General features: G+C 36.6%; 12 protein-coding genes across 19 annotated transcripts in view; 5 read left to right on the top strand and 7 right to left on the bottom strand.

Moving 5' to 3' along the window:
• Window positions 1–3,144: 3,144 nt before the first annotated feature.
• On the bottom strand, window positions 3,145–5,594 carry si:ch211-212k18.15 (uncharacterized). The gene is made up of 4 exons (XM_007248020.3): window positions 5,459–5,594; window positions 4,923–5,023; window positions 4,647–4,820; window positions 3,145–4,491 (listed from the first exon to the last, which is right to left on the bottom strand). The coding sequence occupies exons 1-4, from the start codon at window positions 5,529–5,531 to the stop codon at window positions 4,042–4,044; spliced, it is 798 nt and encodes a 265-aa protein (XP_007248082.1). The 5' UTR covers window positions 5,532–5,594; the 3' UTR covers window positions 3,145–4,041.
• Window positions 5,595–7,455: 1,861 nt separating this feature from the next.
• On the top strand, window positions 7,456–13,741 carry zgc:194655 (uncharacterized protein LOC794380 homolog). 2 transcript variants are annotated; one of them, XR_007440535.1, is made up of 8 exons: window positions 7,456–7,729; window positions 7,823–9,624; window positions 11,272–11,388; window positions 11,617–11,750; window positions 11,819–12,083; window positions 12,198–12,402; window positions 12,612–12,649; window positions 12,807–13,741. XR_007440535.1 is itself a non-coding variant. In XM_049483111.1 (8 exons), exons 1-2 carry the CDS (start codon window positions 7,585–7,587, stop codon window positions 7,948–7,950), a joined length of 273 nt encoding a protein of 90 aa, XP_049339068.1. In that variant the 5' UTR covers window positions 7,475–7,584; the 3' UTR covers window positions 7,951–9,624; window positions 11,272–11,388; window positions 11,617–11,889; window positions 11,961–12,083; window positions 12,198–12,402; window positions 12,612–12,649; window positions 12,807–13,741. The 2 variants fall into 2 exon arrangements, 1 of the variants encoding a protein (XP_049339068.1); XM_049483111.1 differs by having other exon boundaries at window positions 7,475–7,729; window positions 11,617–11,889; window positions 11,961–12,083.
• A 975-nt stretch (window positions 13,742–14,716) lies between these two features.
• On the bottom strand, window positions 14,717–21,205 carry casp23 (caspase 23, apoptosis-related cysteine peptidase). Its single transcript, XM_022678425.2, is given in 11 exon segments — window positions 14,717–15,758; window positions 16,314–16,423; window positions 17,399–17,494; window positions 17,642–17,879; window positions 17,963–18,139; window positions 18,234–18,308; window positions 19,125–19,304; window positions 20,095–20,268; window positions 20,362–20,441; window positions 20,560–20,622; window positions 20,871–21,205. Coding segments are annotated over 11 exon segments (1,353 nt in total). The 5' UTR covers window positions 20,935–21,205; the 3' UTR covers window positions 14,717–15,662.
• A 9,053-nt stretch (window positions 21,206–30,258) lies between these two features.
• On the top strand, window positions 30,259–36,087 carry oxa1l (OXA1L mitochondrial inner membrane protein). Its single transcript, XM_049482741.1, has 10 exons — window positions 30,259–30,407; window positions 32,440–32,574; window positions 32,751–33,126; window positions 33,633–33,776; window positions 33,888–33,973; window positions 34,084–34,248; window positions 34,440–34,544; window positions 34,653–34,815; window positions 35,598–35,678; window positions 35,768–36,087. Exons 1-10 carry the CDS (start codon window positions 30,297–30,299, stop codon window positions 35,926–35,928), a joined length of 1,527 nt encoding a protein of 508 aa, XP_049338698.1. The 5' UTR covers window positions 30,259–30,296; the 3' UTR covers window positions 35,929–36,087.
• An 89-nt stretch (window positions 36,088–36,176) lies between these two features.
• On the bottom strand, window positions 36,177–54,498 carry slc7a7 (solute carrier family 7 member 7). Of its 2 annotated transcripts, none has more exons than XM_007248017.4 (10): window positions 54,220–54,498; window positions 50,358–51,001; window positions 43,476–43,601; window positions 43,224–43,368; window positions 40,668–40,791; window positions 40,378–40,481; window positions 40,147–40,243; window positions 39,145–39,294; window positions 38,113–38,296; window positions 36,177–38,017 (listed from the first exon to the last, which is right to left on the bottom strand). In XM_007248017.4, exons 2-10 carry the CDS (start codon window positions 50,851–50,853, stop codon window positions 37,938–37,940), a joined length of 1,506 nt encoding a protein of 501 aa, XP_007248079.3. In that variant the 5' UTR covers window positions 50,854–51,001; window positions 54,220–54,498; the 3' UTR covers window positions 36,177–37,937. The 2 variants fall into 2 exon arrangements, with proteins under 2 accessions (XP_007248079.3, XP_022534144.2); XM_022678423.2 differs by lacking the exon at window positions 54,220–54,498 and adding an exon at window positions 53,557–53,681.
• Window positions 54,499–58,817: 4,319 nt separating this feature from the next.
• Window positions 58,818–66,716, bottom strand: si:ch211-212k18.5 (sal-like protein 2). The gene is made up of 3 exons (XM_007248016.4): window positions 66,311–66,716; window positions 60,488–63,834; window positions 58,818–60,356 (listed from the first exon to the last, which is right to left on the bottom strand). The coding sequence occupies exons 1-3, from the start codon at window positions 66,384–66,386 to the stop codon at window positions 60,126–60,128; spliced, it is 3,654 nt and encodes a 1,217-aa protein (XP_007248078.3). The 5' UTR covers window positions 66,387–66,716; the 3' UTR covers window positions 58,818–60,125.
• A 4,004-nt stretch (window positions 66,717–70,720) lies between these two features.
• Window positions 70,721–73,272, top strand: LOC103021513 (E3 ubiquitin-protein ligase CCNB1IP1). Of its 2 annotated transcripts, XM_015605522.3 has the most exons (5): window positions 70,721–70,809; window positions 71,185–71,483; window positions 71,610–71,756; window positions 72,493–72,658; window positions 72,868–73,272. In XM_015605522.3, the coding sequence occupies exons 1-5, from the start codon at window positions 70,803–70,805 to the stop codon at window positions 73,026–73,028; spliced, it is 780 nt and encodes a 259-aa protein (XP_015461008.2). In that variant the 5' UTR covers window positions 70,721–70,802; the 3' UTR covers window positions 73,029–73,272. The 2 variants fall into 2 exon arrangements, with proteins under 2 accessions (XP_015461008.2, XP_022534154.1); XM_022678433.2 differs by lacking the exon at window positions 71,610–71,756.
• A 524-nt stretch (window positions 73,273–73,796) lies between these two features.
• On the bottom strand, window positions 73,797–78,121 carry ttc5 (tetratricopeptide repeat domain 5). Its single transcript, XM_015605520.3, has 10 exons — window positions 77,992–78,121; window positions 76,618–76,750; window positions 76,065–76,276; window positions 75,824–75,977; window positions 75,590–75,681; window positions 75,430–75,486; window positions 75,159–75,305; window positions 74,544–74,758; window positions 74,226–74,370; window positions 73,797–74,138 (listed from the first exon to the last, which is right to left on the bottom strand). The coding sequence occupies exons 1-10, from the start codon at window positions 78,055–78,057 to the stop codon at window positions 74,019–74,021; spliced, it is 1,341 nt and encodes a 446-aa protein (XP_015461006.3). The 5' UTR covers window positions 78,058–78,121; the 3' UTR covers window positions 73,797–74,018.
• Window positions 78,122–78,950: 829 nt separating this feature from the next.
• On the top strand, window positions 78,951–89,801 carry man2b2 (mannosidase, alpha, class 2B, member 2). 2 transcript variants are annotated; one of them, XM_007248014.4, is made up of 19 exons: window positions 78,952–79,183; window positions 79,319–79,465; window positions 80,495–80,600; window positions 80,746–80,918; window positions 81,039–81,154; window positions 81,296–81,473; window positions 81,585–81,783; window positions 82,064–82,254; window positions 82,359–82,533; window positions 82,694–82,830; window positions 83,580–83,857; window positions 84,158–84,349; window positions 84,902–85,145; window positions 85,252–85,365; window positions 85,482–85,674; window positions 86,367–86,513; window positions 86,827–86,939; window positions 88,933–89,053; window positions 89,161–89,801. In XM_007248014.4, exons 1-19 carry the CDS (start codon window positions 79,055–79,057, stop codon window positions 89,247–89,249), a joined length of 3,042 nt encoding a protein of 1,013 aa, XP_007248076.2. In that variant the 5' UTR covers window positions 78,952–79,054; the 3' UTR covers window positions 89,250–89,801. The 2 variants fall into 2 exon arrangements, with proteins under 2 accessions (XP_007248077.2, XP_007248076.2); XM_007248015.4 differs by lacking the exon at window positions 88,933–89,053 and having other exon boundaries at window positions 78,951–79,183.
• Window positions 89,802–89,930: 129 nt separating this feature from the next.
• LOC111194360 (uncharacterized) lies at window positions 89,931–98,747 on the bottom strand. The gene is made up of 13 exons (XM_049482931.1): window positions 98,420–98,747; window positions 98,267–98,293; window positions 97,737–97,763; window positions 97,399–97,425; window positions 96,958–96,996; window positions 96,684–96,710; window positions 96,487–96,513; window positions 96,079–96,117; window positions 92,566–92,592; window positions 92,107–92,133; window positions 91,216–91,242; window positions 90,601–90,683; window positions 89,931–90,295 (listed from the first exon to the last, which is right to left on the bottom strand). Exons 1-13 carry the CDS (start codon window positions 98,715–98,717, stop codon window positions 90,218–90,220), a joined length of 753 nt encoding a protein of 250 aa, XP_049338888.1. The 5' UTR covers window positions 98,718–98,747; the 3' UTR covers window positions 89,931–90,217.
• Window positions 98,748–99,434: 687 nt separating this feature from the next.
• acox3 (acyl-CoA oxidase 3, pristanoyl) lies at window positions 99,435–124,195 on the top strand. Of its 4 annotated transcripts, none has more exons than XM_049482843.1 (18): window positions 99,435–99,456; window positions 103,282–103,454; window positions 103,682–103,915; window positions 104,054–104,128; window positions 104,857–104,946; window positions 105,722–105,865; window positions 106,486–106,574; window positions 106,769–106,865; window positions 107,315–107,497; window positions 108,599–108,721; window positions 108,829–108,949; window positions 109,538–109,660; window positions 109,856–109,969; window positions 113,975–114,090; window positions 119,482–119,656; window positions 119,771–119,838; window positions 121,215–121,301; window positions 123,370–124,195. In XM_049482843.1, the coding sequence occupies exons 2-18, from the start codon at window positions 103,287–103,289 to the stop codon at window positions 123,487–123,489; spliced, it is 2,127 nt and encodes a 708-aa protein (XP_049338800.1). In that variant the 5' UTR covers window positions 99,435–99,456; window positions 103,282–103,286; the 3' UTR covers window positions 123,490–124,195. The 4 variants fall into 4 exon arrangements, with proteins under 4 accessions (XP_049338800.1, XP_007248073.3, XP_007248074.3 ...); XM_007248011.4 differs by lacking the exon at window positions 99,435–99,456 and adding an exon at window positions 101,720–101,811; XM_007248012.4 differs by lacking the exon at window positions 99,435–99,456 and adding an exon at window positions 101,897–102,188.
• A 6,171-nt stretch (window positions 124,196–130,366) lies between these two features.
• Window positions 130,367–131,518, bottom strand: part of htra3b (HtrA serine peptidase 3b) — a 13,190-nt gene continuing 12,038 nt past the window's right edge. Inside the window, exon 9 of the mRNA XM_007248010.4 lies at window positions 130,367–131,518. This exon is cut by the window's right edge and continues 123 nt beyond it. Coding sequence (XP_007248072.3) covers window positions 131,473–131,518 — 46 coding nt within the window. The 3' untranslated portion in view covers window positions 130,367–131,472.

Here is a 131,518-nt window from a genome sequence, read left to right as displayed (position 1 = left end):
TTTTGAATATCACCTCCATCAGCAGCATTAGCTTAGCACAGGCTAGCACCCAGCCACTACACGCTTACCTGCAGCGCTGGCTCGTCTTTTGTGGAAAAAAGGGAAAGAAAATCACCCTCGGCCGCAGTCTTACAGCCAGAGGGGTAACCAGCCAGGCTAGGCTAAGCTAAGTTAATGCTAAGCTAAAGCAGGCTACACTAACCTAACCACAGTCCAGCCGGCTAGCTAACCAACAACACCCAGCAAAACAAGCAGAAATGCTTGCAAACGTGCAGCTTTCACATGAAGACGACTCCGCGTTATAGAGTTTTAGCGTTATTTCACAATCTTACGTGTTCTATTGCTTAAATAAACACTCTAATTCTATAAATGAAGGCTAGCACATTTACAGATGACTGCATGCTTTTCAGAGTTGAATAGATTTTAACACAGACTCCGATCTCACACTTTGGGTGGTTTCAGACAGGCTTTTTTTCGGACCCAGGTGTGCTTTTTTCAGGGCTTCAGTACATTTGGTCCAGCATGAACTTTGCTTTTGAGCCCAGAAGAGATCATAATCTCCTATCGGTTGTCTGGGGTTTGCTAGTGCGGAGCACCAGGGGTGAAAGCTATCCAATCCCAGGTCCGCATGGGGTGTTGTGGTTGTTTCAATTTTTTTTTAAGGTGATGCTTTCCCTTATTAAGTTTTCCCTTATTAAGACTGGTTTCTCAGCCCCTCAGTTAAGTAGTGGGTCCTGATTGGACAGTGATTACATTCATTTTGGCACGAATACAGCACTGCTCCTAGACAAAATTTAATCCTGTTTATTGTGATTAGCTTTTGAACATTTGCAGCTCCACACAGTGGAATACAATGGCGTTGAGCTTTGTGGAATACAATTGCCTTTTAAGGAGCTTTGTGGGCAATTCTGACATGAATTCAGCATTTGGTTTTGAAAATCCATCATAATGATGGATTTAACTGAACTCCAGCAGATGTTTTTGTAACAATTCTCTATGTCTTATTCTCTTTAATAACCCTTTATCTTAAATGGAGTTGAGTGTTTTTATACTACTTATCACTTGAAACACATTTACTGCACGTCGCTGATCTCCATTTTACTGCGAGACTAATAGTATGAACTGAATTAGGTATAAACATTCACATTTTACATTATATTTCTTTGTTAGTCGACCACACTTTGCAGAATGAAATAATATGAGATCTGAAGCATGACAGGGCTTCAAATTCATAAATTCTGATACCTACTGGTCATCTTTCCACGGAACCAATTTGAGGGTTATATGCTCATAGCTCTACTCGTTCTTCAACATTGTTTACTTTTCAGGGTGTGCTATTTTTGTTGCTGTGCTGATTGATGGCTTTTAGTTTCTGTTATGTATGTATATAACATTGCTAGGTGAATTCCATCTAGTGTTGACTATTTACCGGAGCAAAACCCGTCTTGCAAATCAAATAGTATTTATCTAGGTCATAACACATAGTGCAGCATAACACAAGTGTGCAGCATTCAGATAAACCAAATCCCCAGTAGTCTTTACTAATAACATTTGCATGAAGACAGAAAAGGGGAGCTATATTAAGTAATCAAATAGAAATAAAACACAAATAAAAAACAAGTCTTTTCTATATTTCTGAAACAAGAATAAAAAACTGGTGATGTGTAAATATTAGTCTACATCTGTAATTTAACAGGGTATTCTAAAACCAAGAAGTTCTAAAACCAACAAAGCATAAACATGCACAAATTGTGTTCTGCAGCTCTTTATGGAGGATGTTTGTGCCCACTTAAAAAAAATAAAATAATAATTTTCGTCCATGGTGATGTGGTGATGCATACATTTTGTAAACTTTATTTTTATATTTGTACCTCTCTATGGTAATGCAACCATATACTCTACTCACTTTATGGGTGCATTGCAGAACTGCTACAGGATGAGGAGACTTTCTTCAAGCATGAAATCCAGAGTGATTCCACTTACTTCAGGAGTCTCCAGCTTCCTGGACTTTTACTTTTGTTAATTAACGGCATGTCAAATAAATTGAATAAAATGCTGTTCTCAGGGCCTAGGCACGCCACTGATCTTGTTCATTTTTACACATCTCTTAAAAAAGAAATCTCTCAATGTAAGATTATGTCTAAGTGACTAATTGTTTAAAGTCTGAATTCAACTGTTAAAACAATTGGAACCAGTGTACTCAGGCCACTTTACAGTGGCAGTGTTCTGGTGTTTTTAATGGCCCATGACAAATCAGTTCACCTTGGCAGTGTTCTGTGTGCATATTGTTTTATCTTGTATTATATTATTTATATTAATGGAACAGAGCCACTTGTCTGTTTTATGAATAAATTATTGTTTATTTGGTAGCATTTTGTAATGTGACTGATCTTACCAATTGTAGCAGTAATGTACAGTTCGAGGTGAGCTACTTTATGGAATACCACTATACTATGCTATACTATACTACTATACTATACTATATAGTGGTGTTATGCAAATTTCAAAAATTTGGGAGGAGGAACATAGTGAAGTCTTGCCTCTTTATGTAACATCCTATAAAATTTGATCCCTAATTCACTCAAGATTTTATGATGAATCTTCCCAATGTGGAAAGTTGTATACCAAAAATGAAAACTAATAATAAAAAAATAATACAAATGGTCATTATATTTACTGTGCTCCATTTAGGTCTTCCAAGCCTACACTGCATGGGATCTAAACAAAATCTGTCAGATAAATGGCAGAGTCCCCAACGTGTGTGCCACTGAAGTGGCCATGTTCACAGTGTCCTAGAAATTCAAGTGAGTAATATTGGCTATGCCATGACCAGGTCTTCCCCTGACTTTGATTTGCATTTGTGTTTTGTTTTTATTTTCCATTGCCTTTAATGTGTAATCCCATTTTGTGTCAGTTGTCTGCGTTTAATTCTTGTGGGTCATTTTAGTTATAGTGTAGTATTTTCCATATGTATTTTGACTTGTAGCCCATGGTAACAATGATTGCTTTGTATCAGAGTCTTTGTTCATAAATTGTGTTTGTGGCAGGTTTGCTGGATATGGTTTCTAATAAACACACTGTCTCAAAATGTGTAATGTTTTGTTATACACACATGCAAATAATAACCACCAAAAACAGTTTTCAGAATTTTACTGCTGTATTTTATTTGTATTTAATTTACACTATGCATTACATTAAACCACAGTAATTTCATAGCTGTGAAAGCTGGACAGTAAATATTGATGCAGAAAAAAAACATGCCTTTGAGCTTTGATGCTAAAAAAACAAACAAACAAATGAATTCTGAGCAAGGTATGACGTTTGAAGCTCACGCATGCAGAGGAGAGTGACTGTGTGTTTTGGCTTGTAATATGTGAGATCTTCAGTAAAGACGGGGCGAACACACTGTTTTATACCGTCGTTCAACCTTATTGAGTGGTTATTTGTTTATCCAATGAAAGAAGGTCAAGACTTTAAGAACAGCCACTACAACACCTGATAACGATTATAACACAAATAAACCCACATAAAATGAATATAGCATTATGGCAATTTCTGTCAGAAACAGGACGCAGAGTATTTCTGGAGGCTGGAATGGAAGTTTTTTTTTTGTATGTGGTTTTATGAAAATGACAAAAATTTGGGAGGAGGAACATGGTGAGGTCTTGCCTCTTTATTTAGCATCATATACAATTTAAGAGCTCTTCAAAGAGCACTTACTCTCCTAACACCTCTAACAAACTAACTAATTCTAACCTCATCTCCTTCTTCCTCTTCTCTACTCCTCTATCCCATTATTTCCCTCTGAACTCCTTAAGGCCCTATCTATAGATGCTTTATTTTTAACTTCTATTATTTTTGTACTTAACCTCTTCTATTATTTGCACTTCAATATTGTAAGTCGCTTTGGACAAAAGCGTCTGCCAAATGTAATGTAATGTAATGTAATGTAATCCTTAATTCACTTAAGGTTTTATGATGAATCTTCCCACCCCCACCCCCTATTTCTGTTTAAAACAGGATGCACAGTATTTTTGGAGGCTATTTTTTCCAGGATGGAATGGAAGTTTGCCGAGGGGCGACTCCATCTGAGCAGGGTATGAAGTGTGAACTTGTTTCTAGGCAAACAGGGGTTAACTTTAAACAAGAAAAGCAGAATTCAATCTGACAGCGATTGCATATGATATTCTTGCATCCAGTTTTGTCATGTTCAACCACATTGCCACAGGTGGGGCAAGCTCGCAGGGAGGGGACTTTAAGATTTCGTACATAGGGAAGGATTATATCAGGGCATTTTAAGAGGTTCTCAAGGAGAGGGTTATTGCAGCCTGCATTGTCACAGCGGTCTGAGCGAGGGCCTGGCCCCTTCCATTTCTTCAGGCACTGCCAGCAGAAGTGATAGGTCTTACCAGTCTCTGCTGTACAGATGATGCAGTTCACACAGAGATTGGTCAAATCCTCCCTCTCAACAAATGACTTGCAACCAGGGCACTGAACAAAAAGATAAATGAAGACGTTAATAATTAGAATTATTATATAAATTCTAAATGTATACTCATTCTAAATGTAAGAAGTACAAATATGGACTGCCTAGAAAGAAACTTAAATAAAGTAAATCTGCTCAGTATTATATCCAAAGCACTCACTGAGTTGTATTCACAATACTCAGCAACTGCTAAAACAGCCATGGTTTCCTCAAAATGGTTTTGCTCCTCCTGAGTTAGTAAAGCCATCCTCCGCACTTCTGAATATGTCCACACAGCACCACACTTCTCAATTGTTCCATCTTTTAGGGCTGGACACTTGAACTTGTACTGGCCCTGCAAACAATATATAAGGTTTTCTTTTCTTTCAACTCCAAAAACATATGTATTTATTTATACATTTTATACATTTATAAAAATTTGGATTGAGACATATACCTGGTCCAGAAGACTGCGGCACCATGCTGTAAGGGACTGTGCTGTGACAGCATGGCCACAGGACATCTCTGCTCTAAGGATGTCTGGGTCATCATCAAGGGCTAAAACACAGATAAGGTTATATAAAAAAAAATATCTATGTGTCTCTCTCCAAATACTCCTATATATTCATGAAATAGTCTAGTCAGCAATTTATTAAAAGTGTTGCAGATGGTGACCAGCAAATGCAAATATTCACATTAGCCATCAGAATGGGCACAATGTGATCTTTGGTCACAATTTAGCCATATTTTAATGGCTACTTACATACTTTAAGGGCATGATAATGTCACAAAACCAAAAATAATGTCAAACTGGTTACATAAACATGACAATAAGCTCAGTGTGTTTTAGTGGCCTTCCCCATTGCCGCACACCTTTGGGGTGTGGTAGGACTAGAGAGTAGCAGCATGAAAGTACATATATGTAGGATGGAAAGAGAAAGAATCAAGAAAAAGTATATAGACCCTGTCATTGAATGTATTGCTTGCACTCACTGATTTCATCCCTCCGCTGCACGAACTTCAGGCTAGTATCCCTGGGGTCGTAGCGCTTCTCGTTCTCCGTCATTGTTTCTCTTCTTCCAGTCTGCTACTGCGCTGGTTGATAGCTTTTAGTTTCAGTTGTCAAAATCACGTGTCTGTGGATGAAATACAAAATAAACTGCTAGGGGAATTCCACTGAATAGAAACTATTTAGAAAAAACCCTACCAGGAAGATACATGATAAATATGCTTTTACAACATAATGATATTGTACTGCTCCAACATCGCTTTAATACGTACCTTAACTTTATATACGAAGGGATATGCAGTCCTAAAAAACTATTTCTGCGCACATATATTGTCACTGACACGTCCACTCAAGGGCGTAGGAGCGGGCTTAATATTGGGGGGGACACATTTGCTAATATGAACCCAAGCCCACCCTATAGTTTCCTAGAACAACATTTGTGGAAATTACTTTTAAATTAGTAAATTATTATTATAAGGTGATTTTACAACCTTAACATGTTACTCCACGTTACAGTTACTGTTTTTAGAAGAAATTATGCATGCAATGTCTGAATTATATACAAATAACAAAAATGATCAGTTATTACCTAATATTTAAAATAATATAACAGATTTGGTTATTATTATTAGTAGTAGTAGTTTTATTGGCATGTCAATTCTGTTGTATATTTACATTTTCTCCGCTCTTTTTTCCCCACTTTTTTCTACTAAGAGCTCTTCTTAAGATGGTGTCATTTTATGTAAAAGAATGTAACTTTACGTTTCATAGAGATTTTTATAAACGTCAGAACATGTGGTCTTACTGTGAACTACAAATGAACAGAAGTCAGGTTACAGCAGTATTTCTCAACCCTGTTCTCCATATTCTAGAGCTTCCTCTGCTTTAAATGCACTTTATAAAGTAAGTGGTGATATGATGTGTTTAATAAACTGCTGGATATACATAAGGATTAATTTAGGCTCCATAGGGGGCTAAAGGATTTAACAGGTAAACTCAGTAAATCACTGTTTATTAGCTGATCAGCTGGATCAGGTGGAAAACACTATTTTAGGGCAGAGACCAGGGTTAAGAAACTGCTTTAAACTACAAACATAAAGTACTGTACTAAATTCTGGTTAGCCTGGTTAGCCTACCGTTACCTTTCTTTTAGAAAAATCTCCGTATATCCAGATCTGTTTTAAAATCAGCTGCTGCTGCAGCCCGATCCCGCTGCTAAATCTCACAGCGAGGGGGAGGGGCTTCCCCAAGAGCAAACTGCCTCTCCTCCGCGCGGCGCAAAACCAGCAAGCTGATTGGCTGTTTGTACTGAGAGGCGGGATTTAATACCTGAACCGGCTCTGTGATTGGTCCGGTCTGTCTCCTCATTAAATAGTACAGCTGATCTGAGCGAAACGGTATCATTTTTGGGGGGGACAAATCCACCTGTTTCTAATATTGGTTGGGACATGTCCCACCCATCCCCCCCGGTTCCTACGCCAATGCGTCCACTGATGCATAAAAACGTAAATCAAAGTTTGTCTATTAAAAATTATTAAAGTAGATTAGTCAACATAAGTACTCCACAGATACCTACCCAGTTGGCACAAGACTGACCTTCCACTTTGAAACGTGGTTGAAATAATTGTATTTTTAATACAATTCAAAAACAAATATGTAATGTTAGGTGGCTGTGAAAAAGTTAACAAAACGAATCAAATGGACTTTCTAATTTAAAATCAATAACGTCTTATGAATCAGATAATTTTATAATTTTATTCTTTCAGCATTTTATTGTATTTTCAATCTAATCTAACTTCATATATTTCAATATATTAGTTAAAAATAGACACTAGGCTAGAATGTAAAAAGACTTTGGTCTGTTTTATTTCTGCTTTAAATTTAATCTTTTAGCTGCAAATGTTTTTTGTGTGTTAACGATTTTATATAAAACCACCGCCGTCTTATACTGAACCATCGCTTAAAAGTAAAAATAAATAAATAAACATGGGCTTTAAAAATAACAGGTGATTATGACTAATGGGCGTAAACTTTAAGACGGTCTAGAAGAAGAGAAAGCGAAACTTCACTGCATTCGCTTTGTTGCTGTTCTTCAGAGCACCTGACCAGAATGGGCAAAATATACCAAGTTATCGTTCTTGGTCTCAAAGGGGAAAAGAAAACGATTGATGTTGCAAACTCTGAAACGGATTTCAACAACACCACTGTGGTGGCCTTCAAAGAAAAAATCACAGAGAAATTTCCTGAACTTAAAGGTAAGACTTGCGGTCCAATAATACTGCAAACTTCGTCACTTTAAACCGCCCCTGTAATCTGTGTTAATGTTTTTACATTTATCCTGCTTTCAGGGCAGAATTTTAAACTGATGTACACTGATGAACAGCTACAGGACGATGAGACCTTCTCCAAGTACGAAATCCAGACTGGCTCCATTATCGTTCTCATTCTGCGCCTGCCTGGAGGATCTGCACTGTAAAATAATGGGATGAACACGGAATCTTCAGCTTTCTGGACTTTTAATTAATATTTTCTTGTCTTTTTAAGTTAATCAAACTTGTATGAGTATTTGCCCTTAATTAATGTATTTTGGATGATTACTTTACAAATGTACAGACGTTCTTAAGTAGAATGTAGCCTTTTTGCTTATAAATACAGTTTGCATATAGATGGTAACCAATACATTCATTTAATGTTTACTGTTGCTGGTCGGCTTATGTAAATGCACTTTAGAAGTTACATTGTCTCCAGTTTTCCGTCTAGTACTCGTAGTCGATTTCCAGACAACAAATCATAAAATACATTTCTAAATTAATCTATTGAAAGAAATCTAAATTAAAATTAAATTGCCTACATCAAATTCCAAATAATCAATGGGAAAATGCAGTACCAGTCTAAAGTTTTTTTTTTTATTTATTTTTTTATTTTATGAATATTCTACATTGTAGACTCATATTAAAGACATGAAAACAATTTAGCGACACATATGAAATTAAGTGTTTGGTCTCCACAATCCCCTGACCTAAACCCAACTAAGATTGGGGATTTGGGATAAGATGGAGCGCAGTGTGAAGAAAAAGCATAAACTATTGTTTAACACTGGAATTCTGTCAAGACGCTGAAAAAACTATTCCAGGTGACTCTACCTTATTAAGACACTGCATGGGAAAATACCAAGAGTGTGCAGATCTTTCCTCAAAGCTAAATATGGCTGCTTAAAAGAATCTAATGTCTACAACTTTCTAGTTTGTTTAACACATTTTGTTTAGAACAAAATTCTGCATGTGTTTCGATAGTTGTAATGTTTTCAATATTACATTTACACTGTAAAAACAAGTGAATGAGAAGAGGTGTGTCCAAGAATTAGACAGGTACTGTATATATTATTCTTATTGTACTTACACACCTCAATTTGCTTAAATTATGTGTGGAAAAAAAATATGTTACGTCTAAAATTAACGGCCTAGAAAATGAAGCGAAAAAGCGTTGTCGGCTTTGCCGTATATGACCCAATATCGTCTTTTTACATGATGGGTATATGCAGAAATACTGTGCAGTTTTTTTAGAGTATAGTTTCCTTATGTAAAATTATGTACGAAATAGGTTAATTATTAAAATACACATATACAGTACAAAATATTGCAAAACTATTTGAAAGCTAGGTGCATGGCTTAGTCTAGAGCTCTCTGTTGCATTTTTTAATACACCTAGCTAGTGTTTGGTTTGAACTTAATGGCTTAGCAATGTAACAAAACTGGTTGACCTATGTGATTTAAACCACCTGGAGCATTGTAAAGGTAGATTTGAAAAGCTAAATTAGACTTTTAAGCTGTTTCATTTTTTCAGTAAGAAATTGTAGGCTATGTACTGAGGGTAGAAGTTTTAAACTGAACTGTGTGGAATTTACCTGAACCAGATGTACATGTAGTTTCAGACACTAATTTCCTCTTTGCTCACACGACAGCAGTTTTCTGAACCCTTTAAAGCGTTGAAGTGAAACTGAAACGGCCAGAGCTATTTCATCTAGCTCTGTGCGCTTTGTAAACAGGTTTTTTTGCTTTGTAAAAGACAAGAGATCGTTACTCGGCGGTGTTATGGGGTGCGTTTTAAGTCTATTGCGAAAACTTGCAGCAAATCCATTTGTACAAAAAAGGTAAGCAAAGTATATTTCAGACCGTACACTGGAATTTTTAATGAAAGGCTATCAAGGAAGCAAAAGTAATTGGACAATTTAACATATGCTATTTCACTTTGTGGTCTGTTTGGAGTTTTTTTTTACTTTACACTGAGGTTAATTTATGGGTTATAGGCAATCATTTAATTTTTTGAGGTCCTGACTACTGACACATATGGGCCATACCACCGAATGGTTGCCGTTTGTTTATGTAACTCTTCCAAAATTAAACGTTTTTTAAATGTTTTTTTTCCAACTCTGAATCTAGTAACACATACATTTTACTATTCAAAACATGTACTGGTCAAACTCTTTACAAAAAGCTTTACTTAATTTTTTACAAGGTTTCCAAACCGAGTATGGTTACAAAACTTATGTGACATTTAAAATGCATGTTTAAAAGCAAGTCCAATAATTTCTTTAATTGTCTTAAGTATTTCTTTGAAAGAAATGGATGGTTGACTGCACGTTCAAATAATTGATATTTATGACAAAGAAAGCCCTATATATGCATGCACGTTGTATTTTTCTAAAATATGCAAAGTTTTTTTTATCTTTTCAAGAAGAGACCCAAACATAAAAATGATAAAATGTATTATAATGCAATTTATTAAACAAATGGATTAATAATGAACCAAACAGAACTGGAAAAGTGGTTTACGTTAACTAATATTCACATTAATAAATCAATAAACCAGCTATGCTAATACTAATGAAGACACTGAACACAGTGATTTTCACAAAATTTGTATTTTAAAAATAAACAAATGATATCTAAGAATTAATTTAGGTAACAAGACAGAACGTTGAGATAAACCTCCTTAGACATAGTTACAATGAGATCAAATACAGAAAAATCTAAAATACAAAATAAACGAGGAAACTTAATTTTGGTCTTCCCATGGTCTTCAGAATAACCAGATGATGTAACTTCCTGTTGTAGATGTAACTTGTAGAATGTTCCATATGTTTCAGATGGGGTAATGTGTAACAAAAACAAGTAAAAATCCAGGGACACAATTAAATGTGTATTTTAACTTAAATATTAAAGATTTATTATAAAAAAATATTTTTTTTATTAATGTTTTAATTGTTTATCTTACTTTTGCAATCAGGTCAATGTACAAGAAAGTATGCTTAATAATAAAATGCAATTTAATTTTTTTTGTGCACATTTATATATGTAATTTCCTGGAGGGGGCAAATGACACCGATTTGGCAGAACATGCCATATACTGACTATATTAACAGCCTAAACTGATTTCTTTAAATCAAATATGTAGGCTACTTTGGACAATTAAATGTGTTATTTAAGGTTTTAGTTAGGTCACTGTAATTTTATAGAAACTAAGTAAACAAAAATCTCAGAATGGTGTTTGTCCTTATTTCTACATACTTTTTGAATTGAGTAAATGTGTGTTTTGTAAATTGATTTAATTTTTACCATACCATTTTAAACCCTAAAAGCCTTTAAGTGGATCTATAATTTAGTCCTCCCTCTAAATATGTGGGGTTGTTTTTTTTTATTCAGTATAACATGGTAGAATTTGAGCTCAACTGTTTGGACTAAGTGAGTAAATCCAAGCATAAACTAAATTTCTAACTGAATTAACGTTTTTGTTTTAGCCCCAGGCATGGAGCCATTACATACAATGGCTTAATAAATCAGGGCTCAACCTGCTACCTAAACACAGTGCTACAGTGTCTCTGCATGACCAAAGACTTCAGAACAGCAGTGGAGAAGTATTTTCATTTACTGAAACCTTATATATATATATATACCTTTTTATATTTAGTTCTAATTCGTTTTACTTTATTTCATTTACCAAAAAATACATTTAATTCATAATTTAAACTTGTTCTTCATCATTTTAACTTTTGTTTGAAGTTACTTTTATTGGCCTATTATGTTAACTCAACAAAATGTATATTATGTTGGAAAATATAAGCTTTCAATTCTTTGTATGCTAGCTTTCAACCAGGACAGAATGACTCCCACCAGGGAAGAACTGATCTGTTAATACAGCTGCAACAACTGTTTGAAACACTTAAAGAGACTCAAGGCACCACTCAAGGGATAACTAAAAGTTTGGGCATCAAGAGTGGTGAGTTATTTTTTAGTCATTTATATACATGCTTGTTGTCAGTGTAATTCACATTGTCCTGTTTTCAGTGTATAAGCAGCAAGATGCAGTGGAATACTATCAGAAAATCGTAAAAGCAGTTGGGCCACCAGCATCACAGGTACCATTATTATCTATAAAGTGAGTATTGCACCACTACTGTATTTCTTAATTGAAGTTGTTTATTTTCAGGTGTTTGAAGGGAAAATGAGCAACAAAAGCGAATGTGTGCAAAGCCACATTTTTCAGGAGAGTTGTTCCTTCATCACAATCCCTCTAGCCATAGAATGTGGAGACGATGAGTTGTACAAAGTGGTAAGAGGACTTAGCTGTGGCTTCCCTGACCAGCGGACCACCACACAAGCAATAAATACACGAATATTAATTGTTTAAATATACAATTATTAGGAATATATCTTTCTCTTGTAGGAGGAGGGATTTGAGGCTTTTTTTAAACATTCAAAGTTAGATGAAGACAACTGGTTGTACTGTGACGAATGTGACCAAAAAGCAGAATCAGAGACTGTGAGTACATAAGTGTGTCACACTTGTCCGTCTTTAATTGACCTCATATGTTTGCTCTTTTAATGTGGGTCTAACATTTTCATTAACAGACGGATGGCTTTCCCCAAAGGTGAGTAAACATTGTCTAGATAAAACTTAACCTAGAATAAAAGGTCAAGGATTTCCAATGGTAAATCTCTATATCCTTTAAAAAAAGGGTTTACAATTGTTACAAGTCAAAGAACCAACCCCATTCATGGAAATGTATAGTACGCTTTTTTTTAGTAACTTTTTAGTAACATTATGCACATTTAAAGAAATATTTTTTATATTTTGCAGTTCACAGCTGCCCTACTTACTGATGTACAAACTGCAAAGTAAGTCTACTCATTTGCCTAATAATTGCTTGTCTTTTAAATTGCTTCTTATTTTTTTGTTAAACATTTTATTTTGAGTGTGATTGTTAAAATATTAGATAACTTGATATCCTTTTGTCTAAGATTGCATTTTATATTATCATCCTTCTTCACACAGGAGCACAAGGATCATGGAGAAGTTATGCACTGCATAAACTCAAACAACCTTGTGTGTCATTATATTATTTTTGTTCATTTGTTCGTATATTTGTAGGTTTGTTCGGCATTATCAGTATTTGTCTGTATATGCCTGGAATTTTAAGGTCTCTTAGATCCAGACTTTGCAGGTTGGTTAGTTTTTTGTGAGGCATGATGGCAGAAACAACAAGAAATCAAGGAGTATTAAATCAAAATTACATTACATTACATTTGGCAGACACTTTTGTCCAAAGTGACTTACAATAATGATGTACATATAGTAATACAAGTTTAAGGTAAAAAAATAAAGACAGGGCCTAAAGGAGGCCAAAGGGAAATAGTGTGATATAGGAGGAAAGGAGGGGAAGAAGGAAATGAGGTTAGAAGTCGTTTGTTAGAGGTGTTAGGAGAGCAAGTGTTCTTTTAAGAGTTATGTCTACATTACATTACATTTATGGATAATATCATACAATATCATATAATCAAATTGAATATATACTAAAAATATTTTGGTGAATGTAAGGGTGAGGTATTAAACAATCAGGTTTCTGTATAATGAGTAGAATGTCTATCGTAAGATTTACAGATTGCAAGTGAACCAGATATGCAAATGCAACTAAAGATTTAAGGATAAGAACAGCAAACCACAACCAGAAATGTCCAAGGTGTGACTGTGAATGATTAAAAGTAGCAGCAAAACTAAAACAACAAGCATAGGCCCAAAAACACAGTGGCAAAACAAAAATAAATTATTATATTCTAAGTGTGTAACAGTATGTTGTTTAATTGTATGTATGACCTTTAAAACGGATACATGTACATACTATGTACAAATTGTGTGAAATAAACTGTAATGAAACATGATCTTTTCAACTGTCTATGTAGACTTTGTAAATAAAATGAAACATTTACACATTTTCTTTGTAATGCTGATTAGATATGAATCAGTCCATAGTTCCTTCTTACCAGTTATTTATTATTCATCATGGCTTACAGTAGTGATAATTAGTTTTACCAGGACACAATGATGCGGATAAAGCTCTTGTGAGAAAGACTGCTCAGTAAAAGAGTAAATATGGTTCATGTCCTCTGTATCATGAAAAGAGGACCAGATCTTGCTCATAATCCACAAAGACCATTATCCTATACGGCTCCTCTCTAAGGGACAGAGGGACAGGTGGAATTTCATTAGCATCGTGCTCACCTCGCTTCACAGCTATAGTCTAGAAGCCATTCTCAGGCTGAGTGTAAAGTGGTTGTGTTTAAAATGTGATTGTAAAGTATCCTTAGGTGTCTAGAAAGTAGCTGTGTAAGTGTAACTTCATTCAGTAGATCATTTTGATTTAGTCTTCTTTCAAGGAGCATTATTGTTGTCTTTTTAACAGCATGAGTTATGGGATAAACACAATAAACAAAGAAATTTAATTTATATAATTTATCAATGTGCTGCCAGATACTAAATAGATAGACTTTTATTTTGAATTGGAGATTTGGTCCTTGCAGCTGCCCTGCTTCACTCACAAAGCTCCAAAAAGCCAAGGGAGAGTGCTGTGTGAGCTAGAGAGAGTGCTGTAGGAAAACTGGCAAATTAAATCTAAAGAACTTTACATTTTAAATGTTGATGCTAGCATTTGTGAGTTTAAAAATTATGTAGAAATATGTTGTTGATGCAGTACTGTGCAGGCTAGCTAGCTCACAAGCAAGTTTAAGTTAGCATGAGGCATAGCCATGTTGTTTTAAGTTTAATATAAAGCACTTAAAGCACTGAAGACGGAGATCAAAACTAGTTTACTGAGTTGTGCCATAAAACCCCAGTAGTTGGTTAAGGCTCTTTTCAAGTCAAAGCAGAGGTTGGAGCAGATTTTCTTCACAATTTCACAATCAATGAAATTGTATGCAAGTAAGCCTTTATTGTAAAATACTTTAGAACTACAAAACCTGCTTTTTCAAATTGTCAAAGACACCAGCACCAGAAAATCACATTTAAATTATGAATTAACATTTTATTGCATAGAATAAGTATTTGATACAATAGAAAAAAATAACTTGATATTTGCAATTATAGAGGTCATATGTTTCCTGGCCCACTCCTCCATACAGAGCTTCTTTAGGATTTTTAAAAAGCTACCTAGGGAGCCACTCCTTAGTTGCCCTGGCTGTGCTATTTATGTCATTGTCATGTTGGAAGACCCAGCCACGACCTATCCTTAATCTCACGATACATGACCTCATACATCCTCTCTTCAATATAATGCAGTTGTCCTGTCCCCTTTGAAGAAATCACCCCCATAGTATGATGTTTCAACCCTCATGCTTCCTGGTTGGGGCCTTCTTCTTTGTCCGAGCACGAAGGACCTTGTGAGCCCTGCAGAATTTAGATCCTAATGGTAATCTTTAAGACTGCAATCCAGCTCTCTTCAGGTCACTGACAAGATCCACCTAGTTCTAGGCTGATTCCTGACATTCCTTAGAATCATCCTTACCCCATGAGGATAAATCCTGCATGAAGCCCCAGACCGAGAAAGACTGACAGTCATCTTGTGTTTCTTCCATTTTCCAACATCTGTGCCAACAGTTTTTGCCTTCTCACCAAGCTGCTTGTCTATTGTCCTGTAGCCCATCCCACCCTTGAGCAGCTCTTCAGTTTTGTCCCTGGTGGCTTGCAAAATTGGTGTATCCAATACTTTCCCCACAGTTTGTTAATACATACATTTACTAAAATATCACACATGTGAGATAATAATATATAATTGTCAGCTGAGTGCGAAGGCTCATTATAAATTATTAACTATTACGCAAAAAAAGATCAATGCCACATTTCACACAATGCATTCACTTATAGCCCAGGAAAAAGGTAAAATTTCTTTAACAGTGTTGTTCTCTCTTTGCATGGCATTTGAAAGGGATAGCTCTTTTTAAATGTCTTGAGAACCTGTTGATGAAAAGAACAAAGAGTCAGTCATGTTTACAATCGTGACAGTAATGCACTTTTTTTATTTTTAAGAAGTATTATTTAAAGCCTCTTTAGCTAACAAAAATCAGCAAATCCTAATGCACCGTTAATTACATTATAGGTATTATAAAATAGGTTTGCAAAGGGTCTCAGACCTAGATTAACAAATAACACCTGAGGCATGTTTCTAATCAAAATTCAAAACTGTAAGGTAAATCATTTTTTTTTCAAGCTATGTTAATTATCTGACTCTTCCATTGACTAGCATTCAAACATTGTCTAGAAACCTATATAACATTCTGAAGATGAATGTATCTGATGCCAAAAAAACAGAGGAAGACTATAATACAGACGAGGTTATATTTCTTTATAGGAAATTAGAGGAGGAAACTGCTGGTATGCTAGAAAAGAAATACAAATCATTATCCCCATATAACTATCAAGAACCTGCACGAAAGTGGTGTTTAGCAGCCCAGAACTTTTTAACAGAAACTCATATCTTCTGCAAATCATATTTTTAATCAAAGATGGTACCTTTCTAAACAGCTCTTCAACATGATCCTGGTGGGCATGCTGGTTGAATATTTTCACAGTGTTCTGAATGAAGTAGGTACCAGTCTCTGGATTCCTGTATGACACAGTATCTGTATATAAAATAAAACAAATAAGAAAAATATATTTATCCTGACTTATTTACTTCTTATCTTCCTATCATTCTTATAAATGGTTTAAAGGTCACCTTCCGTCGTTTTTTCTTTCATTTTAAAATGTCTAGTTGTGGTCTCTAGTATGAATGAATGACATGTGAGCCGTTTTTGTAAAAAAAAAGTGCTCAGGTGTCTCTGTATAGCTCTTTTTTAATGGACTGTTTTAGGGGTGTGTCCAAAATGACCGGATTCCAGCTTTGCTCATGAATATTCATACATGCAAACAGCATGCAAATATCTGTCCTCTGATTGGCTAGGAGCACTGCGACGCCCCTCCACCGCTCTGCCGCTCACTGCCTCCCACCTCCTAACTGATGAGCGGTGATGTTGCGTCGCTTCAGCTCCGCCTCTGGGAGTTTCTCGAGCCAAGGTGGGCTGGTCTGTGAGTTTCTGCCTACGTAGGCAGAAAGATAATTCAAAATTCACCCGTTTTTCGGAGGGGGGGAGGGGGGATTTCTTTGCTTAGCTCCTGCAGACAATGGGGGCTGCAAAACAGTTTAATGTGCAGGTGTACACATTCAACTCGGAGAGACCTACTGTATTCCACAAAAAACAAGAAAAATCGGATTTTCGCGGAAGGTGACCTTTAACATTTTTGAAAGTTTATCAATTCTATTTAGTCTACAACGTTAGAAGAAAAGAAGACAGGTTCATCTCTGACAAACGGTTTGGCAGCCTGTCTGCCAGTAGACACATGCTAAATAACAGTATAAGTTTTCTAAATGCCATTGGCCAATTTTGCAATGCAAATCAGTGGGTATTTATAACTGATGCATTGATGATGTTGCTTATGCTGGTGAGATCCCCAAATTTACAAAATTGACAACTAATGCTAATACAAACACAAATGCTAATACAAGGATCAATTAAAACATTAACTCACTTTTTTATGGAATAGACAAAGACGTTTACCTGGAGTCGATGACCTCATGCAGCAGAAGTCTTTCTCCCGGTGCTGTCCTTTGCTCCGATTTCCACTGTCTTCTACAAACACTTCTCCATCTTCCTCTAAAAGTTTTAAATTGTTTTCTGTTAGATTATAGTTTTAGCTATGGACGTGAATATCAACCCAAAGCCAAAATATAGACCAAAATCAGACACAGAAAACATCATAAATGGATACAAAATGAGTCACATAATCAAAGTGTTACTCACTTCCTCTACATGCCTGGATAAGTATGATTTTTGGCTTGTCACGTAGTCCAGCGCAGTTTGGCGTGTTCAGGTGCTCAAAGATAATAGCCGTAGGGAAGATATCCTCGTGATTATCATCTATATGAGAAATGCCACATATTCCAGTGTCATCTCCATGGGACATTACCACCACAAAACAGCTGTCTGATTGTTTATGCTCCTCTCGCTGGGAGAAGTCTCGCAAGGCAGTGTCCATACCCTTCCAAAAAAAAGAACAATTAAATAATTACAATATAAACCAGCCAATGGATTGTTCATGTTAACACCTTTAGTAGTAATTACCTGGGCAGTCAGATTCCTAAGTGTTACTAGGGTATAGCCCAGGCCTTCAAAAAGCTTCTCAATGCTTAGTTCATCTATCTCTGCCCCTGCTCTGTCATTAAAGTATTCAAATTTAATGTTGTTGATGAGCAATGCAAGACGCTTCCTGCCACTAGATTTGTCTTTCATTGGGTATACCTACAGAAACACAGCAAACAAACAAAACAAAATAAACACCATGAATTTTTGTTTAGTTCATATAATCATTTGTAAATGTATAAATTCTACTTACATCATCTTTCTCATTTCTGATTTTCTCTTGTTTAAATTCTGGCTGACATAAAATAAGAGGATCAGGTGGACCAACCTGTTAAAAGACAATACAAAACTCCTCTCATTTGACGTTGTAATATATGTAACAGATCCTACTTTTCAATTGTGAAGTCAGAATTACAAGCATGTCACATTCAAGTGCTAAATTCTCAGAGTGATGGCAAGAACAAGGTTCATTCTTACCTGTAAAGTAATAAACACAGACTACAGATAAAAATAATGTGCACAACAGGGGTGTAAAGCATGGACAAAAAATCTGAAGTTGTTGGATATTTGCTATAAATGTAACACACACTAAATAAAGAGCCAAAATAAATTTAAAGGATTTCAGCACTTGGCTTGGCTGCTCTCATTTTTCCCAGGCTAAGTAGTAGTGTTGTGTGTGTGTTCACTGTGGACTACATCACTCTCCCCTAAGCCTAGTTATGTCATGTGATCACACTCTGCAGGCTAAAGAGGGCTCTCTAGTGCAGATTCTTCAGTGTGTTTATCATTAAAAAGCATATCACAATAACAATAAAAATCTGATGTCATATGAGATCATACAGATCTGCATGAATTTTTCCCAATATCTTGTATTGATTTTGGGAGAAAGTCTTTTCCAGCACAAAGATTCTCAATAGCGCTCAGGTTTGGTCTCTGTGATGGTCAATACAATATTGCAAAACAAAAAAATATATACAATATTGATATCAACATATTCTTCTATAATTTAGATTTTACATGCATCCACATTTTACAGATCCAAATTTTAAAGGCAGATACATGTTAGTGCAAAATCACAAGCATTGAATCTTTTACTTTTAGATTAATGGTAATTTTATATATTCAGTTTCTGAAGCAGACTTACTGCTTTGTCTCCACAGCTGCTGTTCCCACATTTCTGGGCACTGACGGTGGGCCCCTTCTACTGCCGCATGCAAATCCAGCAGAACTCATAGGTGCTTCCGTCCCTGCCAGTGCAGATGGTGCAGCGCACGCACAGATTTTTCTTATTGTCTCTCTCCACATATGAGTGACACCCTGGACACTGAACACATCAGATTTAAGGATGGAAGTTGGTATGCAATTCACAAAGATGTAAGAGAACATACTGTGTTGTGTTTCTTAAAAATATTGTAGCCAAAATAATTATAATTTGAAGATGCCAATTTTGCAAAAACATTTGTTTTTTCTTTACAATAGAAAAAAAACATGAATAGCTAAAGTGTTCAATTTGACCTTATATCCCAATACACTACCATATCAGCAGATGCCATTAACTAACATACATACATACATGTATAAAAAAGAACAGTATCCAGTGCTGTATCCAATAGTTTGTTATCTTACTTGAGTAGAAGTTTTGGTTATCTATATTTTACAGGAGTTTCAGATGAATTTTTACTTCTACTTTTTACACAATTATCTGAACTTGTGGACTACATGACCCTGAAGCATGGCCTAAGGTTTTGTACTTAATGACATTTTCACCTTACATTACTTTGACATTTATACTTTAGGTAGTTTTGAAAGCAGTACTTTTACACTTTTATTTGCAGAGAAATTTACAGAAGTATTTTAAAACCCTATCAATACTTCTCCCCGAATAATGAATGTGAATACCTTTTACATCTTTGACTGTATCTATTTAAACTATGATTTAAAAAAAAGGAATGCATTAAAAATAGCACATCCATTGTAGCTTACTTCACTTTTCTGGAGTTTAAATACATCACCAATTACAATGTGTTGAGAGATCTGTTAGACCACAAATGTTTTAATATTTAGATTTAGTTTAAAATTAAATTCAGTTTACAAAATGTAGGAAGAGCTCTTACAGGTTTATATTCACAGAGCTTTGCAGCAGTTAGTGCACCAAGTCTTTCCTCAAAATTCTCTTTTTCTTCAGGAGATAGTGAAGCTGACTGACACAAGTCGTGATAAGAAAACCTTTTCCCACATGTTTTCTTTCTCTCCTCATCAAAGGTGGGGCACAGGAATTCAGTCCTTTTCTACAAATGAGAAACAAGATTATATAAAAACATCATCATAACAGAATATACAAGTGATGTGTTTAAAATGTATACATAATTACATTTATTTACCTGTTTAATACAGTACTTGCACCATGAGATGAGGTAATCTTGTGGCATTACATGGCCACATGTTAGTAGTGTAACAGGTTCTAATAGAAAAGAAAATAAGAGAAAACACTGCTAGTAAACTGATGTGGGGAAGGTCTTGATAGTTACTTTTATTTATCTTTAAATAACGAAAATGTGCATAGCAGTTCCTTTACTTACTGGCTGCCACTTGTGAAGATGGCCATTCTCGTACCCTTCTTTTCTGCTCAGATTTGGAACTCCCTTTATTTAAGAGAAAAATAATCACATACCTCAGGTTTTCACGTTTTATTCAATTCCTGTTGTCTAAAACCAGTCACTTTCAGTTTTGTTTTGCTTGTTTTTTTTAAATGTAAGTTTTCTTTATTTCTATATCTTAAATGGGTCGATTCTATCACTTAAAGGCTATTCAATTAGTCAAGTAATCACTTTCAGAATTTAAAGAGACAAACAAACATGTCAATGATTACTTTTTATAAACGGAAACTTACATGATAACTTGGATATAGGTGCAGCATCTTCTGAGCACGCGCCCTCTTCCTCGGAGTGTGACATTTCACAATATTACACTGATAGCAGCTTTTTAAAGATATCACTCTAAAACTACACTGTTAAAAATCAGCAGTCTCAGGCACAACAATCTGTCCAGAGCAGCGCTCTGCTACTGTGCGGTCAGAGCAGCTGACGAGGTTACAGTCAGAGACTGTGTTTCTGAAGAGCCTGTCCACTTCTTATCTCCCCCCGTTGTTTAAAAAATAATTTCTAACGCTAGAGGGAGCCTGAGACCGAGTCCTCAATGAAGGGTAAATGGAGCTAGACGGCTAAAACTCAAATTAAAAAATACTGTCTAACGACTTGTTCAAAGTTTTCTTTACATTAAAAGAAAACTAGATTTAGGTATTTCATTAAATAACAAAGAAGACTTCTGTACATTTCTATTTTTCTCCAGCAAACGATTTTAGGCAGTAAAGACGCTAGCATACTGAGAGCTACTGAGAGCACTGATCTCCAAGCACGCTGGCTGCTCGGCAATGCTGCATCACATGTATCGGAGGAAGCATGTGTTAGTCTTCACTAGTCTAGAAATAAATTTATTAAAAATAATAATAATAATAATAATTAATAAAATAATAAATAATCAAATACATTATTTGTATTTGTATGTTCACTGCAGTGGAATGATTTGTATGAATGGCTAGCCAGCCAATAAAGGAACCAGATAACATCTTACAGGGAAGAACCCGCCCCATCTGGCTCCAATGTGCATGCGATCCGCCAGCCGAAAAACTCTATAGGACGGCGAGACGATTGCCCCAGGTGACAGCACCGCCTACGAGCCTAATCAGAGTGACAACACGGGAGTGAGACAGACACGCACACAAAATGCCTTTGGGCATCTTCTTGTGTCTTTTTGGTGTCCCCAAATCTCCTTTTGGGTGTCCCCAAGTGTCATTTTGGCGATCTCATAGTGTTAATTTGGGTACGTACAAGTGTCCTTTTGGTGTCTCCAAATCTCCTTTTGGTTATTTCCAAGTGTCATTTTGGGCATCTCCAAAATGTCTTGGGTATCTCCAAGTGTTTCTTTGGGTATGTCCAAGTGTTCTTTTGGTGTCTCCAAATGTCCTTTTGGGTGTGCCCAAGTGTCCTTTTGGTGTCTCCAGATCTCCTTTTGGGCATCTCCAAGTGTCATTTTGGTGTCTCCAAATCTTCCTTTGGGCATCTCCATGTGTCATTTTGGTGTCTCCAAATCTCCTTTTGGGCATCTCCAAGTGTCATTTTGGGCATCTCCAAAGTGTCCCTTTGGGTATGCCCAAGTATCCTTTTGGTGTCTCCAAATCTCCTTCTGCCCATCTAAAAGTGTCATTTTGGGCATATCCAAGTGTCCTTTTGGTGTCTCCAGAGCTCCTTTTGTGCATCTCCAAATGTCCTTTTGAGCATCTCCAAGTGTCCCGTTGGTTATGCCCAAGTGTCCTTTTGGTCTCCCCAAATCTCCTTTTGGGCATCTCCAAGTGTCATTTTGGGCATCTCCAAAGTGTCCCTTTGGGTATGCCCAAGTATCCTTTTGGTGTCTCCAAATCTCCTTCTGCCCATCTAAAAGTGTCATTTTGGGCATATCCAAGTGTCCTTTTGGTGTCTCCAGAGCTCCTTTTGTGCATCTCCAAATGTCCTTTTGAGCATCTCCAAGTGTCCCGTTGGTTATGCCCAAGTGTCCTTTTGGTCTCCCCAAATCTCCTTTAGGGCATCTCCTAGTGTCATTTTGGGCATCTTCAAGTGTCCCTTTGGGTATGCCCAAGTGTCCCTTTGGGTATGCCCAAGTGTTATATTGGTGTCTCCAAATCTCATTTTGGGCATCTCCAAGTGTCGTTTTGGTGTCTCCAAATCTCCTTTTGGGCATCTCCAAGTGTCCTTTTGGTGTCTCCAAATCTCTTTTTGGGCATCTCCAAGTGCCCCTTTGGGGATTCCCAAATGTCCTTTTGGTGTCTCCAAATCTCCTTTTGGGCATCTCCAAGTGTCATTTTGGGTATGTCCAAGTGTCCTTTTGGTGTCTCCAAATCTCTTTTTGGGGCATTTCCAAGTGTCCCTTTGGGTATGCTCAAGTGTCCTTTTGGTGTCTCCAAATCTCCTTTTGGGCATCTCCAAGTGTCCTTTTGGATATGTTCAAGTGTTCTTTTGGTGTCTCCAAATCTCCTTTTGGCCATCTCCAAGTGTCATTTTGGACATCTCCAAGTGTCCCTTTGGGTATGTCCAAGTGTCTTTTTGTCTAAGTGTTATTTTGCTTTTATCTATGAAGCTTTTTTGTACCCTGTAGCTAAATAGCCTACCAAGGTGCTTAGCTATGTATTGTTAGCTAAGCTAACTACAATAGTTAACCAACTACAGTAGATTTAGATATTTAAAATAGAATAACAGCTAATAGCTAATAATAATTAGTTGTTACTTTCTGACAGGTAATGTACTCACTCTCAAGGTAACCTAAATCTAATTAAATATTCACTACTGTCATCAAATATTAACAAGTAATGTTAGAACAATTAAACAGTACTAATTTAGCTGTGTGACGGGTTCTGTAAAATGGTAAAGCACGTTGGTAGTGTCTAATCCATGTGTGTAAAACTAATGAAGATATACAAGTACCCGTCAGTACCCGCCGTGCGTAAAAACGCATTCCGTGCGTCAAAACGTTGGCCATGTGTAAAAACGCGCGTCGTGCGTAAAAAGGCATTCCGTGAGTCAAAACGTTGGACGTGCGTGAAAACGCATTCAGTGGGTACACCCCCATTAAGTGGGTAAAAACTTTCGCCGTGCGTTACAGCCGCCGTTCATACATGAAAGCGATCAAAAAGCACACGCTGTGTTTAGACTCCTAAAGAGAGCTAAGACTAAAATCCCCAAAATTATATTGCAAAACAAATATGTGACTACTTCTCAGGTGCGGTTTATTTAATTATATTACATTTATAAGGTATAAGTAATTATTTTTACACTGAGTAAACATTTGGTTCACTGATTTGTAGTCCGGATTACACTGAATCACTGTTTTAAATACTTATAAAGGTTAAATACTTATGAAGGTTTACACAAAGAGTCTTATGAAGGTTTACACTCAGAAAATAGAACAGAAAATATTTTCTTTAAAAAAAGAGCTCAATCTTGTCTACTTAAACACTAAAATATATAAATTACTGGCGATAAAAGACTGGGAAAGCTAAACACCCGGATTGTGAGACGCTACCAGCTTCAGGTGCTTAGAACTTTCACTACTTATAATGTCTCCTGAAATAATGTCTGGCTACTTGTCCAGGTTATTCTTTATTTTAGAATGCAGACTAGAGTGTTTTGCTAAAAATAGTACAGAGAAAAAATAGTTGTATATTTCTGTTTTTCAACAGACAGTTTTAGACAGTAACGGCGCTAGAATCACCGCTACTGTGAGCTGATTTGTTGTTAAGCTGATGCTGCCGTTAAAGACAGAGGAGTTTTAAAATGTTTATATCAGAAGTTCAAACTCTGTAAAAATGATGTCAGTGATTTTAAACATTTGACATTTCTCTGTTTTTAGAGAACAAGCATATGTTCCAGTATAACAAATACCAAACATTCGCAAAATTCATTTGCATTTGTTTTATTATTGAATTTGGCCTTTTTTTTATTTAATTTATTTCGTCCTTTTATTTATTTTTTTTTAATTTTTTTTTTACTTTATTGAAGTTCCAACATTTACCTTGTTGGTATTATTTTAGTCCTCCATTTCTTTAATTGTGTTTATATTTTATTATTCTAACTATGTATCTTTAATTGCTTTACATTTTAGCCTGTCTGCATATCCTTTTATATTGAATTATTATATTTCTTCTTAATTAAATCTTATATTGTTTGCTTGTTTTTATAATTTAAACTTATTTTTTCAGTCCGTTTAATTTTGTAAATGCTTGGCTCCATTGAAAATGAGGGTTACCTTTAATGTATTACTCTAATTTAGTTCAGTTGCTCCTAATGAACCCGACGAGGCTGAAGTTGGTTTGATATTCGCAGCTCCAGATTCGTTTGGCTCGATATTCGCAGCCTCGTATTCCCCGGCTGAAGTTGGTTTGATATTCGCAGCTGCCGCTTCACTGAACCACCGTGAACTAAAGGGAGCGTTCACAAACACCCGCTGTTTATATTAAACACCTCACAGATCAACACTGAAGGAGATAGAATGAAGAAAAGCAGTACATCTGTTTATTAACAATGTAAATATACAATATCGTATTAAATGTAATTTTGTATATTGTAAAATATTTATTTTAATTACTGAATTTATAATTATATATTACAATAAATAATTAAATATATATTTAATAAAATTATATTTTAAAAGCCATTGCGCTCAAAAAATATGAGGCAGATGTTCAAGTGTGATTTTGAAGAACTTTTTCATGTTTGGCCAGAACAAATACACATGATCTGAAGAGTACTAGTCTTCTTCTTTAAGGAAAACCTGGAAATAGCCTGGCCCGAGCTGATTTTATACTTTAAAATGAACTGGCAACATAGCATACCGATCCATAATGCACAAAAAAATTGAATATAAAGCTGATGTTCTAGTGTGATTTTGAAGGACTTTTTAATCTTGGGCCAGAACAAATACACATGATCTGAAGAGAACTAGTCTGCTACTTTAAGGAAAACCTGGAATTGGCCTGGCCCAAGCTGATTTTATACTTTAAAATTAACTGGCAACATGGCATACCGATCCATAAGGCACAAAAAAGTTTAATTTAAAGCTGATGTTCTAGTGTGATTTTGAAGGACTTTTTCATCTTGGGCCAGAACAAATACACATGATCTGAAGAGAACTAGTCTTCTTCTTTAAGAAAAACCTGGAATTAGCCTGGCCCGAGCTGATTTTATACTTTAAAATGAACTGGCAACATGGAATAACGATCCATAATGCACAAAAAAATTGAATATAAAGCTGATGTTGTAGTGTGATTTTGAAGGACTTTTTAATCTTGGGCCAGAACAAATACACATGATCTGAAGAGAACTAGTCTTCTTCTTTAAGGAAAACCTGGAATTAGCCTGGCCCGAGCTGATTTTATACTTTAAAATGAACTGGCAACATGGAATATCGATCCATAATGCACAAAAAAATTGAATATAAAGCTGATGTTCTAGTGTGATTTTGAAGGACTTTTTAATCTTGGGCCAGAACAAATACACATGATCTGAAGAGTACTAGTCTTCTACCTTAAGGAAAACCTGGAATTAGCCTGGCCCAAGCTGATTTTATACTTTAAAATGAACTGGCAACATGGCATACCGATCCATAAGGCACAAAAAAGTTTAATTTAAAGCTGATGTTCTAGTGTGATTTTGAAGGACTTTTTAATCTTGGGCCAGACCAAATACACATGATCTGAAGAGTACTAGTCTTCTTCTTTAAGGAAAACCTGGAATTAGCCTGGCCCGAGCTGATTTTATACTTTAAAATGAACTGGCAACATGGCCTACCGATCCATAAGGCACAAAAAAACTGAATATAAAGCTGATGTTCTAGTGTGATTTTGAAGGACTTTTTAATCTTGGGCCAGAACAAATACACATGATCTGAAGAGTACTAGTCTTCTACTTTAAGGAAAACCTGGAATTAGCCTGGCCCAAGCTGATTTTATACTTTAAAATTAACTGGCAACATGGTATAATGAGCCATAATAAACAATGTTTTATGTAAAGTTGATGTTCCAGTGTGATTTTGAAGGACTTTTTAATCTTGGGCCAGAACAAATACACATGATCTGAAGAGAACTAGTCTTCTTCTTTAAGGAAAACCTGGAATTAGCCTGGCCCGAGCTGATTTTATACTTTAAAATGAACTGGCAACATGGAATATCGATCCATAATGCACAAAAAAATTGAATATAAAGCTGATGTTCTAGTGTGATTTTGAAGGACTTTTTAATCTTGGGCCAGACCAAATAAACATGATCTGAAGAGTACTAGTCTTCTACTTTAAGGAAAACCTGGAATTAGCCTGGCCGAAGCTGATTTTATACTTTAAAATTAAGTGGCAACACACTCTAAAAAACAGAGGTACGATATGAGTACTTTTTTGTACTCGAAGGTACACTCTTTATAATTGTACCCTCAAAGGTACAATATTGGTCTTTACGGGGTCAGATTTGTTCCCTCTGAAGTACAAAGTCATTTCTAACAGCAATAAGTACAAATTTGTACCATTTAACCAGCCAAAGGGTACATTCAGTATTCTGTATCACTGTACTAATGAACAATATATATTTAAATAGCACATTTTTTTTTTGAAAGCCAGACAATTTTGGATCATCAAGTTTTTGAGCCATATTTAGTTGATGATAACGTTTATAATCTTTATGATCTTTACTGCCACAAAAACCATGGGTACAAAAAAGGACTTTCACTGAAAGGTACTTTTTTGTGCCTCAATATAAGGTACAGCCCCAGCGACAAGCTTTGTACTCTTTTAAGTACAAATCTGTACTTATATTTCTTAGAGTGCATGGCCTACCGATCAATAATGCACAAAAAAATTGAATATAAAGCTGATGTTGTAGTGTGATTTTGAAGGACTTTTTAATCTTGGGCCAGAACAAATACACATGATCTGAAGAGAACTAGTCTTCTTCTTTAAGGAAAACCTGGAATTAGCCTGGCCCGAGCTGATTTTATACTTTAAAATGAACTGGCAACATGGAATATCGATCCATAATGCACAAAAAAATTGAATATAAAGCTGATGTTCTAGTGTGATTTTGAAGGACTTTTTAATCTTGGGCCAGAACAAATACACATGATCTGAAGAGTACTAGTCTTCTACCTTAAGGAAAACCTGGAGTTAGCCTGGCCCGAGCTGATTTTATACTTTAAAATGAACTGGCAACATGGAATACGGATCCATAATGCACAATTGTTTTTATGTAAAGCTGATGTTCTAGTGTGATTTTGAAGGACTTTTTCATCTTGGGCCAGAACAAATACACATGATCTGAAGAGAACTAGTCTTCTACTTTAAGGAAAACTTGGAATTAGCCTGGCCCGAGCTGATTTTATACTTTAAAATGAATTGGCAACATGACATGAAAGCCATTTTGCACAGAAATAATGAATATAAAGCATTGATTTTGAGAATACCAGAACACTTCATCTCATGTGTATTTGGTCTGAAAAAAAAGTCCAAAATCATACTGGAATATCAGCTTTAAATAATATTTTTTTTGTGCTGCCATGTTGCCAATTAATTGTGCAGTCTAAAATCAGCTCGGGCCAGGCTAATTCCAGGTTTTCCTTAAAGTAGAAGACTAGTACTCTTCAGATCATGTGTATTTGTTCTGGCCCAAGATGAAAAAGTCCTTCAAAATCACACTGGAACATCAGCTTTACATAAAAAATTGTGCTTTATGGATCGGTATTCCATGTTGCCAGTTCATTTTAAAGTATAAAATCAGCTCGGGCCAGGCTAATTCCAGGTTTTCCTTAAAGTAGAAGACTAGTTCTCTTCAGATCATGTGTATTTGTTCTGGCCCAAGATTAAAAAAATCTTCAAAATTGTACTGGAACAGTGGCTTTTTTGTGCAAAATGGCTCGTTATACCATGTTGCCAATTCATTTTAAAGTATAAAATCAGCTTGGGCCAGGCTAATTCCAGGTTTTCCTTAAAGTAGAAGACTAGTTGTCTTCAGATCATGTGTATTTGTTCTGGCCCAAGATTAAAAAGTCCTTCAAAATCACACTAGAACATCAGCTTTAAATTAAACTTTTTTGTGCCTTATGGATCGGTATGCCATGTTGCCAGTTCATTTTAAAGTATAAAATCAGCTTGGGTCAGGCTATTTCCAGGTTTTCCTTAAAGTAGAAGACTAGTTCTCTTCAGATCATGTGTATTTGTTCTGGCCCAAGATTAAAAAAATCTTCAAAATTGTACTGGAACAGTGGCTTTTTTGTGCAAAATGGCTCGTTATACCATGTTGCCAGTTCATTTTAAAGTATAAAATCAGCTTGGGCCAGGCTAATTCCAGGTTTTCCTTAAAGTAGAAGACTAGTTGTCTTCAGATCATGTGTATTTGTTCTGGCCCAAGATTAAAAAGTCCTTCAAAATCACACTAGAACATCAGCCTTAAATTAAACTTTTTTGTGCCTTATGGATCGGTATGCTATGTTGCCAGTTCATTTTAAAGTATAAAATCAGCTTGGGCCAAGCTATTTCCAGGTTTTCCTTAAAGTAGAAGACTAGTACTCTTCAGATCATGTGTATTTGTTCTGGCCCAAGATGAAAAAGTCCTTCAAAATCACACTGGAACATCAGCTTTACATAAAAAAATTGTGCTTTATGCATCGGTATTCCAGGTTGCCAGTTCATTTTAAAGTATAAAATCTGCTTGGGCCAGGCTATTTCCAGGTTTTTATTAAAGTAGAAGACTAGTACTCTTCAGATCATGTGTATTTGGTCTGGCCCAAGATGAAAAAGTCCTTCAAAATCACACTAGAACATCAGCTTTACATAAAAAACATTGTGCATTATGGATTGGTATGCTATGTTGCCAGTTCATTTTAAAGTATAAAATCAGCTTGGGCCAGGCTATTTCCAGGTTTTTCTTAAAGTAGAAGACTAGTACTCTTCAGATCATGTGTATTTGGTCTGGCCCAAGATGAAAAAGTCCTTCAAAATCACACTAGAACATCAGCTTTACATAAAAAAAATTGTGCATTATGGATTGGTATGCTATGTTGCCAGTTCATTTTAAAGTATAAAATCAGCTCGGGCCAGGCTAATTCCAGGTTTTCCTTAAAGAAGAAGACTAGTACTCTTCAGATCATGTGTATTTGTTCTGGCCCAACATGAAAAAGTTCTTCAAAATCACACTTGAACATCTGCCTCATATTTTTTGAGCGCAATGGCTTTTAAAATATAATTTTATTAAATATATATTTAATTATTTATTGTAATATATAATTATAAATTCAGTAATTAAAATAAATATTTTACAATATACAAAATTATATTTAATACGATATTGTATATTTACATTGTTAATAAACAGATGTACTGCTTTTCTTCATTCTATCTCCTTCAGTGTTGATCTGTGAGGTGTTTAATATAAACAGCGGGTGTTTGTGAACGCTCCCTTTAGTTCACGGTGGTTCAGTGAAGCGGCAGCTGCGAATATCAAACCAACTTCAGCCGGGGAATACGAGGCTGCGAATATCGAGCCAAACGAATCTGGAGCTGCGAATATCAAACCAACTTCAGCCTCGTATGAACCCGTTCCTTTTTAGATTCACTCGGGAGCGCGCTCTGCTGGTCTGAGGAGTCGCTTGTTTTGCTAGAAGCGAAAGTCATCGGATTCAGATTGTCCCTTCTGCCGCTCCGTCCGTCCGCCCTGCTGTTCTGTTCCAACATGGCTGCGCTCAGGGGCAGAGGGGTGCCTGGCTGTTTAACGACGAGATTATTAAAACAGATCAACACAGCGGGCGTTTCAGCGCTGCCCGCGGCGGCCGCGCGGAGCGGGGTTAGTCTCACGTGTGTTGTGTTGTGTGCGGTGGTGCGTGTTTGTGTGTGTTAGATAGTAAAAGCTCGTATGTGTGAAGGTCCTTGCCGGGCGTGCTGCGGTTAGGTCAGAGCTGCAGTTTGAGATCAGCGGATACAGAATAATCTAATGACTCCTCAATAAGATCACTTTACTGAGCTGCTACTCATAAATAACATTTACAACATTCATCAGTATGTTAATGCTGCTGCTCTGAAGTACTGTCTGGATGTACAGGTCCGCAGTCCACCTGGAATTTACTGTGTGACATTTTTCATTTGGCCTGTACTGGTTTTGATCTTGTTGGAGAGATGCTTAAACCGAGCCACTCGAATCGAGTCGTTCCTTAAAAGTGAATCTTTTGCTTCGATCTAATTTAAAGCTTCTTAATCCGGTTATTTTGGTTGTTTGTTTGTATGTTCTCAAACAGGTACATTTCAGACGGTACCCAGCTGGCACACAACCGACCTTCAACGTTGAAATGTGGTTAAAATATGACTAAAGTAATGTCTGTTGTTGGTTCAACATAATGTCCTCAACCTTCTGTCTTTCGAATTAGCATTTTACATTTCATCACCTTATAATTTCTAAAGACGATTGGATGGAGGAATGAAACAGTGTTTTACTTCTATTTGCAGTAACTGCTTATTAGTTTAACACCATGTTCATGTTCTATTTGTTTTACTGTTTTAATGTTTTTGAGAATCAGATGGTTAAATCAACATTGGATGTGGTGAAAAGTGAATCAACATTGTTTCAACGCCCGTACATTCAACCTTTAATAAACCATAGCTCGGGATGTTCAAAATTGTGTAAGATAATTTATTCTCTCTCTCTAAATATACGACTCTGAGAAGTAGGAACTGCACAACTACAAACAAAAAGCATAGAAATAACAATACATCTAAAATCATTGTTGTAAAGCTAAAAATAAAGAATGTTACCCAAAAACACAACAGTAAAGCAAATAGAACATGAACACACCTGCAGGTATGATGAAGAATTGGTGCTTTTAGTTAACTTAAAAAGCAGTAAGTGCTAATGGAAGTAAAATCACTTTTTTATCCCTCCATCCTACCGTTTTTATTTTATGCTAATGAAATGTAAAATGCTAATTATAAAAGGCAGAAGGTTGAGGACATTGTGTTGATTCAAAGTAAAAATTTCAACATTTGCACAACCATTTAACATTAAATAACAACCTACATTAGTTCAACCATATTTCAACAACACTTCAACGTTTAAGGTCTGTTGCGTGCCAGCTGGGTTGTTAGTAAGGTTCATGGAAAAAATGCTTCCTGGATTCTCTAATTTGCTCAGACCAGCAGCAAACAATATGATTGGATTAAGGTGCGATTAAAAAAAGATTTGATTAATTTTGATGCATCTTTTTCTTCTATACAGGATTTATTTTTCATCATTACCTGAGTGGCTTACCTCATATTTTGTTAATTTTGTTAATTTCTCTTAAAATAATAATAATAATACCACAAGAACGACAATAATAAGCATTGCTTGTTTGATATTTGTTGAAACAACATTTAGAAAATTTACAATGAAGAAGAAAGTGAAATAGCAGCTAATAGTGTTGTTAAAAGCAGATAATATATAAAGTGTTTTAGCTGCTATGTAGGTAAAATGAGATGTTAGGCAGAGACTAAAGAGTAGAGATTAACATGTTTAAGTGAGAGTAAAGAGCCGAGGTGTCAGCAGAGCTTCTGGCCGAGTAACTTTTTATGTTATTGTCACATCGTTTTAACAAAGGGGTACAGGTGCGTGAAATGATTTGTCAGGGCCCTCATAGCAGCAAAAACACATTAAATACAAATATACAATTCACACAAATATAGAATTCACAATGTCTTTATAATGGTTTACAACCACTACTTAAAAAAAAAAAGGTTTAAAAGTTTACTTTGTCAGCTTAGCGAGAAACATGCATAGAAGAATGTTCCTTGACTGCATGAACAGAATTAATTCTTTCTTTGCTTTCATTCTACTATCCCTTGGGCAGTATTTTGAACAGAAATCACATCTTCACACGGTCAGAAGAAGCAGTGGTCCTTTCATCCAGGCCCTAATAGGCTGCCATAACCATGGACGGATACTGCTGGTCAGTGCTGTGGCAGTGCGCCATAACAGCTCACAGGTGCGTTGTCTAGTATCTCTGACCTCACTGAAATATGAAGTGATTTTGTCTTGTTTTCACATAAACTTTGACATCAAAAGTTCTAAATGAAACAAAACAAGCCTTTAATGAGTATTGCTGTTGTGCTCAGTGTGTTCTGAAACACTGATTGTTTTTATTTGTGTACTTACTTTCAGATGGCAGGTGAAACAGTGCTTGTTGTTAACCCACCAACAGACACACCAACACCTCTTTCAGCATCCACACCCGTCGCTGACCCCACACCCGTCGCTGACCCCACACCCATTGCTGACCCCACACCTGTCACTTACTCCACACCTGTCGCTGACCCCACACCCGTTGCTGACCCCGCACCGGTACTCACACAGTCAGTAACAGAACAAATTGTGGAGGCCCCTGTCACGGCAATGGATGTCCTGCAGGAGGCAGGAGCAGAACTCAGCCTAACTGATTTGGGTCTCGGAAACTACACACCAGTGGGCCTGATTCAGAACTTATTGGAATTCATGCATGTCAACATTGGGCTTCCATGGTGGTGTGCCATCGTTGCAGGTATGTTGGAGAGTAGGGATGTGTTTTAGTTTATTAATATACTAGAGGTGCTAAAACCCTGTTATTTTTCTTTTTAGTGATTAGATTTTTGTTGTTCTTCCAATTATTGGATCAGTTGATAAAAGTAGAAATTTCATCAAGTCTTGAACTTCATGTACATAAAAAAATAAATAGATTTTGTTTTGTCAAAGGTTTTCCATATACATGTGTGAAGGACCCTGTTGAATGTAATGCATTTCGTGTTATGTATAGAGAACACAAAAAACAGCCCACCATTAATAAATTAGGTCTCATTGAGCTGATACATTTTTTGCAGTCGGATGTTCGACATTTACCAATGTAATATCCTTGTAATTATGAAATTCCCAAACAATGGACTTCAAATTCCAGTTGTAAAATGATAATTCATTTACTAGTTTTCTGTTTGCAAGTAATTGCTTAAGTGAATAACTAATTATTTTTTTTTTTGCTTATTTCTGTGAATATTTGTCCTGTGTTGTACTCAGGTACCATCATAGCTCGCTGTGCTGTGTTCCCGGCTATTGTAAAGGGCCAGCGAGAGGCAGTTAAGTTAAACAACGTCCTTCCAGAGATGACGAAGATAAGCAATCGCATGAACGAGGCAAAGCATAGCGGCAACAAATTTGAGTGTTAGTACTTTATCTTTCTCACTGTTTTTATTGATACTTAAGCAACATCTAAGACTTTATCAATTATCATCATAGATATCCAACAGCATAAATGTGTTTTCCTGCTTTCAGTTTCTAAGGCATACTCTGAATTGATGATGTTCTATAAGAAGCATGATGTGAACCCTGTTCGTGGGTTCCTGGTGCCTTTGGTGCAGGTCCGTATGGAATCCTTCATGATTCTATTTTCATATTACTACATTACTATGCTGTTAATGTTAGTAAACGTCTGCTGTATAATAGTCTTAATGTGCTTTTCTTTTTTTAGGCACCAGTTTTTATCTCCTTCTTCATAGCCTTGCGTCAGATGGCCTATCTGCCTGTGCCCAGTTTGCAGACAGGCGGTTTGGGATGGTTCACAGACTTAACTGCAGCAGACCCATATTTTATTCTTCCATTTGCAGTCACTGGAACAATGTTTGCAATTGTGGAGGTACTACCAGCTTTTGAGATTTTTTTGTATAATTAAGAAGATATGAAGCTGACTATACATTGTGACAGTATTATATACATTTTAAAATAATTAATTTGGGTATAAAGCACATTAGTTAATGTAAAAAAAATATTCTCTACATCTGAAATACAGCATATATCCCTTATATGATTTTATTTTTTAACCTGTAGTTGGGGGCAGAGTCTGGTCTTGATAATCCAAATCTGAGAGCAATGAAGACGGTCTTCAGAATCATGCCACTTGTCATCTTGCCAATGACTATTAACTTTCCTACGGTCAGTGTCTCTCTCACACTTTCTCACTTCTGTTTTGTGCCCCCCCCCCCCCTTTACATTCCACTGACATCTTTAATTGTAACTCTGTCTGTGTTTTTTTTTCTCTAGGCGGTGTTTGTCTACTGGTTGACCTCAAACGTCTTCTCTCTGGGTCAGGTTGCCTTGCTGAGGCATCCTGCAGTGAGGAAGAAGTTGCGCATCCCAGAACGGAAAACTCACCCTCCGTCTGCACTGCCTCCTAATGAGGGCTTTATTAAGAGCATCAAGAAAGGTAGGACTAAAGTACAGCTTGCTGATTAGTGGACTAGTGTTGTTCTTTTGCGTCTTTCTTCTTTTTTTGTGAAATAAACTGTAGTGAATTTGAAATGAATATGGCAATAATGAGTAAATATTCGTTGATACTAATGTACTATATACTGAAGCACATATAAAAGCTTCTATGTCCTTCATTAAAAAAATTGTTTTACTTTTGTTTCACAGGTTTACTTTTTGATGAGCAAGTGTATTTTAGTTTATGAACAAAAATATCCACCATTTTCTGACTTTATTTCTTATACTTAATACTTAAAACCTGTCAGTTGTGTGGTTGTTTTGAATACTATTATCCCAAAAAAAACAATGCAAAACACCCCTTAGATGCAAAAGAGCCCTTTAGATCTGCATCTGGGGAAAAAAAACCTCTCCCCATACTATCAATATTAGTATATAATCTGTACCATTTATATATCATCAGTGTGTACACATTTTGGATGCAGTTGCTGTCTTTGTTTTATGTTTGCTGCTGAAAACATTTTTGAGCTGAAACACTCCTTACAATTTAAATTAATGGACTAGCTTACTATAGAATTTTATATGAAATAAATTATTACATAACGAATTTAAAATAATTTAATATTTGTATGTCTGAACGTGGACTGTATGTACTATTTAGTAAACAGAGCTATTGAAACTTTAATGCTGTTCACATGCTACATTAATCTGTTTAATTTCTTTAAAAATCTTGAGTTTCTTCTGTAATAAGGGCACTTACATTTTATTTTGTATTTCTTATAGGAATTCATAATGCCCAGTTGGCTCAGCAGCTGGAAGAGAGAGAGAAGAGGATTAAGGGACACCTTGACATGGCATCAAAAGGTGAGTATGTGGGTTTTGTGACTGTGTGTTAAGGGAATGTGGTTACTGTTAATAACTTTTCTTAACCCCACTTTCTATAATCCATTTAGGCCCTCTGAGGCAGACCTTTGCCCACAATCCCCTTCAGCAGACATCAGCATCCATGTCTACAGCGAAACTGCCCAGTCCAAAGCAAGGACAACAAACAGGACAACAAGCAAAACAGCAAGAAAGTGGAAAGAAGCGGCCCTGGGAGGAAACGATAGGTTAAAAGCTAAAAGCAGACACTTTGTACTCTAATTTGTATATATTTATGAAGAGATGGAGGAAACGGAAAAAGAGAAGAATAATGAGCGCTGGGAGGGATGCAGTTGTTGTACTTAATACATGTTCATACCAACAATATTAAAAAGGTATCTGATTACCTTTATCTCTGCTTCATGTTTTTCCCATAAACATAAATAAAGAGTTTAGGTAACTGATGAATTTTTAACACACACACACACTATAACACACAGATTAATCAGGTATTTGTTTATTTGTCATTCATAAATATACTGTAATGAAAAATGTTCAACAGAAATCTAACCCCCCCCCCCTTTAGTTCAACAATTGTCCAAATATCCCAGACCTTATATTACTTTGGTCATAGCCAGTAAATGGAAAATGCTAGAAAAAAGAGATCCTAGCTAATATAAGATATCTTCCCTAACTTGTGTTGTAAAAATGTGATTTCAAATACCAACAAATAGACATGTTCATGAACATGTATACTGTTATTTAATGTAACTCCACACATAGAAATATCAGAGCAATCAGAGAGTCCTCAAGCTTTTTAGAACTTGCTTTTTAGCCCTTTGGGTAAAAATGAACTCTTATTTTTTTTTTGTTCTCTTAGAATCTTTTATAATATCACAAATATCGCTGTACGTTTTATAGCTTTATAAAATATAACAAAGACCTAAGAACACAGGACTTTTTAAATTCCTGACAATGTAAATTTAAACATATAAGTCTAATGCTATCAGTGCTTTTGTTTCATTGGTTCTGCCCCGTTTGGGACTAAGGTACATATCCCTTCATTCTTGCTTGTGAAAATCTGCAGCCTTGGGTTATGTTCGACTGCCAGACCAAATCTGTTTTTTAGGCACATGCAGATTGTTTCCAGGTGTATTTTCCGATAGTCTGTACAGCCTGAAATCATGTGAGACCACGTTTGGAGGTGGTCTAAAATGCAATTACACTCTGATTTATTCAATCGGATTTCAGTGTGGTTTCCCTAATCAAATTTTAACCTGTCATTAAAATGCACCTCGGTTACCCCTGCCTTCACATATGAAAGCCACACCACCAGCGTGCTGGCTGATGCTGGACCTCATTACCACGGCCACCCATGCAGATAGATTTGTGATGTTTAATCTTATTACTTGCAAATAACAATATGGACAGTGTCTCTCACCAGATTGGATTTAAAAAAACATATAATTTGCCTCCAGTCTGAACACAGAGAGATTAGGTAGTAATACTCACACAGCTGATGTAAATGATTTGATCGTCATGAGTAATTAGACTTTTTCTTAAAGAGTTTTTGTTTCTGGACATCACAAATGTATCTGCATTAATTTCTCTAATGGTCAATTTTTTCATCAATAACTAACATTTTGTGCTATTTTTGGCACATTTCTGTCACTCTGGGTTTGATGAGGTCATTGTTTGTTGTGTTATTAATTAAACAAACGGTGTATTAAAATCCAATTTAAGCAGACAGACTAAGGCACATCTGTACAGATCTGATTGTAATCACAATTCAAACCACCTCTAAAAGGGATTTGGATCCAATTTGCAAAAATCAGATTTCATGTGGTTCCTGGGTGTCCAGCTGATCAAAAAATCAGTATGGTTAAAATTTGGATATGCCAAATGGGATTTAGGCTGGCAGTCTGAACGTAGCCTATATGTTAGAAATGGGTGTTATATTTAGGATTAAAATCCTTTGAATCCTACTCTTTGGAAAAATCTTGTTTACTTTAAAGCAAATGTCAAAAATACAAGTCACCATAAATAGACATGAAATTACTGTCAGTTATAGTGATTTTTCTTCCCCTGATAGGAATGTGAATGCTATTAGCAGTCGTCATTCAGGTATCTGTGTAAATCAGTACCCAAAATCTCATCAGTCAATTAACACAACTGCTCATGCGTCTTGTTGACTGAACCATGGAAAGAGAAATCTGTATACTGCATAGATAGGTTTGCTTATAAGTTACTCATTGTCCTTTTTTACTCCACTTTCCCTTCATCTGTATCCATCTCTGTCAGCACAGAGAAGCAGACCTTCTGGATCAGCACACCAGATGACGCTGCAAATTGGAATCATGAAGAAACTGTTAGTTATTTACAGGAACAGGTCTTGAAAACATGTTTTAACTATTATATAACATCATCTGAGTCTTACCGATAAACCTCCGCAGCCACATCGGTCTCCGTGAGGCTGGGGTGTAGCAGCACAGGAAGTAGACAGGTACGCCAGAGAGGGCAATACCAATGCCAATCAAGGAGTTGATGGTGTCGCTGTAGAGAGGGACCACCACAAGGAAGATGGTGCAAAGGCAGAAAACAATCGGGAAGATAATACTGAGCTGTAGAAACAAGAGAAAAAGAATGACTGAGATGTAGCACATAATTTTAATGAATGCCATAGTCAAGTTCAATATTTTTTTGTATGTATTGAATGTACAGGTCAATATAACATGCATTTTGTGTCTGCAGCATAGTTGTTCAATTTCATAAAAAAAAACACTGTATGCTGAATTAACATATAATTACAAATATAGAGCAATGTTAATCTTCACATCATAGTAATTTTGTTAATTTTATTACATTTTCCCATGTCCACAGAGTTACCTGGTTAAGGTTTTCTTTTAATACTTTTATCTTTAATTAAGACATATCAATTTTTTTATTTAGCTATTTTCATTAAAAAATAATTAAGCTATTCAAACATCAGTGACATCACAAATTTCATACAGTTTAATTTTCAAGGAAATTTACATGCTAAATATTTAACAAATTATCTACATTTCTCACATTGTCTCCAAACTTAGCTTAGATAAAGCTTAAGCTGTCCATCCTGTCATGGTAAAATTTCATTGTAAATAATATATCTTTTTTTTTTTAATCATCATGAGCAATACAAAATGTTTGCAATTCTAGGTCAACCATGTATTTATTAAATGCCAAGTTTTGCAAAAATTGCCCACCTTGTCATTGTAGCTTGCCATGACAAGGTGGATGCATGCATGCAAGTGAAATATAAGTGATTAAACTAGACAATATGACTTTTTTGTAGTTTAATATCTTACAAATATGGTAAATAGTCAAAAGAATTCTAAATCTTAAATCATTTATTGAATGTTTTGGGGGCCAAAAGACACAATATTCTGATAATGACCCATATGGGAGATACCAGGTCACACTGCACATTTACCTTTAATGGGCGTGGTCTGTCTGGCTGTTTCCAACGCAGATACAGCTGGCCCAGGATAGACAGCCCCACAAAGAACCAGTAGCTAAAGCTGTAGTAGTTAATCAGTTTAAAGATGTCCTCCACACATAGATACACCAGAGCCATGGCACCCTGTAGCCCAGTACAAGACCAAACAGTTAGACAGATATCAATTCAGATCAAAAACATAAAGGTCACTAAATGATTACTGGCAATCAAATGTATTGTAAACATGAATTTAAATATTTTTTAGGACAGTGGACCTGGAGTACCGCTCTCCTGTTTGTTTCAGTGGGTAGGGCAGTGAAACTTCCTGCAACAGTGTTTAGAAAGGAAAGAGATTTTTCTGCATTTATATATATTATATTATATATCTATTATATATCTACTAAAGACAGTTTGTATCTGTCCATTATCACTGATTTTACTTCAGTTCTGGATATGGAGATATTTGGAGTGAGAAAACTGGAAAAAGCAGATTTCTAAATACTTTAAATTTGGGTTGTGCTGCATCAAGGATCCTTTCGGAAGTGGTTTCTATGAGTAACACCATGCTTTAAAGAGTTAAGTAGATTTTTATAAAAAAAAAAACAACAGCTCAATGATTTGGAAATTCTTGAAAGTCACTGTGTTAGACAATTTGTCCTGGACAGCTAGTGCTGTAAAAGGTTTGATTTTTGCTAATTAGCTTTAACCCACAGTATTGATGACTTATATAACTGGATAGAATATGCGGTTTCAGCAAACATGTCTATTCCTTTTTTCTGTTTATTATGGAAGCTACAGTGTAGTTAAGCTATGTGGTCATTGTTGTCATTGCTGTACCTGTTACTTTTTTCCATTTTCTTCCCAAATAGTTTGAACTGAAATTAATGAAGTCTGCCCACTAAATTTAATTCTGCCCACTGTCTTTCTCTCTCACACACACACACACATACACATATACACACAAAATTAGGCAGTGAGGGATGGAAGATGACTAACATTGAAGAGCAGTGCAGGGATGGGGGTGTAGCGGCTAACGTGAATCATGCACAGGTAGTCAGGCAGGTGGCCCTCCCTGGAGCCCACGAAGAACAGCCTAGAGAATGACATGCACATGACGTATCAGAACCAACGGCACAGGACAATGAAAATGTTATATTTCAGGGCTGGTGTCCACAACTCCATCAGAAACCCCCATACAACATTATAGTGGTCTCAAATGTTCCATACCTTGAAGCAGCCAAAATAGAAGCATTCAGTCCTCCAAAGCATGAGAGGGCCACAGCGAGCGGGATTGTCCAGTTAAACACTCCAAATACTTTGTCTGCAAATGTCTATGAAAGTTTGAAGAACAATAGTCAGTTACTGACATACAGATCCTATTTTCCACATGAGGAATGTATATATTTACAATTATACAAACTTATTTTTTGATGCTAAGTTTGTCACTGTGAACTGTACCTGTATTAAAATTGAATTTGAATCTGTGATTATGGTCAGGACCAAAAGGGGGCACTCACCACAGCCACAGCATCACTGTCCAGGATAGCAGGAATAGGCAGGATTGTATAGTAGGCCACATTGGTCAAGATATAGATCACTGTGACAATGGGCATGGAGATGGCAATGGACAGCGGCAGGTTCCTGTATTACATAAATGTGCCCACCAGAGGGCAACAGAGAGTGTTGGAAATGTTTGCTACAAATAAGGATTCAAGGAGATTTTATTGTCATTTCACATTACGTGAGTGGAACCGAATTGTATTCTCACGGTCCAGTTTACACCCAAAAAGCAATTTAAAATAGATAAATATAAAAACAAAATAAAATAGAGTAAAATACAATGATAAAATAGATAGATAAATACACAAAAATATAGGAGTAGGGACGTAGCAGCAACATGAGTCCGAATGCAAATTACTATAGCAGCATGGGTAATTATGAATGGATATCAGTAACATGAAAAGTAATAAAGTGTCCCAGTGCGAGTGAAGAGACAGTGTTGTTTAAATGTGTAATTGCCTCTTGAATTAACAGGTGAATATGATATTTCAGGCTGATCCGAGTGACCTCACACCAGGGGTGTCAAATCTTATCCACAAAGAGCTGCAGATTTTCATTTCAAGCAGAAGCTCATGTGAGCAGTTGTTTGAAGACTGACCAGCTGATTAAATAAGTGGAATCAGATACTGATTTTCTGAAATAAAAACCTGCTGCCACAACCCTGCCTCAGACTATAAAGAGATTCCAAATGTAGTTTTTAGTATTTTGAGAAATCTTTGTATGTTATGCCAGCCTAACTCTAAAGGTGTGCAGTTATCCAAAACTAAATTAAACAAAAAAGCAACCTTATTTATTCATAGCTGCCATGTAAAGCCCAAGTGAAGGAAAATAAACTTTACATCACAATTTACCTACCCACCTCCACTAACAAACACTGAACACTAGATTGGTGTGGTGCAGGGGATAACATCACTGCCTGCTAGTGAGCTACCATCTGGGGGAGACTGGGGTTCAATTCTAGGTCTTGGTGACTGAACACTATGCTATATCAAAAGGAGTCTTTGGATAAGGTTCGTAACACTACATTGGCCCACCTCTGTAAAAGGAACAACCTTATAAATCACTCGGGATAAAAGTGTCAGCTAAATGCTATAAATGCTATGTAAATGTAATGAACCACAAACTACATAATAGTTCACATAAAAATTGGGATTTTTGTCTGATAAAGACCCTAAAGGTCAAAACTGCAACCATCAAAACTCTTTAGAAGTGTGTGGAAACTCTTTTTGCTTTTCCCATTGGTATTTAGTTTGTTTCCATTTGCAAAAAGAGATAAAGAGTTTTAAAGAGTAGCACTTGTCTGTTTTTGCAAATTAACTCTTCAAATGTACATGAGACAAAATGTATCATGTTTGGAATGCTGTGGTTTTCTACTATAAAGCATGACAGTGGCAGTTTTTACAATAGAGGAAATCTGCTTATATTAGTGTTCTAAAAATGGGCCTCATGCTGAATACAGGGTAGTGCAAGACTTAAATACTATGACATAACATTCCTTATTCGCTTAGTCCTATATTAATTGTAGAAGTTGTGATTTACGGGGCAACATTAAACCAGATTGTTACATCCCCAGGATTATTTGCCTCAGCATGCTTAAATTAACACATCTTGTGGTAAAAGGGCATGTCTCTGATGTCAAGGGGGATCTCTGATCACATGACTGACCTAAGCACCCCATAAAGGTTGTATGATCCTGTCACATGGCTGTTAATTTACTCAGTCAGGTGAATGCATCAAGATGCAAACCTTCAAAATCGGAAGATCAATCTAATAGTTTCTTTACCCTTCCATGCTGAGGAACCACCAGTGGTGCATTTTCATCCTCATTCACTTTCAAAGATTTGTTTAAAAAAGTTGGGACAGGGCAACAAACAGCTGGTAAAGTATAGTCAAAGTCATGAAAAACCCAGCTGGAGTGGCAATTTGCAACAACTCCTACTAAGGAGCATTTTAGAAAGAGTCTTTCAGAGGAAGAAAGAGGAGAAAGATGAGCAGAGGCTCACCAATCTGTATAATTTTATTCACATACAGTGATTTATGGAAGTGTTCTTGGGCCCATTCTTTTGAAGATGTTGATGTTCCACAATGCAGTTTTTCACAACTTCAGCTCATATTTGCTTCTGAAAGACCATGCTTTTAAAAAATTCTCTTTTTATACCCAGTCATGTAAGGTCATTGTAAAATTTTCCTGCCGCTTTTGCCTCATCCCTACCTTATCTTATCCCAACAGGATGTCTAGCTGACATCAAGTTATACATGAGTTAATATTTTGAATGAAATAATAAAAGGACTCACATTCAACATTTATCTGATATGTGTTCTATGTCCTATTTTAAATAAAATATGTGTTTTTTGGTATTGAGGTTGTACAGCATCTTACAGTAGACAGACAGGAAGTATACAGAAAGGAAGTCTATGTGGGACAACCAGTCCACAGTCCTAAACTGACTTATTTTACACTGTAAAAATGCTAATCAGCCTAAATAGTCTGTGTTTTGTTAGTTTCTCCTCACCTCTCGGGGTTTTTAATCTCCTCTGTGACAAAGTTGAGGGTATCCCAGCCAGAGTAGGAGAACAGAGCAGAATACAGAGCTAGGGCCACATCACCTGGATCATGGGACGAATTGTCAAACAGGCCCTCAAAGTTCTGTGTGTGTCCTAAAATAAACACATACAAACCAAAACATTAGTATTACTATATACATTGTGAACAGTTTTTGCTTAGAGATACTGAAATATTAGAGGACGAAGTTGTGTGGCCATACCCTGGAATATCTTCACCAAGCCAGTGATGATAACTGCAATGAGAGCGATGACTTTGGCATAGGTGAAGAAGTCCTGTACACGTGTACCCCACTTCACATAGGCACAGTTTACAAAGGTCAGCAAACCTGCAAAATATAGGCATACCTTATATTTAACATATTTAACAGTACTCAGTAGTATTAGGCAGCCACAGCATTTTTAATGATTAATCTGATCAGTAAGTGTGTTACTCTATAAAAAAAAATAAAAACAAGGTAAACCAGAAGCTAATAGGGACGTAAAAATACAATGTGCTGGATCAAACATATGTGTTTATTGTATTAAAACTAGCATGTTGGCTTGTGACTAGAGAGTTAGATTGGAATTAACATATATTGGCTTTGCTAGAGCATTCCATAAAAAATATTAGCTTTTGGTCAACGTGTTACATTGTGACTAATATTTTAACTTGTGTCTTTGATTGTATACTTTGACTAACATATTAGTTTGTGGCTAGGTTTTAGGCTGTGAGTAACATATTAGTTTGTGGCTATGGTGTTAAATTGGGACTAACATATAAGCTTGTGGCTATGGTGTTAAATTGGAACTAACATATTAGTTTGTGGCTAGGTTTTAGACTGTGAGTAGCATATTAGTTTGTGGTTATGGTGTTAGATTGGGACTAAGATATTAGCTTTTAGCTATGGTGTTAGATTAAGACTAAAACAGAAGTTATTCATATGGTGTTTAAGGGTAGAGTTAAAAGAACACAGGCTTGTTTGCTGATTTCCCTGTGAACCCCGCTAATTGTAGGATTGATTAAATAAACTTGGTAGCAGATAGTTGGTGTACCAACAGGCCACAGAGCCACACAGGCTTCCCAAGATTTTTGGTTTTTATTTTCTTTTTATTTTATTCAATTTCTGATATTCTCAGACTATTATGTTTTTGACAATAATATATCACTTTCATAACTTTACAGTAGAATAAAACATGTTTAAGATTTTTGTCAATAAACAATCAATGTTATTTTTATAATATTATTATACCTGTACACATTTGCCTTTTAGTTTTTTTGCTTTTTATATTTATATTTTATGTTTTTTTTTTATTCTTCTATCCATTATATTATTGTTTAATGTGATCAGACAGTTCAAAGTCTTGATGGCCCTGTGATAAATAAACATACATTAATAAAATTTGACTCTGATATAGTGTAAAGGATATGTGGCCTTTTTAATTATAAACAATTGTAATATAAAAAATATATAAAAACTAAAAGAAATAGTTACTGTTCTGTAATTAATATGAAAATAATAAAAACAGATAAAACAGATAATTATGGCAGGTTTTCTCATATAGCAATAACAATATTCAAAGCTCCAGAACTGAAAGGTTCAGCAGGTTGAGGGCAGGAATCGTACTGTATGTTTGACTAGGTGTTCCTGAAAGGGTTATAGTTTGTGTAAAACCAAAAACACTGTTTTGGCAAAGCCCATCCGGTGCTCCAATAACAGGGTGCAGTCATAACACTGCTGCCCTGCTGAGAAACATCACAAGACCTTATCTGTTTGGATATTTGATCAGTGACACTGGAGCCAGTGAATACTTGTGATTCTTATAGGCTTGACATGTGGTCGTGATGTGAGATACAGTTTTTGAGAACCGTGGAGGGAGTGTGTGTTTGTGTGCTTGTGTGTGTATCTTTTGTAAGGTAGTCTGGCTTGAGGAAGTGGGGTTGCTGACATCAGCATCCCTGCAGGCTGTTTTTTTCAGAGAGTGGAAGAGTGATAAAAGCTTAGAACAGCATTTGCACACAGCCAGAGACAGAGAGAACTGCTGTGCGTGTTCTTTAAATGGTACCATACATACATATAGGCATGTCACACTAATTACCTTATCAGTCTGTCATACAATTTATCAACATCACTTTGACTGATCTCAATACTGCCAATTATGTTTACTTAGTGAGGTAAGGCCATTAATGTGAATGAGCCAGGGTGTCAATTTTAAAATAGTGTTGGTATTTTAATATGGTTTACTTAATCTCTGATTATTTATAATAATTAAAAGTCATGTGTAAATGCATTAAATGGTCTTAAAATAACAATAATTAATCTCAATAATTTCTGGGACGATGTGTCATCCATAAAAACCATTAATGTGACACGCCTACATAACTATGACTATCTTTTTTTTTGTTTACACAGACCACAGACACATAACTCTATATTGACTGTTTTCTCTCCATGTCGAAAATGTTGTTTTTGTTTTGGCATTGGCTTTCTGATAGCCTTAAAAGGTAAAACTAAAGGTTATCCTGTCATCCATAAAGGAAATACCCCTTAACCTATGACTAATAGAGAAAAACAATAACAATAGAGCAAAAAGGGATCATCTATACAGCTTTCACTATCTTTTGCTTTGCCTTTTTTAACTCAATCAGACACATACAGACAAATACTTTATTGTGTCCTTCAAGGTACAGCTTCTTAAAGACATGTGGTAACTCTGCCATAGAATCAACTCATCTCTCTTCACTGGTATAACTTTATTACTTGAAGTGCATAAAAGAATAAATATGCCATGTGCTCTTCAGTCTCACTGGCAACAGTCAATATTTTTTGGAATATAAGTATATGCTGTGGAAATTGCTGTAGCTAAGCTAATTTTGTGCATTTATAAAATAGTGTCCAAACGTAGAGAGCAATTACTATGTATTATTGCTTAATTAGAACATTCTGTCCCCACCTAACTCAGGAATACTACTGCTTTCAATGTAAAAGAAAATATCTTTTACAATACTGCTTTAAGCATGATAAACACAAATGCACATACACATGTGGACAAAGTTTTAGGACGTCTGCTCTCATTAAAATGACTGCACTTTTAACTGATTAATAAAAGCTGGGCCCCATAGATCTTACATAGCGTGAAATTCAGCTGTGGTCTACTGTAAGAATCAGCTCTTCTGTGTAAAATCTGCTTTCAGTTTATAGAAAATACCCTGACCTGAGGAGAAGAAATGCTGCCTTAAACAATCCCTACTGTGTAAGAAAAGGTGTGTTCTAGGATAGCTATGGCCTTCGCTCTCTCTCTCTCTCTCTCTCTCTCTCTCTCTCTCTGTGTATGTGCACTTGCTTTGCATGCTGAGCTGTCATTAGCGATTAGCACAAGGGTCAGAGTCTTGTGTGGAGGACTTTACCTTCCTAGTATCAGCACATTCACATCCCTAAAAGAACTGCTTATCACTGTCTCTCTACATTTGAGGTGACACATCTAAGACTCATCTCTAAACTCTGACTATTGAATGACGAATTTCGTTTTTTTATAGCTGCTTTAAAGACAGGCCTTGAACTATAGATTTATCATATTTCTATTAGTACTTAACATTTTTGACTTAAAATTCAAGACAGCAGAAGACAACAGTGTTTGTGTTGAATACAGATGGAATGTGGCTTCTGCCTTTAATCCATTTTTGCAGTGAACACACACACACACACACACACTGGTGAGTGCACACACATGTATTGACCTTTTGGGCAGCAATCACTGTGGCATCCACAGGGGTCCACCCCTGTCTCAGTAGATACTGTCAAGCTAGTATTTAACATATGTAAATATAAATATGTAAATGTGGGCCTATAAACAGTATACATATACAGGGTCCCCAAATTTTACACCCTGTCCTGGAGATCTACCACCCTGCAAAGTTACAAACGCAATGAACTCTATGTTCATACGGAAAGTAAAGTGGCCCAAATCCAATTTTATATATGTTTATTGTATATGAACAGTTTACACTCACAAACTGACTAGATGTAATGCTAAAGTGCAGTGAAAGCTGGTTTTAAAATTCAGAGAAAATCAGAAATGCTAAACTGGCCATTTAGAGAGACATAACTGCATACTGGATCTGTATAAGATCAGTAAAACATAAAATTGGCCCAAATTAAACTGAAAAAAAAAAGATTTAATTTAACACAGATAACATATCTTGATACTTCTACCTGTTCTGTGAACAGCCTAATATCCAGATGCCCTAATGACCTTAATTACCAGGATCTAACTTGGTCTACTGGATGGGTGGGACATTGTACAAGGAAACATTATAAATGTTTTTTTGGTGCAAGGGGGGTACAGCCTGTTCTGTCTTTGTTTTGAGCTTGAATGGTCTAAGGAGGCACACCCGGTTACTGCAGGTCAGTCTGGCCTTGACTGTGAGTACAGTCTTTAAACAGCTGTTACACAATTGAGAATTTTGTTCATAAGATCATTTCAAATTATCCAAGGACAAGGCACAATTAAATATTAACACTAGTACAATTACAAAACTGACACAATCACATAAAAGTGTACAATAAAAAAAGAATTAAATAAACTACAGAACCTAATCAAAATAAAAATAAAAGAAAGGGAAAAACATGTATGAAACACATAGATAAGGGAGAAGCTATAAATAAATCCCTGTATGAATTCAGGAGATAAAGGGTATTTTAGGGTATTTTTAAGCTTTATCTGTGTTTAAAAAGACTCTGTAATCATTTTACAATTGCTTTAAAGCGGTTCCTAATTAATTTAAATTGAAAGCAGTAGTGTTCCTGAGTGGAGAGGGTACAACATTTTCTATTTAATGTGCTTCTGGTACTAAATACATTCATTCTACAAACAGAATGAATGAATGATGAAACAGAAGGTTTTTCTGGCCATGTCACTTTCCAATAGCTTTTGCTCGTCACCTGAGCAACTGCGGTGATGCTAATGTTACTGATCCAAGAGCTACTATGAACATGGAGATAATCCAAATGTGTCAATTTAATATAATGAAATTATTTAAATTTAAATAATAGTATCAAAAAATGCTACCAGAGAAAAAAATCATGAGTAATCATCTGACTACATGAAAAAACATTCTGTTCAATAAGTAGCACGATAAGAATCACGTGAGTGTGAGGTTTTCGGGACTGAATCACTTGTCTGCTGCCAGCTAAAGCCACACACACACACACACACACACACACACACACACACACGTGACACTATTCCTTCTTTTCTATTTCTCTGCTCTTATTCACTCATGTAACTTCCTGACCTGTCTTTCAGTTTTACTTTTTTCACCAGCCCACCACAACCCCCCTTCCTTCAGCTGACCTCATTTTCTATATACTTTAATACAGTGATCAAGTTGATCTGAATAACTAAATACTGCACTTTATTGTCTTGAGTCTTTGTTTCAGCATAAACACAGGAACATATGCTTACATCTGTAGTATCTGTCAGCTTTCATGTTCCTCTTTCTCCCTCCCACCATCTCGAATAGTGCTGATCAATAGGTCACGTCATGACTCTCTCACTACCCTTTTCTTGCAAACTGAGCACAGTTTCTTCATTTTTATATACTCTTTAAATACCATTCATTAACCTATATTCATTGAATTTGCAAGTAAATTAGTATTTGGACATCATGTTGAAGTGAGCTTCACATACTCACACACACAAGAAGCTTCTGTGCTATACAAAGGTTAATTTGACATGTTCTAGAGCTAGGCAACTGATGATATCATGTTGCCAAAATATGTCTCAATTTATCACCTTATGTCTTCACAATGGAAATAATACACTGTGATTTTATTTTATTCTGGGATCTATATCACAAAGGTTAAAAAATACAGAAAATTACACAAGGGTGAATAGTCAAATACAATACATTAATAATGCCCTATTTTTCTTTACTTTTAATGCAAAAAGACTTTAATCAAAGTAATAGTAGTGGAGAATTTTGGTTCTACAAAAGTGGCCCATACCCTTAATTATCTGTCATTTAAAACTGCTTAAAATTATGCACAAAAAAAATATGTGAAAAAAAGTGTTCTTTAGAGCAATGGCATTGAAAAGGGTTGGGAAACAGTGGACTGGAGTTCAGTGCAATTTGTACAATTGCGCAATTTCCCTGCTCTAATTTTCCTAAGTAAATTTTACAATTTTACAACTTTTTCTTACTAATATCCCACAACGCAATGCAAACTGGAAAGGGATGCGAATATGGAAATATATTATGGAAAAAAGTTGGCTAACGATGCAAATGTAGCAGTAGTGTCATTTGTGGGCAAAGCAGCACCTTATTACTTCCTGTTAGTGCAAAACAGGTTAGTATGTTAATATTTTGTGTACTAATATGCCACGTCCACACCATTGAGATTAGGGTATAGTATATACTGTAGAATACTAGTGTGTAGTACACAGTTAAGACACAGACACTAATAATATTTCACAATTAATAGATAACTACAATCAGGTGTGCTTGGACAGGAAAAGCTCAACAATGTGTAAAAATCAGATCCTCCAAGAGATTGAATATTAAAAGAGATTATTTGGCTGGCTATTAACAGCTTTAGAGTTATTTATCTCAGTCCCACACTCACACAGAGACACTGCCACAGATCAAAAAACGTAGGGGCATACTTGAAGCCCCCTGGCCACAACATTTCAGCCACAGAGGACAACCGCATTTAACCAGTGTCCTCTTTTTAAAAAATGTAAAATAGTTATATTGCATATTGTGTAATGATTCTACACCAATTTCAGGCTTCCCTTACAACTTTAAGTTCAAGTTATAGTCCATTTAGAAACCTGTACAATTTTTTCAAGTGTACAGACACTGAATGGACCAACATAAACAAAGACACACACTGAAAGTAGCTTATATTTTTAACAACTAAACCAAGATATAATTATTTTAATTTATATCATTGATATTATTACTCAATATGTATTGGCATTGTTCTAGATATAGCCTGGGCCTAAATTATCTCTTATTCAGTGGAATGTCTATTGATTTTTGCTGGAATTCCTAGGACACATTTACAGACAGACAAACAGATAAACAGGATATATGTACTCACATATGCAGGCTGCAGCCAACAGACGGTTGGCTGCATAGGGGGCGATGCAGGTAGGGAAGATGGGCTGCACCATGTAGTTGGAGAAGGTGATAGCTATCACAGCTTGACTAGTAGGCTCAATGATGAGGAGAGACGTCCACAGACGGATGAAGGCCAGGAACCCTCCGAAGGCCTCGAGGATGTAGGCGTAACTGGCTCCAGACTTTGTGATAGTGGTTCCCAGTTCAGCATAGCAGAGCGCCCCAAATACTGAGAACACTCCACCAATGGTCCACACTACTAGAGACAGGCCATAGGATGCACTGTACATTAGAACGCCTTTAGGAGAGACAAAGATTCCAGAGCCAATCATGTTCCCCACAATGAGGCAGACACCATTTAGCAAAGAAATCTCCTTCTTGAGTTTCATTGACTCATTAGAGCTGGACGATTTCAGGTGTCCATTGGTCACCTCTGTGGGAGACTCTTGTGTAGAGGCAGGGCTGTAGGAGGCCATCTTTGCCTGGGATTGATGGCAGATTGTATAGGAGAGATGCTGACTGGACCAGTTGACTCTCAGTGTCTTTTAATTTAAAGTTTTAAGTTCAAATTAAGGAAGTTTAGAAGGCCTGACTGTATCTGGATTAGACGTCTTGAGGTGACATCTGAAGAGGAGAGAAAAAGGGCTAGTTTAGTGAAAATGTTCTTTACTGGAATATGATCAAGAATGCAAACACACAATCAAGCCTTTAAAAATGACTGGGTTAATCTTAAAATGTGCATGGAAGCACACACACAAGTACACACTTGCTGTTTGACCTTGCAGACAGCTATTTCCAAGCCATTAGTGATGTGAGTAAATGGCTTTTTTTAACACTGAGTAAATACATGGGCTCTGGCACAAGCCAAATGGAGAAGAGAAATACATACAGTATTCTTTGCTTTTCTGTTTGCTGTACACCATGATGCAGTGTTGTTTAATGAGCCCCTATCCTATATTTTTTTTTGCCATGTTTTTCAACTGATGTATTGCAGACCTTGCAAAAAAGTGATATGTAAGTAATCTATATTCTGATTGTCCATTTTTGTGTCATCAAACTGGTGGTGTTAATCTGACGTATGTTCAATAGGTAACAGGTAACTGACATCCCAAAAAAGTAGAGTGTTTTTGCAGCTTAGTTTCCATATCAATGCTGTTACGCTTTCAAATAATATGTAAAAATATTTTACTCCTTCTTGAGCATTTTGATTGGTCAAGTCATCATGAATCATTGACACAATGCAACTCAAAACAACTATCAGATAAAAAAAAAAGTGAGAAATGCAGCTACAAAGAAATACAAAACTTGATTGAACAGATTGTTGATCTATTACATGGCTATTTAATTGCCAGATTATTTGCTGCTCTATTTAATCATCAGCTCAAAGAATAATATTAGGCAAGTCAAACCATCAACAATCAAATAAATCCTTCTTATACTTCGGCTAATACTAACTAATCGACTCCTTCTGTTGTCGGTTTCCTTTTTCGAATACATGCTGTAAAAAAAAGATTGCATTCACAGTTACATGTTTGTTAAACACAGGTTGTCATGCCATAAACCAGAGAACCAGAGTACAAATATTAACGTTACTGTAATAAAAAAAATAAACCATGCACCATACATTTGGTTAAACCATCCACACATTTACATACTTTCCACACATTCCACTTTAAACAATGTCTCTAACAGAAAGATTTTAGTAAACAGCAGGATGATGGGATGTACTTGATTAAAATAGTGGACTATTAACAGACCCTAAGTTAAACTTTGCCGGGCAAAGATGCTGACAATGGCTTATGTTACAGTTCATGGGCATGGTTTGCTGGGTATGTCAAAAGCAGCTTAAAGCAAGTTAGTTTACATAGCATAAGATAATAGATAATAAGTAGCTACATCATCGGCGGAAAGCATGTATAGATGCCTCTGTAGTCTATGTTCTCTGTAGCCTGTGCTGTTCTAAGCTCAAGTACAATAAAAGATGATCTAAGCTAGCACTAAAAGACTGCTACCACAAGACAGAGGGGAAACATGATTACATTCGAGAAATGGTAAAACGAGCAAAGTAGTAAAAGTGAATGACCAAATAGTGGAAAATATAAACCAGCACATCCAGTTTACACATGTCGTTTACACCATGGAAGCACTGGGCTACACCTGACCCACCATGGAATGTATTACATTTTATTACTGCTGTTGTCCACAAATGACTTTTCTGCCTTAGAGAACAGAACATGTATAATCAATAAGTACACACTAATTTCAGCCGATTGATACAAATGGAACATTTGCACTGTTCTCATGTTCCATGCCATATTTACAAAAACATATTTATATCTACAGAATAGGATGCCAAAGAGTGCATTATTAATGTAATGAAAGGCCTGGTCACTGACCTTTAGTGGAAGCTCATGTAAAATCCCAATATTGTGCAACCTTATTATAGATTGATCATCAAAAAGCTGGATTGATAAATCAGTTCTTGATGTTTAAACAGATGAGCTGCTGATGGAATTTAACATATCCGCACGCTGGCTGGAGGCATCCAGGAGAGATGGACGCAACGTGTATTTCTTTAAACAAGCTCACATGGACTAAGTTACTTTCTTCACTTTACAATAAGGGTCATAAATAGCTGTACAACAGTAATAAACATTTTTAAATGGTTAAAGTAATGTCACTAATTATTAATTAACAAAATCATAATTAAGTCATTATTAAACATTATTAAGACTTGTAAATAAAAATTAATTGGGACACTAGTTAAGAAATTTGTAATAATGTCTTAAGTAGTGTTAATTGATAATTAGCTGAGGCATTCACTAGTAAGTAATGTGAACTAATTTACCCTTATTACAAAGTGTTACCAGAACTATGTTATGTTAACTGACATGTGTTCTAATGTTTATTGGAGTTTTACATCAAAAACTATTTCTCTTATAGCTGGGTGGTGTCTAGGACAAATCTGGTGTCTAGAATCTGGAAGCTGAGTTCTTTAAACTATAGCTCACAAAATCCCAATCTGTTCTAATGTGTCCAGGTGATTTGACACGCAAAATCTCTCGTATTGCCGAGATATAGGTTTGTAATAAAAGTGCTTCGATGCATAAAACCTCTGAACAGTACTGTATATTAACAGATTTAGAAAGAAAAAAAGAAAAGGAGAAGAGTGGCATTACCGAGCAGGAGAACAGGTATGGCATGCACATGATGATAAAAAGAGAGAGCAGAGTAGTTTCCTCAGATCTTAAGAGTCCTGAGTGGAGAGCAAGGTCCAGTCAGCACTGATAAGCTCTCTGAGAAACCAGCTATAAAATAAATGATTTAAGATTACATTCTGAGCACAGACTGCTGGACAGCACACTGTTGTCAGATACAATCTTAATGCCATTAGAGTCATATACAGCACACTGTCAGAAAAATGTACTATACAGGTACATTTCTGTCCAGAAAAAGACTATAGTACAAATATGATGCTTAAATAAAGGTACCTGAAGACAGTTTTGAGGTATTTTTTTCTGAGAGTGTATGGTGTAATGGGGGTATCAGTTGATAAGACTGTGAGTATCTGGTACTCACACACAAAAACACAGAAATGGGTTTATTTATGAACTTGGACTAATTTACACTATCAGTTTATAGTCTATTAGCCTTGCTGTATTTTAAGGATGTGAAACGTTTCCAGCAGTCTAAATGTATATTTGATATTGATAAGCCACATATTTGGAGTGACACGCGTCGCTGCGACGCCCCCGAGGAGTAATCAGCGCTGTTTCTGAAATATAGAAATGTAACGTTTACTAAACGGAATCACACAGAAACATTAGATACACAGTTCTTACCTCTCTCAGGCGACTAATAGTTCTCAGTTAATCCAGTGAATGTCTGCTGGTCCTCTACTGGTGTTTCACATTTGAGCAGGAAGATAGTAACACATCTGTAGAGTCATTTTAGCAGGAGACCGGGCTGAAAACAACGATTAGATAGATGACTTCGTTAGACACTCATATACTACAGCTGCTCTCTCTCTGTCTCTCTCTCTCTCTCTCGGTTCTCCTGAAGGTGTGCTGAAGTTTGACCGGCGGATCAGCTGATAGACTTCTGCTTTCATGTGGAGAGAAGACTCGACAAAACTCCCTCACCACGAGAAAACACTTCATGTGATTTATGTCACAACCTTCCTAGCTGGCATTTCAACGTGAAATTAACGTTGAATCAACGTTACTGGTTGGGTCAACGTTGGATTTTTTGATTTAGAAAAGTGAATCAACGTTGATGTGGTAATGATCCCAGCTGGCACACAACCGACATTCTACATTAAAATATGGTTGAAGTAATGTCTGTTGTTGCTTCAACGTTAAAACAATATTTCACGTTGAAACAGCATTTAATGTTAAATGGTTGTGAATCAACATAATGTCCTCAACCTTCTGCCTTTTAAATGAGCATTTTACAATTAATCACCATACAAATTAACAAAAATTGGTTGGATGGAGGAATTAAAGTGGTTTTACTTCCATTTGCAGTAACTGCTTTTTAATTTGGTACCAATTCTTCATCAGACCTAGGGGTATGTTCATGTCCTGTTGTGTTTTTAAGACCAGATATTTAATCAGATTGGTAGTGGTGGGTGACTTTATACTCAGCCTTACTACAGGGATGTAAGTTTATTGTTAACACTCTGTTAACCATAGGATTTTCTAGTGTTAGTAAGTTATGGTTTATTGAAACAACATTGCCAAATCTAAGTTGATTCACTTTTCAAAATCTTTCAAAATCAAACATTTTTGAATTTACATCTCTGAGAAGTACAATTCTTTACAACTACAAACAAAAAGCTTTTATTACTACAAGTAGCTAAAACTAGTAAATCCTATGGTTAATAGTGTGTTAACAATAAATTTACATCACTGTAGTAAAGCTACAGAGTATAAAGATGTTACCCACCACTACCAAGCTGATTGAACATCTGATCTCAAAAACACAACAGTAAAACTTTTAAGGGACAAGGTTGAAACTGAAGGAGTCATGTATATCTTTGAGGATACATGGAGGATTGCACTGTTTTATTTGGAGATTAAAAATGTGCCTGTACAGTAATGTACCAGTAGTTTAACCCTCCTGTTCTGTAGGAAGTCAAAGTGACCTGTTTCAAAGTTGTTAAAATACAGGGAAAATATGTTAACTATTTTTTGTGCATAACCTTAACTTAATTATTGTAATTAAACATTTAAATAGAAAAGGACAAACTTGTTTTGTGTGTGTATGTGTATGTTAATATATATTTAATCACACAAATACTGTTCTGATCAGTTTGTGTAATTGTGAACTGTTGTGAATAATCATAGGAGAAGTCTGTAAGAAGTCTGTAAGAAGTAAAAATTAGATGTCTTTTTTGTTTGTTTTTTTTTTTTTTTGTTTTGTTTTTTAAAGAAAAAATTGGATGTCTTTATATTAGATATGAGATAAAAAATAATGTTTATGTAGAAAATAAGTATTTTATTTTTAATTTTATCTTTTGTATTAAACATTGTGAAACATGAGTCAGTCTGACCTGGAAATTGTTATTTAATCTGAACATAGGAGGGCTAATCCATATGTTTAAAAAAGGTTATTGTATCACTTACAATATTACAAACTTTGTGTCACTATTGCCTGGGGCATTGTTGTATGAGTTTGGAGTTAGGGTTCTGACCTAAAACAGGTTTGTAAATTTTGACAGATAACAATATGCAGAATGCTACATATTAGGGCTGCAAGAACATCAAAATATCACAATTCTATATTTTAAAATATAATCTGGATACTCAGAAACACGGTATTTAAGTGAACAGTCTAATAGTGTATGTCTAGGTTTAATCACTTTCCAGAAAATCAACCAATGTCCATATGTTTGTGAACACATCTAATGAATGCAGGCCACCTCCTTAAGTTGCACCCATTGCTGACACAGCTGTGCAAATGAACACAAACACAGCTTGTCTAGACTCTGTAGAGACGTATTGACAATGACAGATAAACATCCACCAAAACTACAACAAAAGGAGATTTTAGTACCCTTGCTTTCAAAAGAAACAACGAATCAACAGGTGCCGCAATACTTATGTCCATACAATTCAGCAGTGTTGTATTTTTATACATACAAATGTTTTTTTTTCTTCTTTCTGAGATTAATATAAAACTGAATGTAAATGCATCCTGCACTGATATTCTCAGCAACTGTTCTTCTGTTCTTTTTTATATAAACTATATGGACTATATGGTGAATTGCTGTAAGGATTTGATTGCATGCTGTGTCAAGAGCATGAGTGATGTTAGGATGTTGTATGATTACAACCCCTTCTCACAACCAACAATCCACAGTTCCTAATATATTAATTGGAACATCATAATTTCAGAGAACAGGGCTTATACCCTTTTAGCACAGGCCTAGCATTAAGCATGGTGCCAATAGGTTCATGTTTATCTGCTCCAGAAAGTAACATTTAATTTGCAGATCTTCTCTACAGTGACTACACAGGCACATAAAGTAGCTGAATGCATTAATTAGAACTGAATATGCACTTTCCAATGGGTTATCTAAGGGGGTAAGTGGTATATTTGCTTTAACAGATGTTGAGATTCCGCCCACTTTATTAACAGACAGCTATGTGTTAAATGAGCCTGTTAAAAGAATAACCAGATATCAACCATTTCTCTCTTTTTTAAGAAATCAGTTATTTTCTTTAATATTGTATGTTTATTTTATGTACATTCAGAAATTAATGAGCACAAAAAAGAAGAAAAAGAAAGAAGGAAGGATTTAGACACTGATGAGGAATAATGCCAATTATTAGAATAACTATTGTTTATATATTTTATATATTGTTATTATTATTTATATTATTACCATTAGTTATTGTGCATTAGTTAGTGACAATCACATCTGGCCCAGTTCATGGCCACCACTCCAGCTTATGGAAACAAGATCAGGTCACGTCAGTGTTGCTATGTGGGTATATTATGTCTTTCCCTCTAGCGATATTGTGATTTGGATAGGATAAAATGTATCTGCAGCTCCCTCGTGTGGTCTGGGTCTACTATTACAGCTTTGCTTTGGGCATTTGGGAAATGTTTATATGACCAAACTTATTGTACAGAGAAATTAAACAATGACCCAACTTATAAATGCTGAATTATGCTGCATTCAAAGAAACAACATTCAAAATCTTCTTACTTTCTTTCATTCTTGAAGCCTGACATAATTCAGATTGAACTAATCTTGTCATGCTTCAGCATAAGACATCTATACTGAAGGCCTGGTTGCCTGGTGGTGTTTGGTTCTATGAATATCAGCAGATTAGTCATTATTGGGCATGGATGACAATTTATCAAGGATGATTAAAGGAATTAGCATAATCACTGCACTGTATAGTGGACAAAGGGCTACACAACTGGACATGGGACCCTTGTGACAGTTGTAACAGTTACAGGTCGTTTGTTAGGGACCACGTGTTCTTTTGATGTGTGGCTTTGGCATATTTTGGTGCTGAGTGAAATGTATTTGGTATTGTCTGTGCTGTATTTTTGATTGAGACATGCCTCATGTCTCTGGTGAAAGCGTGTGGACAAACTTCTAACACAGGCCTTTTTTTGGGGCCCATTGTGCCTCTCCCTCTCAACCTCAGCATTCTTCTCCTTGGTTACCAGTTGTCATGGTTTCAAGGGCTCTGCAGAGGCAGGATTAGAAGCCATTTTGGGGACAGCTGGCTGGGTCGGTCCCCACCGTCCCCCCCGTCCCGCTCAGAGACGCTGAGAAGGGGGATGAGGGGGGTTATTGTGCAGGGATTAGAGCTTCCTGTGTGTCAGTCCCATTACATAGGGAGGGGTGGAGGTGGAGAGAGGGTCTGAAAGAGAGGGAGAATGAAAGAGAAAATGAAAGAGAGAGCATATGAAAGCGAGCATGACACAGGGAGAGGGGTGTTGGGGAGAAGAGAGTGGGGGGAGGTGGGGGTCTATACAGCTGCACACTCAATCACTTTGCACAAGTTCGCACACACACACACACACACACACACACACACACACACACACACACACAGTATACGTGCATGCACCCATCAACATGCACACCACAGATCTGGTGAGCTAAGCCATATGAAAGGAAATAGACTTTGAAAGGGGGCCAAAAAGGTAGACAAAAGATCGCTGGAGCAGACATACAGAGTACAGAGGCACAGAAAACACGAACACAGACAAACAGAACAAAAACAGAAGAAAGAATGACTGCTACGCCAGCATGACCAGGCGATGAATTTTGGACCGAATTACAATTCAGTACATGATCTTTTAACATGAAGCAACCCGTTCCTCTTCTCCACACACTGACGCACAAAGTGCATGTGCAATATTTGGCACACAGCTACATTTACAAGCACTTAGATAAAGAACACTCCACACAGACATTTATCTGAATGACATGACTTTCATTCGGCTTTTATTCCTCCTCTTTAAAACAAAGTGGGGACAAATCGCAAAAGATAACATTGATGGGGAACACATAAAAAGTAAAAATAAAAAAGCTAAGAGAGCTAAATACAGTTCAGTGCAATGCACCGATAAGGGGAAACAGTTCTCTTGAGTAACCCAAAAGAGAAAAGATTTTACCAGGTGACACATATGCATATTGTCACTGTGACACAAAAACTTGTATCTCCAAATGGCCACTTTACAATGTAAAGAACAATTGCTAGATACAAATTATATAAACAAAAGTGAAAAAAACCCAGCAAAAACCAAGTTACCCAAAGTTTTTCAGTGACAATGACAATACGTATGTGTACATACAGTATATGGGCAAAATAGTCCATAAAAACTTCATACAACTCAAGGTCCCTTGAATTCTATAATCTGGTACTTTGTACTGATCACTGGGAACGAATAGGTCCGCTAAAAGTGAGCTGATATTCATCAGACAGTGAATTTAGGCTGCTTGTAAATACAGGTAAAACATTGTAATCTGTCACCAATGTTATCCCATTATTTGTCATTTCTGTCAAGCACTTTGTAAACAGTACTCTCGGATACCATGTGACTGGACAAAAGCAACATTGCAGCAACATTTCTGGAGGGAACAGAATGTCTGATATTCAGGTTAGTGAATTTAAAGTTGTATGTTGAGTAAGTTTTGTTTTTTACACAGTGACAAAAATCCACTATGAGACTATAAATCCAGTGCTGAGAACAGCATGACGTAAATGGTGAACAACAATATTAAAGATAAATCAAAGACTGGATTTAAAAAAAAAAATTAACCAACTGCAGCTCAGACGATGAGCTTTGGTATGACAAAAAATTTGGAAAAATTAATTTTATCTTCATTTTTCACTCTTTTTTATATTGGAAATACTCTTTTTTTAGTTGGATGGACAAAAATGAGAAATTCTCATACACATCAAATTCTTAAATGTTCTGAAAGTTTCAGATCTTAGAATGTTTTCACGTAAAATGCATAATCACATTTGTAATACACAAATATGTAATTTCATCTAAGATCCTAATTTTAAGGATCCTGATATCGAGGACTTGCTTGGTGTGCATCAACATGTCATTGTCTTCAAAGAAAGGCACTAATATCATGTTAATATTGTCACTACCATTCTATAGTATCACAGATTTAAGAGCTACATCTAACAGCAAAATACTATAAAGTCTCACTACAAATGGTAAACAAACATTACCATACCACATTCTTTTACCCATCACATTTTTAGGCTGTGTCCTCAGACTCTTTCCGTCCATCTGCTGAACCACTTGAAGCAAGTGGAACCTCTGTTGTGGACAGTTTTTCTGTACTTTTCTCCAGTGTATTTCCAGTGCCATCTTGTTGGTTGCCACGAGCAGGATGAGAAGCTGACTCCACAGAGTCCTTGATATTTCCCTCTGAAGGCTGTGGAGCAACAGCTGAAGCATTTGCCCCACTGTGGGTTTTCATGTGGCCCTGTTATCATAAAAACATACAAAATAGCTTAGTATCTCTGTGAACATACCTAGAGTAAAGAGAATTTACATATATTTAAACTAAATATATTAAATTGTATCTGGACACACAGTTCCATATTCCATCCTTACCTTTAATCCACTGCGGCTGGCATATTCTTTGCCACACTGCGCACAGCTGTATGGTTTCTCAGGGCGATGGGGCTGTGGCGGAATGACTGCAGCATTTGCTTGGGACAGCATAATCTTCCCCTCATCCTTAACCAGACTCCCACAATTCTTCTCTACTTGTATATTATTCACGTCCTCCTTCTTGGCATCCTGAACATCTCTGTTTTTTATGGTCACACTTTCTTTCTCTGAAGCCCTGTTATTAGTCATTAAAGGCATAGTTACATTCTTTTCATCACCCAAAAGAAAGTCTCCTTCCCTGGTTTCAGGATCGAACCCAGTTACATTTGCAGGCACTGTCTTCTGTAAGGCACTCAGTTCTGCTTTTGAATGAAGTGATGGGCTAGAAGGTGGTGTGAGTGCAGGAGAAAGATCAAGAGCTACAGAATCTGAGCTGGATTTTGGGCCACTGACCAAGGTAGGATGAGAAGCACCTTTAAGCTCACTGTTGCTAGGCAGAGAGTCCTGAGAATTGGTTCTGGTACAGAGGGACAGAGGAATGTTCTCATCGTCATCTGTGCCATTTACTGTAACACTGGTCTGAGACATTTGGCCATTTTGATGGGCTTTGAGAGCACTGAGGGCATAGGCACTAACAATGCTTGAGTGAGCATCACTGTCATGGTCCTCTTCTAAGGAAGCAGAATTTGCAGTTGGGCTTTCACAGGTAGATGATCCAGTGTGGTCTTGCTTCTCTACGGATGGATCAGTGACTGGAGTTGGACTAGTACCTGGCGTATCACACGGCTCTTGATCTGACTCCATTGCTTGATCTGCATCGGGTGATTTTGTGTTTTTAGAAAGAGTGCTTGATTGTAGTGTGCTAGCAGTTGAGGATGAAATTGTTGTACTCATATTAAGGGGATGAGACTGGATATTCTTAGGCAGAGTGACTGCACCTAATTCTTCCTCTGTACCCAAATCTCCATTTCCTTCAGGAGGCAACTGTCCCCCCAGATGCATCCGAATGTGATGCTGCAGCACTACAGCGTTAGTGAACTTACGCTGGCAGAGTGGACAGGAATTTTGTGTACGTGCATTGGCTGGTCGTGCCCTGTGGGTTGCCAGATGGGCCCTTAGACTGCCCTTAGTGGAGAAGGAACGGCCACAAAGCTTGCAGGGGAAAGGGCGTTCACCTAAATGCGTGGCCTGATGGAGGCGCAGTGCCCTCGGACAGCTAAGCACACGCAAACATATACCACACTGATTAGGGGCCAAAGTAGGCAGGGATGGGATTGACCCTGAGATGCTCTGGGCGCTCAGTTCACTGTTGGGGTTAGGGTTTAGTCCCAAAGCTGCCATCATCTCCCGTCTATATGCTGAGATAGTGTTAGAGCTAGAGGTTGTTGAGATGTCGCTCGTCTGGGTGCTACCATTGCTCTGATCATCAGTGAAAGTTTTTGATGGAGGTTGTTTCTCCAGCTTTTGCGCCAGCCTCTGGAGTTTGGAGGTGTCAGAGGTAGCAGTTGAAGAAGATGGAGAAGAGGAGGAGGGAGAGGAGGTCTGGGGCTTGGCATAAGGAGAGAAGGGGAAGGTAAGCTGGGGATGAGCGGTGGTAAGGTGAGGAGGCCGGAGGAGGGCAAGACCAGGATGGTGGGGAGAAGGGCCAGAGGGGAAGAGGATCTTAGGGAGATGAGCCAGCTGGGAGTATGGAGAAGTGGGATGCAAAGTGGAGTGAGGAGGTGTATTCTCGTCAAACCGCTGCTGTTTAGCACCCTTCAACTGCCCTGCTATACCAGAGGAAGATGAAGAGGAGGTAGTGGATGCAGAAGAGGACTGCACGTTAGCTGAAGCAGAGACCACTGCTGCAGCAGAGGCACGATTGAGCTGCAGCAGGGAATGGGCTGTGGACAAGAGGGCCAGATCTACACTTGGTGGCAGCGGCAAGGAGGAAGGAGAGAGGCGTGGAGATGTCCCAGAAAGAAAACCAAGAGCCAAGCCATCAGGTACACCAACACTCCCTTTAACTGCAAATGACTCTTCATCCTCCGCACGACGCTTCCTGCGTCTCTGAACCACCCCAGGGCCAGATCCTGATTGGCTCTGCTCAGACAAGGCAGGTGGAAGGAGGGAGAGGGAAAGCTCTGGGTTCTGCTCACGGTGGCGCAGAAAGTGAGCCTTGAGATTGCCACGTGTTGTGAAGCGGCTGAGGCAGACTGGACACTGATAAGGCCTTTCACCTGTGTGGGACCTCAGGTGGATTTGCAAGGAAGAATCACTGCTCAGAACCTTCCCACAAAAGCGACAGATGTGCTGCTGACGCCCTGCAGAGGAGCTCAGAGATCCACCTGAAGATCCCACAGCAGTGCTAAGTGGTATCTGCTCCTGGGAGAGACTAGAGGTGAGCAGTGGAGGTGTGGGGAAACTAACAGAGCTGCTATGGCTCAGGGAGGTATTAGGGGACTTCTCATGAAGATACCGGGGAAGACCTAATGAAAGAGACAAAGGGTGCACAGAAGCTACTGAGGAAACTAGAGGTGTTGTGGAGGAAGATAGCGTGGTTGATGAAGAGGAATATGTGGCTCTGTGTCCATTTGTAAGAGAAGCGTTAGGCTTTGAAACAACAGCCTGTGAGATCAGTGTTGGAAGGCCTGATTGTATGGGAGATGTTGTGGACTGAGAAGGTAAAGAGGTGGGCAGAGCAGGAGAGAGAGGTCCAGAGGCTCTCTGATGGTTGTCCAACGTTCCTTGAGCCGTGTCCTGGTTGCTAACAACCCCACCCAGACGCAGAACCTGCCTGCAGATCTCCTCAGTCATCTGCATCTGGTGGATCTGTCTTTGCTGCAAGACCCTAAGTTCTTCCAATAGTACAGCTAAAGTTGGTGGAACTTGAAGCTCATCTGGCAAACTGGATGGGGTCTGCTGGACGGAATTAGGGCTCCCTGCATGTGGAATGGCATTAAGAGATGAGGAGGAGGAGGTGGAGGAATTAGTGGTTGTTGCAGAGACACCCATTTGAGGAGATATTATGGTAGTGTGAGGTTGATGTACAGGAATGTGAGCAGATTTCTGCTGTACAGGAGGAGGGGATTGAGTCTGGGAGGACAAGGATGGGTGTGGGAAGTCTGGGGAAAGAGAAGAGTGGGTGTTGGGAAGGGAGGTAGTGTAAGGGGCAATGTGACTGGGCCAGTGGGGAGGAGAGGAGTTTTCATTGGGGAGAGAAGGAGCATGTAGGCCCCCAGGGGATGGCCTCAGGGCCAAAGGAGGTTGGCAATCCTGGAAGGAAGTGGGGGATGATGAGGATGAGGGAGATGAGGTAGCTTCTGAAGCAAGAGAGGTTGATGGTGACTTCACTGCCAGCTGGTCATCTACAAAACAATGAGGAAAAATAACAATAGGATAAGTTATTTCACTTTTATTACTTGTAGTAGTGGCATACATTACTGTTAGTTAATAAAGACTAAAATTAATAATCTCTGTAAATGAAAATAAACAGTCACGTGGTAATGCATTCCTACACGTGAATTCCACAAATACCCCCATAATCCCATTAAAAATTTGTTAATTTTAGTTTAACATACAATACACAGATGTATTGGGACAACTGCTCTTTCATTGTTTCTTTTAAAATCAATGACAATAAAAAAGGTTTTCCTACTTTTGTTGGAATAATTATTGTCAATTATCCAGAGAAGGCTTACTACTAGATTCTGGCGAACTGCTTCAAGGAATTGATTGCATTAAGCAACAAGAGTATTGGTGAGGTCAAGTTGTTGGATGATTACCATCCCACCTTGACTCTAACTCCCCAATTAATCCCATATCCTATACTCATCACCATCATTTCACAACTTAATGTTAAAGGACCTCATACCTATTTATTGCACATCTGCCAAAAGGTTCAAGTTAATCTGCTCAATATACAAGCTGTTGGTGAGCATTTGCACATCTGTGTCAGCAATCAGTGCACCTAAAGGTAGCTAAATGCATTTATTGCATTATACATCCAAACAACTGAAGCAATCTTTAATAAAGCACAACATGGAGAACATCTTTTTCCACTCCTGCCACAGGCCACTGACCACCTTGCTGCTATGGTAACACATTTTAAAGGACAATGGGCATCACCGCAACAACCCATAACCCCTCTTAACCCAACCCTCTTTCCATCAGCTCTGTCTTTCATCTCTCCATTCACCCTTCCCCCTGACCCTGCACAAGGTCACAGGTCAAGCCATGCTATGGGTTTTGGGCACTGTCAACTGTGCTCTGATTGGCCAGTTGACTTGACCTCTGGAGCTCTGAGGTCAAATTCTTTTAGAATCTTCAGCAGAGAGTAAGAAAATGAAGAAGGGGGTTGGGGAATTGGAGAGCTGAGTGACAGACCATCCCACCCTCCAGAATATGCAGGCACTCTGAATAACTGTATGCAATGTTACGTCATCACAACTGTGAGAACCTTCAAAATCTCCATCATCTTAACTTGAATTGAGTTCATCAAACTTTTTTGGAGTCAGTGAAGTAACAGAAAAGTCAATCAAAGAAGTGACATGAGTCAGAAAAGATCATATGCATAGTTGTCCAAGGTATTTCTGATAAGTCCTTGCTTCTTTTTTCCTTGAAGGAGCTATAGTGCATTCTTTACCCATCTGCATCCTAACCAATGGAACCCCCAACTGAGTAGGTGAATAGAAGCAGGGGAGTGGAGTGAGGGGGGGGGGGGCGGGGCTGAGAGAGCAGAACAGAGGAGCACAAGGAAACATGAGGGAGAGAATAAGGGAGAAGAGAAGAGAATAGAAAGAGAAGAGATTAATCTTTACCCAAACACCCCCTTCTTCCACTCCCCATTGCCAGCACCTTATTCACAGTGAATAGGAGAGTTCTCTAAACGAATAAAAGACCCCCAGCAGTCAGGCTGAGTATGCTGCAAGTCTCTTGGAAGATTGGTACTACTGAAAAGCTTACACAGATATGCCCCCCCCTCCCTGAATGATGCATGTCAATAGAATGACCACATTTCGGCTGAACCACCGAGACCAGAAACTTTACATTAGGGCTGTTTATTGGCAAGCATGAAGAGACTGGGGTTACAGTTTAATATACTGTGATACTGTAAGCAAGGTAATACATTGTAATTGTTTCATTTTCTTAGGAAAGCTGTCATAGTTTAAAAACTATGTCTTAAAAAAATCTTAAAAAAGAAAAGTTTACTTTTTATGCAGTCACATGGAATCTAATAAGACTGGCACTGTAAACTAATAATTAAAAATAATACAGATAATGTGTTTTTGAAAATTGATACAGTATTGCAAAACAAAAATTGCGATACTGCCACATATTGATATCCTTGTACACCCCTGCTTTACATAGTTACTCAACTTCTTTCTTTCAGAAGCGAATCTGAATCTGGGGCTATTATATTACACGTGCACTGTAAATGCTAAACCACAAGCTGCTCAGTCCACATCCTCAGAGCAGAAATCTGAGACCAATCAAAACCAACGTGCTAGATCTCAAACAATGACCCCACTCAGTGGATAGAGGAGAACCGCGCACTGCTGCCATTCAGAGCTGCATCTATAAAGGCTAAAAGCCTGTTCACTGAAGCTAGATCCCTCTGAGTACAGACAACAAACAAACGATATTACTCTAGTATATGGGCTATTATTATTACCAGCACGTGCTAATGTTTATTTACGCCATCTTAATAACTTTCCTTAATAACATCTCCATGATTGACATGATTGGCACACCCTGCAACTCTCCCAGCAGGTCCAGAGTGGCGTGCATAAAGACACACAGTGGCTATGACCAACAGATAAGAATCTAATACAGCAGGCTCACCTTGCACTGCCAGCCTCGGGCCTCCCGGGTCCGCGTTCACGAGCTGCTGGGGTCGCTTCTGCTTGCGGCGCGACATGATTCACAGCGAGGGCGCGCGGTGTGAGGGGGGCATCCGCCAACTTTTTCACACGGACGCGGCGGATTCCTAAACAACAAAGGAGGCTCTTCCTCGCCTGCGCTCACCTTGCAGAGGGACGCGCGCGCCGAGACTGCTGTACTGTAAAGTCAGCGTTAATTTACAGCAGCAGCCGCAGCTCGAGCGCGCTGTGTTCCTAAACTAAGCAAACTGAGAACCAAGGTAACTAATAACTAACTGGCGGCGAGTCGCAGACCAGCACAGGAGCGTGACGTCCGCAGTTACTGCGAGATTTGGCGAGTGCGTGTGTGGCTGTATTTCCTCAACAAGTCGCCTCTTTCTCAAACTTGCCCACTGTGCACCCCCCCCCCAAAACACACACACACACACACACACACACACACACAAATACAATCTCTCCTTGTTCTTTACTGACATTTGCATTTCAATGGCGTGGAGCACCGTCTCTTTTTCTTTCTCGCTCTCTTGCATTTCTCACACCACCGAGCCATAAAGCAATTAAACACAGTCTCTCCTTAGCGTGTCTGACAGCAAACTATAATAATTATGTTAGTAGAATCACATAAATCACACCCTCTACCGAGACAAGTCAGGTGTGTTTTATTTTTTTTGTTGAGAAATTATGCTAGAAAAAAAGCAAACTATATATTGAAAAAATATATACAGTGTTTATAAAACATGTTAGCACATTCTCCTTGGCATATCTGACGGCAAACTATAACAATTATTTTAGTAGAAATCACTTAAATCACACATCCTCTAGTCAAGTCACGCGTGTAAAAATATTATTAAATATAAAAAGAAATAATAAAAAATACAGTGTTTATAAAGCAATTAAACGCACTCTCCTTAGTGCGACTCAATATAAACTATATATAATGTCCCAAACACTATTAAAAGCTTTTCAAGAGTACTTCAAAAGCTAGAACCATAAACCTAGCATTTAGAACACTATTATCCAGATAAAACTGCTGCATAATATTTATGATTCATTTAGGGCCTACATTAGTTGACATTTTGTCCTAATATTATGATTCCTTATATGACCATATGTCTCTATTATAATGTTATAAAGTTATACACTTTTGCTTGTTTTTTTATCGAGCTGATATAATGTGTGACTTACCCTCTGAGATGAACAAACTGATGTCTATCTATACAACAGATTTAACAACTGGAACAGGCAAAGAACTAGCTAAGTCATTCAAATGATTCTATGACTAGTCATAAGAACACCTGAGGAATCACGTTTAAAATGCTTATTCCACCTACGTTGAAAAAAATACACTCTTCTGTAGACCACAGGGTGATAATCTTTTTCTTTTTTATTTCATTTTACTTAGTTCTAGGAATCGTTCAACCACAAGTCAGTTTAAGCAGGGAACTGATGTGGGAATTTTCTCAGTTAGTAGGTTAGGTGTTATTGAGTACAGTGTTATATAATTAGGCTAAATGATGATAAACTGAGGTTCTGTACAGAAAGACACAAACAACACTCTAGCTGGAGACAATAGTGTAGAAACTTTAACTTGCATCTCTAACTATTCTCATGATAATGATGATACGATTCTGGACGGATTTGAGTCTGATTGGGGGTACATTATCTAGACCCTGTTCAGGAACTGGCAATCAATGCGATAGTATGCCATATCTTTATAAGTGGGCGAAGTTATGGGAGAATGGACCTCCCGTGGCATCCTCCCAGTGTTGGTGTGTCCGCATATTTGAAGCTCTATTTAAAAGCCACTGAATGGACGGGAATTTCCAACAATGGCGACCTGGACACAGTTGAGTGAGCATCTCTCTCCCTCTCTCTCTGCGCCCCGGGATCCGATGCTGCCTCGCACAAAGCCCCCCTTTCACCTCGCCTGTACTCCCATGCACCACGTGGAGGACGGATGGAGGGAAAAGCCATTTTTAATTAGATGTATCACACACGCCATGCAGCTACAACCGCCCAGGCTAATTTGTACCCCCTGTCTGGCAGAGGCAGCTCCCTGAAACGAGTTCATTAAAGTTACGTTACGAATTGTCATGTAGGCTACATACGAAACACTATATGTCCAAAAGTTTGTGGACACCCCCTCTAATAAATGCACTCAGCTGCTATAAGTTGCACCAGTTGCTGCCACAGCTGTGTAAATACACACACAGAGTTTGTCTAGTCCCTGTAGAGAACCTTTGCCAATACAATAGGACTCTCTGGAGCAGATAAACATGAACCGACTGGCACCATGCCTAATGCCAGGCTTAAGCTAGAGGGGTATAAAGCCCCCCAGCACTGAGCTGTGGAGCAGTGGAACTGTGATCTCTGAAATGATGGTGCTCCATTCAACATTTTTGGGATGAGCTAAAAAGTTGAGGAAGGGTGATGATCATCCAGCATTCTGACCTTCTGACCTCAATATATATCTGTATTGCTCTTCAGCCCCACAGCAATGATCCAAAATCAGCTACACCAACAAACAAAAGATACATTTTATTTATTTATATTTGTAATTATATTAAAAATGAAAAAATAGCAGTTGTCCCAATACATTTGTTTATTTAGTGTGACAGACAATACTCACAGAAATTAGGCCACAACTAATTTTAGTGAGGTAGTTCCCAGTTGTGAACCCAAACATAAAGCATGTTCAGGAGATAAAATATGCCTTATCTCTCTCAAACATGCAACAAAACAGTGTACAAGACCCTGCACATTCTGGAAGGCTGCATGAAAGCAGTATCATACAGTTCAGACATTCTTATAAAATATAAATTGGGAAAAAAGACTAAGAACATTGGCAACTTTGTAACCTATAAGAGAAAATATATATCCTAATGGCTTACCTATTAAAAGTTTGAATTATAAAAACGTGCACACTTCAGAAAACACAAAGTGTTGGGGAACACTTTTAAAGGTGCCCTTACATTAAAAAATGAATATGCTTTTAACTTACCTTGTTTAAGCTTACTAATGAAAGTGTGATATGTGGAACCTGAATACCACAAATCTCAAATACCTTGGGGTTTTATTTCAAAGCAAACTACATACATCCAGCCCACTAGTGAAAGCCTTTTAAGACTAAACACAAAACCTACTTTGTGAGAAGTGAACCCTAGTGGATGCAAGGAACCCTAGTGAACCCAAGGTAAAGCACCTTGAGAGAAGGATTGAGGAAGCACCAAAGCAGGTATGTCTCTGAAGGCCAGGAGGAAGCGCTGCAAAAACAGTGTGATATACAAGGTCCAGAACATCAGTCAGGGGAGAACAGGTAAACTGAGCGGATGCTAGCTGGATGCTATGTTACAAACTAGACCTACTTCACCATTAAGGGCCAGCTATCAGTCTTCCTAAAACAGTATGAGGTATTTTCAGACATCATTAAGAATGAACAGCCAATAAATTGATCAGTTCATCAACAGATCAAAACTAAGTAGTCAGTAAACAAGTAGCACTTAAATTTAATTTAACAATTAAAAAAAAAACTGTGTTAAAAACGATGTGTCAGTGAGTTTGGATTACATTTTTGGGAGAAAAGGAGAATGATGATGCATATAAAAAATAAAAAGTGTGAGTGTAAGTAAAAATATTTGGCCTCAAATCAATAAAGTATTGGAAGTAAAAGCTGTATTATGGCTCTAATGTCCTACTATTCTTCAACTATTGGACTACTAGCCTGCTTAATCGGCTTATATTTGGTAAAAAAGCCTCTAGCGTCACTTCTAGTTCATCATTTAAAAGTATGTCATTAATTTGTTGGACACTACTGGCTATTACATTTTTTTTTATAAAAACAAAACATTAAAGGCAATCAATTTTCATTAGGTAGAAACAAAAGGGCTAAAAAAAATAAATAAAAACAAAGATTCGATTTAAGATTCATTATTTACCTTAGATACAAGTGCAGATTTAATAAGCATGCTTTACAAATGAGTTTAGCTTACTTTAATACATAATTTATGTAGGCATAGGCACTCCCAACATTTTCTGTCCCACTTATGTTTAAAAGTATGTCGAACAGGTCAATATAAGTTAAAAACAAAGTGCATACTATATTACCTTTATTTGTGCGCTTGCTTCAAGCTTCTTTTGTTTCGATATGTTGCATTTTCATGCATAGATGACAAAACTAAAGTACTTTCTTTTCCAGATTTTTGATATATGACTTTGGAGTTAAAGTAAAAACGAAAAACCTACTTAAGTACAGTAACTATTCACATTTACCATGTTACTGTACATTTACTGTAAACTTACTGTACTGTACAACCCTTTTATTTCAGCCAATCACAGAAGAAATCGCAATAAATAGACCCCGCCTCCATTCTCTTTGTTAAAGCACATAAACATAGCAACTAGCCACCAGAGCTAACCTAGCTAACTAGCTACCTTCTAAACGAGCTCACTAAAGAATGTCAGGTAACGGTTAGCCAAAAAGCTCTTACATGATTAAAGACTCAATACATATAAATAATTACAGCCACATATTAAAATACGTTATACGTTTTATGTTGTCAATTAACTATGTTGGTTGGTTTGTTTATTAGGCCAGGCTAACTTTAACTACAAACGTAGCTAGCTATTTGTGTTACTTGGCTAACTAGCTTGGTTAGCTAACTCGTTAGAAACTAGCTAACCAGCTGAGTTAGTTAGCTAGCTGAATAGCTCCAAAACGGCGCTGAAACTAATCGTAGTTCTGTTGACATTTCCTGATATTTAACGTAATTTTATCATAATAACGTTAATAACAAAATTATATAACGTTAATTATAATTAATGTGCTCTTTGTTTTAGTCATGTCCAGGTTCGACTACAGTTTGCTCTGTAATTTCCCGAAATGTCGAGCCAAACTGAGCGGGTTCGCCTGGGTGACGGCCTGCTCCCATGTCTTCTGTGATCAGCACGGCTCTGCAGAGTTCAGCCGGACTCCCGCCATCTGCCCCGCTTGCTCCTCCACACTGTCGGGAAAGCTGGACATTGTACGCACGGAGCTTTCTCCATCAGAGCAGTACAAGGCCATGGTTTTAGTAGGATTACGACCCGAGACAGTCCTGGATATCAGTCATCGAGCACTGGCGTTTTGGACGTATCAGGTTTGCCCTGTATTTAAATTCACGAACCTGAACTGATGCATTGCTTATATACACACACAGACTCAAAGGCTACTTATATCAGCTATTGGGTCAGTACTCACCTGATACACTTATAACGTGCTTCAGGTAAACCAAGAAAGGCGGCTGATGGAGTGCAGTTTGTCTCGGGCTGAGGTACAAGTAGTTCAGATGGAGAAGGTGATTGCTCAGCAGAACCAAACCAGAGAGCTCGAGATAAACGCACTGAGAGAGGAGATTGCATCACTGAACAAGGTTTTTTAACGTTTACTTAATTCAGTTAGCTAATTTACTGTTCATTTTATTCTTAGTCATAAGTAAGAGGCAGTTTCCCATGCAGGGAATAAGCATAGTCATGGACTGCACAGCATTTTAAATAGAGATTAGTCTCAATCCCTGGCTGGGAATAAATTTACATTTCTGACGTTTATGACTCGTGTGGTAATTCCAGTGTTTATACCAAACTATACTACACCCTAATGTATTGGACAGTTTGAGCGGTTTCTAGACAGGTGTAACTGAATCACATAATGCACATAAAACAGTCATTGTGGAACAGCCAGTAGAACAGTGTTCTGCCCAACCCACCCCACTGACACCTATACAAACTCTGCACCCAGCACTTAACTTTATACTGCATCAACTAGACTTTCCCATATTATCCTACATACAGCATTCTGCACCCTGTAGTTCCCACACAACATATTCTGTACCTGCACTTTACTCACAGCTATTCTGTCATCTATTGGACAATCTCCTCACTTCCACAAACACACTCTCTAGATATCTGCACATCTATATGGCATCATATATTTATATATTCAGTCTTACTCAGCATTTGTAAGTATCATTTACCAGAATCTTGTAATGCACTTAATACATTAATGAGTATTCATTTTTACTACATGTGAATTATTTCCTAGTTAATCAAACTCTAGTTATTATTATAAGCACTGCATACTGATTCTGAATATTATCTCCTTATGTCCAGAGGCTGGTCGACTATAAACAAAAGTACAGTGAGGTTTCAGAGCTTTTGATTAAGAAGAATAGACAATATCAGAAGCTTCAGGGGCTGTTTGAGGCATTGCGGCTGCGTCCCAGGTCAGCTGGCTCAAGAGATGGACTGCACCATGCATCTCAAGCCTTTGCCACAGGTCAGTTTAAGCATTGGTAAATTGAAAACAGACAAAAGCAGGTGGGTGTAATAAAGAGGGAAATAAGAATGGGAGCAGATGTGTGATCAGTTGTATTAAAGCTAAAATTTACAAGTTTGGATCATGTTTTACAGGATAATCAATTTTAGTGTAGAACAGAGTAATATATAGTAGATAATGACATTGGTCCTTTTACTTTCTCCCTGTAGGACTGGTTAGACAGCACTCACCCCATGGCAGTCCTCCTTTCCTATCTGTGGGATCAGAGGGTGACAGGCTCTTTTCTGTAGAACCAGAGAGCTTTAAGAGCTTTTTCCAGTTTAATTCTTCTCCAAGAGACAAAAGTAATTCCTTTATGAAGAAAAATTGATTACAGTGCAATAATGTATGTTGTGACATGCATTTGTAGTTTCCCCATATGTGATTGTCCAAGTAATTTACATGTGTATATTTTCCCTATGTTGAATATTTCAGTGTTCTTTGGGTTACCTAGTATGTACAAATAACAGAGCAGTTAAAAGTAAAAAAGAAATCTACAGTATGAATATTCCTAAACTGGTAAAACTGTTATCACATACACATGCAAAGTAGGTATTAGTAAACATTTGAATACATCGATTTCTACCAATTCTTCAATATTTCCACTTACCTTAAGATGTCATATATATGGTGCTTTCTTACATGTTTGTCCACATAATTGTAGTGACATATGCTACGACAAAAAGTCCTGTTTTGTACTGCTAGTTGCCTGGATTATTCATAAGGTAGTAAGAAAAGCATGATTGTGTAATAGTTTCTGTGTGGACACCTTTGTAACAAAACCTACGTTAGGGCAGTGTCCAAGAAAGAAGAAGAAAAAATAAGCCTAGTTTTGGACTATACAGCACTTTGAATGTAGATTTTCAATTAAAATGGAAAAATGTTTACAACTAGGCTTAATTAAAATTGCATACAATAGATGTCTCTGTTGTTTTAAATGTTAGATAAATTAAAACAAACTAGTCACTTACAGGAAACTGATAGTAGTGGAATTTCTGTGTAAAAGCTGAAATTAAAATGCTGTACTCATCAATGTGTCAAATTTCACAAATTACACCAAGGTTTCCTTAATCTCATTAACAACTCTTTGACAAGTGTGTCGGGAGCACCATTGGAAGAGTTTTATTTTCTGGACTTCAAATGCAAAATAGGCAGCAGCAGTATGTTTTACAAACATCCACCAACCTCAGACAATACAAACAAAAATATATTTATATATGTACAACCAATATAAACTAAAACAGTAAACACTATATACAAAATGAAAAGACAACAAAAACACCCTTCCTTTCACCATAGTTCTTTGTTTGCACTGCCCCTTTCATTCAGTGTGTGGTTTGTAACTGACAGAGGTTGCTGTTTGGCTTTGCATTGCTTGTCTCTTTCCATTGACAATGAGCAGCAGAGGAGAGTCCACGCGTATACTCCGGAAATCGTAAGACTGCAAAGAGAAGGTTTTGAATTTGGTTTAAGTTCAAATGTTTATGTACACTGCAACACAGACTGAAAAGTGTAGGAATGCATGTACCTTATCATTGTGTGTTATGCTGTGCCGTTTGACATGTGGCTCAGGAACGACTACTGTGTCTCCTATTAAAACACCCCAGCCGTCCGCCATGTTGTAAACCATGACCACACAACACGATTCCTCACTGTCCACCATTCCAAACGTACTGAGGGGAAAAATACAATTTAAAGATCATCAAAGATTTTAAACTTGCACATCTTTTTATTTATTTCATCATAATCATCTAGATGTCCCAAATATATTTGGAGTTTTTCTTTAAAATCATTCCAAAGCTAATAAAGTCTGTGTCAAGTAGGGAATAGTTATGGTTTCACTCACAAGGCCATTCTACCCTCTGTGGCCAGGCTAAAGACTACTTTTCCCAGGGTTGCCACTCCAGTGTTGTGGCCATGGGTAAGGGCAGAAAACCAGCGTGGCTCAAGGCTTCCTGTGCGGCCTGTGGGGGACCGGTACTGGGGGGAGGCACATGGACCCAAAGCAGATACACTCAAAGAGGACAGCATATTACGCAAGCGCCGTGCTTTCACTTTGCCCTTAGAGAGAGAGAGAGAGAGAGAGAGAGAGAGAGAGAGAGAAAATGGAGAGATACTCACTTTATTATTACTCTGTACTAGAGGTTATGTCTAATAGGACAGTCTCAATACAGTGAGCACCATTATTGTTTATGGAATAACAATCTGCCATCTACTGGTAACACAGTCATGATCTAGCTTTGCAGATGCTTGTATTTACCCAGCATTCATACTTGTAAAAGCAAATTATGTTTCAGATCATGTTTCAGTCATTTTTCTCACATAATCAATGTCCATAAAACTAGCCAAGACAGGAATCAGTGTGGACCTTTTAAAATTGAACTGTTTACAAGATTAACAAGTTATCCCAGTATGGAAAAAAGTGTGCATGAACTGCAATGTTTAGTTGAACTGAACTCACCTTATTCTCTATTAAACTAGTGACTTGATCCAGATAGTTCAGCAATTGTTTTTCTCGCTCTGGAGGCTCCTCCCAGCCAGGGTCAAGAGCAGCAGCCCGACTGTACCCAGCCAAAGCTGAACTGTACATCTCCTCATACTGGAATAGCTAACATAGCAGATATGGGAGTAAAACATAAAGTAACTTCTGTACAATGCCTGCAGTGTACATATTTATTTATTTTTTATCTTATATACTATAAACAAAAGTGAGAAAAGAATGAGCACGTTACCGTGGCCCGATTGAAGTGCAGATCAGCATTTGAAGCTGATGCTTTGTCAATTTTCTCCTTTAATATACAAAGGAGACAAATTAATCAAGCTTGTCCAGTGGTGATAGTAGTACAACTACATTAGAATAACTACTGTGCATGTATGTGTGTGTTCACTCACAGCTTGTGAATAGGCACTAAGAGCTTGCTGAGACATCTGAGGATTCTGTCCACTGGAGAAGAACAGGGAGATATATGCATTTCCTAAAATGTCTGCACAAGAAAAAAATATTATTAGTCAGTTTATTTGTGACATTTTATACCCAAGCACGGACAAACCATATATCGTGATTTTTTTAATTCATAATTTGTTTATAGTTAAATTAAAAGGCATAAATCAGTAAAGTAAACTCACACCAGGATGTTCCATCAGTGACATCCAACTGTACAGCCTGTCTGGCCAAGTCCACACTTTCCATTATACGTTTTCCATGGTCCTGAGCACCCCCTTCAGGTGGGAGCTGCCTCAGCACCATAGACAGGCTTCTCAATGATACTTTGTTCTTGGACTAAACAATTAGATAAAAAACTGAAATCATTATAAAAGACTACATGCAATTGGCATAAAAAATCTGTGTTATTTTTCATTATTATACCTGCTGTAGAGCTCCTGTGAAGCAGGTCTTTGCAGCAACCAAGTCTCCTTTCTTCCAATACTGCTCACCTAGTGTGTTCCACCCCTCTACCAAACCAGGTTCCAATTTTACTGCCCGGGATAGGTTTTCTTCTGCTGCCTGACTGAACTGTGGAGCAATGTTTAGGCACCTACCCCGCAGAAGGAGATACTGGGCACTGTGCTTGTAGAGATCTGTCAAATAAAATATACGGGATAGAAAACTGTATTAGATGGAAAAGTGCAAATTGTGATAATAGCAGTAGTCTCACATGAAAGCAGTCTTTTTTTCCAGTAAAGCTTTAAAGATGTTCTTGTATAATTATTTTTGTTTGTAGGAATTGTCAGACATTATTGTTACTCTAATACAGGTCAAGTGATTACAAAAAGCTTGCGTGTTTATGTGCCTATGCATCCCATTCTGTTGACAATGCTATTCTATGGAGGTAACACAAGCTGTATGCACACAACACAGTTTTTGCTGTGCCCTGGCTTAAATAAAAAAAAAAACTAGTGCTTAGTAAAATGAAACTCACCCTCCTTCTCCTCCAGTCTCTTCAGAATCTTATTCATCTCTTGGGTTACATCATTCTGTTTTCTACTGGCATCCTCCACACTGTGCGTTTCAAAATAGTGATCCCTAAAATGATACAATCCATCTACGAGTTCCTGTAAAAAAGCAGAAATATATTTCCTACAACAACAATTTCTTAGTGAGTTACTTTCTAAATTGGTAGTTAATACTTATTGTAATCTGACAATAAATATGGGTGGGACAAAAATATTTTTATCACACCATATTGTACTTTCTGCAATGTATAATCTATAAGTGGCATCAAATATCAAATACTTCTTAAAAAATTCTGTAAAACTCGTCCGCAACTTGACTTGAAAGTTACTGCTTTATAACTCCATTACTCTTCAGTAAAAAAGTTGCTGTGAATTATTGTAGAGAATTGACTCGCAATATATCAAGTATCACAGGAATCACAGTATCATGATAATATCGTTATCGTAGGCACTGTATTGTGATAACATCTTAATATCTTATTGTATGAGATGCCCTGTGATTCACACCGCTAATGATAAATACTTTCATGTCTCCATGCATAACAACTTGACCTTTGTTTTTTCATGTCACCAAAACCTGGACATGAAAATAATATATATTTAGGATTTAGTGTGAAATAAATGATTAGATCTTCACATCTTCAAAAATCTTTATATCTATCTATCTTGATTAAGAAAGAAAGAGCAAGAAAAGGCAGTTCTAACCCACACAATAAAAATAAAAAATATTTTTTATTCACTTTTAGCATAAAAGACATGTATTTGTATTTTTATGTGATTATATGTGAACCAGCATAATTTAATAAAATGCTACATACAGAATGCTTATGGAGAGATGATTAAATAACCCTAAATAGTTTATCATTATAAAGTTATGACCAGCTTTTCACCACATTGACCATCAAAGACTAGCTTGGACCATCTAAAACCAACTACCACTAAAAGCTGGTGTTAAGATGGATTTTTCAGCATGTTTATCGATCCGCCAAATTCTGACCTACTCTCTGTTTTTCAAGAGCTTCAAATACACAATTTACAGCAAGATAACCTCATGTTCTTTTTATTTTATACCGCTATTAAAGAGTGTTATTTACGTGTCCTGTTATCTGTTCCTTAAAGCGCTAAATAACGCTAGGTTAGCATGGTTATCTACACCGACACACAGTCAGTTATACAGACTGTATTAGCTGTCCGTTGTTATAGTGACAGTCGGTGGGCTGGCTAACAGCAGCAGCTCCATATCTATCCGGTAAAACGACGTTTCTAACTAATAAAACATCTCACATACATCACCACATTATTAATACACATATCATGCTAAAACAATGGGCAGGCCGTACCTTTAAAACCTCCAAATCATCTTTGTCTGCTGTTTTCTGCTCATCATCGTTGTCAACTTCAGCCATTTTTAGATGGTAGGGAAGAGCAGAAACTGGAGTACTAGAGCGCCACCTACCTTTTAGGAGGTTAACCCCATTAACACACTCAATAACCATATACTAATGCATCTCAAAAGATTGGAATATCATTGAAATTTATTTCAGTAATTAAGTTCAAAATGTGTTATTTTTATATTAGATTGATGAGTTGAATATGTTGGCTAACTATGGCTTAGTTTTGTTTTACCAGTTTATTTTGAAAGGATGTACACAGATATTTCTCTTTAAATTATAAAATAATAATGTGTCTCGATTTGAATATTATTGTTTTTGTAAGCAAATTATGGAGCTGTAAATATTCACTTAAATTAATGTCATAATTCTTTTGGGTAAATATCATATTCATTTACGTAAATGGAAAGTTGCAGACCTTCTTTTAATTAGTTTATTTTAGACATTCCTAATTTACTGTGTGTCTTAACCTAAGTATAATTGTTTTGATGGGTGTTTGTTGCACAGTTTCCTTTAACTCTGTACTGCGTTTTTGTGGCAGTTTAAATATTAAACACATGTATTTATGTATTCTTAATAAAGGACTTCCTATAGGTATACACTATAAATCAGTTTTCCGGACAGGGATTAAGTCTAGTAATAGACTATATATTATTTTCCCTTTTCTTTGTAAAATATCCATTCAAAATGCTGGTTAGTCCAAGACTATATTTATCTTTTTCAAGAAAACAGGGATTAGCAAAATTTCGGATTACACAACAATTCTATTGAAAATATGGAACCCTTTAACGTTTTTTGGTTTCTAAACGTAATATTATAACACATTTTTCTAATTTGATGCTTCCTGGACCCACCGAAATCTATTTCATGCCCTGACCGCTAGAGGGCCAAACAGACCTGCTTAGCGACGGTATTTACATTGCGCATGCGTGCAAAACAGCTGCTGTCATGAGACGTTTGGCAGACTCGTCGTTGTAGTAGTGAGTTAGTTAGTGTCTTTTGGGACGTTAAAATGGTGCGTTTAAATTTGTTTTTTGCTTTGTTGTGTTTGTCAGTCTCCGCAAACGGCCATCAAGAACCAATTCAGGCATTCGTCATCCCTCACAGCCATATGGACGTGGGCTGGGTGTACACGGTTCAGGTAGGTTTGGTGTTTCTGAGAGAGAGATGGCTGAAAACTTTCAGTTCCTCTGAGTCAGTGACTTTATAAAATCAGTCATTTCTGCAGTTATCGGTCTGAACGGGCTGTAATCAGGGGATAATGGGTATTCTGTAGGAGAGCATGCACGCCTACGCCTCCAATGTGTACACCACTGTGGTGGAGGAGCTTTCACGAGTGAAGGGTCGCAGGTTCATCGCAGTTGAGCAGGAGTTCTTCAGGCTGTGGTGGGACACAGCAGCTTCACAGTGGCATAAGAAACAGGTGAGTACCAGATTCTCTATAAAGTGCCCATACCCGTTTCTTTAGCTGAGAAATAGCTGAAAAACAACACAAAAGATGCAGAGCTTTCAGACCTCAAATTATGCAAAAAAAGAATGTAAAACTACAAGAAGGTAGATCATATTTATTAAGTTTTATAAGTTCAGAAATTAATATAAACCTGTTTTTAATCACAGTTTTCATGCATCTTGTATGCTATATATATTATTAGCTTGTAAAGCACTACACATTAGAAATCTGAGGGTCCTGACATTTAAAACGAGGCACTGAAAACTTAAAAAGGGCACAGGTAGTTTTTTAATGTTTATTTAAAACACTGCTGGGAGCATTGTTATGTTTATTATCATATTTTACTACACCCCAAGTCTATTTCACACCAGATTTTACTTTTAAGCCCAAATACAAGAGCTAGCAGTCCAAAACTACATAAATAGTTTTAATACATAAGAGTTAACCTAGTGGGTAACTAACTTAGTTAACTAGCTAGCTAATGTACTGCAGTGACCGTTCCAGCCAAACCTCTACTAAGGTATATATGCTTAAGTTTGGTAAAGCGTCAAAGTCAGAGGCCAAGCGGTAAAGCAGTACAGATTCTGTGACCAACTTAATGTAATTGAATAAAACAGACGAAGTAATATTTAACTGTTAACAAGGAAGTGCTATCCTTAACATAAAGCATTCTCAATGCAATTACACATTCTCACAAAAAACACACCTTTGGAGTTTATACATAATTTGCAAAACAAGAGGTTTTATAGCATTTACTCTGTAGCCATAGTGTCCATGGGAACTAAGCTGCTGAACAACCATTTTTTAAGTAGATGTTGTAATGCCATTGAAACAAAGGTCTTTACTTAAATTAACCATAAAGTCTTAAAGACACAATAATAACAAATTGTTTGTTTTCTATTGACTATAATGAAGTTAGAAAATGATGAATCAGTAATTATCTTGCCTAAAAATAGAATGAAAATGTAGGAATTGGATAAGTAACATTTACTTCAATGTCAGGTGAGGCAGCTTCTGCAGGAGGGCCGTCTGGAGTTTATTATTGGAGGTCAGGTGATGCACGATGAATCAGTGACAGATATTGATGACGCCATTCTTCAGCTAACAGGTTTGTATTGTAGCATTTGTGTAGTTTTACATGACTGTCTTTTCACTTGAAAATATACTAACCTGTAGCTGTCAGTGGGCATATACTGACTCTGCTGCTTTCTCTTACACATCCTTCACCCCATCAACTCTAATCATTACTGTAGAAGGACATGGCTTCTTGTATGAAACCTTTGGTGTCAGGCCTCATTTCTCCTGGCATGTCGACCCCTTTGGCGCCTCTGCTACAACTCCAGTTCTTTTCGCTCTGGCTGGATTTGATGCTCACCTGATCTCACGCATTGACTATGACCTCAAAGATGTCATGCAGAAGAAAAAGGTTGTTTGCCTTTTATTGTATGAACTAAGTTTAATATGTGGTGTGCCTGTATCTAGACACTTCTACCTGTTGAAATTGACTGTGTAAAGTGATATTGTACTATTTACTATATTTATACAGAAACTGCAGTTTGTTTGGAGGGGGTCACCCTCTCTAGCGGACACTCAGGAGATTTTCACACACACCATGGACCAATACAGTTATTGCACCCCATCATACATCCCCTTCTCAAACAGGTAACACGCTGCTTATCTGATGTTAATTTTTGTCCTACCCAAAATAATATGTCAGATAAAAAAGTCAAGCAATTTTACTTAAATGCAGATATACTGTAGGTGTTAATATCTGTTCTGTTCTTAATTTGTTGCTGTCTCCAGATCAGGATTTTATTGGAATGGAGTTGCTATGTTTCCAGACCCACCTAAAGATGGAGTTTACCCTAACATGAGCCTACCAGTCACAAAAGAAACTGTGGAGCCCTATGCCCAGACAATGGTGGACAACATCAAACAGAGGGCCCAATGGTTTCAGACCAACCATGTTCTTTGGCCTTGGGTCAGTTTAGCTCCATACCCCTACCAGCTACAGATTTATGCTAATACCAAAGATTATTTTTTCGGCCCATTGATTTTGTACCCATCCATTTGTACTTGCTTTATTTTACAGGGTTGCGACAAGCAGTTCTACAATGCTTCAGTGCAGTTCACAAATATGGACATGTTGATGAACTACATCAATAAACACAGCACTGAGTTTGGAGTGACTGTTCAGTATGCTACTCTTAAAGAATACTTTCAAGCTGTACACCAGTCAAATCTGTCTTGGGAGGTGAGGGGGAGCCAGGACTTCCTCCCTTATTCTACTGGTATGTTTTATTCTCAAAAATGTTTTATCCATAATATAATAAATACATTCATTGTCTTGGATATTGATGCAAGTGATTTCAGAAAATAAGCAAACTCTGTAGACCTTTTAGTGCAGAACATTGTGGAGTAGGCTGAAATAGGACAGCAAAAGAGCATGGATATACAGGCAGATACAGAGAGACATGAAACTGATTCTGTTCACACAAAAATTATGATGAATGCATGAATAAATCTTGTTCTGTAAGATGTGTAATTCTGGATTTTCTCTATTGCCTTTAGAACCATTCCAGGCATGGACAGGATTCTATGCCTCCAGAAATGTTCTTAAAGGTGTGGCAAGAAGAGCCAGTTCCCTCCTTCATTCTGCAGAGTCCTTGTTCGTTAGGTACCGGATCAAATATCCAGAAGGTCCTGTCCAGAAAGAATGGGCCCTGGACAAGCTCAAGGCTCTCAGATGGGCGGTCTCTGAGGTATTGTTGTAAAAATCCATTAGCACTAATTCAAATAGTTTTAGAATATGTAATGTATAGGATAATGTTACTGAACTCTTCCTATCTGTTCTTTACTAAACCAGGTTCAACATCACGATGCAATAACAGGTACGGAATCCCCTAAAGTGGCTGATATGTACATGGAGCACCTCAATCAAAGTATGATGGGAGTACAAGAGCTCTTGGCAGCCATGTTTCTTCTCCCTCAGGACCCTGACACTGCTAGTGCCAAGTATAGATCTAACACAAAGGATGAACGTGAGTCATATTTTAAGTGTTGATACATTTAAGAAATTATTTATAATATTTGATGCCTCATTTCATACAATTGCAACCACAGCATTGGTTTAGCATCGTGTTACAAGTATTATTCTTTTTTTATTAGATATTAATATTTAATCCTTTTTTTGCAAACTAGAGCCTTCCAAGGACCTTGAGCAGCATATTATTGTGTACAACCCACTGGCCTGGAACGTTACAACATACATCAATGTTTCTGTTAAATATTCGATGGCACTTGTTTACGATGATAATGGGAAAGTTGTTCCTGCTCAGGTAACTCCCTCATTAAAACAGATTCTCACCAGTCAAACACATGTTTATATGCAGAATGAATACCTAGCCCTGCTCCCAGAGATCAGCCTTCTTACAGATTTTAGCTCCAAGGCAAATCAATTCACCTACACATGTATTGAATAGTGTGTATTATAATGCTGTAGAACTGATAAGGGGGCATTCTCCATTTGGACTGGGAAACCATGTCACAAGGTTACAAGGCTTAAAAAGATGCTTGAAATATTATGCACATAATAGGGTAATAGTTCATTAAAGAAATGGCATCTCAAGGCATGGATGAGTCCTTTCTAGCTTATTTTGTAACACAGGTTTATTTTCAATTTTGCAATAAAATGATTAGATAATTGAAAATCTGGGCGGAAAAATTACACATGTATTTAATTGATTTGAATTAGTTACACAAAATTAGTTTATAAAATCTTTAATCCTTATGACTGTCACAAATGTCCAGAACCCTTGAAAAACTATATACAAAATTAATCATTGTAACAATAAACACTGGGCAATATTTAAATTTCTCTGAAGAATTCTTTTTTTCCCCCTATTTCAAATGGAGATTTACCCAAATACAATACAGGATGCATTAAAGGTCATCACTGGATATATGTATATATCTGCTTTACTAATTTATTGATTTATCGACCAGGAAACTATTACATAATGCTTCCAGTTTGTTATAAAGACCTCTAGATCATTGGTTCCTGACTGTATTCATCATATTTCTGTAGATCCAGCCTTCAGCAGAGTCGCCAGCTGACTATGACCTTTTCATAATGGTGGAATTGGGTGGACTTCAGTACAGAAAATATCTCATCCAGTTCCCCCAGTCAGAGTGTAAGAAAGGTTCCAGCTGTGGGATCACTCACGCAGCCAGAGTGGTGAAGTTTGAGAGACGTGACGTTAGTGAATGGAAGAAGAGGGGTAGAAAATTGTTGCCTGTGCTAAACGATTGCTACAAACTGCTGTTTGACCAGGAGACTAACCTACTACACAGTATTACAAATAGGTTGGCTATTTTTTTTTCCTCATTTGGACTTTTTGTTTCATTTGCCTCTATCAGATTCCTGATAGTGGTGATGAGTGGTCTTGTTTGTCAGTTTTACCTTTTTTAATCGTTTAGAATAAGACTCTTTAGAGCAGATGAACATTACCCTATTGGCATAGCTAATGTCAGGTGTGGGCTGGAGGAGTGTGGCTAGCTTAGCTGACTGATAAAGTGAACACAGCTGTGGAAGATAATCTTTTTCTCCATGAAGAAAGGTACTATTTTATTTCTAATTTCTGATTTTTAACCACTCTGTTTCAGACTTGAAGGCCAAAAGGTCATAATTCACCAAGATTTCTGGGAATATGATGCCAATGGAGATGTGCATGCAGGACCTATCTCAGACAACTATATCTTCACAGCCAATGGGTCTGCAGTTCCTGCCTACAAATCTGTTGAAATGGAGATAATTCCAGGAAAAATCATTTCTGAGGTCCGGCAATATTTTTACAGGTAACACATGAAGCTTGTTGAATTGTTAAGAATCGTTAAAAATATAGTTTTCATAACTATATCCATCTTTATCATCTTTTTATTTCATTCTATTTACTAGTCATAATCCTGTCATGATTATTTTTGTTTAATTAACAATAAATTGTCCCAGGAAATTTTTCATTTTTAAATCATTTTATCCTATAAATAAAGTGAAAAATAATGCAATTACACCCTTTTAAAAAACAAACTTTTGCTCTTTAAAAAAAAAATCTAACATCAACATTTGAAAAATAAATAAAAAATGTTGAAATATTCGTCAGGAAACATGAATACAAAAAAGTCATAGCAGCTCAATGAGGTTAATGGGATCCTGGTTTTGGAGTTACAGATTGGATCATTTTTACATAAGCAAATATAAAAACTAAAATTTTAAGGAGAGCCTATGTGTGAGGTTAGTGGTTTGTTTACTCAGATTCTTCCTAACCTCTGACAATACTGGAGAAAAGAACAGAACAATGTGATTACCTTTACTGTGTAAATCCTGTTCACGTATTTTAACTTTTTCAACAGGGAAGCCTCTGATAAGAACTACACTTACGCCATGGTCACCCGCGTTCCAGTGGGATTCAAAGACAAGTTACTGTGTCAAAGGCTGGATCAGAGCTATGCACTGGGCCCCCTAGTGGTGAATAGAGAAGCTGTGCTCAGGACCACAACTAGTCTGAGCAACAAAAAGACGTTATACACCGACAACAATGGCTATCAGATGCTGAAGAGGGAGCATAAACAGTATATCAATAATACAGTGTCTCGAGTAAGAATGAACAGATGTTTGTTAGAGACTAAAGAGAATCGGTTCATATTGTTCAGCATGTTTTTTTTTAATCTGTTAATTTCTGTGGTTTTATGTGCGTATGTAGAACTACTACCCAATGGTGCGACAAGCCTTTATTGAAGATGAAGACTCCTGCAGGCTGTCTTTACTCAGTGAGAGAGCACATGGAGTGGCAAGTCTCGCAGAGGGCGAGATTGAGGTACACACAGTCACTTTTTGTAATATCATACTTTATCTTTTTAATAGCATGCCTGGTTCCATTTTTGTCAGGCCAGGGTTTGTCTTTTGATTTGTCTGTTGTTTGTTTTGTCACAGGTGATGCTTCATAGACGACTATGGAACAACCAAGAGTGGAATCGTGGGTATAACCTAACTCTGAACGATTCCTCTGTGGTTCGACCCTCTATTTGGATGATGCTGGGCTCTTCTGCTGCAGTGGCAGCCCTCAGTCAGCAGGGGGCTCTATATCTACAGCACAGACCTGTGGTCCTGCCCATTGACAAACCTCGTAAGTTGAGTCCTGTAGTTCAGTCCTGTAAGAGTAATGGTACATGTCCACTATCACTTTTCTTTAATGCATGTCACCATGCCATATCTCTCGGCTCACCGTGTAGGCATGTCTGTGATGTTTTTTATTTAAAAAAAAAGCTACAGATGTAGTCAATCATAGATTTAAGATTTTACATTTTTAATCAACCCTCACTGTAATCTATAGTTCTATAATTCCATATTCTACAATTTTCAGCTTTTTTTCCATGTTTGACATCTGCCTGTTCTGTGTGTATGAGGCTTGTATGTGTGCGAAGTCGCAGCCTGCTCTTTCCTGATTTGCTGGATGCAGCGTGGCAGCCAGATTCATTTGAATAAAGTTGAGCTCTGCTAAACTTTTTCGCTGGAGGGCGGGGCTGCATTTAATGCAGTGCAACCCAGCGTACACCACAGCATGCGGCGGCTCTCTCCTTTGAAAGTAATAGGATGTGTGGGGGCTTTAATTCTAGTGGACACGTACCATAAGAGTTCTGATTACAATAGGAACTTATTATTAGAGAAATAAAGCCAGCAAATAATGCTGAAAACATTAATTTTTCCCTCTTATGTTTTTGTGAAAGTATTGGAATGTGAAACATTGTGAATAACAGCACATTCAGTATGTATAAATGTATACTGACAGTGTGATAATTGGGTACTTTTTTGTGACAGAGAAACCATGGAGTGAACATGAAAGGTGGAACGGGCCCAGTGTTCAACCTGTGGTTTTGCCTCCAAATCTCCACATGCAGTACCTCGGTATCCCTGGATGGGACTACGGTCCCAATCACACACAGCACCTTCAGAACATCAATTCAGGTAAGCAGCTCTTTCTAGACTTGCTGTTTCAAAAAATACATTGTACCCCCAAAATGCCTTAAAAAAATTCTCAGAAGAAGAAAAAAAGTCTTCTTTACTTTCAGTGGAACAAAAAGATCCCATTTAGAGCATTTCTAATAATCCAGTAATAAACAATGTAAAAAAAAAAACAAAATTAACAGCTAATTCATTGTTGTTGTATGAAAGCAGCAATATACAAAAATGGTAACAAAGTAGCATATTGTTTTTCATTAATGATATTTATTTAGTTGTAGTAATACAACAGCTTAATTCTCTCTTTATCTACCAACAGGTGTAAAAACAAATCCTGAAGCAGACTTTGACCGTGTTCTTTTGAGGATTGCTCACCTGTATGAAAAAGGAGAGGACCCTGTTCTGTCTAAACCAGCCACCATAAACCTAAAGGTAAAACAATTTATTACCTAATTTATTACCATTTAGTCTGATGTCAGTATTTATATGTAGCTATTTAACCAACCTAGGTATAAACGTCCTAAAAAAGTAAAAATAAAAGGTATTCAAAAGGGTTTACCCCTTTTTTTTTTTTTTTTTTTGGAATAACTCCAAGTAGTCTGGCAGACTAAGGCTCTGTCCCTATGATGCAATAATCGCTGGTTAGATTAACAGATCATACTGCTTGCCATCAGCAGCCAGAGTCTGAGAGAGAACGATTGGCCTTGCTCTCTGTTGGGTTGATTTGAATTTATTCCCACATCACTCCCAGCACAGCACAGGCATCTGTCAGCTTATGTATTGGAGCTGGGTTGCTGTGCTTCCCTCCGAGCATGCAGGCTACTCAGTGACAGATCAGAACGAGGTAGTGGTTAACTTTACATGTGAAATATAGTTCACATCATTTATGGAAGTAAGATTTCGTTTAATAAAACTGAAAACACTGGTGTTTTGCTGATTCAAAATGACATGTTGATTTAAGCAATAAGGCACAATATGTGTAATTCAAATATGTATCTATAGCTATTTAGCTTTTTATTAAATTATCAATTTAATATTGTTTAGAATAGAGTAGGGTTGGGCAGTATTGAAGTTTTTCATACCGTCATACCGTCGTCAGATTATATGGCGGTATACGGTATTACCGGCGGCAGGGGGGGGGGGGTTGGAGTTATATTATTTTATTTTTGTACCTGTGTGTTTTGATATTTTAGAATTCGTTAGATTATATTTCCTTTAGCATTTTGAGCTATTTCATATCTATTTTTCTGTTTTTATTAAATGCTACAGAGCTTTAAACGCGGATGATTTTTTATGTATATTATTTTATTTTTGTACCTGTGTGTAGACTATTTCTTTTTTGTTATTTTAGAATTCGTTAGATTATATTTCTTTTAGCATTTTGAGCTAAGTTTAGTTAGTTATTTTCCTATTTCATACCTATATTTTTTCTGTTTTTATTAAATGCTGCGGAGCTTTAAACGAGCGGATGATTTATTTATTATTTCTCAGCCTGGACGCGACCCGGCCCGAGGAAAATAATGGAAAATCTCCTGTCAGCAGGCTCCAGGAAATAGTCATCTGTTTTTTAATACTATTTTTATTTTATATAAAGCTACGGCCTGATAATCACCATATAACAAAGTATTACTGTTAACGAAAACGAACGAAATAACGAAAACTGAAAGTGAAAGTTCCCCTTAACTGAAACTAATAAAAACGGTAATTAAAAGAAAAAAATAAAACGAACTGAAATTACAGATTGAATACCCTAATTTTTGTGTTTGTTAATTTATTTATAAGCGCTGTATCCACTACAGCAGCTTAACAGCGGGTGGTGTTGTGCCGTTTCTGCTCGCGAAGGGGAGCCGGGGTTCAGATGTCGGCAGCGTGGTGCAGCGTGCAGCGCCTCGCGGTCCGCGGAATTGCTTATATTTACAGCGCTCGAGCTAGCTGCGAAATAATGACAGAAAACTCTGAGGAAACTGCAGAATTCTGTACGGTATTAGAATATGAGCGTGAGTGACATAAAAAACTGTTTTGTAGAGAAATAGGAGATGAGGAATATTTAAGGAAACAGCTGTAACTTTGAGTAACTCACTCTGAACACCCCATGCTGCAGAATAAACTGATAAATCTGATCATTTCGGTGGTTGGTTGGTTAGTTGTTAGGGATTTATTGTCACTTCAGCACAAATGTGGCTATTTGTGGCGATAATTTTGGTCAAAATTAGTGAAACCTGTAGAGTTTATTGAGTTTTTGCTGTATGATCTCCTCAGTGAGAATCCGTCCGTTTTTCAAAGTTCAGGTTTGGCACATCACGTGGTTAATATACTGTCACTATTTTACAATACCGTCACCATATTTAAATACCGTCATACCGCCCAACCCTAGAATAGAGCATAACCAGAAGACATCTCTCCTTGCTTATTTTGTCCTAAATAGGAAATCCTGCAAGGATTAGGTGAAGTGAAGGCAGTGCAGGAACGTTCCCTCACAGGAACGTGGGATATCTCAGATCTACAGAGATGGAGCTGGAGGACCACTGAGAAAACAGGCAATAAAAGTATGATCTGAATTCCTTTAACCACATAACATTAGGAACACAAACCTTACTCACTCATATAGGTGTATTTTTGTCATTAATTTGGTTTCATTGTGTATGTTTTACAGAGACCTCCAGCTCCTCCAGACGTGTGACCATGGACTTTAATGTGACCATTTCACCTAAAGAGATCAGAACCTTCTTCATTCACTTTTAAGAGTCACATTTGTACACATCACTTCACTTACGTTTTTATAGTATGAATTTCCTGCTGAACGAATCATACAATATGAAAGAAATATTTTTTGGTTTGACAGTTTTCCCAAACCTTAAAAAACATCTGGTATATTATCTGTAAACCTAAAGCCTGAAGTACAGTTATTTACACTTTGTTCACTTCTCTTTGCACTAATGTTGGTGAACGTTGGTTAAAATGCCTTAAATCTTAAACGCTGTGTTGTAACCTTAATGAATTTTTGTCTTGTCTATCTGTGTCACCGAAATTTTTTTCTGTTGAAAATCATTTGCCAAATCTAAGCAAGCAGCACTATTGTTGATTGTAGTTTCAGGTATATATATATTTGTTTGTTTGTTTGTTTTTTAAGAAGAGTTCTTGTGTTTGTTGTGATTAGACATCAGTTCTCTGTCTTCTGTGAAGACCATATGTGGATGCCGACCATTATGGATAATGCATTTATTTAGAATTTGTGAAGATTCAACCATGTAAACATTATGGATTTCGAAATTTAAATAAAAGTACATTTTTGGATGAATAGTGCCCTGGAGCATTGATGTGAACACCAACAGCATAATGTATTACATACAGTAAATGAAGCAAAAAACAAAATAAATTTGATTAAGCGGTCAAAGAAAGGAATCCCTCTCAGTTTTGATGCCTTTTGTCTAGAAGACAAAAAATAATAAAGATTAAAATATTTTTAACTACAAGGAAGTGCAATCAGTCTGCCAAAACAATCAAGCTATTTTTCTTTTTTTTTAAGTACAATAAAAAAAATAATATATACATTTTATTTTGCTAAACATATACTAATAACAAATTAATTCATGTGGGCTTCTTATAAATTCCCTTGTATTGAATCATTAAATATTTACTATATACAGCTTTGTTTAATTTCTGTCATCAATCCACGGCACTGTTGGATATCATGTGTTACAAATCATCTTTTAGGTGATTTTCATGACACGTGTCACACGCACACTGATAGTGTTGGACAGGTTTCTGTTGATCAAAGCCTGGTGAAGCTGTGGAAAAAATAATATTTTTTTGGTGTTAGTTAAAATCTCAAATATCGAAATGTCTTTAGATCCTTTAAATGCAGTATATTATATTTGTAATATCTGATATTAATTTAAAAATGATGGAAATTTTATGCATAGCCACCATTGGCATGTTCTGGTAATACTAGGATGTCAATTATTTTTCCATTAAATCTTGAAACAAGAAAAAAGCCCAATATTGCAATTACATTCTTGAGTGCCTGTAAACGTATGACCACATCTTTTCATTTAATTTGTTCAATTAGCAAAAGCAATTTTGCCAAGCTTACATTATTCAGTATGAAGTTTTCAATCTCAGACTGCGTTAGATTTCTAGCTGAGGTGATTTTGACCCGACTTCTCATCACAGCCACTGAGGAGAACAAAAAATAAATTATTATTTGAGAAACTTACCGTCACACCTGTCATGTATGAGAATGTAAACAAAGGCTTGCATGACATTTAGCTGACTACTGGCCCAAAGTCAAGGCCTAGGTCTAATAGTGTGAGCTCATTTATGAGTGTGAGAGGTGCGGTTTCTGTACTTTATTCAAATTTTAAATTCTAAATGATTTTACGTTTGTCTGGATCTGGGCAGTATGTCCAGTTTTAAAGAACCTTGTAAGCTTGTACAGTGCATCAAAATATAACTAATGTACGGATTTATTAGGATGAGAGACTGATGAAATACAAATGTTCCAGAAAAACAAAAATCAGTACTAAAATAATAAAGTAGTAGAATCCCTGAGTATTTATTTGGACCACAAATATTTATGTATGTATGGGTGTATGTATTCATTTATGGAGTTACTTATTTATAATTTAAACCCTGAACATTGTAGCAGGTTAATTAAAATATTATGTCTCTCACAAAATAACTAATGCAAAATAAGCTGCTTGCTTACCTGGAACAAAGGCTGTGCTTGTCGTCACTGCAGATAAAAAGATAAGAAAAATATTGTTTTTTTTTAGATTGCCAAAATGTTTTTGGAGGGCAGGACTCTATATAAAACAGCCAATGGGATAAACATTCCTATCTGTGGTTATGGTAATGAGCAGTAGTGAATTGTAAGGGTGTGTACTGTCTCTTTTTTGTGCATCTTGACAAGGTGTAGCAGAGACAGATGTGTTGAATTCGTATTATGTTTTTACCTCATTTACAAAATGCAATATGCAATAAAGCCTTATTATTTTATTCAGCATTCAACTGTAACGGAACTAACCTAATTGTATTAAAATCATAAATTCAACAATAATTTTAACTTAAAACAAACATTATGCTTAACCTAACAAACTGCATTGTTTACTATTCTAAACAGTGATTAAAGGCATAATGTCAATACAACTTTTAATAATGTTCTTCTACTTATTATCATATTAATATCATATTATTTATGATCCCCTGAATAAATTCGTCCTGAAATAGGGTAGCATTGAAGTTTATTGTCTTATATTAAATAAGTTCAATAATAAAACTGTTATTATTTTTAGTAGACATCAGGTCATGTTATACGAGACATGTAGACATGTGTACAGCAGCCATAGGCTGAAGTGTTCAATTTATTTACCCACAGATTTAATTTATTTGATACATTATTTATTTGATAGCATTATGTTCATTTTAACAGTGGCTGTAAAAAATGATGACAGGAATACTGACATTATCACAAAACACAATTGTTTCAGAGACCCATCACTTGTAAATGACCCTAAGACTTCATTAAGGATTGCCATAATTTTAGTTATTTTTTCCACAAATTTAATTTCTGAATTACTGTAAGTGTACAGACCCTTACCTGAGTTGGTAGTTGTGTTAGGCGTAACTGTAATACACAAAAATACATGTATTTTGGAATGGATCTGGACAACATGTACAGCATCACTCTACACTAGCATGGAACCTTACTGAAAAAGGCTAAAATAAGACATGGTACCTAGAGATTTACAATTTCATACCATACATTTTGTCCCATGGGTTTTACATATTTAATGAAAGCTAAATGATTTATGAGATGTTTAAGGACATTTCTCTACAAATTCTGTTTATTACATATCTACTATGATGGTAGTAAAAATTATGAGGACTATTATTATGCTTATCAATTATCACCCAGTAGTGTAATGAATAAAAATTGTGTTAGATAGTATAAAATGATAACAGTTACTTCATAAAAGACACCATGAAATACTTTTAGCTATTTTTCCAATTACTGTTTTTCTAGCTACCATTAATTACTGACAGTGTAGACCCTTACCTGAGATGGTAGTTGCATTAGGTGTAACTGTAATATACAAAAATATATGTCTTTTGTACTGAATCTGGACATTGTGTACAGTATTACAACAAACCACTGACAAAATCCTTTACCAATAAATACTATTCATTCTTTTACTCTTCAATAAGCTTCAATAAAATCAATCTATCTATTCATCCACCCATCCATCCATATGGCTTTTACTTGAAATATTTGCTAACACTCTAAGTATTTGTCCACTCTGCTTTCAATCCATATATAGATATGGACGAATATAACGGCACAGCATTACATCACTTATTTCAGTGATCGCAGTCAGTTCAAAACTAAGCACAAATATACAGAAATAATAGAAACATGCTACGATAAGGATCACAAATAAAAGTTCTTACTACAGTAATAAACATAGTTTAATGGTTAAATAATGTCTCAACTAATTATTCACTGACAATATTTAAGACATCATTAAACATTAATGCATTTTAATGCTTAAGAATGTATAATATAATAAAATAATATTAAACTGAGACATTATTTAAACATGTTGTTAGGATTAGTAAGGTCTTCACTATAGTCAATTAATAATTAGTTGAGACACTCTGTCATAAGTACTGTTAATTAATGTACCCTTATTATAAAGTGTTACTGTAATGCCACATGAGAATGAGATACCACAGAAACCACTTGGGACACCAAAGCAACTCAATAGCAATCACCCCTGACGTGAGAACCCCTTAAACTGCATAATCACTCGTTCCCTTTTTAATTTTATGTGTTTAAATGTGAATTTTGTAGTATGTTGTAACAAAAAAAAATCAATCAAGTGTATTTTTGGCTTGTGAAATTGTTGGCATGTCTGATGTGTACAGGGGATTTCCGTGCTGCTCTATTTCCTGGTTTTGTTTTAGATAAGATAAAATCTTATCTGTTCCAAATCGGATAATCATCTACAAATTATGTATAATGGTTGAACACATTTTTGATGACCAATTCTGTCAGAACAATTAATATAAATCTGACAATGTATTGATTTCAATAAATTAATTAAAACATTTAAACCCAATTCTTGTTTTTTAATTAAACAGGTGTGTTATATACTCATTCTACCACAGAAAAAGAACCATTTACAAAAATGATTGACAGCCCAATATTGCCACAGCTTTCGTGTCTATGGTGATTGTGTGTAATACTGAACACAGCTGCTTTATTACTTGATACTACATTAAAAAAACGTACACTGTAAAAAAAAAAAAGTGTAAAAAAACGGTATTTTTCTGGCAGCAGGGGCGCCAGAAAATGTCTGTAAAAAAACAGAAAAATTGTGTAATTTTTAAAACATACATAAACCGTAAAAAAACAGTTATTGTATTTATTGTAATCAACGTCTATTATTGTAATTTTACAAGAAATTGCCCTTTAATTACATTAAATGTTTTTCTTTTAACATATTTTATTTCTTAAAAAAGTGTCATGCACTCTTTATAAAATGGAATAATTCGTCATTTTACAAGAAATGTTTCTATAATTACATGAAATCTTTTAGTCAGTCAAGTCATTATCAACCGCTTTATCCAGCCCGGGGGTGGGGGGGGGGGGGGGGTGCTGGAGCTTATCCCATCCAGCATCGGGCAGAACGCAGGATACACCCTGGACAGGCCGCCAATCCATCGCAGGGCAGACAGACACACAGACACATTCACTCACACACAGGGGGCAATTTGTTTCTGACATCTAATTGGGAGGAAACCGGAGAACCCAGAGGAAACCCACGCAGACACGGGGAGAACGTGCAAACTCCACACAGGAAGACCCGGGTCGCCCCAGCCGGGAATCGAACCCAGGCCGGCTTGCTGTGAGGCGGAAGTGCTACCCACTGTGCCACCGTGCCGCCCATGAAATCTTTTAATTTTAACATATATAACCTATGTCACCATTTGCTACTCCCAGGTGGTGGTGATGAAGCTGAGTTAAAAAAAAAACTTAGCTAATGATAATTTAGCAAATGCTCTCTACATCACTGCCATGTACAGTTATGTTCACAACCCAAACATTTCCTGTAAAATGACGAATTATTCCATTTTATAAAGAGTGCTTGACCCTTTTTTAAGAAATAAAATATGTTAAAATTAAAAGATTTCATGGGCGGCACGGTGGCGCAGTGGGTAGCACTTCCGCCTCACAGCAAGATGGCCTGGGTTCGATTCCCGGCTGGGGCGACCCGGGTCTTTATGTGTGTGAATGGATAAAGCGGTTGATAATGACTTAACTGACTAAAAGATTTCATGTAATTATAGAAACATTTCTTGTAAAATTACAATAATAGACGTTGATTACAATAAATACAATAACTGTTTTTTTACGGTTTATGTATGTTTTAAAAATTACACAATTTTTCTGTTTTTTTTACAGACATTTTCTGGCGCCCCTGCTGCCGGAAAAATACCGTTTATTTACGCTTTTTTTTTACAGTGATATCTGCATTTTAAAATGTTAACTTTGTGTAAAAATACAGAAAATTTAGCTTTTTTTGTCACAAAATATGACTTTATTTTTACAGTTAGTATTGTTCGAATTGTCATCTAAAATTTGTTAAAAAACAGATATTTAATGTATTTTACTCACACAGATTGTTTATGTTAAATCACATGACTCATTTCAATAGACAGTTTATTCTTGTCATTTTAATACCATTTGCCTGTCATTTTGAAATACAGGGAAATATTGTAAAATTTTACTTGGAAAAACTGTAAAAAAATGTTTTTTTTTTACAGTGTAGTGCTGCCAAGCCATTTTTAAAGTGTAAACAGAACATCCTGCATTTGTAACTATGTAAAAGTAATAAACAGTGCCGTACATATAGTGTAGTTTGTATGTAACTGGTCATAACAACATTGAAAAAATGTTAATGGTTTCTGGTGATGTGTTTTGATTTCACTCTTCCTTTAAGCAAGTGACAGATATGCCCTGATAGGTTATATTAGGTGACTGACTAAGCCATGTCATATCATTCCATCTTAATAGACCAAACCAGTAAGAACTGTTTTGCAAAGACTTGTAACGCAGGAGGAAACAATCAGATGCCATGCATTGACTTGATCTTTGTCAAAAATAATAATGCAAAAGTGCAATTTTATAAACATTATGGTTGTAGGTTGTTGATTTTCATAACACTGAATTTAATTAAAAAGGTGTAAAAGTGTCATTGTCTTCAAGAACCTTTCAAATACAAGTTGTCTGATTAAAAACAAAATAAAAATGTAAAGTCACGAAAATGTAATAGCAAAATGTTCCTTTTCTTTTTTTTGGAAGAGATGCAGCAGAAACAGAGGTGCAGTAGAGACAGTCCACAACTCCCATTTATTAAATAGCTATTTGTTAGCATTATTTTTGTTTGAACTGTAGGCTGTAGAAAATGATGACAAGAAAATCAACATTATCATCCTGTAGTTTGAATTGAACAGAAACTGTTTTTTTCTATCTACTGTGAATTACTGTAACTGTACAGACTCTTACCTGACTTGGTTGTTAGTTGTGTAGTTGTGGTAGGTGCAACTGTAATATACAAGATTTCGTCAGCTGTTTATGCTGATAATGAAAAATAATATAATAAAATAATAATAAAACTTCACCTTCAGTAGACCATACTAATTTAGCTATTTTCTAGCTACTGTAAATTACTGTGAATTAGTGCAGATCCTAACCTGAGTTAGTAGTTGGAGTTAGAGGAACTGTAATATACAAAAAATGTTTTAAGCAAAGTTTTTGCCTCAGTAAATAAATACTAGACCACCATTCTCTGGATTTCATTATTACATTACAGACATTGTAAAACCATAGCCATCCTACCACTGAGAATACTGCAGAAATGTATAAATATTAAACTTATTTCTATATCTGATTCAATACAAGCTTCATTCTTACCTGGAACAGAAGCTGTGCTTGTCATCACTGGAGATTAAAGAGAAAAATATTGCTTATACTTTTTTAATTTACTAAAATATTTGTTAAAAGAAAAGACTTCCTTTAATACAGCCACCATGTAACAAACGATTTTGGCAATTTTTTTCTAAAAATAATAAAGTCTAAAAATAATTATTGAATAGAGTTTAGACTCTTACCTGAGGTGGTACTATTAGTTGGTGTATCTGTAATATAAAATAATAATTGTGTTTATTATTATTATTATTATTATTATTATTATTAGTAGTAGTAGTAGTAGTAGTAGTAGTAGTAGTAGAAGTAGTAGTATTATTAGTAGTATAATAATTATTTCTGTTTTATTACGAATTAGTCAACACAATTTAACATCATATGTAATTGACCCTACATCCCATTGTCTTACTGGGAAGCCCAAAAATGAATAACTAAATTGCTGTAACTGTAGATCCTTACCTGAGGTGGTAGTTAGTTGTCTAGTTGTGGTTGTTGTATCTGTAATATACAAAACTAATGATTAAAAATGGATCTGGACAGCATGGATTTGGATTTGCATATTTTAAACCCAATCATGTTTTACTATTATTCTTATTCTTATTCTTATTATTGTTTACACTAGCCAACATGTCTAAATAATATGAGAGAAATTAACATGTAGCTGTAGCACAAAGTGCCACTCACTACGTTTGGCAGCATTTACTGGAAATACCACTGCCTGCAGCACTCACATCATCAGTAAAGAGGGAACCTGTACCTGCTGCAACCATGTTGTCTTGAATTCCCACTAGTAAACTGTATGTCTTATCATTTTAAAAGAATGAAAACTATTTGTCCATTTGGGAAGCCCTAAAAATACAATCAGAATTAATTCATTATTTTGACCATATAGACCATTACCTGAGTTGGTAGTTGTAGCTGGAGTACCTGTAATACACAAAAATAATTGTCTAAAGCAAAGATATTGCATCAGTATTTAAATAATAGGCAAACATTATCTGTTTCATTACAGATATTGTAAAATCATATCAATCCTACCACTGAAAATACTCTAGAAATGTATAAAAACTAACTTCTGATTCAATACAAGCTGCATTGTCAAGTGCTTGTCATCACTTTATAGACAAACGAGAAAATATTGTTTAAACATTTTTATTTTCTTTAATATAGCCACAATTTAAACCATTTTGGGCATTTTCCACAATAAAGTCCAACAATAATGGATTTTAGACTCTTACCTGAGGTGGTACTAGTGGTTGGTGTATCTGTAATATACAAAAAGAATTGTCTATAAAACGGGCAAAATGTTTCAAAGTTTCAAAATAAAAAGCTGAAAAGATCCCTAGAAAAAAACTACACTGCATCAGTCTAGAATACAAATGTAAAATTTGTATTTTTATTTTGTACCACACATATTGCAGTAATATTATTGTATTACTTGCTGCTACCTATCTGGCTTTTACTTGAAGTATTTTCAATCCAGATACAGATAAATTTAACGGTACAGCATAACATTACTTATTTCAGTGATCATGGTGAGTTCAAAACTGTATACAGACATAATGGTAACATGACACAGTATAGGCCAAAAGTATCAATACAAGTGTATTCAATTCATTGACACTAGTTCCAATTATTACATTATATTATTTCTTATTTACTTGAGCCTCTTTTTAGATAAGTAAGCAAAAATAAACAGGAACTGATTAATATGTTTCTATGTTTATGTGTGCGAGATTGCCCAAGCCAAGTATGTAGAGAATCTTACCTGTGCTAGCGATTGTAGTTGATGTAACTGAAATATACAAAAAAAATTACTCAACACCCCCTCTACAGAAATATACACAAATGCTTTTACACTGTGCTACAATTCATATTGCATAATATAAAAGAGTACAAAAGAGTAATACTGATTACTAACCTCTGTAGCAGACAAAGGGGTATGCATAATTACAAGGAGAATCGTTCCACATGCCAGAGTAATAAAACCAAACTGTAGTGCAGTGTTCATTTCCATTCATATTATTTGGTTCTCCAGACTTCCAGTTCTCATAAATGGAGTTGCTTTGATCTGACCACAGTCTAGTTCTGTAAAGTCCAATCCAAATTGCTTCTCCTCCTGCTAGATTAAAAATCTGTTGATTCTCTAATTGGTTCCTGACGCTGGCCAGGTCTGTGAAATTCTGTCTGCAGTATTGACGAGCAGCAAAGGCATTCATAGTTATGTGCACAATAATATTACTATTATTGGCGCCTAGAAATAGAGAAGAAAAAAATCAGGCTTTACTGCTGTAAGTGTGTAGTGTGTTGAAGAATAGTATGTTTTTTTTGTTAACTCACCATTGTAACAAATAAATTTTGCATCAAGGTAACAGTTCGAATCGTTCCAAAATCCACTAGTCTGCATCTGTGTACACATTTCTTCCCCACCATTATTATTTGGTGCATTTGTGCCCCAGTTCCTGTAATTCTTTTCACCCACTCCATAGAAGGCATCATCATCCAAAAACCATCTCCAGCTGTTCTGCACATCTTCATACTGCCCAATCCAGATCTGACCATTGCCAGTGTAACCGCTGTTGTTTACAGCAGCCAGAACACTATTTTGGTCATTAGCATTATCAAGTGTAGCCAGATCAGTGTAGATCTGTCTGCAGTAAGTCTGTGCATCAGTCCATTGTTTAGTCTGATTTACAAAGTAATATTGTCGAGAAAGGCAGGAAGAGAGGGCAAGTAGCCCTGTAAGCAAGAGACATTTTGAGTAAATCACAAAAAGCTTAATGTAAATCTTTACTCAATACAAAAAAACAATCTTATCAAATGTGACATACAAAAAGTAAAAGCGTTAAACTTAAGAATTTACCTGAGAACAACAGGAGCTGAAGCATGACTGTTCCTTCACCTGTCCGTGACAGTGATGGACATTAAGAAGTTGTTTTTAACAGAAGTTCTACAGAAGTAGGTGTATTGTAATGTGGGCGCATATGTGATGTAAGGCAGCCTCTAAAGTTCTGCCAGTCTGTTCACATTGTTGGCATTTTAACAGACTGATGTGTTTTTCATACTGTTCCATTTCCTCATTTTGCTTCAGATTATATCAAATCTTTAAAAGTTTCAAATCAAATCAAATCATCTACAAATGGAGTATAATGGTTGAAAACATTTTTGACCAAGTAATATTAATTTGACAGTGTGTTGACTTATTAAATTGAACCAAAATTTGTAACACATTCTTGTTTTTAATTCTTAATTGTTATTAAATAGGTGGGTTATATTTTCATTCTACCAGAAAAAGAACTGTTTACTGTTTGCTGTTTATAGCCCAATATTGCCACAGCTTTTGTGTCTAAAGTGATTTTGTGTAATATTGACCACAACTGTTATATTACTTGGTACTACATGAAGAAACTATTAAGTGCTGACAAACGTTTTTTGAAGTGTATACAGAACATCCTGCATTTGTAACTCACAACATAATGAGCAGTGCATTACAAACAGTGGCATGAAAAGTATTTGCCCCTTACAGGTTTCTTTTGTTTTTGCCTTTTTGTCATATTACATTTGTCAGATTAATAACAAACTTTAATATCAGACAAATATTACCTGAATAAATATAAAAAGCATTCAAAAGTTTTCATTTATTAAGGGAAAAAACAATCCAAACCAATCTAACCTTTTGTGAAAAAGTGTTTGCTGCTGAACAAAAAGAACACAAAGGCCTGTCTCACATTTGCCAAAAAAAGTCTTGATGGTCCCCAGGATTCTTTGGACTGAAGTGATAAAGGCAGAACTTTTTGGAAGATGGGTGTTCCGTTAAATCTGGGGAAAACGATTGCATAATCAAAAAAAAAGAACGTCATACTTAACGTAAAACATGGTGGTGGTAGTGCGATGGAAAACGCTTTTTCACACAGGGCTAGATTGGGTTGGATATTTCCTTTAATTAATAGAATTATCATTTACAATGTGCCTTTTAATGTTTAAACAGGTTATCTTTGTCTAATACAAAAAGAAGGGGGTACAAAAAGTAGGGGGCACAGACCTTTTTAAGCCACTCTATACAGTGTAGTTGATATGTAACTGGTCATAACGACATTGACAAAAGTGGTAATGGTTTCTGGTGATGTACTTCTCTTTAGCAAGTGACAGATATGTCCTGATAGGTTATTTTAGGGTGACTGACTTGGCCATGTTGTATCATCATAATCTAATTCATCTTACTAGATCAAAGCAGTAAGGCCTGTTTTGCTAGGACTTCTGCCAATGCGCATTTAGACACTAATTGCCCAGTTGACATTTCCTCCTTTTAAAACATTATCTTCAAACTATGTTGCCAGTTTGGGCACCTTTATTATCTTCACTCACCACTTTATCATACACTTTAACCACACTAACTATTTGGGCTGGCTCTTCTTCAGTGACCAGCAATTTGTTTTTTGTTTTTTTTGTTTTTTTCGCAAAGTACATTTAGCGCAGTCGGAAACAGTCAGAGGACAGGCATTAGCTTGATCTTTGACAAAAATGATGATATATAAGTGCATTTTTTTTAACATTATGGATGTAGGTTGTTGATTTCAATAATTAAATTATTATTAATGTATTAAATTAAATACAGCTCTAGAAAAAAATAAGAGGCCGATTAAAATTGATGAATTTCTTAGATTTTTCCAAATTGAAACCTCTGGAATATAATTAAGAGGAAGATGGATGATCACAAGCCATCAAACCAAGCTGAACTGCTTAAATGTTTGCACCAGGAGTAGCAATAATTTATCCAAAAGCAGTGTGTAAGACTGGTGGAGGAGAACATGCCAAGATGCATGAAAACTGTGAATAAAAACCAGAGTTATTCTACCAAATATTGATTTCTGAACTCTTAAAGCTTTATGACAAAAAAAAAACATTATGTTTTCTTCACATTATTTGAGGTCTGAAAGCTCTGCATCTTTTTTTCTTATTTTAGCCATTTCTCATTTTCTGCAAATAAATGCTCTAAATGACAATATATTTATTTGTAATTTGTAAGAAATGTTGTCCATAGTGTATAGAATAAAACAACAATGTTAATTTTACTCAAACATAAACCTATAAAAAAGCAAAATCTGAGAAACTGATTCAGAAACTGAGGTGGTCTCTTAATGTTTTCCAGAGCTGTATAATGGCAAAGTTTTCCTTTTCAGTGCTGAAGTAACGTTATAAGTGCATGTCACTATTGTACAGCAGAGCGTTTCAGTGAATTTCCAGTCAGGCCCGGTTGGGGGCAGTGTTGTTCTGTTGCAGCCGTTAGTTTTCTATAAGAAGAAGAGTCTCTAGGTGAGTCTGATATTATTATTATTATTGTTAGGTCGATACTAGACATATATAATCCTATAAACCCCCCTAAAATAACAATGTTTGAGGGTTTATTAATGCTGCTGTAGTTTGTACAGCTCGTGTAGGTCGGCTCTGTGTCAGAATGCGTTGAGCTTTAAAATAAACAACAGTAATAGTAACTAATATCCTCAAGGACAGTTTATAAACATTCTCACATAACCGCTATAAAACAGCTAGATTAATCTAAATCTAAACTCTCTAACTACTGCTAGTAACGAGACGCAGCTACGTGTCGAAATGCACGCAGGTTAATGACCCCAGCTCAGTCCAAACTTCAGCAATAAAGTGAACTTCGCCTTGTGGAAGAGCTGGAGAAGGTAAGTTCACTTGTTAAAGCGGGATTTGGACAATATTTCTATTTTATGTGGTTTTGTTAATACTAGTTAGTCAGTTCCTTTATTAGACATTATTGAAGCCATTAGCTGTTGTTTAATTGAAGATTTTGGACAGAATTTGCAGTAGTAGTAGTATTACTGCAGTAATAATATGTGAAACCTTAGTTGCTAGTAAGTAGTAAGCTAGTTTGCTGACCCAGACAGCAAAGAACATTTAATAAACATTAATTTAATTACATCTTTTAATGTTGATAATAAAAACAGCCTTTAAACCCCATTTTTAACATTGCATAACTGTCATCAGTCATATAACCAGTTAGTTAATCAGTTAGAATTGAAATGAATCAGTTTGAATTGATTCTCAGATTAAGTCAGCATCTATTTAAAGGGTTCCACATATAATGCTTATAGAAGAAAGTTTTATTTTATTATTAATATATATATATATATATATATATATATATATATATATATATATATATATATATATATATTTATTTATTTTGGGTGCATGTAAAAAGCACCAAACTGGATCTTTTTATGGACATTGTCACATTTGCCTCCATAAGAAGTTGGGTGTTAAAGCTGGTGGAAATGAGACTGTTATATCCAATAATATGGAGAGCTGAGTTTGTGGTCTGTTAAACCAAACAAAGGAGTATTTTTTTTATCGAAATGAAGCAACTGTCTGGTATTGACCACACCTGTACAGGTGGCATTTTTTTTCCTCTTCTTTACATGTCCCCCCCCCCCTCCCTTGGTGTCTAGATTTGTATTTGTTCAGAAACAAAATACAAAACAGTCTGAAGTTTAATACAAACAATAAACATGCAAATGTAACATTTAAATAAATCGTGAATTGATTCAACCTAAATGTGCACAAATAAATCAGTTCTAATGTCGGTGTCATTTTAGCAAATTAGAGATGGAAAACTTTAAAAACTTTTAACTTTAATTTAACATACTTTTGCTGTCCAGAGCAGGATACTGTATAGTTATGCAAATGCTATTATTTTTTTTATTATTTTTTTTTTTTTCATTATTATTTATTAAAGTTTTTTTCATCTTTTTTTAGGGAAAATGACTCTCACTGGAATCTCAGAGGCCAAATATGGCCTGGATGAGAAAAAGGATGAAGACATCCCAAACCTTCCCACTGGTCCTTTAGATGTGTACAGAAAAGCAGCTTCCTTTGACTGGAAGGAAATGTTGAGGTTCATGGAGGGTGAGGAAATACTTGCTTTTAAGGTAACATGATAGGATTTGCTGTTTTTCAGTCAATAAGATTTTTTTTGTTTGTTTTTTTGATTGTTCTTAGAAAAAGCATAGTTTGTGATTTGTGTTTATTGGACAGATATTAAATCTGATTTATCTGGTCTGATTTACACAATTCACAGGTCTCAGTATGCTTTGTTTAAGTGTTTTGCAGTTGCCTTTTATAACCTTTGCTTATTTTTTCTGTATTTGTTGAGCAGCAGTATGTTTTTCGGACGCTCGAGAACGACCCGCTTTTTGCAAGGCAGGCGGGTGAAGATGTTCCTGTGGAGCAGAAGAGGGAACTCACTTTCCGCCGCTGCAAGCAGCTGTTTAGGTACAACTTCCTGTCGCAGGATGAAATGATGCAGAGTCCCTGGAAGGTGACCGTCCTCAACGACTGTCTGGGGATGTACGACTGGTCTTTGGGTGCCAAATTTTTCCTCAACAAAGGGGTGAGCCAAGCTCTAGTCAGAACCCTTTACTGGTCATAGAAGAGCAAACAGTCAGAGGTCTGATTAAGCCTTTATTTTGTGCTAGCTAATTCCTTTATGATTAAATTCTGTTGATTATTTTGTTTTCATGTTTTTCAGATGTTTGGAGGGACAGTGGCTAATTCTGGATCTCAGAGGCACCATAGATTTGTGCAGGACATTGAACACATGAAGGTAATATTTTTTTTTCATTACTTTGCTTTACTGCTCATGCAACGGTTTACAGCTTCTCCTTAAGGACAGAGTGTAGAGCAGATGTAACCTCTGTCCTCAGTATAGATATGGAAACAGCACTGATTGACTCCAACCTCAGCCATCTTGTTTTCTGCACCAATTTGAATTGTGTTGTTAAATTTCTGTGCTGCTGTAATATTTCCAGGACTGAGCCGATTTTTTTAAATACATAAATACATTATTATTTTACCATTTGTCTAGGCAATTAGAGAGGTTCTGCTTGTAAAAATACCAACTTACATTAAAGCATTTACAGACAAGTTGAAATGTAAGAAAAGGTTATAAGAATATCTCATTTTGAAAAAGAAAATGTAGAGCAAATGAGGTAGTTAAAAAAAAAAAAATCCTTTATTTGTAAATATATAATCATAACCAGAACTGCTTATTCAGCATCATTAAGCACTAATTTGCAAAAGCAGGTGTTGGTGATAAGTAAAAAGAACAATTCTACATTAATTAAAATTTATTGTATTTATTCTAATTTTAGTGTTATTCTTTTTGTGTGTATGTACAATTCAGTGAATTATTGTGAACTGCTCGGTTGTAGGAGTGTATATAGAAAACACATGTATTTAGGCAAATTGTCATGTTACCTTTTTCTCTTTTAGGATCTTAACAGGAATCTTTCTATTACGCAACTCAAACAGTATTTGTTGGTATCTTTTTAGACTTTTGGCTGCTTTTCACTGACTGAACTAAGCCATGGTAGCAACACGAGAGCCATGAGGACAACAGCCAATTATGACCCCAGCACCCAGGTACACTTTTCTCAGAACACCACTTAAAGACACAAATATTTTATTGACAAATCATGTAAATCAGGTCAGTGATCTTTCATGCAGTAGTCTGAGACCCTGTTTAAACCTTCATGTGAATTAGTATCTGTAATATATCCAGATAAGATTTTAACCACATGCATTGTATGGAAGTCAGATGCATCTCCAGTTAGTCTGATTTAAATCAAGTTGCTATGTTGGGACCTCTGGCGCTGAGAAATAAAACCATGCTTGGTGTCCTTGGACACCATCTGCACTGGTTGGTGTATCTGCATTAAAAATGATGGTTTTGCATTTCCAGAGGGTTCTGCAGCACTCCATGGGGTGTTTAGTGTGCAGCTTTCTATGTTGAGAAAAGACTGTTCAGACTTTTTTACTGTACTGGGAAGGGTATTTTTTGCATCTTGCAGTGTGCTTCTATTTTTTTTTATTTATCTGTTTTAGTGGAAATTTCAGTTGTATTTTTATGTGAATTGGCCTTATCCAGATACACTCTAGATACTAAAGACTGAAGTGACGAGGTGAAACATTGTCTACAAGCTGCATGTGTAGCATATCTCTGATAATAGATAGATAAGATGGCCTTGGGTTTTCCATTCAGCTGGGTTTGTGTGTACAAAAATCATACTAAAATATATTCATCCTGAATTTGTCCATAAGTAAAGATATAATAAAGGAAAGCTGTTGCCTAGAATGTTCTTTAACTCTCATTCTTCTTGTTTTCTCACTCAGTCTCTCTGTTTTCGTCTCCTCACAGGAGTTTGTAATAAACACTCCTGATTTTGAAGCAGCAAAATTCTGGGTGGGGAACCTGGGAAAAACTGCAACACATTCTGTAGTGTTTGCTCAACTTTACACACCTGATGGAGTCTGCCATGGGCTGCACTCTTTTGTTGTTCAGGTACTGCATGCTCCTAATTCAGATTTATTTTTTTCTTTTGTTTATGTGCTTCTCTAACTTCCTAAAGTAAATTTATATGGCAGGTTAGGCCTTAGTTCCTTGCTTATTGCTTTACCAATAAGATCCCTTTGGCATGCCTCTTAATGCTACGTTCACCTACCTGAGTAACATGTAAACAAACTAAATTGTCATGTCAGGTTGCTCACTGTGTGCATGTAGCATTTTTAGCTTTAGCTTTAACCTTAGCCTGCCAGGTTGCTCAGACTCAAAGACAGGGCTGAGCCATGTAGCATTGTGGCTTATACTAGCATACACTGACTTAGACTTGACCCACTTTAAGAGAGCCCATTCTACATCAAGAGAAGAGCAGTACTGTTGAAATACAGCAAACATTAATTAGACTTTGGCAAGATATTCATAACACATACTTTGTATATTTATGTTGTGGGGAATAGAGTGTGACATACTTAGAAAGAAAACTCAGATTTAGGTTCCCAGGGGCTTTAACAATAAGAAGTATTTTGTTAATATATATTTGTTTTAAGGAAAGTAAGGAAGAACTGGCTAAACATTTTCTTTTTTTTATCTTTTGTGTTATATTTTTCATTTTCATGTTGCAGGTCAGGGATCCCAAGACATTGCTGGCAATGCCAGGAGTGATGGTTGGAGACATGGGAAAGAAACTGGGACAAAATGGACTGGACAATGGGTTTGTAAAGGCGCTTCAGTTACAGTTTTGTGCATTTAGGTTTTTATTCAAGAGTATTAAATGGGTTGATTCTTCTGAAGTACCACTAGATGGCAGTCAGTCTAAAGTAAAATCATTGTTCTGCCTACGTGAAGACTAGTAAGGGTCTTCTGTATTTGTAGTTATCTAATATTTGGATGGTTTTTATGTTCCAGTTTTGCAATTTTTCACAATGTCAGAATCCCCCGGGAAAATCTACTCAATAGAACTGGAGATGTGACGCCTGATGGACGTTATGTGACTCCTTTTAAGGTCAGGATAAAAATGTTCTCTATAAAAAAATTAAGTGCATAAAGTTACACATTACTTAATTATGTTCCTGTTTATTGTTGTTACTTATTGGATCAAAGCAAATTACTGAATAATATGTTGGTTGTTCATGTTTTGCGTTATTCACGTAGTAAATTGTCATCAATAGTTAGCAGTGGTCCGAGTCCAAGCCAGTCTGCCTTATTCCAGCCTTGGTTCTGGATGTGCAAAAATCTTCAATGTTTTCTTTTTAAACAAACAAATGTCTTTGGAGAAGGGGTGTAAAGCTGTTAGCTTTTTTTGAAAGATGGGAACCTGTGAAGGGGATCTTAAAAAAACAAACAGTAGACATGTTAGCTCACATTCTGTAGCAGGAATGCTTTGCTTATTTGAAATGTCATGCTAGACTGAATGAAGTCTCATTTCTCTGTGTATTTCATTTCCTCCCTCAGGACCCTAATAAGCGTTTTGGGGCTTCTCTGGGAGCATTGTCTGGAGGCAGAGTGTCCATTACAAGAATGGCTGTGGTGAATCTGAAGTTGGCCATGACTGTTGCTGTGCGTTTCTCAGCCACTCGGCGTCAGTTTGGGCCTAGAGAGGATGAGGAGATCCCAGTACTGGAGTATCAGCTTCAGGTACCTGTATTACACGTCTTATTGACCAGCCTGTATTATGTTTCCATTAAACAGAAGATAGCTGACATGTTAGTACATGCCAGTATTTTAATCTGCAGCAAGGAAAATCTGCTTTTAGTCACAGTGCACCAGAGAGCTGGAATCCATTACAACAGTCACTTAATCATTGTAAACTTTTAATGACCAACCACCTTCCTGCTGTAACTGTTTCCTTTTTAGTTTTATTCACATTTTTAAAATGTGTTTGCTTTTAAATGTGTTTGCTTTGTGTTTACTTTATTTTTATTAATCTCTTTCTCTTGTCTTATTTTAGTTGTGTTTATTACATTTACTAGCACAGATTTTTTTTATTATTATTTTAGTCAGTAGTTTTACCATCAGTTTCATTTTATTCCTTGTGTCTGATTTTCTTTTTCCTTTTGTGTACTTTTTGTCTCTTATAGATTCAATCATTTATGCTTAGTTTTGTTTCCTTTTTTATTTCTTTCATTAAAAATGAGGGTACTATTGTACCTCAGAGTAAAAGATAAGATTGATTTAGTCACCAATACTGATCTATTAGTGAAGATCATTACAATGGTAACAAGACATAGACAAAAGGACTTTTTTGAGACAATGGTTAATTCAAGGATATTTGTCTTAATGTACTGTCATTGATTTAAATATAGACACGAAAAATATAAAAAAGAAAACATACTGTACAGTAAAACTTTTTTTTTTTTTTTAGGAATTTTAGGCCTAGTAAAGTAATTTTCTTTTAGCTCACAGAGCATTGCTATGGCTTAAAAACAGTGTTTAGCCCATGTTCTAGTCCATGCTCCAGATCTCTGTAAAGCTGTCAAGCACCTTGTAAATCTTTTACAGTGGGTATTGAAGAATATAGTTTTTAGTTGCCCTTTTGGCAGCAAATTGGTCTTTGTCACCAAATGATTTAAAGACAAATGAAGTGTTTCAACAGAGATCTGATTTTTTTATGCACACCTTTTTATCTCTTTTTTTATTTTCAAGGTAAAAGTTGTAAAAATAGAGCTTGTATGTCTGTGCAGCTGTATTTTACCTCATGAATACCAATCTTTTTTCATTATGTATTCTCTTTGACAGCAATGGCGTCTCATTCCATATTTAGCAGCTGTCTATGCACTAGATTTCTTCTCCAAATCCTTCTTCAGCAATTTTGTGGAGTTCCAAATTGGCCTCTTCATGAAGGACAGCAGTGACAGACAGGTACAATATTACTGAAACGCACAGGAATCAAAACAGCAAAGCTTTGTGCACAGATTAAACCAATTAACAGTTCTCCATGTTTGTATATGTATTTTCTACATCTTAAGGCTGAGCTAGGTAGAGAGATCCATGCTATGTCTTGCTCCAGTAAACCTCTGGGATCGTGGACTGCCCAGCGAGGAATTCAGGAGTGCCGTGAGGCCTGTGGAGGACATGGATACTTGGCGAGTGAGTAATCTGTCTTTCATTTCAATTTGACATATTTAGAAGTGGCTCAATCAGTGTCTTTAACTTTTCAGGCATACTTGGTAGTGCATCATCATGCAGGGCTTCTGTAATATTCTGTGCACTTTTAAGATAAGAACAAACGCTTAAGCACCAACTGCAACAGTCGGTGTGAATGCCTGTAAAACTTCAATGTGGAGTTCCTTAGCTGTCTTTACTCTTAGCTCTTAGCTTTGCTCTGTTGTAAAACTCAATATACTGGACTGAGTAATGGACTCACGTGAGGGGTGTCCGGTTAGTATAGTTTTTGATCTGCTTGCCCAACAACACAGGTTATTTCATTCATTCTACAAAAATGTCCGGACTAACAAAACATTTTATCATGAAGCACACTAGGCAGATTTCTACTCTGAGTGCGATGAGTTTCTGAAGCCTTTTGTAAAGTTCATATTGCCATCTAGCTGTTGAATGAGGAGCTACAGCACCATATGACCTCTCAAAGCACTGCATCAAATCATGCCTCATATAGTCTCAGGAAGGAGTCCTGTTTCAACTAACAAATGAAAATGTTCTTTTATTTTCATGCTTTAGTGAACCGTCTTGGAGACTTCCGCGATGACAACGACCCAAACTGCACCTACGAGGGGGATAACAATGTCCTACTGCAACAGACCAGCAACTATCTACTTAGCTTGCTGCAACACAAACAGCAGGGTCTGTATCTCAGTACACAGTGTCTGTGTTAATATAGAGTAGTAAAAAAAAAAAAAGAAGGTAAATTCTCCCTTTGGGGATATTCGAATGAATCAAGCAAGCTGTGGTGAGACATTGTATTTAGATTGACCCAGTTCTTTGGGTTCTGACTCATTTCTCCTGCTTTCTATTGCTTTTGCACACCCCCAATTTTAGGTAAAGGGAGGATACAGTCTCCTCTGGAAACAGTGAACTTCTTGGATGACTGGAACAGGATTCTGGAGAGCAGGTTCAGAGCTGCTTCTGTGGATGACTGCATGAACTCAGCAGGTGTGTCAGTATTTAAAGAAAAGACATTCTTAAAAAAAAATGTTGCGTTATAATTATAGTCACTAAATTTGACCTCCTTTGGCCAAAACTCCAATGTATAAGAGATGTGAGGGTGATCTTTTTTAATAGCTAAATTGTAAACCTCTGAACACTTGGGAATAGCGAAGTGCAGTGGTTCAAACTGTACACACATGTTCAATCTTAAAATTCCAAGGACAAACTAATGGGGGTACTGTGAGCCTTGTGTGCTTTTGCAATCTGTAATCGATTAATTATTGTTTCTGTTCAATGCAGTAAGCCTACTTAAGGAAACAGAGAAAGATAACAGAAGTTTAAGGAAGTGTACAGACCTATGGTGTCAACATGGCATCCCCATGAGCCTTATGTTAATTATTCAGCTATTAACCATAAATTAGAAACCTTTGGAGATTGTGGAGTTCCACAAGATTCTACTGTAGAGCCTATGGCACTGATGCAGCTTGTATACAAAGTTACATATACTTTAATCATGAAATACAAACACATTTTAAGTAAGTACAGATGGAAATATAGATTTCAATCAATAATATTTTTGTGTATGCAGCACATTTTCTGAGGTCACCTGGGGTACCACCTTGGGAGGCTCTAGGTACCACCAAGCATACATGTACCACAGTTTGAAAACCACTGGTTTAGTGTATTATAATGAGCTCCCATGGAATTATCAGTTACTACCTGTGTTAGTTAGCAAGAATCTTTAGCTGCAGTTAACTGGTATTATTTTACTTAGCTCACTCCAGAATTAAAGAGCTCTTCTTTTTTTTTTTTGCAAAGTTTGTCACTTATACACAGTTTACATGCCTGTCCACCTAATTGACGTTCTGATACCACTGTATTTCTACAGATTCCACAGTTTTTAATTAGTAAGAAATATATAAAAGTAACTAATGCTCATTTAAACCATTCCGGCAACTGCTAAGAATAACCCAATAATCTTTTAAAAGGATCTTGTGAAAGTAGGTTATTTGACTGTTTATCCATTTGGAAAAAAGGATGTCTGAACATCTTGCCTACAGACGGTGTTACTTTCCAGTCTAAGCCTGCTGTTCTGTTCAGCAGCACAATAGTGGTATGTGTGAATGGCCAGTATGTGCAAGCTGTAAGGTCTGCCTAAAGCAATGTCTCATGCAGCATTTAAACTTAGGACTTCAACTTGTTTTTATTAGAGATGACCATATTTTGATGATGTTGGTGTTGAGGGAAAATAAGAGGGTTGTTTTCCCTGCTCACGCTGGACTGGACTTTCCATAATGACTCATAGCAACAATGCATGGAGGGGCTAAGCTACTGTCCCCTAAAACCCCAGGAAAAGCTCCTTTAAATGCTGTATAACACATATGGTGTCATGTTGCACGTGTGTTTTACTGTAACAAGAATGTTATTTTGTGCTGGAGACGCCTGTACAGGGAGGCTTGCTCATCCTGGTGCATGGCCTCTGCAGCACATCTGCTCTACATCTGCGCCCTTTCATTCTTCAGCTTGTGACTTAACTGGCTGTTGCCTGGGGACCAGGGTCAGAAGAGCTGGGTTTTAATTGGACGGGGAGACAGAGGAATACTTGCTGTGGGTCACGCTCTGTCACCCAGCATATAACCTGAGCAATGTGTCAGAGGAACGTTTTGAAAGCAATGATGGGTTTAACAGTGCAGCTAGTCACACTTGAAGCAATATATTATTTTCTAATCACTGTTTGATTAAAAGTGTAGTTCTTTTTGTAGTTTTATTTTATTGGGCAAATAAGTTTTTGAGAGGAGGAAGAGAATTTTAATTGGTTTAAAACATAATTTTTTTTTTATTATTGCTATTGGGGCTGCAATGATTAGGCATAATCAGCAGCGTTGACTGTTGACGGAATTTTAACATGTCTTAATTTGAAACAAAAAAAGCAATACTAAAGAAAAAATGTTACTAGATATTTAATATTATAAAGGGCCTTCTTTTTACTTAGACAACTGTCAGTTGTTATGAAGTACGTATTATACATATCCCAGTCAATCCTATTATTATATATAAATGTCTTTTTAAAATTAATAAAGCCATTTCTGGCAAATAAAGTAAATTCTCAATCGATCAAAACTTCCTACTAAACTATCATACGGCCAAAGAGTTCAAACATGGGCATGACAAAAATAATTGTTGACTTATCCAAAAAAAAATCAGCTACAGAATATTTAATATTAATCAGTGGACCCCTATATTTTGCTCCTACAATATTCCTCTGCTGTAAATGTGGTGCTGTCAGAAAAGAATATGTCCCTAGCACATGTGCATTGTAGGCCAACCACTTAGCAACACACCACAGTCGGTCCAAACTCAGTGTTTTTTCCATTTGACAGAACTAAAAGTGACATCACCTACCAACTGTCTGGTTTCAACCTTTTACCCAGAGCAGCTGTTAGGTGGTAAAATGACACAATATGCCACCAAATCAAGTGAAATGTGTGCATAGTGTTACAACAGATGCTGATTGCAGCCAAAAGAACCAGCCCTGGGGTCTCATTATCTTCCAAATGTCAAAAACAAACCGGCTCATTTCCTTTCTATGACTTTTTTTTGTAGGATCTCTTTCAGCTGTGGCTTTTGAGGACTTAAGGCTCGCTTATACTCCCCTGACATATAAAAATGAATACGTCTGTTTTAAATGATGTAATTGGCATTGTCCACATACTTCTATGGGTCCTTTATTTTGGAATGGATTCTAAAGAGTGCATCTACTAGAGGGCAGTACAGAGTGAAAAGATTCTTACAACAACAAACATGGCAATGGTTTGTGAAAAGATTGTAATAATATACTTATTCTTCGTTCTGCTTACGTCAGGGATCGGAGGTCGGAGCTGGGAATGACGTCAATCCTGAGTTTGCTGCATTCCAGTTAAACAGATGTCATTGTTGTTAGCATAGCTCCAGATTAGCCTTGCTAGCGATAGTAGTTGCATTATGCATTTGTTGTGCATATAACCTTTATGTAAGCAAAACTACAGATAGAGGTTGAAGACTACTATGAGTAAGATTGATTTAATAAGACTCTAATAGATAAAAATGCTAATAAACAGTATAATACAACTGCTTTTATGACTGTTGATATAGAAACAACCATCTTGAATTGTGAATGTGGGGTTGGTGAGGCTCTCCTGAATATTATTACAAAATTATTATAGCAGAAGAACAAAATATTACAATGCCAGTTATTTCCAGTATTGTGCAATCCTTTCTCAAACTATGGCATGTGTATGAAGGCAAGTGTAAGGACTGTGTATTGGCAAGAAATTGAAGTCATGCTGTGTATCACAACACAGGGTTTCCGATTCAGTGTATCACAATATATTGCCATGCTGTAAGCAAGGCATAATACTGCGACTGTTTAAATACATTTTTAATAAAACAAACAGACAAAATAAACACCAAGTACAACGGAAATATCTTTCTGTATTCATATACACGTTAAATGTAAATGAGCCTTGATCCTAAACTTTCCTGTCTGGCTGTTGATTCAGTCTCACATATCTCACTTTTCAAGTCTCACTCCCTAAACTTTCACCCAAACATAAAGTGCTTACACTGTTGTCATGGTTTCTAATCTGAGACCTTATCGGGTGTAGATGTGTCAAGAGTGTTAAAAGCAAAAGAATCTGATCTGATAATCAGATCCAGTTTGGCAGCCTTTGCTCCATCTGTTTTCAGTATGATCATTAATATCTATCTCTATATACATAATAAATTCTCCGGTGGTTTCTGCACGTTTGACTTGTTCATTTATCAACATGGTTTACGTGAACTTGCTTTAAAGCAACCAACTTTGCTCCCTAAAATATGGAAACCATATTAACATATATAGAACAATTACGAGGAGATGCAAGGTTTCATACATATTTTGTTTAAGAAAAATACCAGTGGAAATTCAGCACTTTTCTCTAATTCTCGACATCAAGGAATGTATATTTCATTTCTATCATGTTTTGTTTCCAGTGCCTCTGGCAGCGTATAAGTGGCTGGTGTGTTTCCTGCTTGGGGAGAGTCAGAGGAAGCTGACCCAACAAAAGGCTCTGGGGCTGGGAGACTTTGAGGCTCGCAATAACAGCCAGGTACACCTGCACTCTGTATTCCAGTCTACACTATGATTATATTGTTCTTGTATTGACAAGAACCTTTCAGATATGACACATATCACAATACTAGGGTTACGAATCAATATATCCAAAAATATAGCAATACTGTAAACAAGGATGTATATTGTGATTGTTTAAATTGATTTTTTAGGAAATTGTTCATAGTAGACTATGATATTTCTAAAATCTGAATAAAAGAAAGTTTACTCTTTATGCGATCAGAACAGTGGGATCTAAACACAGAGTACAACACTGCTATCTAGTGTTCAGGGTTTAAACACAACACAAAATGAATCACTGTCTGATGCACCACCAAATGAATGGCATTCTTTCTTTAAAACTTAAGTACCGTATTTTTCGGACTATAAGGCGCACTTAAAAACTTTTAATTTTCACAAAAATTGACAGTGCGTCTTATAATACGGTGCGCCTTTTGTATGGATTTTACTCGTCAGGTTGTAAGGAGCAGTAAACACACACTCCGTGCAGCGTTATAGAGAGTTTCAGTGCTATACAGAGTCCAGAGCCGTGCAGCTCCGAGGCTGAGCAGCAATAGCATTAGCTAGATGCTAACCGCTAAGCTAGCTAGCTTATTCACTGAGATCAGTATTATCTAAATTTTACTCGTCAGGTTGTAAGGAGCAGTAAACACACACTCCGTGCAGCGTTATACAGAGTTTCAGTGCTATACAGAGTCCAGAGCCGTGCAGCTCCGAGGCTGGAGCAGCAAATAGCATTAGCTAGCTTATTCACTGTTCAGAGATCAGTATTATCTAAATTTTACTCGTCAGGTTGTAAGGAGCAGTAAACACACACTCCGTGCAGCGTTATACAGAGTTTCAGTGCTATACAGAGTCCAGAGCCGTGCAGCTCCGAGGCTGGAGCAGCAAATAGCATTAGCTAGCTTATTCACTGTTCAGAGATCAGTATTATCTAAATTTTACCCGTCAGGTGTAAGGAGCAGTAAACACACACTCCGTGCAGAGCCGTGCCGCTCCGAGGCTGGAGCAGCAATAGCTAGATGCTAACCGCTTAGCTAGCTAGCTTTTTCACTGTTCAGAGATCAGTATTTTCTAAATTTAGCACTTTTAATACTGCTGGAGCAGTATTATTAGAGTTAGATGCTAATCGCTAAGCGTTCACCGTTCAGAGGTGAGTTATCGGCCTGTAAGTCTGTGCTGCTTTGCCTGGCTAGCATTAGCTAGATGCTAAGCGCTAACTCTCTCAGAGGTGAGTTTTATCAGCCTGTAATCTGCTTGTTTACCGTGTTAAAACAAGCTACGGGGGACGAATCGCTAGCTAATATCACACTGTCTTACCAGAACACGCAGGATTACTCAGTGTAACGCTGTCGTTTAAGTTTGGGTTAACTTTACTAGTTTAGGTGACTAGCTAGCGTGCTAGCGGATAGCTATGCTAACGCTGGTGCAGCAAGCCTTAGTGGACATCTGGAAATCTAAGCTTACTGTAAATAAACTGAAGCACGTTACTCACCCAAATAAACAGTTTTCAGGAGAGGAATCTGTGTAGATTAATATCCAGCACTCGTTTGACTTTGAAATAGCTAGATTTGTATACTGAGACGCTCCACCGGCAAGCGACCACCCCCAGTGGGGGAAGGGAAACATGGCGCCACCCCTGTTCACTTTGATATAGGCACCCTTTCTAGTGTCACTTAACGCGCCTTATAATGCGATGCGCCCTATGTATGGAAAAATAGCAGAAAATAGGCGTTCTTTGATAGTGCGTCTTATAATACGGTGCGCCTTATAGTCCGAAAAATACGGTAAATTTAAGTAATGTGTTTTTTAAACATAATTTTTAAAACACTTGAATATTGTAAATTTACTGCTTTGCATACTGATGCACATATTGTGTACACCTTAATGCTACTAAAAAAAAGAACTACACTAAAGTGCACTTTAAGCAGTATTGAATGTCACTATATATTTTTTTCTATCAACACAATGTATGATTTAAAGCATATTGCTTAAAATACATTTTATGAAAATACAGATAAAGTATATTTAATGTGAATTTATTGTATTTAGTGTATTAAATTGAATATGTACTTTTAGTATTCTTTACTCAATTTGAACATACTTTTAATCCTCTTAAGTATACTTCCTTTTTACAAGGGTTCCATTTGGGGTAGCCTTGCAGTGTAAAGTAAATACACAGTATCCAAGAAATACAATGTGTGTGTGTAATCTGTTTATATTTACCATTTAAATGCACTATATATACAAATATATGTGGGCACCTTTTCTAATGAATGTATTTAAATACTTTAAATTGCACCCATTGCTGCTGACACAAATTTGAAAATGCGCACACACACACACAGCTTGTGAGTTGCCAATGAAATAAGATTCTCAGAAGCAGATAAACATACCATTTGGCACTGTGCCTAATTCTAGCATTAAGTTGTGGAGCAGTGGAACTGCTTTCTTTGGAAAGATGGTGCTCCAGCCAATACTTTTAGGAGGAGTTGAGTAAGGGTTTGGAGATGACATGAATTGTGATCATCCCACACCCTGTTCTCACTAAAGCTTTTGTCACTGATTGCAAATCAGATCCTTACAGCAAAGTTCCAAAATCTAGTAAAACGCTTTTCCTTTTTTAACACCCTAGATTTGGAAAGAAAAATGAATGAGCATATGTCCCAATATTTATATACATACATACAGTGTATATTCTGTTTCTGCTTTAAGCCAGTTCAGACCATATATGTGAAGCATTTAACAGATGTTTTAGTGTATTGGATCCCATCCAGTGTTCTAAAGGCCATTTCATTGTGGCTTTTAAACCATAAATCTTTTCAAACTGAGCTTTTCAGACAAATTATAGTTGAGAAAACCAACAAAATCCAATTTCTGTCATGAATGGCTTCTACTACTCTCATATTGTGGAGGTTCCATTTGTTTGTTGCTAGACTAAACACACTTCAGTATAATGGGCCTCTCTACAGAGGGGTGAATTAATATCATAATGTTTCAGGGTATTTTTGCAATAATAATATTGGCAATATATTTTATCTCAGGGTATACTATTACAGGAAACATCAAGAAAGATGTTGAAGATGTTGATTTTGTATAAATATAATAAGTTTCAACCATTCAGTAGAAACAAGAATTTGTCTATTTAGTAAACAACAGTTACTAACTTTGATTTTGTACAAAGTAAAAATTATTTTACTAAATAAATAATCTAATAAAAAAGAAATAAGGTACAATCTGCAACAGTACAGAAGTCCAGGGATATAAATCGTAAACAGTTACACAAAAAACAAAACAGAGAATAGAGTTATTATGAAATTATGGATTTTTAAGCCTTTCAAAAATGATTTAATAAAGATAATATTGTGTATCATATGATATGGCACACTCCTAGGGTCCAGGCTTTGCAGGTCCCTTAAGACTCCATTACTCACACTTGGACTGATATATAACTACTTCAATTAACCGTAATAGTACACCCAGAAATGCTTGTTGTCCTTGCACAGATGGATGGAAAATAGAAGAGGTGTGTACTTTTTTTGAAGTCTGCCTGTGCAGAAATGGCATGCGAGGGTCTACAAGGTCTAATAAGATAAGATAAGATAAGATAAGATAATCCTTTATTAATCCCGCAATGGGGAAATTTACAATGTTACAGCAGTACAGAGGAAAGGACAGAGAAACATGCCAGGAAAAAAAGATATATAAAAACAAATAATGATAAATCTATATATACAAAAACAATTACAGGAAATATATAAAAGCTACTTTAAAAAAATTATATATAGTAAAGGAAATATATATATATATATATATATATATATATACATCTAGTGCATAGAGATATAATTATGGTAGGGTGTGACCAGTATTATTGCACAAAGAGTAGCAGTAAATAAATATCAAATAAATAGTAGATAAAAAGGTGAGAGAAATATTGCACGTTAAACATATTGCACAGATGGTGAAGGTAGATAAGGTGACATGTAGTGAGGTAGATATTGCACACGGTAAGCATTACAGCTATACTGAGTAGTATGTAAGTTTGTATGAAGTACTGAGATAATAAACTAGTGTTTAGTCGTAATAGCAAGAATTCAGAGAAATGGCAGCTTTTCAACTCCACCCAAAATGTGCCTAACTCCACATGTCGCACCCCACCCTCCTTCCCTGCTCTGCTTGACTTCAGTTTGTCTTCGAGTGTCAGACTTTCTCCAAAACAGAGCATGTCCTGCCAAGTGACCTCAAAACAGGACTATGTGAGAGGGGACAGGGCTGGTTCAGAGTAGAAGGCTAATAAAATGAACAACCCCCAACTCTCTTTATAGTTGTTTCTCTTTGTGTGTGTTTCAAAGGACAGAAGGTTGTGATTACAGTCATTTGTGAACGTTTGCTTAAACTAAGTTAGCAAATTATCTACATAAAACTTTTTAAATATGACATCTTGTATTAAAAACATTTAATTTTTATTTGCTTGTAGACAACAAAAAAAATTAACACTTAAGGAAGCAGATCCTCTGATTTTGTTTTCTTTTAAATTAAAAGCAGTAGTAATACTGAGAGAAGATGAGACAAAATATTTGAATAAATAGCATCAATGTGCTTCTGCTACTATACCTGTAATGTCAAATATATTCATTCTGAAATCTGTGTGTGGTCTGGTCGGTTTTCCCAGGAGTTTTTCTCACCATTTCGTGTGTCTTTAGCCCTATCCAGACGGGACTAGTTTCTCAGGGGATCCTGGGGTAATTTTCTCTTTTATGGGGGGTCCTCTGTGATTTTATTCCCGTCCAGAACGACTATGTATGTGTTTTTCTCAGACGTCCTCTGAGAAAATTACAGGCTGAATTACTTACTGTTTTTCGCTGAACTCTGTGGTACTCCGGTAATTTTTGTTTCGTCCGGGCGCACATCTCTGGGTTTCGTATCCCCGCAACAGCAAATGGGCGTGAACGTGATGTCATGTGACGGAGAAAAGAACTGAAGAAAATTGGTAAGATTTAAGAATGATCAACAGAGTCCTTGCTAAAATGACCAGATTCATTTGCTCTGAAAGGAGAGTGCACTACAATGCACATTTTACTTTTCTGCCTGATCTCTGCAGTTACACATTCTCACCAGAGAGGTCTCTAAATCCCCACATCCCCAAATTGGTACAGACTGTTGCTTTAAACTAAGAAAATGTGTAACAATTGATTTACATGACACTTTTTTAAAAATATTTTCCCCCCCTCAATATGTTTAGTCAAAGTGGGCCAGCATAATTTTAAAGAAATGTGTTGCTGATACAATGACTTCTATACAGCCCTGCATGTTTGCATGTCTATTAAGTTATTTAAATATTCTCACTCTCTGTTTTTCTATATAGGTATATTACTGTCGTTCACTGGCGATCGCCTACATTGAGCACACAGTCCTGCAGCGGTTCCATGACCTGACAGAGGATGCGGAAACTCCGGCAGGTGTCCGACCAGTTTTAAAGAGGCTCTGTGCTCTTTATGGCCTCTGGACCCTCACCAATCACATGGCAGTCCTTTACCAGGGTAAGCCTTTCTATGCCCACACAATCATGACCTAAATGGAAATTATACCACTAATAATTGTGGCTTTTAATGCATCATCATTCATCCAGTTGAATGTTTGTTTTGCTTCGTTAGGAGGGTATTTCTCTGGTAAGGAGCCTGCAGACTTCATCCAGAATGCTATTCTCACTCTGTGTGGCCAGGTCAGCATTTTTTTCAGCTTGAAAAGCACCTGTACATATATAACCACATAAACATATGCAGTCTTATATAAACATTAGGGCACCATTGGCTAGATGATACAATCTGTTGTTTTATCTGTTGAGAAATGGCAGACCCAACTGGTAATCTTATAAAATGGTGTGGGTAACTCCCCACAGTTTGTTTTAACCCTTTCGAAATTGTGGACAAAGTTCTATGTTGACCTTAGCACTTGCTTCCCAATTTATGTGGCTCATCTAGATTTGTGACAAAGTCTATTTACTGGGTTTTAAATATATACAGCTCTGGAAAAGTATAAGATACCACTTCAGTTTCTGTTTTTCTGATTTAGCTATTTATAGGTATATGTTTTAATAAAATGAACATTTTTATTCTATAAACTACGGACAACATTTTTCACAAATTTAAAATAAAAATAATTGTCATTTATAGCATTTATTTACAGAAAATGAGAAATGGCTAAAATATAAAAAAAATATCAAACCTCAAATAATGCAAAGAAAACAAGTTTTAAGAGTTCAGAAATCAATATTTGGTGGAATAACCCTGGTTTTTAATCACAGTTTTCATGCACCTTGGTATGTTCTCCAACAGTCTTACACACTGCTTTTGGATAATTTTATGCCACTCCTGGTGCAAAAATTAAAGCAGTTCAGTTTTGTTTGATGGCTGTGATCATCCATCTTCCTCTTGATTATATTCCAGAGGTTTTCAATTTGGTAAAATTAAAGAAACTCATCATTTTTAAGTGGTCTCTTGTTTTTTTCCAGAGCTGTATATAAACAATGAAGCACTGTATACGTTTACTAGAAAACAGAAAGAGGGATGAAAAGAACAGATGAACTGAGGTACACATTGTGTTTAGAAAAAAGAAAAATCTTGTGTACACTGATATCTTACGTTTTACACACTGTATTGCATAAGGAACATGTTCAATAGCAGCCCAAGCTTCTTTGTTGATCTTTGCTTGTTTTACCAGCATATGAGCAATTCTCTCAGAGTTGGTCTTCCAGGTCTCCACCCAGCCTCCACAGTTCCCCTGAACTGCCATTTACTAAGACCATTCTGCACAAGCTGAAAACGCTTGGCCACCTTTTTATAGGCTGCCCTACAATTGTTTACATACTAAGACCTTTCTAAATCTTGGCCATGATTTGTTATTTTATGTCATGACCAGTATCGTAACTGTGCATTAGGATTTAGGATTTTAGGAAAATATTGTTCTTGTTTGATTAGCAGCATAGACTGTGCAGATTATCCTCAGGTAAAAATTATGATAATGATTGCATCAGAAGACTGTATATTTAAACAAACAGATGAAAACAGCGAGTGTGCTAATGACCCTTACTGTCCCCAGCTGAAAGACGATGCAGTGGCTTTGGTTGACGTGATTGCACCTCCTGACTTTATTGTGAACTCACCAATTGGCAAGGCCGACGGTGAGGTAAGAGACCTGCTGTTGCTCAACACTCAGCTGCAAAAACATGCATACACTTCCCTACGCACACTCTCTCCTGTGGTGATTATTTTTGTAGATTTAATTGTATTATTTGCTTCATAGTTTCTTTCAGAACCAAAACTTGGCATATTCTGTATAAACAAAGAATAGAAATTATCATATTCGTGTTTTTGTACCCAGCACATTTCACAGCAAAACAGGTGTGGTTAAGGGCTTTTCTCAGGGGGGATAAAGGAAAGTACCTCTACGGCCCATTTTCTGTGGTTCTAACCTGTAGCTGACCCTCATACTTACTCTATCGTTGTTGATTCCATAAACAAAAACTACAAAAAATATTGTTTACAACCTGTTTTTCAAGAACTACAAAAACAAGAAGTATATTTTAAAAAGGAGAAGTATGAAATAACGTATTGTGCTTTTTGTCAACAAATCTGTTTAGTCATTAGCACATATTACCTTTCAACAACAAAACACAATCATTATATTTTTCGATCTTTCCATTTTGTGAAGTACACAAGTACATTTAATCAAAATAAACTAACTTGTAGGTTACAAAGACAATAAGGGACTGTCTTTAAAGTGCGGACACTGTTTAAAAACATAAAACATTCACATTAAAATGAGGTAAAAAAAGGTAAGAGAAGGTAAGTCTTTGATAGAAGAGTTAAAACAGAGGAGAAGTAAATCATGAATATCTGTTAAGTGTCCGACTTTAATAAGCTAAAAAAAATTCATAACAATATTTACTTGACTTGACTTTTTGTTTATGTTTCATATTTAGTTTTTAGTGTTATTTTAATGCTTATTTTTGACTAAAACCTGAATATAATATTTTAGTTTTTGTAAAATAAACTAGACAAAATCTAAAAGTAACACAATACAATGTAATTACAAAAATGTGACATAATGAAATAAAAAATTAAATAAATGAACATTTTAGTTAACACACCTGTGCAAATTAACATTGTAATCCAGCTGATGAAGCACACTAACAGTTTTGGAGATAGTTTAGAGGAGTTTAGAGGAATAAATTTTTGCCAGTGACTGTAGAGTTTTAATTTATATGTGGTTCATTAACGCTTTCCTGGCATCAGTTTAATTTTCTAAACGACAAAGCACAACACTTTCATAAACTGTAAATTAAATATCTTAAATTGATTCAGAATGTACAGGGAAAATCTGCATGCACTACTCGTATACACTAAAAATAACATTTAACGGTACAGGCCTTGTTACAGAGCGCCCGTAATTACACCCTGTTTATAGGGAAAAAACCCATACAGTGTCACTATAAAGATCAGCATCACCTATTTAAACTGTAACGACCGCTGGCTAAGTACTGTGAAACAGTCCTTGTGTATTAACACTGCTGACACATTAGTAAACCACTGCAGCTAAAGGCTGAAGAGTTACTTAACTATGTGTATTTGGAAGCTTGTTCGATGAGCCATTGCCCTCAAGGTGATTTAATATCTTTCCCCCCTCTGGAGATGTGTTCCTGTCTGAAAAGGCATGTTTGTTCCCTACTTTAATAAGTCCTCTCTGCACTGTTGATCCATTGTCTGTCAGATCATAAATTTGTGGGTGAATGGAAACAGACAGCCCTTTTATTAAAAAATCTGAATAGAGAGCCCCAGACGTTTAACAAAACAGTGAGACACACTCACACACAGCCCTTTTGACTGACTCCACTAGTGGGTCACAGACACTTGAGGGTTGTTTATGGTTGAGTCAGTATTTACAGGAAAGTTACTCTTCGTTCTGGCACTGGCTCCTTTCTCTGAGTCCACTCCTTCAGTTCCTGTAAAGAGGATTTCTGACTTGCGAAACAACACCCAGGATTGTTTGATTGAGGCCTACTGGTCAGGTCCTCTGAAACATTGCTTGTGTAAACTTTGTTTGAATGAGATGAGATTCACTAGATATGTTAATAAACACAGTAATCAGTTTTTCCAGCGTTTTAGTGGGTTCAATTGAATTTGGCAGCATTTCTTGAAGAGCATTTAAGTATTTATGTCCCATAACTCTTTTTTTTTTTGTTTTTGTGTTTTAGCTCTATAAGAACTTGTGGGCCACGGTCATGCAGGGCAAGAATGTTCTGGAACGTCCGTCCTGGTGGGCTGAGTTTTGTTCCGACAAGCCTAAAGTGGGATCACTCCGAGCAAAGCTGTAATGTAAAGCAGTTTTTACAAGACATTTCTTCCTGAAAGATGTGCCTTGATAAAATATATAATATGGTAAACACAGACCATTAAGAGGGGGAACATCTCTTTAATCAAGCTTAATGTTGTTGAATTTATTGGTGTAGGTCAGAATTAACAGAGCATCAAATGCAAATAATGATATTAATTATAAGCTAAGAGGGAAGTGTTGATATTAAATGTCATAGAAAATTCTTACCAAGCTTGCTAATAGCATTACATAAGCGAATGACTGAAGTTTTATAGAGCTCTTTTAAATTCTTGCATAGTAGCGTTAACTAGGTGAAGCTGTTTTTAATGGCTGGAGTCTATTAGAATATTTGGAGATCATTAAATAAAGATAAGGGACAAGATCATGGATTTATTATTATTATTATTATTAACTCCAAAGAGCATTACATTACCAGTTTTTCATTTTTAAATAAGCACTTCTTCTTGCCAAGTTGAATTTTGCCTTATTATGAAATGCACTGCAGGTATCCTGTTCATGTATTCTCATCATGTTGGTAATTATATTAATTTAAAAGTGTGGTAAGATCTATTAAGGTCCAATATAATTGTAATGTTCTGTGCAGTTGGTGAAAACTGTTTGATACCACTATAACATTGTGATAAACCACACACAATGTATGTACTCAAATAATTAAAATAAAAAAAGTTAACTATGAATAAGCCTGACTGTTAGATGTTTTCGTCTTTGTAATGTGTGATATGTAAAGGAATGTGTTTTTTTCTATAAACAGTACTTTTTAAAGTATTATATTTCTAAATTTGATCTGTCTGAAAATAAATCAAGATAAACAGAAGAAAATGAGGGATCGCTTTTCAGTTATTAGTCATACATTTTGTAAGTTTTAATCTCACCTCCTACCTTGAAGGAATTTGTATGTTTATTAATACCCAGTCTTTTTGTAACCTCATTTTGAGTTGTATATTGTTGTAGTGAAATCTCTTACACACCAGCACTGGACTACAAAGTGCTGCTTTTTTCCAACGGGTATTTCCTGGGCTTGTGAAAAGCTTTGTGGTTTTGGTAAGAATGAAAGTAGTGGACGCTTCAACAGAGGTTTTCCATTTGATAGTGTGAAGCTTCTCAGTGAACTTTAAACAAGACACAGGTGGTGCGTTTTTAAAGAAACAGATGTGATAAGTTCCTGTGGATTTGTTTTTGTATAAACAACATATTCTGGCTTGATCTGGCTGCCAGTATGTTGTAGTTATTTGATTTGAGGTCCAGGCCCTAGATTTTTATTGTTTTCTTCTTTTTTTTTTTCTCTTTAACTCTAGTTCAAACATCTGTGTGGTTTCATGTCCTTCAGATTCAAACAGGATATTTTGGTACTGTTTTTAAGACCTGTTTAATAATCAATTTCTAGAATAGCATGGGCAGCACAACCTCTTTCAAAAGTGAAGCAGAATATCTAGTGCTTTTGCTGTCTGGTTGCAGTATGATGTGTAGCTTCACCTATTTCTATATGTTTTTAGTAACAAAACAGCCACTGTATATAGTTTTCACACTGCTAATATTGGCAGTTGTTATTCTGCTATATTGTAAAAAGGTGATCGACAGTCTTGACAGAAGACATTATTTGAAGGACCTTTTATTTAGTTACACGGAGTATCTGAGCTCTAGTTGGGCTTACTTCAGTTGCACCTTCACTCTTGAAACATTGCTATTACCTGAAACCTGGGTATCCAGTGGATAAATCATTACTTCTTCACTTTAAGCTCAATGAAGGCAGTCTGGGAAATGCATGGTCTGGCAGAAGGCAGAAGGTCTACCAAAAAATCAGGTAAGTTTGGTTTTGCACAGATTTTGCAGTATTTAAATTTTCCTTCCATTGTTTCATGGCATCTTTAATGCAGTGTGTGTATGTGTGTGTCTGCATTCCACACATTCACACAAGGGCTCTAGAGACGGCCCTGGACAACAGAGTAGGTGTCACTGCCAAGTCTGTGTTTTTGTTTCAGGCGGAGTTCAGCTGAATTAGCACTCCTCCCCACAAAGACACTCTCACTCAGACCTGAGGATGACTGTTTAATGGAGAGCTTCTTTAGAACAGCTCGTTCTTAGTGGTGGGGAACAGGTCAGCTATGGAATTAAAGAGCAGAATATTTGTATATTTGCCCCACTTTTAAAAATGGGGTGGAATTTTTTTTTTAAAGGGCATAAAGAAACTTGTTATGGACTCTCTTAAGTTGAAACCACTCAAGAAAAATGTGGTCTAGGGGTCTAAAGCACTGCCACTATGAGCGGGAGGTCGCAGGTTCGGACCACGCTCATGCAGCTTTGCCATCAAGCTGCCGGCGCTTAGAGGGAGCACAATTGGCCCTGCTCCCTCCGGGTGGGTAGATGGCGCTCTCTCCCCACATCACTCTTACGGTGATGTCCGCAGCACAGGGCATCTGAGAGCTGATGTACCAGATCTGAGCCGCTGCGCTTTTCTCCAAGTGCGCTGTGATGCTGCTCAACAATGCTGCATCAGCAGCAGCTCAAAAAGAAGTGGTGGCTGACTTCACATGTATCGGAGGAAGCATGTGTTAGTCTTCACCCTCCTGGTGTGTTGGGGCATTACTAGTGATAGGGGGAGTCCTAATGAGTGGGTTGGGTAATTGGCCGTGTAAATTGGGTAGAAAATGGGAAAAATTTGAAATAAAAAAATATTATAAAAAAATATATATATTTTAGGGAACTGAAGGTGGTCCTTCACAGAACTTCGAAGGATGTAGTGCATAAATATATTGTGTTGATGACAAATCCGAACTCTCCTTAAAATCAGTCAGTAATACATTGGGCTCTGTCACTATTGCATACTACACAGAACATTAACCCACTAACCTTTTTTGTACTATTATTTCACTATAAATTTTTCTCCTGCCACCGTCACTGATGAACTTTCTCCTATGTTCCTGAAGTGATTAGCTCCTCCTTTTCTTTTTTGCATTGCATTGTGAGATAATAGTGTTCATTGTAACCCCACTCAAAAATCACCCAGTTCTGAGTATGTATCATATTATAAATATTTGAGAATTCTCAATTTTTATTTTTTACTTTTATCTATTTTGCATACCTCATACAATCTATAGTGTTGATTTGCTCTGGGGGTGGAGTAACAGGGCAAAAACCACAGTTTACAAATACCAGTCCCCACAATAAGAAGTACTTTCCTTTTAAAAAATGGACCAGTGGTGAGGACCTTATTCTGTTTTTAACCCAACACCAAGAGGAGGAATAAGGGGGTAAATGTTGCTTGCTCCACTCAGCCCCCCTCCCCCTCTCCTATTTACGTCCCTTTTTTTCCTGAAAAGTCTTATATACAATTGGCTGATGTGGTCTTGATGTCAAATGATTACACTGGGGTAATAAACATACATCCACAGAGTAAAACTAATTTCTAACCTTTTTAAATTTAAGCGTTTATGATTTCTGCAAAATATGCTTTTGTACTACTTTATGCGGAAAACTACGCTATAACATAATGCTCCTGATTGGTTAATGTATAAGTAGGTGTTGTATCAGTACAAAAATAAATACTCATACTCGGTGGGAAACCATCTTTATTCTGTATATTTCATACTACTACTGATTTCAGTTCCACCTAATTATGGAAAAATCACACCTATTTTTTTGTCACAGATATTTTTACATTCACCACATAATTGTTTTTTTTATGGAGTATAATTTTAAAAGAACATTGCAAGCATAATTTATTGCAACTGAAGTGTAATATAGTCAACAAGTTTCACAAGTTCAGTTCACTGTCATTTTGCTCAGTTCATGTGTCTGAAATAACATCTGGACTTGGTTAGCAGTGCATTCAGTGTGGCCTATTTGTGTCGGAGCCATCATCCTCTTGTAGCTAGGCCAAGTAGGGCTGTTTTTGTCCAGTCAGCAAATGGCTTCATCACCCCTACAGCGTGTTTACTGTACATCTTGATTTCTAAAAACCTCAGCGCCTTAGAAGCAGCCAGTCATCTGTCCCACTGTCATTACTCTTCTCCTTCTGCCTTCAAGTGTGGTACAGTAAGAGAGATCACTGATTTCCCTTTAGTCTACATGTGGTTTACAGCTTAGCTGACTTGGACTCCACCAGTGTGGGAATGCTGCATGTGTATGGAGTACAGTACTGAATTAGGAACAAATCAGTGATCGGCAGTTAAACATATGTGAAATCTACCAGTAGAATACATGTTATTTTTGTGGAAATGTTTTGTGACCATGTTGGGGGTGGCAGACCATCTTATACATTCTATTCAATTGATTGTGCTTGACTTAAAAGGTGGGGGGGAAATCCCACCACAGACCACATGACCAGTCTCCACATTTAGATCTACATCCAAACGCCGTCATTACCATAAAAAAACACACAAATTGTTGGTTGGTTTGGAAATTGCAGACATAGATGACATGGGTCTCTGAGTTTGAAGCAACTGAAGTAGTGTTGTAGCACCAGAAGCCTGATGTGGGTTTTTGGTATCTAGTGGTCACATTTTTGAAGAAAAAAAGCCCTCTAGTATTTCATGACCAGTATTGAGGGTAATCTCATGGTGTATTCATTCTGTTCAGTCTGCTCATCTACTTGCCTGAACTTTTCATTTATTTAAATATTTCCCCAGCCTCAACCTGACTCATTACCTACATTTTAAAGCAGCAATATTTAAGATTATTTATTTTAAAATGAAAACATTAGCGTTTGAGTTTAAAGAGAATTTTTTTTTATAAATAATTATTTTCTGAAATTCTGAATTGTAAACCGCTGCCAAAAGTGGGTGATTATTATTTTTTAACCACATTCAAAGAAATTAAAAAGCTCTACCAGTAAGAAAGGATGGGGAAAGTATGTGTTATGTATAGAGTCTCTGTGTGAGATATGGAAGAAAAGGCAGTGGTCTGAGCACTGATTCATAACTGAACTCTTCATATGGTTCTTATTTCAGATGCTGAGCATGCAGTGAAACCTGGAATCTCAGGTTCTTTTCTTAATGTTTTCATGATGTTAGGGTAGAACATATGGACAGTCAGAAGCAGATCCGGTGAAGTTCTTCTGTTTGTCTGGTTAATCCAACCGAAATATGCCCCAGTGTTTATTTCTCATGTTAGTATTGTTAGCATATGTCCACAGATAATAAATAGAGGTTGGACAGCATTGGGTTCAAGGATTTAATGAAATAAATATATATATAGTAGTAATAAAAACGCTATAATACTAGTGCTTTTACTATTGTGTATGTGTGGTGCAGCTATTTTAGATTCTGAGCTCTGGATTAGTGACCCAGCTGGCATTTCAACGTTGAATAAACGTTGAATCAACGATCAACGTACATGTTATGGTTGAATCAATGTAAATCAACTGTTGATTTTGAAAAGTGAATCAACCTTGATATAGTAACGTCGTTTCAACGTCATACATTAAACCTGTTATAAACCATAGCTCACTAAAATTAGAAAATCATATGGTTAACAAAGTGTTAACAATAAACTAACGCCACTGTTTTAAAGCTGAGTTTAACGAAAGTTATTCACCACTACCAATCTAATTCAACATCGGATCTCAAAAACACTAAAACAGTAAAACTATTAGAACATGAACTTGATGTGAACCGTTTTTAGAAATTATAAGGTGATGAAATGTAAAATGCTGATTCTAAAGGCAGAAGGTTGAGGACATTATGTTGATTCAACGTTAACATTTTAACGTTAGCACAACCATTAAAAGTTGAATGTCACTTTTCCGTGTAGGAAATTCCAGTAAATTTCCAACTTGGAACTCCAAAATTCATACATGCATAAATTAATTCAATTTGAAAACCGTGCGTCAAAACATGCGCCGTGCGTAAAATTACATACTGTGCGTAAAATCATATTCTGTGAGGAAAAAAAGCGCACCGTGCGTAAAAACATGCGCCGTGCGTAAAATTACATACTGTGCGTAAAAGCACATTCCATGCGTAAAAAAGCGCACCGTGCGTAAAAACATGCGCCGTGCGTAAAATTACATACTGTGCGTAAAAGCACATTCCATGCGTAAAAAAGCGCACCGTGCGTAAAAACACGCGCCGTTCGTAAAAGCACGTTCTGTGCGTAAAAGCGTGCGCTGTCCGTGAAACCAAATTCGGTGCGTAGAAATGTTTTTCATGCATAAATATGCGGGTCTTGCCTAAAAGCGCATCATGCCGGGCTCGAGCACTCGTGAAAAAAGCACACTGTGCGCATGCAGAGAGTGCTCAGACTAAAATCCCAAAAGCATTAGAGCACAACAAACACGTGACTACTTTTAGATGTTGATCATTTATTTATTTATATTATATCTATACTTTATATATGTATTTACCTTTACACTGACTTAACTTAGTTCACTGATCTAAAGCCTGGATTGGTGTTACACTGAATTACCATTTAAATGTTCTGTAAAGCCTTATGGAAGTTTACACTTAGAGACGAATCCTCTAACCAAAAGCTTTGCTTAAAAAATGTGCTAAATCCTCTGTACTTTATTAGAAAGAAATCTATATAAACAGATGTCATGTTAAAAGGTTAAATGGGGTGTTTATGTTCAGCTTCCATATTTGGAACTCATATTTACTTTAATTCTGAGCACAATATACAGACATACCAGCTCCCACCAGACAGTATCGCCTCAGACAAAACAACAGGGAGCAACAGGGTCTGATCAAACCACAAATTCAAACCACATTTCATTCATTTGACTGATTTATGCTCTATAATGTATAATTGTGATTTATGAACTAGAAGTCACAGCCTATGGCATTATCTGTACATTTATTTTCTTTTTTGACTGTCTTTCATGAACAGCAGTATACAAAAAATAATATAAAAGGGCACCAAACTGGCTGTGCCACAGTATGTGGCGTGATAAATTCTGCTTTTATTGGAATAAACCAACAGACAGTTGTAAACATTCTGACTTTAAACAAAAACATATGCTTACACCTTTTTTTTTGTAAAAGTAGATATCAAGCGTCAAAATAGAAAAACAGCAAAAGAATGTGTTGGTCACATTTATACACTAGCTTGCTAATGAAAAGCATTCCTAACCTTTGCCTTTTTATGTGTCTTTGGTGTTGCATACACTGGTTAAACGTTACATTATTAACACCCATTATCCATTTTTTCAGCTTCACTAAGCAAATAGAAACAGAATTTGAGTTCTCTCATTTTATACTATCTCTGCGTACTTTACTAAGCTTCTTTCACCCTGTTCTCCAAATGGTCAGGACACCACAGGAGCACCACTGTGTAGGTTTTTTTTGGGTGGTGGGTCATTTTCAGCACTGTAGAAACACTGACATGGTGGAGGTGGACAATTCTCAGGTGTTTAAAAACTCCAGCAGCACAGCTGTGTCTGATCCACTTTTACTATATGCTCAGTGGAGCTGAAACATGGATAATGGGTGAAGAAACAAGGACACGGTCATAATGTTATTATTTTTGATCGGTGTGTTAACACACATGGCTATGTAACAGTATGTAACACTGACTGACAGACTACATGTGCTTTTTCTCTGTGGGTGTGTTCACATTGTCCAGCCAGTGAAAAGTTTCTTGGCACAGAAAAGCTAGCTGCTTAACATTACCAGCATTGTCGTTTAAAAGCAATACGGTACTGTAAAGTAAAAAATGTAAAACTCCCCATATTCACAATGAACAAAACAATACTTAATATCTCAATCCAGAGATGTACAGTACTTAGAGACTGGAACAGAAGTCTTCTTTTAAAACCTGTTACGCAGATCTGTCTTGAAACAGATTGCAGGGAAAGCCCTTCTCAGTTCTTTTGGGTCCACAGTGTTTCATAGAAAACTGATGGAATATAAAAACCTATAAGGCCTAGCCATTATTGCAGCATTATCTGCAGCTGCAGGTTCCTGTCCCATATCTTCATGTCTCCCTCTGCCTTTTTTCAGCAGTCAGAACTCGATGCAGCTTGGTGCTGTCAATGCATGATCACGTCAGGCTCAATGTTAAAGAGCAGGTCATCG

This window comes from Astyanax mexicanus, chromosome 8, assembly GCF_023375975.1.
Source record: "Astyanax mexicanus isolate ESR-SI-001 chromosome 8, AstMex3_surface, whole genome shotgun sequence".
Classification (NCBI taxonomy): Eukaryota; Metazoa; Chordata; class Actinopteri; order Characiformes; family Acestrorhamphidae; genus Astyanax; species Astyanax mexicanus.
The sequence above is the reverse complement of the archived record's forward strand: the minus strand, read 5'-3'. Positions and strand labels throughout refer to the sequence as shown.

Coding starts and splice junctions, on each gene's coding strand:
- si:ch211-212k18.15 (XM_007248020.3), bottom strand. CDS start 5,531: ATGACGGAGAACGAGAAGCGCTACGACCCCAGGGATACTAGCCTGAAG. Junction 4,821..4,922: donor GCCGCAGTCTTCTGGACCAG/GTATATGTCTCA, acceptor TATTGTTTGCAG/GGCCAGTACAAGTTCAAGTG. Junction 4,492..4,646: donor AGTATTGTGAATACAACTCA/GTGAGTGCTTTG, acceptor CTTTTTGTTCAG/TGCCCTGGTTGCAAGTCATT.
- zgc:194655 (XM_049483111.1), top strand. CDS start 7,585: ATGGGCAAAATATACCAAGTTATCGTTCTTGGTCTCAAAGGGGAAAAG. Junction 7,730..7,822: donor GAAATTTCCTGAACTTAAAG/GTAAGACTTGCG, acceptor TCCTGCTTTCAG/GGCAGAATTTTAAACTGATG.
- oxa1l (XM_049482741.1), top strand. CDS start 30,297: ATGGCTGCGCTCAGGGGCAGAGGGGTGCCTGGCTGTTTAACGACGAGA. Junction 33,127..33,632: donor GTGGTGTGCCATCGTTGCAG/GTATGTTGGAGA, acceptor TGTTGTACTCAG/GTACCATCATAGCTCGCTGT. Junction 34,816..35,597: donor TATTAAGAGCATCAAGAAAG/GTAGGACTAAAG, acceptor TATTTCTTATAG/GAATTCATAATGCCCAGTTG.
- slc7a7 (XM_007248017.4), bottom strand. CDS start 50,853: ATGGCCTCCTACAGCCCTGCCTCTACACAAGAGTCTCCCACAGAGGTG. Junction 40,244..40,377: donor TCTATTTTGGCTGCTTCAAG/GTATGGAACATT, acceptor GTCATTCTCTAG/GCTGTTCTTCGTGGGCTCCA. Junction 38,297..39,144: donor ACAGACCACGCCCATTAAAG/GTAAATGTGCAG, acceptor TTGTTTCTACAG/CTCAGTATTATCTTCCCGAT.
- si:ch211-212k18.5 (XM_007248016.4), bottom strand. CDS start 66,386: ATGTCGCGCCGCAAGCAGAAGCGACCCCAGCAGCTCGTGAACGCGGAC. Junction 63,835..66,310: donor CCCGAGGCTGGCAGTGCAAG/GTGAGCCTGCTG, acceptor ATTGTTTTGTAG/ATGACCAGCTGGCAGTGAAG. Junction 60,357..60,487: donor CCAGCCGCAGTGGATTAAAG/GTAAGGATGGAA, acceptor TTATGATAACAG/GGCCACATGAAAACCCACAG.
- LOC103021513 (XM_015605522.3), top strand. Junction 71,757..72,492: donor AGATTGCATCACTGAACAAG/GTTTTTTAACGT, acceptor CCTTATGTCCAG/AGGCTGGTCGACTATAAACA. Junction 72,659..72,867: donor ATCTCAAGCCTTTGCCACAG/GTCAGTTTAAGC, acceptor TTCTCCCTGTAG/GACTGGTTAGACAGCACTCA.
- ttc5 (XM_015605520.3), bottom strand. CDS start 78,057: ATGGCTGAAGTTGACAACGATGATGAGCAGAAAACAGCAGACAAAGAT. Junction 75,978..76,064: donor TCACAGGAGCTCTACAGCAG/GTATAATAATGA, acceptor CTAATTGTTTAG/TCCAAGAACAAAGTATCATT. Junction 75,306..75,429: donor TGCACTTCAATCGGGCCACG/GTAACGTGCTCA, acceptor CTGCTATGTTAG/CTATTCCAGTATGAGGAGAT.
- man2b2 (XM_007248014.4), top strand. CDS start 79,055: ATGGTGCGTTTAAATTTGTTTTTTGCTTTGTTGTGTTTGTCAGTCTCC. Junction 79,466..80,494: donor CACAGTGGCATAAGAAACAG/GTGAGTACCAGA, acceptor CTTCAATGTCAG/GTGAGGCAGCTTCTGCAGGA. Junction 81,155..81,295: donor TACATCCCCTTCTCAAACAG/GTAACACGCTGC, acceptor TGCTGTCTCCAG/ATCAGGATTTTATTGGAATG.
- LOC111194360 (XM_049482931.1), bottom strand. CDS start 98,717: ATGAATGCCTTTGCTGCTCGTCAATACTGCAGACAGAATTTCACAGAC. Junction 97,426..97,736: donor AACCACTAGTACCACCTCAG/GTAAGAGTCTAA, acceptor TGTGTATTACAG/GTACTCCAGCTACAACTACC. Junction 92,593..96,078: donor ACAACTAACAACCAAGTCAG/GTAAGAGTCTGT, acceptor TGTATATTACAG/TTACACCTAATGCAACTACC.
- acox3 (XM_049482843.1), top strand. CDS start 103,287: ATGACTCTCACTGGAATCTCAGAGGCCAAATATGGCCTGGATGAGAAA. Junction 109,661..109,855: donor GCTGCAACACAAACAGCAGG/GTCTGTATCTCA, acceptor CCCCAATTTTAG/GTAAAGGGAGGATACAGTCT. Junction 114,091..119,481: donor AGGCTCGCAATAACAGCCAG/GTACACCTGCAC, acceptor TTTTCTATATAG/GTATATTACTGTCGTTCACT.